This window comes from Sciurus carolinensis, chromosome 8 (assembly GCF_902686445.1).
Source record: "Sciurus carolinensis chromosome 8, mSciCar1.2, whole genome shotgun sequence".
In the NCBI taxonomy this organism is placed as follows: Eukaryota; Metazoa; Chordata; class Mammalia; order Rodentia; family Sciuridae; genus Sciurus; species Sciurus carolinensis.
The window spans coordinates 25,077,108-25,197,785 of NC_062220.1; the positions used below are offsets into that span (position 1 = coordinate 25,077,108).

The 120,678-nt window shown below is 52.1% G+C and overlaps 6 protein-coding genes and 1 non-coding gene across 28 annotated transcripts; 2 read left to right on the forward strand and 5 right to left on the reverse strand.

Moving 5' to 3' along the window:
• Positions 1-5,943: 5,943 nt before the first annotated feature.
• Kcp (kielin cysteine rich BMP regulator) lies at positions 5,944-31,765 on the forward strand. 8 transcript variants are annotated; one of them, XR_007109790.1, is made up of 43 exons: positions 5,944-6,050; positions 8,263-8,411; positions 8,933-9,122; positions 9,211-9,287; positions 10,299-10,383; positions 12,286-12,353; positions 12,570-12,666; positions 12,801-12,883; positions 13,051-13,144; positions 13,945-14,033; positions 15,923-16,016; positions 16,388-16,467; positions 16,544-16,637; positions 16,931-17,016; positions 17,087-17,168; positions 17,389-17,541; positions 17,618-17,724; positions 17,801-17,894; positions 18,470-18,643; positions 18,761-18,843; positions 18,974-19,067; positions 19,147-19,335; positions 19,662-19,832; positions 21,208-21,384; positions 22,078-22,163; positions 22,401-22,515; positions 22,635-22,717; positions 22,800-22,893; positions 23,771-23,944; positions 24,152-24,234; positions 24,933-25,053; positions 26,814-26,893; positions 27,075-27,174; positions 27,671-27,759; positions 28,045-28,147; positions 28,231-28,373; positions 28,644-28,816; positions 28,897-29,008; positions 29,081-29,182; positions 29,902-30,066; positions 30,486-30,792; positions 30,956-31,364; positions 31,690-31,765. XR_007109790.1 is itself a non-coding variant. In XM_047560918.1 (42 exons), exons 1-42 carry the CDS (start codon positions 5,972-5,974, stop codon positions 31,219-31,221), a joined length of 5,085 nt encoding a protein of 1,694 aa, XP_047416874.1. In that variant the 5' UTR covers positions 5,944-5,971; the 3' UTR covers positions 31,222-31,374. The 8 variants fall into 8 exon arrangements, 7 of the variants coding, with proteins under 7 accessions (XP_047416874.1, XP_047416876.1, XP_047416875.1 ...); XM_047560918.1 differs by lacking the exon at positions 31,690-31,765 and having other exon boundaries at positions 30,956-31,374; XM_047560920.1 differs by lacking the exon at positions 31,690-31,765 and having other exon boundaries at positions 22,425-22,515; positions 30,956-31,374.
• A 2,515-nt stretch (positions 31,766-34,280) lies between these two features.
• On the reverse strand, positions 34,281-42,164 carry Atp6v1fnb (ATP6V1F neighbor). The gene is made up of 2 exons (XM_047560927.1): positions 41,365-42,164; positions 34,281-39,986 (listed from the first exon to the last, which is right to left on the reverse strand). The coding sequence occupies exons 1-2, from the start codon at positions 41,783-41,785 to the stop codon at positions 39,877-39,879; spliced, it is 531 nt and encodes a 176-aa protein (XP_047416883.1). The 5' UTR covers positions 41,786-42,164; the 3' UTR covers positions 34,281-39,876.
• LOC124990676 (uncharacterized) lies at positions 38,257-40,129 on the forward strand. Its single transcript, XM_047560926.1, has 2 exons — positions 38,257-39,520; positions 39,604-40,129. Exon 1 carries the CDS (start codon positions 38,308-38,310, stop codon positions 39,457-39,459), a length of 1,152 nt encoding a protein of 383 aa, XP_047416882.1. The 5' UTR covers positions 38,257-38,307; the 3' UTR covers positions 39,460-39,520; positions 39,604-40,129.
• Positions 42,165-42,302: 138 nt separating the features above from the next.
• Positions 42,303-45,169, reverse strand: Atp6v1f (ATPase H+ transporting V1 subunit F). The gene is made up of 2 exons (XM_047560928.1): positions 44,936-45,169; positions 42,303-42,755 (listed from the first exon to the last, which is right to left on the reverse strand). Exons 1-2 carry the CDS (start codon positions 45,091-45,093, stop codon positions 42,554-42,556), a joined length of 360 nt encoding a protein of 119 aa, XP_047416884.1. The 5' UTR covers positions 45,094-45,169; the 3' UTR covers positions 42,303-42,553.
• A 3,309-nt stretch (positions 45,170-48,478) lies between these two features.
• On the reverse strand, positions 48,479-76,406 carry Flnc (filamin C). Of its 4 annotated transcripts, XM_047560834.1 has the most exons (48): positions 75,765-76,406; positions 71,248-71,496; positions 69,592-69,689; positions 69,291-69,441; positions 69,088-69,206; positions 68,807-68,884; positions 68,446-68,608; positions 68,114-68,314; positions 66,665-66,802; positions 66,157-66,283; positions 65,868-66,004; positions 65,446-65,639; positions 65,240-65,353; positions 64,460-64,603; positions 64,113-64,236; positions 63,838-63,998; positions 63,470-63,560; positions 63,207-63,376; positions 62,871-62,988; positions 62,515-62,777; positions 61,530-62,127; positions 60,779-60,952; positions 60,532-60,694; positions 60,131-60,291; positions 59,420-59,587; positions 59,215-59,338; positions 58,769-58,925; positions 58,503-58,692; positions 58,312-58,335; positions 57,959-58,206; positions 57,484-57,582; positions 57,075-57,174; positions 56,615-56,755; positions 56,199-56,327; positions 55,930-56,103; positions 55,202-55,363; positions 54,919-55,122; positions 54,341-54,493; positions 54,130-54,252; positions 53,752-53,994; positions 53,262-53,531; positions 53,019-53,156; positions 52,629-52,744; positions 51,339-51,471; positions 51,065-51,241; positions 50,652-50,870; positions 49,493-49,702; positions 48,479-49,365 (listed from the first exon to the last, which is right to left on the reverse strand). In XM_047560834.1, exons 1-48 carry the CDS (start codon positions 76,117-76,119, stop codon positions 49,178-49,180), a joined length of 8,181 nt encoding a protein of 2,726 aa, XP_047416790.1. In that variant the 5' UTR covers positions 76,120-76,406; the 3' UTR covers positions 48,479-49,177. The 4 variants fall into 4 exon arrangements, with proteins under 4 accessions (XP_047416790.1, XP_047416791.1, XP_047416792.1 ...); XM_047560835.1 differs by lacking the exon at positions 58,312-58,335; XM_047560836.1 differs by lacking the exon at positions 57,484-57,582 and having other exon boundaries at positions 75,765-76,405.
• Positions 76,407-82,536: 6,130 nt separating this feature from the next.
• Ccdc136 (coiled-coil domain containing 136) lies at positions 82,537-110,958 on the reverse strand. Of its 12 annotated transcripts, none has more exons than XM_047561400.1 (19): positions 110,803-110,958; positions 109,957-110,064; positions 108,182-108,436; positions 108,014-108,088; positions 101,458-101,775; positions 99,234-99,345; positions 98,536-98,704; positions 97,566-97,706; positions 97,072-97,230; positions 96,614-96,784; positions 96,025-96,210; positions 94,295-94,489; positions 93,584-93,811; positions 91,624-92,133; positions 91,026-91,247; positions 89,799-90,080; positions 88,893-89,207; positions 86,943-87,003; positions 82,537-82,882 (listed from the first exon to the last, which is right to left on the reverse strand). In XM_047561400.1, the coding sequence occupies exons 1-19, from the start codon at positions 110,858-110,860 to the stop codon at positions 82,569-82,571; spliced, it is 3,879 nt and encodes a 1,292-aa protein (XP_047417356.1). In that variant the 5' UTR covers positions 110,861-110,958; the 3' UTR covers positions 82,537-82,568. The 12 variants fall into 12 exon arrangements, with proteins under 12 accessions (XP_047417356.1, XP_047417357.1, XP_047417358.1 ...); XM_047561406.1 differs by having other exon boundaries at positions 82,747-82,882; positions 86,943-87,049; XM_047561401.1 differs by lacking the exon at positions 97,072-97,230.
• A 6,892-nt stretch (positions 110,959-117,850) lies between these two features.
• Positions 117,851-117,922, reverse strand: Trnap-agg (transfer RNA proline (anticodon AGG)). Its single transcript has one exon. It is a non-coding gene; the product is annotated as a tRNA-Pro (tRNA).
• Between the last annotated feature and the right edge of the window lie 2,756 nt (positions 117,923-120,678).

Genomic DNA, 120,678 nt, shown 5'->3' on the forward strand with positions numbered 1-120,678 from the left:
GATGTTCAAGTCCCTTTATATAAGGTGGCATAGTATATGCATATAACCTGTGTATATACTTTAGTGATCTCTTATTATTTAATAATATACTTTAAATAATCTCCAATAGTGAGATTAAGCAATAATTCTGTATATATGTTTTATAAGATGTAGCATACGGAATCATTGCCTTATACTTTAAATAAATTGTAAGTAACAACATCCAATACAATGTAGGTGCCATGAAAATAGTTAGAAGCTGGGTGCTGCGGTACACCTCAGGAGCCTGGGGCAGCAGCATCACAAGTTCAAAACCAGTCTGTGCAACTTAGCGAGGCCCTAAGCAACTTAGTGGGACCCTGTCTCAAAATAAAATATAATAAAGAACTGGGGATGTAGCTCAGTTGTAAAGTGCCCTTGGGTTCAATCTTCAGTACAGAAGAAAAGAAAACAGTTATTACTCTATATTGTTTAGGTAATAATGGCAAGAAAAAAAATTGTATGTTTGATACAGATGCAATTAATTTTTTTCAATCCATTATTGGTTGAATCTATGGATGCAGAAAACTTGGATAAGGAGGGTTGACTGTATAATAAACTATTGAATTGTGCATTTTATATTTTATTTTATTTTTGGTACCAGGATTGGTACTCAGGGGCACTCAACCACTGAGCCACATCCCCAGCCCTATTTTGTATTTTATTTAGAGTGGGTCTCACTGAGTTGCTTTTGTTGAGGCTGGGCTCAAACTTGACATCCTCCTGCCTCAGCCTCTCGAGCTGGTGGAATTACAGGTGTGCACCACCACACTGGTGAACTGTGCATTTAAATGGGTGAATGGTACAATATGTAAATTATATCTCAATACAGCTATTACCAAAAAAGGGGGAGGTCCGACACCACTGGGTGCCGTGACATTCAGTGCTTTAATGACCAAACTATAGCTTTGATTCACTGGCCTCTACCACTTCTCAGTGGACTCTCCCTCTTTATGTTAACTGAAAGGATCAACTGACACCCCTTCAGCGCTTGTCTAAGGTCCTGTTGGCCTCTAAACTGGGGTGTCGATAGCAGTGCTAGGTGAGACCAGGTTTGGACCAAGGAAGCCCTTTGCCTAGTGTTATTTCAAACTCCTGATGGACAGTATCTCCTCTGGCCAGTCATCCCAGGAAGAATGGTAGTTCAGAGCTAAGGGGGTCAAGAGACAGAGTGGCCAAGGGGTGCTGGGTAACCCAAAGCAGAGGGCCCTGGGTGAGTTACTCATGGCCCTACTCAACCAACCCCAGTTGGAAGGTAGGCACTTCAACCGTGATGGGCATTGTCCTTGTCTGGAGTCTGAATTCTGGGGCCCCAAATCAGGATCAAGGGGTAGGGGCCATAGGAACTTCAGAGTCTCAGGATCCCCACCCAGTCCTTAGGCTTTGCACATGGACTTAGGCAATGAGAAGAAAGACCCCTGACATGTCCATCCAGGAAAGGGCAGAAGACAAAGACCTTGCCCTCACTCCCAGACCACTGCCTGAGGGAGGGTCAGCCTGAATCCTCTGCGGGTGGATGCCCGGTGCTGTGGGCAATCTGGGGAGGGCTGTGGAGAACCAGCAGTGCTCACGTCCCGCCACATGGGAGAGGAGCAAGCAGATGGCGACAGAGTGGTCACAAGCCTGGATCAGCCAGAGTTGTGTGGACAGTTTCTCATCTGGATGAACTTCTGAAATTCCTGAGCCCCAGTTTCCTGGGAACTGTCACAACACTCACAGTCATTTGATTATCCTCGTAGCTCATGCAGCACATGTCTGGCTACCATCGAAGACTCCTGGCCCACCAATCACAATCACTGCCGTGGGGGCCGGGAGGGGTATCCTGAACCGGGGACTTATTTACCCTGTAGCTGGGGCTGGGTCTACTGCAAACTTTCCCAGCCAATGGATGTGAACTGTCCTGAAAGGGGGTGACTTTTAACTAATTCACACAGTTGCCTTATATTCTAAAGGTGCTATTAGCTACCTATGGCTCTTTATATTGTCATTAAATTAGTAACAATGAAAGATTCAGATCCTCAGTGGTATTACAGGCACCCCACAACTTCATGTGGCCACCATCATGGACAGTCTAGATATAGAACACGTCCACCTCAACAAAAGTTCTATTGCACCACAGAGGAGGCATTGGTGAGGCCTGAGGACATGGCCCTGAGGGACAGAAAGGAAAGGGAGCAGTAAGAAGAGGGAACCTGGGCAGGCAGCCACACAATTCCTTTCCTCCTGTTCCCCTCCCCTCTTAGCTTTTCCAAGCCCTAATGGATCTCCAGGGGTCAGTCTTGGAGAAAAGAGTCAAGAGACAGGAGAAGATCCTGGTAGGGACAGACACAAGGCTGATTGGCCTCCTGGGTTGGTGAAGTTCCCCTCCAAGCAGGAAGCCATTGCTATCCCACTAGGAAGAAGAGAGAAACAGAAGGAACAGTGGTTCCACAGGAGCCCAGGGAGAGCAGGAGGCGGGAGGAAGGAATATTCCCACCATTTTCCTCTCCTGCCCTCCAGTCTGTGCTAGTCTTGTTGGCTGAAACCCCAGAGAGACATGGTCCATAATGGCTGTGAGGGATGGAGAATGAGCAGGGCAGGGAGAAATGGAGGGACACCACACAGTCAGTAAGTGGCAGAGCAGGAACTGAATTCACAACTCAACGGTCTCTACCCTCTGCCTCCCTCCACTACCCTCCTTAGCAGCACATGCCTCTGTTCCCACATGCCTCCCTTGGGGCCCACAGGTCACGGAAGGAAGCTATTAGTCTCGTACGGGGGTCATTGGTGTAGAGTAAGGACTCACATCCTTTCTCTAATCAAAATATTCCTCTTCCTAACCAGAAAGTCTGCATGTGCTTCCACTGGTCCAGCGGAGGAGCAGGAGCCCTTGATTCCAAGACTGACCTGTATGTGCACCTGAGTCCTGTGCTCCGTCACTTCTTCTGCCAGGACTGTCTTCTGTTTGCCTGCCCTGGGGTTCTGGGCAGGGCCAAGTCTCATTCATGGTTGTACCCCAGGTCTGGGTTAGTGCCTGCCACAGAAGAGGCTCTCAGTGGTCATTCAGTTGTGGAATTCAAATGCCTCATCCAATCACAGCCTTTCCTCAGGGCCCAGTGAGTTTTCCAGAAGCTTCTTTACTTTCTCTTGTAGATTAAAACTGTTAGTATTGGGCTGGGGTTGTGCCTCATTGATTGAGCGCTTGCCTAGCATGGTGAGGCACTGGGTTCAATCTTCAGCATCATGTAAAAGTAAATAAATAAGATAAAGTAAAAAAAAAATCAAAGAGTTGTTTGCTAGAATAATTAAAATAAAAGAATGTTAACATTGACGGCAGTTTGGGCCTCAAAGAGAAATGCTGGTTATGATAATAAAAATAATAATATAGTGCAGGTGCCTATAATGTGCCAGGTACTGTAAAAAGCATTTCATGTTCATTATCCCATTCCTCATCATGGATTGGACACCTCTTGGGCAAATCCTGTAGGCTGCACTCATTCCAGTTCTACACAAGCTGCAAGTGGCTCTGCGCAGGTGCATCCAGATGGCATCTCACCTTAGGCCTTGGCTGCAAACCTCTCCCTCTCACTTTGGAATTTCTCTGATACACAGCAATGGGCACCTCAGGAACTCACTTGGGCACTCACTCGTCTATACCTGGGAACAGCTGTAGTTGCAGGCCACCCTTGACCAATGGGGCACTGATGCTGTTGGATAAGAATTTGCACTTTCTGCCTTGCTGTCATATGGTCCTTCAGGATCAGATGCTTGGGTGCCCGCAGTAGTGGCCAGCTCCTTGAAGCAATCTTGCAGCTTTCCATCCTGTCTTGTTTCAGTTTTTCCATCTCTGGGATCACATTCCAAAATCAACCTGCATGTAAGCCTTTGCCTCATGCTCTGCCTTCAGGAAACCCAGACAAAGACAATCTTTGAGACTATGATAGAAGTACTCTTATTATCCCAGCTTCACAGGGGAGGAACTTGAAACTGAGAAGAGTTCAATAACTCGCCATACAGTGGGAAAGAGCTGAACCAGTGAAATGTAGGAAATGCTCCTCCTAGGAGTGACAGAATGAATTTTTCAGAAAACCTGGCATTGAATTGGGCTCTGTGGTTTAGTCCCATAGTGACTTTGAGTTGTTCACCTAGTATCTCTCAGATGACTTGTGTGCAAAATGGGGACAAAGGCACCTCTCACCCCTCATGGTCAGAGAACAGATTAGAGAAAGAAAAGAAAGAGAATCAATAAGACCTCATGTGCACACCAGGAACTATGCTAGACACATTAATTTTTTAACCTTCATAAACATAAACAGAGTTGGTTGTTGTCAGAGCTCAGTGTTGCAGCTAAGAGAAAATAGCTGCTGAAAATGAATTGACTTGTTTGAGGTCACAGAGCAGTGGGTAACAGATCTACAATGTGTCCTGGCAGTCCCATGGGGGTCTGTGATCTTGGCTCCCCCCACCCACTCCCAGACGCCCCAAGGACTTGCCTCGTAAAAGGCAACCAGTCAGCAAAAGTAAACTCCTTTCCTTAAGTCTGGTAGGAAGACAGCTGTCATTTCCTTGTTCCTTTTCCTGCTGGCTGACCCTGGCTTTCCTCTGCTCTGTGACCCCAACTCCAGGTCAGAGAGGCCAGGTTGAGTCATAGCCTCCCTTTCCCCAGTTGCAAACCTCTCAGGCCTCATTAGGGGCCCACAGTCCTGGGGAAGGGCCACCGCCCTCTCTTTACTGAAGCTTTCCAGTGAAGAGGACTGTGGAGATCTTTAGCTCTGCCTGGCTGGGGAGGGGGTGGCTTCTGATTCCTGGTCTACAAGGCACAGAGAGAGGCTGCTTTGGCAGGATCCCCAGCTCCGCCCCTGAAGTCCCTCTTTGCCTGTAGCTTGGGGCCCCTTTCCCTGACCTCCCTCTGCTTCTCAGCTGCACTGAGGAGTTTCCCAGCCCTGGGCCCATGTGGACAGCTTTCCTCACTCCCTCCCTTTGGCCTCCTCCCTGCGCTGAGTCCAGCCCTGCCCCCTACCCAGGCTTACTCCACAGGCCAGGCCTGAGTTCAGCAGCTGGAAAGTGGGGCTGGGACCCAGTGAGGGGAGGCCTCAATATTTGGAGCCAAGCCTGGGGCTGCTGGGGTGGGTAGAGGTGGTGAGTGAAGTCCAGGAAAGAAATTCATGAGTGGAGAGTGGAGTAGATTGGATGCTCTTGATTTCCAGCGCTGGGTAGAGCACCTATTATTATTTGTTACTTATTGACTACTTACCATGTGCTAACCGCTACCTAACTTCTTTCTCTTTCTCTCTCTCCCTCCCGCCCCGACCCCAGCTCTTTTTATTTTTATTTTGAAATGGGATCTGGCCAAGTTGCCCAGGCTGAGCTCAAAATTTTGATCATCCTGCCTCAGCCTCCCTAGTAGCTGAAAATACAGGGCCCCACCACTCCTGGCCCTCCTTAATTCTTTATCTACATATTCTTCCTTCATCCTCACTGCAAGTCTCTAAAGCAGATATTGTGATCCGCAGTTTACGCACAGGGAAACAGGCCCTGAGAGAAATGAGGGATCAATGGAAAGTCACATGGAATTGATAGCACAGGGATTTGAACTCAGGCCTCAACCTGCTTTTCCTGTAAACTCCGGGAAAAGCTAACTTGGGCACTCCTGAAGGATGGAGTAACTCACAGGCAGTCCCCGTCCACGGAGCAGTGACTGTGTTTGTGTCCAGGGTTTCCTTCTGGATCATATACAGGCTCCCACCCGACTGGGGGACTGGGGCTGCGGCGGCTCCCTGAGGTCAGGACGGGGCTGGGGCCCCTGGGCGAGGAGCCCATCCGGGAAGCAGGCGCCACGGAGCAGGAATAATGGAAGCCAGGGGCCCTCCCTGAACAAAGACTGGGTGGGAGGCGGTCTGTGTCCCCACCCCGCCTCCCCCAGCGCCTGCTGAGCCGCGACCGCAGACCGCGAGCCGAGCCGGGCAGAGTGAGCATGGCCGTGGCCGTGGCCCGGGCCGCGCTGCTGCCCCTGGTCCTGCAGCTCGCGAGCCTGGCGCGCGCCGCCGCGGGAGGTGAGTAGAGAGCTGGGGTCGCGGCGGCGTGCCCCCGCCTCTGGCTCAGGCCAGCCTCAGGGACTCGCTGGGGCCCGCGCTGCTCCTCCGGGCCCCGCCTGGCTGCACGCCCCTCGGGTCAGCCTGGGTCTGTCGGCTCCCTCGTCGGTGGGGCGATCGGGGTGCGGAGACGGCGGCCAAGGCAGAGGTCGAGGAGAGGGAAGGGGCCTCCTGCTGTCCCCGCGGAGGGGTTCCTGCAGGCAGCGGTGGGGTGGGGGAGCGGCAGCACTGCATCTGGGAGCCTGAAGTTAATTATTTGTCATGAGGAGGCGGGTAAAAGGAGTCCGGCCATGGGAGTGACTCTGAGTCTGACTGGCCCTCCGCCAGGGGACAGGCAGGAATGCAGGGCTTTCTGCAGGGACTGAACGGGGGAGGCTTGGAGGTGAGCGCAGGACCTTCTTTGGGGAGCAACCGGCTGTGCCACTCTCCGGGAGCCCTTTTGGAAGGTGTCTTAAGGGGAGGGACCCTGTCTTCACCTGGGGCTGCCAGAGGAGCCCTCTGACCCCCTTGTTGTGCAGAACTGGAGTGACCTGGGATGCGGAGCCGCAAGGGGTCGGGTGAGGTCAGATAGCTCAAGCTCTGGTGGAAGGTTTCAGCTGCTAAGACCCCAGGGTGGGCAGCTTCCGGGTGAATGGAAGGAAGTTGGATGCAGGGGTTATGCCAAGACAAAGTGCTATTTCCAGTGACAAGATGCCCTGCGCAGAAATGAGAACATGAGAGTTTCGGGTGCTGGTGATGTAAGTTTGGGGGCTTACATGCCCCGATGGGGGTGGGTAGCAGGGCAGGCTGGAAAGATGGGCGGAGCTGGCTGAGGTCACATTTGAGCTGGTGGCTGGGAGCCTTCAGCTGTGTAATTCAGAAGGTCACCTGGGAGAGGTGAACAGCTGGAAGTTAGGGAGACTCTAGCCTTCTCAGTAGAGACAGAGGGAAGAGGAGAGGAAGGACCTGCTTTAGGGGACAACCGATGGGACTTGGGAGAGGTACAAAAGAAGGATGCTGAGCCCATATTTCTGGCTTAGGTACCTGGGTTGGCCGGTTGACTTTAACCAAGCCAAGGAAATTGGGCAAAGGAGGTTTGGAAGAGGCAAGTTCAATTTAAGACTAGAATCCTCTCCCTACTTGGTGGCTGTGGGGGAACACTGTACCCTTGCCTCACCGGCCTAGTGAGAAACCCTTTCAGCCACCCTAGGCTAATGTCACTAGTGAGCTGCCACTGTGAGAAAGAGCCCCTCCCTCGGGCGCTTCCTCTCTCACCTCCTCCTGGGGACCCTCCACTGTTCACCCCCCTTTCCCACCTGGATGTCTATGGGAAGCAATCCCTGGATTGTTGTCCCCTCCCGCTCCTTACTTTCCTGACTCAGGAGAGGGATCAAGGTGAGAAGGTGAAGGCAGCCTTCCCCACCCCAGGCCTGAATTTAGAGGCACTCCCCACGGCTCTGGCATAGCATCATCTAAAACCAGGGATGGTCTGTCTTCACTGGGCTGGGGTCTTGAAAGCTAGTGGAGGCCCTGCTGGCACTTCCCCAAATTCTTCAGGAAATGCAGCCAGGCCCTGCTTTCTGTGGGGCCACCAGATCCTCCGCCACAGGTCTGGGAAACAGTGGTCAGGCAGGGATGGGGGGACAGCTACTCCTCCCTAAGCACCGTTCCTGCAGTGGTGCCTTGGACAGGTGTAGATGGACGTGGAGGATGGGACTACTCTCATGAAAAGACTCTCACTAGACCATGGCCACTTACTGCTCCCTTGCAGGAGTCTAGTACCCCAACCTGGACCTTTCCAGCATGACATGTCAGGTCCACGGGCCCTCCCTGGCCCAAGAGAGGATGGGTGATCCTGACAGCCCCACCCTGTGATAGGGTCATCACGGAGTCAGGGCAGGCTGCAGGGAGGCCCAGGTCTGATGCTGCTCTGTGTTCCCAGTAGGTCAGTGTCCCTAGGTGCCACACCTAATTAGGAGGCAGTTGGTCTGGATGACTTTTGTTCTCCCACCTTCTCCCACCCCAACTTTCACTATCACACCCCCATAGTCCCTGTCCCCTTCCCTAGATGATGGGATAGTCAGTCATAGTGGAACACAGGGTGACCTTTCTCCCCTGCATGGCTCAGAGGACAGAACGTGGGAAACGGTGCCAGCCCTCACTGCAGGCCCACACTGGATTTTTGTGCCCTCAGGGGAGGTTGTCTCCAGGGAACGCTCTGGGCTTGCTGGCATCCATGACTACAGGCAGCCAACACCCACCCACTCCCTGGTCCCTGCTGGGCAGCCCCTGGAGGAGCGGCTGGGGCAGCTAGAGGCTGAGGTGCTGGAGCTCAGAGAGCAGGTATGACGGAGGCAGGGCCACACCCAGGGGCAAGGTAGGCTTTTGCATAGTTGGGGGAGGAGAGTGGGCTTGGGCGTGGGTGGCCTGGGGCCCCTAAAATGGAGTTTTGGCTTCAATGCACATGAAGTGGTTCTTATCCGAACAGTTCTTAGCATTGTTCCTTCATGAAGAACCTGCGGGATTTTGTTTTGTCCATCCCGATTTTCAGTCTCCCATGTATTTGGCAAACATGACAGAACCCCTACTATGTTTAAGGTATCACCAGGACAGATTCTGGGTGGGTAAAGAAGTCTTTAACTACTGGGGTGGAGGGCAGGTCCCCTTTTGCCCAAGGAGGGACCTGGGGACACTGTGGTTCCTGAGAAGTGTTTGAGCTGACTGCTGATGGAGGGGGACCCACCTCTGCTCTGAAATTGTCCATTTTCCTTCTCATCCTGCCTCAGTTTCTGTACCCCACAAATCCATGAGAAGTGGGGGAAACTGAGCCAGTGCCTGCTACCCCTTCCCCTCTCTTCTCCCAGAACAGGGACCTGCAGGAGAGGGTGAGGCGGCTAGAGTCCTGTGAGTGCCACCTGGCCTCTCCCCAGTGCTGGGGACTGGGGCGCACCTGGCCTGAGGGGGCGCGCTGGGAGCTGGACGCCTGCACGGCCTGCATCTGCCAGGATGGGGCTGCACACTGTGGTCCCCAGCCCGACCTGCCCCATTGCCGTGGTTAGTGCCACCCCGTCCACCCACTGGTGCTCCTCAGGACCTGGAGATGGCGTTGGGTACCTAAGTAATGGCACTGTCCCTTCCTCAGGCTGCAGCCGCAATGGTCAGGCCTACAGCAATGGGGAGACCTTCTCCCCAGATGCCTGCACCATCTGCCACTGCCAGGTGAGTTCCTGTGACACAGCTGGATGTCCCCAACCTGACTCTCTCACCTGTTACCAGCGTGGTAGCTGGATGTCGTGTGCCGGGTTCTGCCTGCCCCTCCCCCTTGCTGAGTGGTGCTGCTTTCTGGAATTCAATCCTCACACACTTTTTTTTGTATCAGGGATTGAACCAGGGGCATTCAACCCCACATCTCAGCCCGTTTTTGTATTTTATTTAGAGACAGGGTCTCACTGAGTTGCTTAGCACCTCTCTCTTACTGAGGCTGGCTTTGCACTTGCGATCCTCCTTGCCTCAGCCTCCAGAGTGGTTGCGATGACAGGCACGCGCCACTGCGCCCGGCCAATCCTCACACACTTGGGGCCCCAGACCCTTTGATTTGGACCTGTCAAACGGCGCCATGGAGGACAGAGGATGTAGTTGCCGTCTTCTTTCCTCACTTCATCCTCTGTGTGACCCTCCTTGTCCCCACCTTTCCACTTGCCTGGTCTTCTATCAGAGCTCCCCTGCCTGCCTGTTCTTTCTCTCCCGGCTCCAGAAGCCGCCATCTTCTGGCCTGTCCTTCCTCACTCCTCCACGGAGAGCCCTTAGGCAGGCACGGTGGTACACGCCTTTTAATCCCAGCCACCTGGGAGACCAAGACTGGTTCTCAAAATAAAAAATAAGACCCTGTCTCAAAATCAAAAATAAAGGGCTGGGGATATAGCTCAGTGGTAGAGTGCCCCGGGGTTCAATTCCCAGTACTGTAAAGAGGGGGAGAGGAGGTTGTGCCCAGGCCCTTTGCTCCCTTTCTAGGATCTCTCCACTCCTGGGAAGTTGCTCGCACTTGAAGAGAGAGTTCCCAGGGATCAAGGGCATCCGATGATGGGGATGGGCTGAGGCATCTCTCTGCTTTTGAACTGAGGACAACCCACATTGTCCAAGCCAACTCATGCTCTTGCTCCTTGACAAGCCACGCCTGGGGTGAGGCTGAGGTTCTGAGGCCCTGCAGCCACTTTAGTCTGCTGCCCACAGGAAGGAGCCATAACCTGTACCCAGAAGCCGTGCCCAAGAGGACCTTGCCCTGAGCCAGGAGCTTGCTGCCCACACTGTGAACCAGGTCAGCCTGCTGCCAACCTACCTCAGTTGTCCCTCCTGCACACATTCTAGGACCCCAGAGCTGTGGTCTGCCACCTGTGTAAGCTGGCTCCCTCTCTCAGTGCTGGAGGATAAGTGGTCAGCGCTTAAGGCAGCAGACACTGACACTGGCCCGGGACTGAGCCAGAGACCATAAGGGAGGTGGGCACTGGACCTTTCTCCTGTCCTTAGGGAGCGTCTACTCTAGTTGAGAAGAGAAATGTATAGCTAATTTTACACAAGATTTAAGATCCAATGAATAGATGAGAGGCTGTGTAGAAGGTAGACTATGCTTTGCCAGAGGAAGGTACGGAGGGTGGGGGAGCTGGGGAAGACATTCAGACCAGTCAGTCAGGGTGCTTTATAGACAAGGGGTTTCCTGAGCTGGATCTTGGAGAGAAAGTGGGGTTACACCAGAAGGAGGAGTGATTGAGGGCCCTTTGAGTGGGGAGATGTCTAAGGCACAAATCAGACTGTGAAGGCTCGTGGGAACAGGCAGCTATAAGTCTTGCAGTTTGGGCATTTTTGTGTTTGTGTGTGTGGGCAACGGGGAGCCATTGAAGGCCAAAAAGCGAGTGTGGCATGTTCAAAGGGGTGTTTGGGGAATATTCATTTGGTATTCATCAGGCAGGACCTGATGACTGGTTGGACCCCAGAGATTAGAAAGCTGAACTTGGGAAACAGGGAGAGCAGTGGTCTAGTGATAGGAGGAGAGATGGGAGGAGGAGGCAGTGGCTCTGCAGGGGTTGACACTGGTTCCTGGCAGAGAGTGGGGGCAGGTTGTCAGATTCAGCAAATAAAAAATATAGGATGCGGGGCTGGAGTTGTGGCTAGCATGTGTGAGGCACTGGGTTCTCAGCACAGCATATAAGTAAATAAAATAAAGGTCCATTGACAACTTAAAAAAATATAGGATGCCCTGTTAAATCTGATTCACTGTGTGTGTGTGTGTGTGTGTGTGTGTGTGTTTTATACTGCTCAATTTGAATTTAAAATAACACATAACTTTTAGCATAAGCATATCCCATGCAATATTTGAGACACTCTTATACTTTTTAGTTTTCATGTGTTATTTATCTGAAACTCAAATGCAATGGAGTGTCCTCTATATTATCTGTCAGCTCTACCTGAAGGCAAGTCTCAGCTGGTAGTGAGAAAGGAAGGACAGGGCTCAGGCCAGTGAGGGCTGGAAATGCAGCCTGGGAGTTTTGTCCATAGACAAGGACTGAAGACTTGGGAGTTGATAGATCTCAAAGAAAAGGGACACTGGGTCTGGGGTATAGCTTGGAGCTAGAATGCTTGCCTGGCATGCACAAGGCCCTAGGTTCCATCCCCAGCACCTCAAGAATAAAATTGTACAATTAAAAGAAAAGGACACACACAAAGAGCTTTCGGGGCATGTGATGCCTCAGGGCCACTGTTAACCTATATGAGGCTTTTATTTTATTATATTTTTTTGGTACTGGGGATTGAGCTCAGGGGCACTCAACCACTGAGCCACATCCCCATCCTGTTTTTGTATTTTATTTAGAGACAGAGTCTCACTGAGTTGCTTAGTGCCTTGCTGTTGCTGAGGTTGGCTTTGAACTTGCGATCCTCCTGCCTCAGCCTCTTGAGCTGCTGGGATTACAGGCATGCGCCATGGTGCCCAGCCTCTATGATGCTTTTGATGAAAGAAAAAAAAGATGCCCCTTTCAAGATACTATTCCCTTCTGCTGTGAAATAAAATATACCGATTGTGTTAGAGGCAGACCCTTCACTCTCTCTGCTGGAAAGGTGTCGTGAATATAAAAATCTCTGATATCTGGGCCCTGAATAGTGCTCCCTTAGAATGGTGCCCAGTCCTCTGGGTCTCTTACTTGTGGGTCTGGACCTGGTTTTGCAGGCTGCCCTGAGGGCCACAGGGCTGGGGAAACATGGCATCCGGAGTCCTGCGTCACCTGCACCTGTCAGGTAAGAGAATTAGCATCTGGCCCCAGTCCCACCCACATCCCTGCTGCTCGGCACAAGCCAGGCCTGGCCATGTCAAGCCCATTTGTGGCCAGACATGGCTGCTGCCTCTACCCAAGCATCAGGTCCTGAAGCCTGCTAGGCCTGCGAGGCCAGCAGAGAAACCCAGCTTGGCAGTGGAGAGGGAGTGGGGAGGGAGGGCTCAGTGTCTGCCCACAGGCAGGGACCGTGCGGTGCCAGGGGCCCTCGTGCTCTGAGCTCAACTGCCTGGAGAGCTACACCCCACCTGGGGAGTGCTGCCCTGTCTGCCGGCCAGGTGACCTGCCCTGCCTGCTTCACCCCCTCAGCCCCAGTGGTCCAGCACCTACCTGGGGTCATGCCTTCCCTTGGGGAATGTCCATTCACCCTGCTCCATAGTGACCCAACTCTCACCCTGGCTACCCTCCTCAGGCTGTGAGTATGAGGGACAGCTGTATGAGGAGGGGGCCAGCTTCCTGCCCAACTCCAATCCTTGTCTCCAGTGCTCCTGCCTGGTGAGTCCCCTGCCAGGCCTGATCCTCCCTGGACAACCCTGCCTCACCTTGGACCATGCCGGTCACTCTGTCGGTCCCTCACATGCCTCCATCCCTGCCCCATGCCTGCCCACCACACCCGCTCTGGGAGCCAGGTGTGGGGAGTTACAGCCATTGGTGTGTTACAGAGGAGCCTGGTTCGTTGTGTGCCCCTGACGTGCCCACCCAGCCCCTGCCCTGAGCCAGTCTTGAAGCCTGGGCACTGCTGCCCGACCTGCCAAGGTGAGAGCCCCTGCCCCTGCCCTCGTGGAGCCCCCAGCTGGCTGTCACCATTTCTTCTGTGCTTTGACCAGTGAGGGAGCACTGGGAGTCGAAGCCTGCTGGAGCAACAATGCCTGGGCTCAGGTTCTGCCATTGTCACATAGTGGCTGTGTGACTCTAAGTCACTCTGAGCCTCAGTTTCCCTGTTTATAAGATGTACATAATGATATTCTATATCTCGTGGTGCTGAGTAATAAATGATCACTACTTTCTACTTTGGGTGCCCCAAACACAGAAGACAAGGGGTCAGTCCTCTGGGAGGACTGAGTTACACAACACTATTGTAAAATAATGTCACCAAAGGCAGGCATAGAAGCTGGGGCCAGGTACTGAGGAAACTCAGGGGAAGGAGACCTCCTCCAGCTGGGCCCGGGGGGGAAGCATCCCGGAGACCACCGGGGCTGAGGTGACACTTAAGGATAAAGAGCAGTTAGTTGGGTGATGGGCTGAAGAAGACAGAGGACATTAGAACATTCCAGAAAGAGGGGACAGCATGAGCGAAGACTTGGACCTGACACTCAGGGTTGGGGGGATGTTAGGGGGACTGTGCAAGGAGGCACAAATAACCAAGGTCAAAGAGGTAGGTGAGCTGGGCAGGCAGGTGTGGCTGTGCTGTCCAAGGGCAGTTAAGGAGGGGGCCTCGCCTTGCCCCGTCTAGGCCGAGGCATGGCCTGGTCTGGCGAAGGAATGCGAATGGAGGAGGGAGGGGAAGGCTGAGGCCAGGCATCAGGCCAGCTCCCACCGAGTTTCTCTGTTCCCAGCCCCAGGCTGCACAGAAGGTGGCTCTCTCAGGGACCATGGCCAAGAGTGGACTGCACCTGGGGACCCCTGCCGGATCTGCCAGTGCCTTGTGAGTCCCAAGACTGCACCTGGGCTGTCCCTCACTCCACCTTGCCTTCATAACTTCATGTCACGTAACACGTCCTATGGGCAGCGGGAGGGACAGGGATGGAGAAGACTGACTCCTAGGTGCTGTGAACCCAGGGCTTGGCGTGCATACCCGTGCATCCGCTGTAAGCTAGGCATCTGGCAGGGTTTGTGATCTGTCCTAACTCAAGGGCCTTACTGGTGGAAAAAGGGGAGAGAGGGGACAGGATCTGACAGGCAAAAACTCCAGGAGGGAGAAACACAGTTTGACTTGTGGCACCCAGTTCCATAACCATTGCTGCATGCGGCCACTGAGCCTTTGAAATGCAGCTGGTCAGAACTGAGATGTGGTAAGTGTGCAATGCACACCAACTCCTAAGATGCAATAGGATAAAAAGAAATATAAAATATCTCATTAACATACTATGTTGATTTTGTGTTGAAATCATGTTTTGAATATACTGGATAAATTGAATATATTGTTAAAATTTAATTTCATCTGTTTCTTTTTTACTTTTTAAAAGTCGGCCCTGAGAGAATTTAATGTGACCTAGGTGGCTTGCATTATATTGCTCTTTGGCAGCACAGATCTAGAACAAATTCATGGAAGGATGTCGTTTGCTTAGACATTAGAGGATGAGTCAGATTTGAGGAGAGGGAAATGGAATAGGGAATTAAGGACAGTCTGCAGTCGGAGGCTAGGGACCTGTAGGCACTAATGTCAGGCAGGCACATGGGGGAGGGCTGGCTCATGGGGGCTGAATTCAGGGCCACAGAGTTTCCTATGGTCTGTTAAAGACTAGGACTCCATTGTGAAGGCCACTGAGGTGCCCCACCCCGCTGCAACCATATCCTTCCCCTCCCCGTTCACATGGGCCTTCCCATCAGTGAGAAGACTCACTGACTGCCCATACCCTGGCAGGACTGGAGGTAGTGTGCCCAGGGATGGAGGGTGAATTCAAGGGACAGTGTCTGTTGCAAACAGACCACAGGAAGGTAGCAGCAGTGGACAGCATGCCAACCCTTCTCATTTCATCCCACCACAAGGTATTGTTCATTTTTTCCATGCAGGTAAACCAAGTCACCGAGTACTTAAGTAACATACTAGGTTATACATCTGTATTAGTTTCCTAGGGCTGCTGTAACAGGACCCCAAACTGAGTGGCTCAAACAATAGGAATTTATTCCCCCACAGTTCTGGAGGCCAGAAGTCCAAGATCAAGTTGTAGGCAGGGTTGGTTCCTTCAGAGGGCTATGAGGGAGGCTTGGCTCCATGCCTGTCTCCTAGCTTCTGGTGGTAGCTGGCAATCCTTGGCTTCTACAGCACCCAAATCTCTGCCTTCATTTTGTCATGGTGTTCTCCTTGTGTGTGTGTGGGGGGGAGGCCTAGACTCCCCCTTTTTATAAGGACACCAGCCATATTGGCTCACCTACTCCAGTATGATCTCATTTTTTTTTTTTTTTTTTTTTCAGTCCCAGGGATGGAACCCCAGGGCACTTTACCATTGAGCCATATCCCCAGTTCTTTTTATTTTTTATTTTGAGACAGGACTTCTCTAGGTTGTTGAAGGTCTTGCTAAGTTGCCAAGGCTGACCTTGAACTTGCAATTCTCTTGCCTCAGCCTCCTTCCTGGGATTACAGATGTGTGCTACTGTGCCCAGCTACCTCTTCTTAACTAATTATATCTACAGTCCTCTTTCCAAATAAAATCACATTCTGAGGTACCTGGGGCTAGGACTTAAACATATGCATTTTTGGGAGACACAGTTCAATCCATAAGAACCTCCAATGAGCAGATGGTTGGAACTCCAGTGCTGTTTCTGCCCTGTGGCTGAACTTTGACAGCCTCTGCTCATCCTGTCCCCTATCAGGAGGGCCACATCCAGTGCCGCCAGCGAGAATGTGCAAGCCTGTGCCCGTACCCTGCCCGGCCCCTCCCAGGCACCTGCTGCCCCGTGTGTGATGGTGAGTTGGTGGGTGGAACAGGGTGCTGAGCCCAGAGGGGCTCAGAAAGCTAAGGACTGGCCCAGCTTGGGATCTCCCATGAAGGCCAGGAGTGAGGCAGGGAGGGGATCCTGAACAGTCTGAGCACTTCTTTTTTTTTTTTTTTTTTTGGTGGGGGGTACCAGGGATTGAACCCAGGGGTGCTTAACCACTGAGCCACATCCCCAACCTTTTTTATATTTTATTTAGAGACAGGGTCTTGCTGAGTTGCTAAGTGCCTTGCTCATCTGCTGAGGCTGGCATTGAACTCATGATCCTCTTGCCTCAGCCTCCGACTTGCTGGGATCACAGGCCTGCGCCACCGCACCCCGCTGAGCACCTCTTCTTTGCAGGCTGTTTCCTAAATGGGCGGGAGCACCGCAGCGGGGAGCCAGTGGGCTCCAGGGACCCCTGCTTGCAATGTCACTGCGCTGTGAGTGTGGCTGCCTTGCAGGGAGGGCCTGGCTTCCTGGCCTGCTGGCCACCTGCTGACCAAGCCCTGTTGGCAGAATGGGAGTGTCCAGTGTGAGCCTCGGCCCTGCCCGCCTGTGCCCTGCAGACACCCAGGCAGGACCCCTGGGCAGTGCTGCCCAGTCTGTGACAGTGAGTGGGGCCCGGGTTGGCTGTGGGAGGGGCAGGCACAGACTGCAAAGAAGCTCCCCGGTGGGTGTACTTTACTTCCCTTGCACCTGAGCTCCTACCCTGTCAGGACAGTCCCCACCTCACCTTCTCATGGCAAAGTGGTGCTGTGGGATGAAGCAGGGACTGGCGGGGTCTCTGGGAGGACATGGCTGTGGGTTCATTGTCAGGGGGGTGGCAGGGATGCCTTGGGGTAGTGTGAGGTTTCCCTCTCAGCTGCCAGCCCTGTCCCTTTGGCCCCCTGTCCTTCCACCCAGGCTGTGAGTACCAGGGACACCAGTATCAGAACCAGGAGACTTTCAGGCTCCAAGAGGGTGGCCGCTGTGTCCGCTGCTCCTGCCAGGTGGGCAATCCCACCTTCTTCTGCCCAGGTCTGTCTCACTCCTTGGCCTCTCACATGGCCTTCCTCCTAGGCTGGTGAGGTGTCCTGTGAGGAGCAGGAGTGCCCGGTTGCTCCCTGTGGCCCGCCTGCCTCTGGCCCCCAGCTCTGCCCAGGTGTGTGTGTGTGGGGGGGCAACTGCCAAAGGTGCTGCTTCCAGGAGAGTGAGAGGGACCTTGCTCCTTCGCAGTACAGGGAGAGGGTCCACTAATCACGCCAGAGTGTGTTCAGAGCCTATGGGGTGGGATCGTGATGAGCCAGGATCCCTGTGGGCTGGTGAGGACAGATGGGTGGGAGGTCTTCCGGTTGCCATGGTGACAGCCCCCCTTGCTGTAGCCTGTGTGCTTGATGGAGAAGAGTTCGCTGAGGGGGTCCAGTGGGTGCCTGATGGTCAGCCCTGCACTTCCTGCTCCTGCCAAGATGGCGTGCCTGTGTGTGGGGCTGTGCTCTGTCCCCCAGCCCCCTGCCAGCACCCCACCCAGCCCCCTGGTGAGTACTCCTGCCCAGATCTGGGCTTTCTTCCCCTGCTGTACCCAGCCCACCCTGATCAGCCTGCCCTGCCCAGGTACCTGCTGCCCCAGCTGTGAGAGCTGCACCTACCATGGCCAAGTGTATGCCAATGGGCTGAACTTCACGGACGCAGACAGCCCTTGCCATGCCTGCCGCTGTGAGGTACCTGCCGAGGCTTGTGCTGCCCTGCTGAGCCCCTCCTGGGGCCCGCCCCCATGGCCCTCTCCCCTGCTCCCAGGATGGGACTGTGAGGTGCTCTTTGGTCGACTGCCCTCCCGTGACCTGTGCCAGGCCCCAGAGTGGACCCGGCCAGTGCTGCCCCAGGTGTCCAGGTATGTGCTTACTGCTCATGGCCCCATGAGCCTGACAGATGTCTTTGAAAGCAATGGCTCTGAACTGGTTTTGGTCCCACACAGCTAAGAACTCTCTGGAACTTACAGGGTGTGGGTGGGTGGAGAGTAGAGATTTATTATCCCTTTGTACACTTCCTCTTCCAATACCCACCTCTCGGATACACTCGTAAATCCACCCATGTAATAGGGTAGGCAACAAGTGTTTTCATCTGCCATGTAGGAAACTGGGTGCTGGGGTGCAGTGGGACATGACCCTCGTTTGCATGGGACTTCTGTGCTAGGTTGTGTGTCAAAACCAGGCACACGTGTGTGAGCTCTTCACTTCTTCACCCTCAGACAAAACTGCCTGCAGGTAAACAGACTGGGATGCACACAAAACCAGCACACACTTGGAGCAATATACATGCGTGCACACAGCCCTCTTCCTTCTCTCCCTCCTCGGGGCATCTCCCAGGCTGGCACTTCCACAGTGGCTCTGGACTCCATGGGCAGAGGGGCTGTCTCTAGTGCTGTCAACCTTTGCCCTGTTCCTGTCCCCACTGTCCACTGCCCAGACTGCATCCTGGAGAGACAGGTGTTTGTGGATGGCGAGAGCTTCTCCCACCCTGGAGACCCCTGCCAGGAGTGCCAGTGTCAGGAAGGCCAGGCCCTCTGTCAGCCTCGAGCCTGCCCCAGGGCCCCCTGTGCCCATCCGCTGCCTGGTACCTGCTGCCAGAACAACTGCAGTGGTGAGGTGAATGGGAACCGGGAGGGGCGCTTCTGCTCAGCCTTGGCCCCTGCGGACAGGCCTTTAGGCCTGGGGACAGCAGAGCCTCTCCCAGACCTGTAGCTGCTGGCTCCCCCAGGCTGCGCCTTCGGCGGGAAGGAGTACCCCAACGGAGCAGAGTTTCCCCACCCCTCTGACCCCTGCCGTCAGTGTCACTGTCTGGTGAGTGTGACCTGGAAAGGAGGATCCCGAGACAGTGGACGGGGGACTTGGGGAAGTCAGGGGAGGTCCACGAGATGGGTCGGAGAGCGGTGGGAGTCTCCCCGGGCATCATGCACCTACCCATCCCTAGGGCGGCAACGTGCAGTGCCTGGCCCGCCGCTGCCCGCCGCTGCCCTGTCCAGAGCCGGTCCTGCCGCCGGGAGACTGCTGCCCGCAGTGCCCGGGTAGGAACCGCACCCCTCGGCCCGCTGCTCGGCGTCCTCTCCCTGGATGCTCTTGATGATGCACGTTCTCGCCCCGCAGCCGCTCCCGCCGGCTGCCTGTGGCCCGGGATCGCCGTCCCTGCCCGCCACCAGGAACACTTCTCCCCGCCCGGCCACCCCTGCCGCCGCTGCCTCTGCCTCGACGGCTCGGTGTCCTGCCAACGTCTACCTTGCCCGCCGGCGCTCTGCGCCCATCCGCGCCAGGGATCCTGTTGCCCGTCTTGCGATGGTACCGCCCCGGCGTCCCCTCCGGGCTGGGCAGCAGCCTCGTCTCCAGTCCACCGGCTGCACCGGCCCCGCCCGAGCCCTTGGCTCGGTCCCCGCAAACGGAGCCCTTGATGTTATGCCACCCTGATCTCCCTGCTCCACCGCACCCTCCCACATTGGGGTGTAGCTGGGCACACCAGGCTAGGCAGAGCGCTTGCCTAGCATGCGGGAGGCCCTAGGTTCCACCCCAACACACACACCCCGCACACTGAAAGGACCATCGCCCTTCAGCAGGGCCAGGGAGCCAGCTTCCAGGCCCCCCAGCACGGTCCCTGCCCTTCTCCCTAGGCTGCCTGTACCAGGGGAAGGAGTTTGCCAGCGGGGAGCGCTTCCCGTCACCCAGCGTTGCTTGCCACGTGTGCCTTTGCTGGGAGGGCAGCGTCAGTTGCGAGCCCAGGGTTTGTGCCCCTGCGCAGTGCCCCTTCCCTGCCAGGGGCGACTGCTGCCCTGCCTGTGACGGTAAGAGGCAGCGGGAAGGGACTGAGGGGGTCGAGGGAGGAGGGGGGATCCAGGTCGGCACCCTCGGGAGGTCTAGCACACTTTTTTTTCAGTAAGGACAAGGCTCTGAGCCAGGCGCGGGGGTGCGGGTCTGTAGTCCAGGAGCATCGCTTGAACCCAGGACTTTGAGACCTAGTATAAGGGAAGGTGGGAGAGCAGGTGCCTGAGAGCGCGAAGACTCTGGACTACAGCCTGGGTTTTCTCTTGTCTTTGATAGTTTGTGTGACCTTGGGCGAGTTACTACTGCTCTGGGCCTAATTTCTTTTCTTTCTTAAAAATATTTTTATTTTTGTAAATGGACACAAAACACTTATTTATTTTTATGTGGTGCTGATGCTTAAACCTGGTGCCTCACAAGTACTAGGCAAGTGCTGGACCACTGAGCTACAACTCCAGCCCCTCTGGGCCTAATTTTTAATTTCTTTAAAAAGGAGTTGAACCAGTTAGATCCAGTTCCCCAGTCTTTGGTCACTCTTGTATTAGCTTAGCAATTTTTGCTATACACCTCCTACCAATTTATTTAATTAATACTTTCCTTCAAATGAACTCACTTATTAATTTAAATTTATTTGGAAAGGAGTTATATGGTAAATGAATACCATTAAAGTATAATATTTTAGATTCTAGTCAGATACTTTTTCTTGTCAAGGCACAGAGTCTGAGACTTACCCTCCTTTTTTTTTTTTTTTGTACCAGGGATTGAACCTAGGGTGCTTGAGCCACATCCTAGCCCTTTGTATTTTTTATTTTGAGACAGGGTCTTGCTAAGTTACTTAGGGCCTCACTAAGTTGCTGAAGCTGGCTTTGAACTTGCAATACTCCTGCCTCAGGCTCCAGAGCTACTGGAATTGCAGGCTTGAGCCACTGCGCCTGGTTCACCCTCTCCTTTTAAAAAGGGTTGTGAGTCAGCATCAGAGAGAGGCCCACAGCAGGCTGACCCCACCCTGGGACCCCGTTACCCTCCTCAAATAATGAGAGGGCTTCAAACAGCATTGGAGATGGAGCACGTTGGCCCCCTACCTCCTATACCCATTTGGGCTACTCCCAGTTCTGCCAGTGTCCTGCTGAGTGTTTACCCCAGGAACACACCCTCCTGGGTTTTCTCCTATAGATGGACAGGGAGCCTTGCAGGCTGCAGCGGGAGATGTTTGTCCTTTGGCTGGTCCAAACCTACCTGTCCCCTTGTGGTTCCTTTGCCTCCTGGCCTGGACTGTTCTGCCTTCCCCCAGCTGTCAGGTCTTCAAAGTCTTGGCCCCCTGCCAGTCCCAAGATCAAAACCAAGTGACTGGCTTCCCTTTCTGCCCATACCCACCCGTCTCCCTCTCCTCTCTGGAAGGCTGTGAGTACCTGGGGGAGTCCTACCTGAGCCACCAGGAGTTCCCGGATCCTCGAGAGCCCTGCAACCTGTGCACCTGCCTGGGAGGCTTTGTGACCTGCAGCCGCCGGCCCTGTGAGCCTCTGGGCTGCAGCCACCCACTCACTCTGCCGGGGCACTGCTGCCCGACCTGTCGGGGTAGGGCTGCCCCTGCCCTTCCATGCTCCCTGCTGGGGCTCCCCGGGGCCCTGGTTGCCAGCAGCCTGGAGCTGTGCCACCCAGCTGAGCCTTCTCAGCCTTCCCCTGACACACACACACACACACACACACACACACACACACGCTCACCAGGCCCCTCTCACACCATATCCACACTCACACCAGATGGTCATACCAAATACTTGGTCCTTTGGCTTCCATACTTTCCTACTTTACAATTGTCTTGCTCTGTCCCTAAATTACCATGTCACCCTATTCAAATCATTTGATGGTTCCCATGGCCCTGTTGTCACCAATCAGGAAAGACGGCTTCCTTAGCCTACCCTCCCTGGCCAGTCCACCCAGGCCCACGTCTGGTGTGCCTGTGCCACATGTCCTCTTCGTGTGCAGAGAGGACGTTCTCAGCAGTCTCTCCCCTCTGCTGCTTCTGTCTTGGGGCCTGGAACACGCGGGAGCATGCAAATCTTGCCATCTGCAGCCTGGCTGAAGGCCTTCCCCCCACCCCTCACCTTCCTGCCTCTCCTGGCCATATTGATCTTTCCCTAAGCTTTGAGGGTGGTCCCCAGGCATGGCTGTGTGTGTGTGTGTGTGTGCGCGCACGCGCGCGCAGGGGCGGGGCAGTGGAGGGCTCCATTGATGGCAGCCTTCCCATTGCGTTCCCCACTCTGCCAGGATGCTTTTACCATGGGGTCACTGCTGCCCTCGGAGAGACCCTTCCTGACCCACTTGACCCCACCTGCTCCCTCTGCACCTGCCAGGTGAGGCAGTGCCTTTGGGGACTTGGTATTCTTTATCCCTCATCCTCTCTGGAAAGGGTTGTCTCCTCCTCCCAGGCCACAGGTGGGTCACTGCCTGTGATATCTTGGGGGACATGGTTGGGCTCAGGTTTCCTGGGCCGGGGACGCGGGATGTGGGCCTGGCAGGTTTAGTAGGAGCACCTGCCAAGGGGCAGCACAGCCTAGTCTGGAGGTGTAATGGAGTGACATGGGGGTCAGAAGTGGCAGTGTGGCCTCTCCCAGGACGGTTCCATGCGCTGTAAGAAGAAGCCATGTCCCCCAGTTGTCTGCACACACCCCTCTCCAGGACCCTGCTCCTGCCCTGTTTGCCATAGTGAGTCCCCTTCCATGTGTCCTGGTCCCCTCTTCCTTCCCTCCTTGTCTGCAGGCCAGGGTTGGGCAGGGCAGGGCAGGGTGGCACAGGCCCCCACACAGGAAGTATGTCCCCTACAGGCTGCCTCTCTCAAGGCCGGGAGCACCAGGACGGGGAGGAGTTTGAGGGGTCCTCGGGCAGCTGTGAGCGGTGTCGCTGTCAGGTACAGCAGGGTTTGGGATGGTGCCGGGCGAGGCTGGGCCCAGGGTCTTGGCAGCAAGCCTCTGACCCTATATCCCCTGCAGGCTGGCCAGGTCAGCTGTGTGCGGCTGCGGTGCCCACCCCTGCCCTGCCGGCTGCAGGTCACAGAGCCAGGGAGCTGCTGCCCTCGCTGCAGAGGTGTGCCTGGCCCTTGGGGCTGCCCTGTATCCCTCCGTCTGCCCCCACTCTGCCTCAGCTCTCCTGCTGCTTTCCCACCTCCCCATCCACCCTCAGCCCCGCTCTTACCTCTGTCTTGGACTGTCATCCTCGTGCACCTCAGCTCTTCCTCCCTGTCCTTGCCCAGCCCACCCTTCCAGGTGCTCATTAGACTCCCCTGAAGCTGCCTCTCTTCCTAGCCACACCCCCTTCAAAATAATCATCATGATAATGAACATTTATTGAACATATACCATGTGCCAGGCGCCGAGCTAAGCACTTTGCTATTATCTCATTTAATCAGCATGAAGATTTTACCAGATTGGCTAACACAACTTGCCTATGGTCACTGGGGTGAGTGGGTAGCAGAGTGGAGATGCACATCCTGGCTAAGAACATGAGGCTTTCTTAGCCTGCCTGCTGCCTCTCACTGCTCAGCATGGTGTAGCTCACACAAAAGCAGCACAGCATCTCAGTTGCCCCTGGAGAATGACAGGGCAGATGCACTCCCATTTAACAGAGGGGAGACTGAGGCCTGGAGTTATCTGGGGCCAATGATAGAGTTGTTCACTCATTCCACGTGCACTTATTACACACCTGCTGTATGCCCGTGCTGCCCACGCTGGACAGTGCGTGCTGCTTGCAGCTTGGTCTAGCAGGCAGACATGGAGCAGGATTAGAACCCAGTGTTCCGACCCCTCCACAAAAGACAGGAGTTCTGCCCCAGCCCACCTCCCTGCCACATCCCTGTAGAGCCCTTCCTGGTGTCCCCACGTCCTGCTGACCCCAGGGATGGTGGGCAGGGGCTGATGACCAGAGCTCGGACTCAAAGCTTATTCCTGTCCACCCGGGGCTGCAGGCTGCCTGGCCCATGGGGAGGAGCACCCTGAGGGCAGTAGCTGGGTGCCCCCCGACAGTCCCTGCTCCTCCTGCGTGTGTCACGAGGGAGTCGTCACCTGTGCTGGTGTCCAGTGTGTCAGCTCCTGCGCCCAGCCCCACCAGGGCCCCACTGACTGCTGCCCTCGTTGCTCTGGTACTGGAAGCCTGGGACAGGGATCACGGGGGTCACACCTCCCTGTCCATGTGTGGGCTGGGCAGCAGAGGGGGTGGCTCCAGGAGAAGTGGCAAAGTGTCTCCACATTCGCATGCACCCCAATTCTGGGGCGGGGACCTGGAAGGAGGCTGGCCCCATCCTGGCATGATGCCAGCCTGAGAGCTGCCTTCTCTGCTCTCACCCAAGACTGTGTGCATGACGGTCGGAAGTACGCGCCTGGGGAGCGCTTCCAGCCGGGGGCGGACCCCTGTGAAGTGTGCATCTGTGAGGTAGGACGGTGCAGTTGAGGGCCGGGGCATCGCGGGGAGGCCAGCCAAGCCACACACTGCGTGGAGCCGGCACCTGGGAGTCCAAGACAGGAGTGTGACCCTGGGGCCAGGGGCTGAGCAGGGCTTGGACCAGTGGGACCAGAAGGTTTGGGCCTAGACACAGGGCACAGGACCTGAGTGCAAACTGGGCAGTACGCAGGTGCTTCTGGCCAGACTGTGGGGCAGGGGTGTGTGGGGTGTGGCGGAGCCACCTGGGAAGTGTGCAATACTATCCAAAGGTAATGGCGAGCCAGGGAAGGTGAGTGATGGCATAGGCCAGGAGAGAGGATGTGGAATGGGGAGGGCGGCGTGAGAGCACAAGAGGGTCAAAAGTCACATGAGGGTTCAGGCCCAAGTGACTGAAGAGGGGAAGGGACATTATCTCTGGGAATTAGGGCATGGGGTGGGGGCTAGTCTAGGGAGACACTCTCTCCAGACTTGGAGCCTGGAGAAGGGCACAGCAGGCAGATGGGGTGCCCGGAGACCAGGGAAAGGGGTGGCCCTTGGCTTTCATGGCTGGGACCCACCTCCTGCTCATGTGTTCTTTTTTTTTTGCGGGGGAGGTGCTGGGGATCAAACCCAGGGCCTTGTGCTTGCACGGCAAGCACTCTACTGACTGAGCTATCTCCCCAGCCCCTGCTCATGTGTTCTTGTTGTAGTCACAGCCTGAGGGGCCTCCCAGCCTTCACTGTCGCCGGCAACAGTGTCCCAGCCTGATGGGCTGCCCACTCAGCCAGCTTCTGCCCCCTGACCCCCAGCACTGCTGCCCCACCTGTGCCCGTGAGTTCCGGGAGATGGAAGTAGATGGGAGGAGGGTAGTGCTGCCACCAGGTGGGAGAGCCAGCCAGCTCCCTCCCCTGCCCCACTTCCCACCCTTCCTGACTCCAGTGGGCTGTTCTGTAAGCCCTTGCCCTGGCACTCGAGGTCTGCAAAGCCCCAGGGGGAGAGGGAGAAGCTGGCTGTGGCCCTGTGCCACTCTTAAGCTGGGTACAATTAGTGCAGCATCTTGCCCAGCAGGTGGCGCTGCAGGGTGGCAATTGGACCAGCTGCTAACTCCTTGGGGGTTGTGAGGTGAGGCGGGGGTGGAGACAGCTGACGTTGAATGGCCCAACCTCAGAAGCAGAGAGAGGTATTCAGTTTTCTGTTCCATCTCCCTCCTTCCTTCCTTCCTTCCTTCCTTCCTTCCTTCCTTCCTTCCTTCCTTCCTTCCTTCTTTCCTTCCTTCCTTCCTTTTTTTCTTTTCTTTTTGGAATGAGGACTTAAACAAATTGGGAGGATGAATAAAGAAACATTATTCATTCAAATGCAAAAAGATAGTCAAATTGGTCTGGTGCAGTATGGCACATGCCTGTAAAACCAGCAACTGAGGAGACTGAGACGGGAGGATCACAAGTTTTAGACCAGCCTCTGCAATTTAGTGAGACCCTCAGCAATTTAGTGAGGTCCTGTCTCAAAATAAAAAATAAAAAGGACTGGAGATGTAACTTGGTACAGTGCTCCTGGGTTCAATCCCCAGTACCTCCCCCTAAAAGAAAAAGATAGTCAGATTATTTCCTAAATTTAATACAGTTTACCTGACACAGCCATTACATATTTGTTGTGAAAGCAATTTTTTTTAAGCATCTGGTAGTCTCGCTCGGAAATGATATTCTACACAAGATGTGCTTTCTAGGATGAGGACCACATTCTCCTCCCTTTTTAATAATTTCTTATTGTGGTAAAATACATGCAATGTACAATTTACCCTCTTAACCATATTTAAGTATATAGTTCAGTGGTTTTTTTTTTTTTTTTTTTTTTTTTTTTTTTTTTTTTTTTTTTTTTTTTTGCAGTGCTGGGGATTGAACCCAGGGCCTTGATGCTTGCAAGACAAGCACTCTACCAACTGAGCTATCTCCCCAACCCTTAGTTCAGTGGTTTTAAAAACATTCATAATTATGCACCTATCACCACCATCCATGGGGAGAACTATTCTTATAATACTTGCTAGGATGAGAAGGGATAATACTTTAGGAGATGAGAAGAAGGTTCATTTATTAAGCACCTAAAGCATGCCACACACTGCACTTGGTTCTTCTAATGAACACTATCTCATTTAATCTTCACAATTACCTTTTCACAGATGAAAAAACAGAGGCTTGGAGAAGTTGATTAACCTGCCCCCAAATGTCACAGGAACTAAGTGCTGGCGCTAGGATTAGAACCTGGGAAACCTCGCTCTTCACGCTTTGTTATGCTGTTTTAGCCAAATTGTATCAAAGGAAGTGACAGAGAGCAGGTCCAGCAGCCTGGTGATCTCTAGTGACCTCAGGCTGAAGGAGTCACACTTTATCAGTTTTCAGGGTCCCCATCTAGTAACCTGGAAAAATTCCTTGACAAAAACCAAGCTTTTATTTGCTGAACGAAAGGGAGGGACGCTTATCCTCCCTGGAGTGGAAGTGCTGATACGTATGCCCTGGGCCCAAGAACTCTGGAGACAGCTAGGGTCCCGTGCCTGCCCCCACCCGTCCCGTCCCCCACACTGGGTCTTATCTTCACAGAGGCTCTGAGTAACTGCACAGAGGGCCTGCTGGGGTCTGAACTGGCTCCCCCAGACCCCTGCTACACCTGCAAGTGCCAGGTGAGCCCTCCTGCCCTGGGGGCTGAGTCCCCTTCCTCGTTGGTGGGCTGTGTGCTCACTTGAACCTCGCCCATTGTCCCGAATGTCACATCTCACCCACGTCCCTACTCCTAACTACTTCCTGCCAAATCCTGCCAACTCTGCTGTCCTCTACCTGTTGTGTTCACATGACAATGGGCAGGACCTGACATGGCTGTGCACTCGCCGGGACTGCCCTCAGCTCAGCTGTCCCTTGTTGGAGCATTATATTCCCCCTGGGAGTTGCTGCCCCGTGTGCCAGGGTAAGTGCTCAGCCTTAGCCTCACCCTCAGAAAGGAGCCCAGGGGGGACACAGGAGGTGGTGATATTCATGGGCCCAGTGGGTGGTCTGGGGTGTGCACTCAGAATCAGGCTCCATTCATTTGTAGTGATGGAGGGGTGGACAGGAGACCCATGAGGCAGAGGGAGGCAGGGGATGAATCCTGGATTCTCAAGGCCTGGCCTGAGGCTTTTCCAGGGGCTCAGGGACCCCAGGCCACTAATAGGGCATTACACTGTGGACCTGGCAGCTGGTCCAGAGAAGGATTCCTGGTTCTGGCATCTTGGACCTCTAGGACCCTAGTGACATCCTGGGCAAGGGCGCAGGGTCTAGCTCCTAGTAGGCTTTCTGGATATTGGTCGAAATCAACACCACCAGGGTGCTGGTAAAATGGGGTGGGTGCTTCCCTACCGAGAGGCTTGGAATGAGCTCCAGGGAGGCAGGGCCCAGCTGGATGGCTCCCGTTCATTTCTCCTTAGAATGTGTGGTAGAGGCCAGTGGCCGGAGAGTGTCAGATGGAGAGAGCTGGCGGGACCCCAGCAACGCCTGCATTGCTTGCACCTGCCAAGTAATCTGGGAGAGGACAGGATGGGGGTGGGGTGGGCCATACAGATGGACACAGAAAGGAGAGCAGGGCATCCATCAGCAAATATGGGGTCTTTGGGGGCAGAGGCCTCTGTAGGCTGGGGTAAGGAGTTGAGGGTGGGTTTATTCCCTGCTTGGATCAGATGTGGGTGTTCTTGTGGGGTAGGGGTGGGCAGACAGAAGGGGCTGCTGCCTAGGAGGCCCCCACAAATGTGAGGCCAGGGACCCCAGGCCTTGCAGAAAATGCCAAGAGCAGTGTTGTTTGCAGCGGGGCCACGTGGAATGCCACCTCGAGGGATGCCAGGCCCTTTCCTGTCCCCATGGCTGGCTGAAGGTGCCCAAGCCTGGCAGCTGCTGTGAGCAATGCCAAGGTGAGGGGCCTGAACCATGGGGAAGGGAGACCTGGTGTGTGTTTGGGGGAGGAGCCAACCCTTCCTGTCTCCTGTCCCCGCAGCTCCCACCCAGTCGTGTGTGCACCAGGGCCGTCAGGTGGCCGTCGGGGAGCACTGGGCCGTGGACGCTTGCACCAGCTGCTCTTGCGTGGCCGGCACGGTGCGCTGCCAGAGCCAGCGCTGTCCGCGGCTCTCTTGTGGCCAGGTGAGTGCCGCGGTTGAGGCAGTGGGGAAGGGCTGCACCGGGCACTGCCATCCCAGGGCGACAAGGCAGAGACCCGGAGGCTGAGCTTCCGCTGGGTCTGGGAGCCGTCCGGGAGGCGGGAAGTTGCTGTTCCCGTAGCGACCACCAGGTGGTGCCCTGAGTCGCTCGCAGTGAGCCGGAGAGGTCGCCCCGATGGTCTGGCTTCCAGAAGCGTTGGCTGGGGCACCCGGGGAGCTCCTGGGGTCTGACGGTGTCTGGGGCTGAGGCCAGGACGAGGCTCCTGCCCTGAGTCCCGGCAGCTGCTGCCCTCGCTGCCTGCCTCGGCCCGCTTCCTGCATGGCCTTCGGAGACCCCCACTACCGCACCTTCGACGGCCGCCTGCTGCACTTCCAGGGCAGCTGCAGCTATGTGCTGGCCAAGGACTGCCATGGCGGGGACTTTAGGTGAGCACCTCCTCTCCCTGCCCTGTACTCCCACACACAACCCAGCTGACCATTTGCACTCTGGCCTCTGCTCCCCACAGTGTGCATGTGACCAATGATGACCGGGGCCGGAGAGGTGTGGCCTGGACCCAAGAGGTGGCAGTGCTGTTGGGAGATGTGGCTGTGCAGCTGCTGCAAGGCAAGACAGTCACGGTGAGCCAAAGACCCAGGGAAGGTTGGTCCCATGCGGTGCCCCTCTCTATTCCAATATGGTCCCTTCTACAGGTGGATGGCCACCCAGTGGCCTTGCCCTTCCTGCAGGAACCCCTGCTGTACGTGGAGCTGCGGGGGCGTACTGTGATTCTGCACACCCAGCCTGGGCTCAAGGTGTGGTCAAAGGGAGAAAGCTGGTCGGGGCTGTTAAGGTTTCTGTATCTGTAGAGGAAGTGGGGATGCTGCTACATCCTGGGCCTAGTGAGGCAGTGGAGCCGAGAGAGCGCTACTGGATTCCCAGGAAAGGAATCAGGCTCAGAGACCTGTGGGGGCAGCCAGGGGAGTTCAGAGCCTGGTTTTAATCTTGGCTTAGCCACTTGTACTGGGGCTCTTGGGCTACTACCAACCTTCTCTGGGCCTCAGTTTTCTCATCTGTATGAGAATGGGGCTCATAGGGGTCAGGAGGATGTCAACTAAATTCTCCTAGGTGGTGTCTGAGGTTCCTCCTGATTCCTATATGGAAGAGAAACTTGTCCCCTACCCTTGACCTGAAGTACAACTTGTAAATTCATAAAATCAAGCTTGTGTACACTTCTCATCCAGACTAATCGTGCTCTGTCTTCTGTAAGACCCTAGTGCCCACAGGACAGGGAAGTGGGCTGCATTCCACCTTGGGCCCAATTAAGGGATGCAGATGGAAGCCATGGTGGTACTTCCTGTCATGTTTGCCTTGACTGCACCGAATCACCATCCTTTCCCCAGGGAGTTTGCACTTGTTTATCTTCCTCTGCTATGGCACAGGGTGTGCCAACACAGTGTGTGGAACATGATGGACCTGGGCTTTTCGGGGTCCTCTCCTTCCCCATTTCCCAGTCCCAGGCCTCTCTGCACAGGTGCTGTGGGATGGGCAGTCCCAGGTGGAGGTGAGCGTGCCAGGTTCCTACCGGGGCCAGACTTGTGGGCTTTGCGGGAACTTCAATGGCTTTGCCCAGGATGATCTGCAGGGCCCTGACAGGCTGCTCCTGCCTACAGAGGCTGCTTTTGGGAATAGCTGGCAGGTGAGTAGCACAGGAGCCGGAAGCTGGGGGCGGCTGGAGGAGTCACAGCCGGGCATGCATCTCAGAGCAGCTCTCTGGTGTAGAAAGAAGGAACCACAATGGGCTTTTGAGCTTTTGGGGAGCTTTGGGTGCTTCATGGCATGTGGGGAGGTGGGATGATCTCTTGAAAGACACCTTAGAATCCCTAAGCCCCGTTTTGCCATTCACTGATAGTGTGACCTTGAAAAAGTTGCTTACTTACTGTGGGCCTTGTTTTTTTCATTTATAAAATGAGGTCAAGGAGAAGGTAGATGGTGCTTCCTTTGCTTTTCTTGAAGGGAGATTTTTGAGGTTATAACAAATGACTGTGTGGAAAGGGCTTTGAAGACCCCACATGCAAAGATCAAGACTGTCACCTCAGGGTTGCTCTCCCCACCTAGGTTCCAGAAGGGCCAGGGCCTGCTCGGCCCTGTTCTGCTGGCCGGGAGGTGGATCCATGCCGGGCAGCAGGTTACCGTGCCAGGCGCGAGGCCAGTGCCCGGTGCGGGCTGCTGAAGTCCTCCCCGTTCCATCGCTGCCACGCTGTGGTGCCTCCGGAGCCCTTCTTTGCTGCCTGTGTGTATGACCTTTGTGCTTGTGGCCCTGGCTCCTCAGCTGACGCCTGCCTCTGTGATGCCTTGGAAGCCTATGCCAGCCATTGTCGCCAGGCAGGGGTGACACCTGCCTGGCGGGGCCCCACACTCTGTGGTGAGGGGGCGAGGCCCGGTACTGGGGGGGGGACAGTGCAGAGAAGAACTGTAGCCCAGAGTGCAGCCCAGATGGGGCGGGTACCTAGAGGCCAGCAAGGAGGGGGCATGGACTGAAGCCATGGTGGGGACCCCTGTGACCCTGCCCTCCACTCTGCCTGCAGTGGTAGGCTGCCCCCTGGACCGTGGCTTTGTGTTCGATGAGTGTGGTCCACCCTGTCCCCGCACCTGCTTCAATCAGCATGTTCCCCTTGGAGACCTGGAAGCCCACTGCGTGAGGCCCTGTGTTCCTGGCTGCCAGTGCCCTGCAGGCCTGGTGGAGCACGAGGCCCACTGTATCCCGCCTGAGGCCTGCCCCCCAGTCCTGCTCACCCGGGACCAGCCACCAGTCAGGGGCAGCTCCTCTCTCCACCCTGAGCCAGGAAGATGATGACCAGGACTCATCAGACCAGAAGGTTCCCCTTGGCGAGCAGCAGCTGCCCTTGCCAGAGCTGTGGAGGCAGTGCCCTGTTCAAGCATGGGGAGCCTGAGCCAGCGTCCTGCCGAGCCCCCGGTGGTGTTGAAACACAAACAGTAAATTCTGGGCCTGCCCAAGGCTTCCTTGTGTGTGTGTGTTTCCTCCTGGTGCTGGGGAGGCTGCCGGGCTGCTTGGAATAGGGGGCCCAGTGGTCAGTGTCCTTCAAGTCAGAGGGCCTTGCACATCCTCCCACCAGCATCCCTGGGCTGCTTCAACTGGTCACTGCTTGGTGCTGTCTGAGAAACCTGGAAGTGGGCAGGACCCAGGTGTCCTATGCTCAGTGTGCATAGCAGGCATGGCCTGTGGCCCTATTAGGACCCTCTGTGATGTGTGCATCTTGATCGACACTCGCCTCCTCTTTGTTTTGGTCTGGTTTAGCAGGTCCCTTCTGGGCCACTCTAAGAACTGACAGCACAGGGACTCCATGTCTGAGGAGAAGAAGAGAGCACAGGCTGTGGTGAAGTACGGGCACACGTGCATCTGTGCACACTCTTCAGTAACACACTTCTGTGCACACTTGGGAAGACTCATCGTAGAGGGAGAATGTGGGTTTTGAAATGGACGACGTCACCCAGCATGGTAGTGCACGCCTCTAATTCCAGTTATTGGTGAGGCTGAGACAGGAGAATTGCAAGTTCAAGGCTGACCAGGGCAACTTAGCAAGACCCTGTCTCAAAATTTTAAAAAGGGATAGGGATGTAGCCCAGCAACAAAGCATCCCTGGGGTCAATTCCCAGTGTCAGGAAACAAACAGAAGACAAAGTCCAGAATTCAAGTCCTCTTTGCCATCTAGGACAACAGCCGGGGACCTTGGAGTTTTAGGGATCCTGGCTGTAGGATCAGGGGAACTCCACTGTCATTATAAGTCCCTAATATTCCAATGGGGAGTGAGGGTTCGGTGATCTAGGAGAGGACACAGCCAAGCCCCTATTGTTTACTTAAGTAAAAGAGAACTGAGTTGAAATTGGAGGTCACCTTCTTAGCCTCTACAGGGGAGGCTGTTACCAGACCCAGAGAGGAGAGTTTGGTTCACTTAGAGCAGTGAAAAGGATTCAATCAGGTGAAGTTACTTGTGGCAGCACATCATGTAAGATTCCAGACCTTATTAGTCAACTTTCTATTACTATAATGAAACACATGAGCAATTAAGCAATTAAGTTAAAAAGAGAAAAGGTTGCCAGACATAATGGTTCACACCTGTAATTTCAGCTTCTTAGGAGGCTGAGTCAGGATCACAAGTTCAAGGTCAGACTCAGCAACTCAGTGAGGGCCTGACTTAAAATAGCTTGATGGTAGACCACCCCAGGTTCAAGCTCCAGTACTGGAAAAAAAGAAAAAGAGAAAGAAAAAGAAAAAGAAAAAGAAAGAAAGAAAGAAAGAAAGAAAGAAAGAAAAAGAAAATTGAAAAGATTTATTTTGGCACATAGTTCTGGGGTTCACATCTGAGACTGGGTAACCCCATGCTTTGAACTTCTGGTAAGAGCACTGGGTCTTAATGGTCGGGAGCATGTGTTAGCCAACTGCTCACAACATGAGCCAGGAAACAGAGAGCCCAGAGAAGGCAGAGTTCCCCACAAAGCCCGTCAAAGGTACACCCCAGTGACTGAAGGCCCTCCCACGGGGCCCTACCTCCTAAAGGTCTCCAGCACGTCCCACTAGTGATCCTGAGGCCTGAGCCTTTTACACATAGGCCTTTGGGGAACATTTAACATCCCAGCTACAGCCCAGATGGTCTCCTGTATTCAGTCCCTCTCGTTATAACTTACACACACAGTTTCCTCATCTGTAACATGAGGATAGCACTGTGTGCGTCTGTGTGTTGGGAGGAGTCCATGGGGTGGCCTGTGGACAGCACTGAGCAGGTGATGATGGGCCATTTTGGCCATTGCTGGGCCTCTTACTGCTCATACCTCTTGGTGATTGTAATGCCCAAGTTGACGAATCCCCCAAAGACCACTAGGGAGCCAGAGTCTGATGCAAGCCCAAAAGGACCAGTTTATTCAATCAGCTGCTCAGGCACTCGACACAGACCCGCTTAGCAGTCCATGCCGAGTACCCCCGAGCACAAATTTACAAGCTGTTTTATACACTTCAGACCAAAGGACCTAGTTTCTCTTTTACAATTGGAAGATTTGTGTCCTTGTTTGCATATCAGGATACGTTTTGGCTGCCAAGTTTTAGTCATCATAGTAACCACTGGTCTATATGAGGTCAGCGGTGAGGTCAGCTTGACTGCAGTTGGGGGAATCTCCCGTTACCCCTAGCAACAGCCTAAGTTAGCTGCCAAGGTCATCCTGCTATCTAGCTAGGCCGACTTCAGCTCATCTGCAGCTTTTCATTTTTAACCCCTTTTTAGCATCAGCAGCTCTGGCAACTTTTTAACTCATTGGGGCCTTACAGTGATGGACACCTTGCCTCCTTACAGTGATGGACTCCGTGTGCTCCCAGAGTGTTTGTCACTGTGGCTGTCTCCAGGTAGGGGAAACATTACCATGTGTTAGAGCAAGTTACGCTCTTGAGTCGGTCTCCCCCGGACCCCAGTACGGGGGCTTGCTCTACCGAGGGCACTCTACCACTGAACCATACCCCAGCCCTTTTTGTTTTTATTTTGAGACAAGGTCTCACTAAGTTGCTGAAGCTGGCTTCCATCTTGCTATCCTCCTGTTTCAGTCTCCCAAGTAGCTGGGATTATAGAGGTGTGCCACTGTTTCTGGCTGGAGCCGGACTTCTTATGTGTAAACTGGGACAACAGCACCTATTCATGGAGCTGCTGAGGAGTGTTCACATGGCACAATCCAAGCTGCTGAAAGCTGCCGCCAGTGCCCGTCCTGGACACGTGTACCACATAACGCAGATTGAAAGTTCACGTGGATATGGACCTGTGTATAAGGGAGCCTGATACTCACTGGGGGTTGCAAATGAGCACCCGCGTGCACCTCTTTCTGACAGGGTCACTCTCTGCACTGCACACCGTCTTGGTGTCAGGCCAGAGTCTCTTGTGAGGCTCCTGTGCCCAGGCCCTGCTCAGGTGTCAGGGTGGCCCTGAATTATTGAGATCAGAGCCTTTGTTTCTCCTTGCTCTTGGTCCTCGGTGCCCAGTCCTCCACCTCCTTCCAGGGTCTGATGGCAGAGGCAGAGGAAGGAGGGGACATCTGCCCTGAGCCCTTTCCCATGGCACAGGCAGCTACGCCTGGGAGCCCAGGGCTCCCTTGTAGCCCCAAGCAGGCCTTGGCCCTGTACTGCCTCATCTTCAGGCACCCTGCAAGCCTGGGCCAGCTCCAGACTGCACTTCGGCAGGTGAGGAGGTCAGCAGTGCCTACAAGTGGGGCAGGCAGGGGCCTGATTCTACTTCCCTTCCATCCCCACCAGGTGCAAGAGGACCAGGGCTGTCCCCCAGGGCTGGAGCTAACCACAGTGCTGCTGGAGATGGAGCGGAGCCGGTGGGCCCAGGAGCAGGTAAGGGCTAGCCATTGGGGGTGGGGGAGGGCCACAGGGTGCCCCTCACACTCTGGCTCTCCACCTTCCTGCAGCTCCTCTGGGACTTGGAGCTGCTGACTGCAGCAGGGCTGGGCCTCTTCAGGGCCCCTCGGATCCGGTTTGGTGGTCGGAGGGATCAGGCCCAGCATGCATGGAGCCAGCACAGCCAGCTGGGTGGTAGGATGGGCAGGGATGCGGAGCAGCAGGTGAGTGGAGACACTGTGAAACACTGGGGTGGCTGTGGAAGGTGCTTGGGCTTTAAAGACCCCCAGCCCAGATTCAGACCTCTGCTCTGATGCTCCCTGTGACTGGGAGCCTCCGTTTCCTTGGCTGTACAATGTGAATGGTGGTCGATCTTTCTCTGAGGACCAGTGAACTCATCCAAACAAGGGGTCTGAACTCTTGCTACTTGTGGGGACTAGTGTCATTCCATAGCTAACTACTGGTTTGTCAAATCTACTGTGCGGTCACACCAGGAAGCCTTTCCATGTGACTGTGTGAGGGAGGGCTATGCCTGGCAGGGTTCCAGAGAGCAGGGGCACTGGTGCCCAGCGAGGTGCTAAGACAGAGACACTGAGCAACCCCTGCTGGGTGGGAGCTCCTTCCAGGGTTGGAGCTATGCAGACCCTCCAGGAGGGGAATGCTGTGGTGAGGACCCCAGAACACAGGTGAGGACTGGAGATGTACTTCCCAGTCCCTGTTCAGTCACCAGCTGCCCCAGTCACTTTGGGCCCGTTAGTAGCCTCTCTGCAGAGGATGGGAAGGGAAAGGGGAAACATAAGGCCATAAGGCATGAATGCCAGGAGACAGGAACTGGGAGGGGCATCTTAGAGGCTGACTACCACACTAGGGGACACTGCCCTGTGACCTGGGCTCCCCCAAACCTTCCAGAGTTCCAGGCTGTGCTCTCCACCCCAGACCAGGGATTCCCTGAGCCAGAAGCATCAGTTCCCAGAGAGGTAAATCTTTCTCCCAGGGACCCTGGCACTCCCTCTATGTTGCCACACAGTGTGACCAAGAACCTGGCCTTTTCCCCTGTCTCCTCCCACAGTCCTGCTCCTCATGCCTCTGATTCCTCCCAGGTCTTCACTCAGTTACACCCATGGTTGCTCCACAGCTCCTGGAAGGGTAACCTCTGAATTCCAGTTCCAAGATCCAGTGGGTTCAGGGATCAGGGGAGGCCACCTGCACTCAGAATTAGGGTGTTGGGGTATTAGGGACTAGGAAGACTGGCAAGCAAATTCCCTCCCTTCTCCAGAGGCCAAGGGCTGCTGGAGGTGCCTCTGAGGTAGCCCCTGGATCCTGCAGGATGAAGACAGCAGACCCATCATCTACTGTGGGTCTGGGTGAAGCTGGGAGAGATGCAGAGCCTGGCACACCCATAGAGGCCACAGTTGGTATGTTGACAGGACGTGATGGGCAGCCAAGACAGCAGGGAGCCCCTGAAGTTGGAGAAACCAGATTAGATACAGAGGCAGGGATGTCCTCATCCCAAGTCCAAGGACTTCCATCATTTTTCACTTATTCTGCATCTTGCACCTTTTCACTGGATGCCAAGGTCACCCAGGGATGGCAAGTTGGTTTTATGTGCCAATTCCCTGACTGGCACCAGTTGTCTCAGATGCTGTGCCCAATAGGATTCTGAAGCTAAACTGTGGCTCAGTTAAAGGGAAAGGGATGACCATCACTGACTGCTCAGGGAGAAGGAAGTAGAATAGCAATTCCAGGCCACCCATTTGCCACCCTTATACCAGGCACTGGGGACATATGGGAGACTAAGAGACACCTTGAGTCTTTGAGATCACAACCCAGTGAGAGCACGGCACTAAAAAGGCAATTGGGACTTGGTGGGATGGACCCTGTGGGCTTGAGTCTGTTAATTTAAAGGAAACAGACTCAAATTATTTGTTAAACAATACACCAACAAAGTCATAAACTTTTAGTTGTTCAACACACACATGAAAGAAGAGGACTGTCAATGATTTTTTTTTGATTGACAGATAGCTTTATAAGTATTTTATCTCTTGGGAAAACAGAGATATCAATTACACTATTACCTGGGAAATAAACTCTCTAGTAAGACAACAGATTGGCATCCCAGAGGCAGGGGTGGGGGCTGTTTTCACAGTTCTGTGGTGATCATTTCTAAAAGCTGGAACTCTCATGAGACTCTTGTTCACAAAACCCTTTGAAATTCAGATCTATTTCCACAGAGACCACACCCATTTGGTTACTGTTATGAATATTCACAGGTCTCTGCATTGCATACCAGAGAAAACTGCAACATTCTTGTGAAAGATTTTTAAGATCTTACGAAAGTAGGATCCTTTAACTAGTCTTACGGATGCAGAACATCTCTCCTTCCTCCACAGCTGCAGCAGCAGTGACAACACATCCCCCCTTTTTTAGATTTCTTTTGTTAATTATGAAGACTTGCAGTTTTTTAGGTCAGGCTCTGGCTTAAAATTTCACTTCTTAAATTTCATTTGATTTTGTTGCCAGAAAGAAAAAAAGGCCTAAGGAGGATTTTCCTTAACAGGAAAAAATATGGCACACATACATAACAGTGGGTTTCTTCTGTGGGCCTTAACAGGCATGCCAGGACCAAGTGGGGGTATCCTTAAGCAGAGGGAGCCCAGCAAACAGGCCTTTCTCACTCAGGCATTGCATGGTGGCCGGCCTTGGCTGGGAAGATGAGGGAGATGGAGTTGGCTATTGGCAGGCACACCTGACAAGCAGGTGCATGGCAGGTGGTGGGAATAAATGTGGAATGATAAACTGTGACAGCCATGAAGTCAAGCAGCACCCTCAGGGCTCCATTGTCTTCCATGCACTGGGGGCCCCTTGGGCTTCCTGGTTGCAGTTCAGGGGGGAATGTGTGTGAGAGGCTGGGATGTGAGCAGTGAACACTCTCAATGTGGGTCCTTCTTCCTCAGGTCGCTTACGAGAGCTGAACCCTACCACCACTAGCTCTGGGGAGTCAGGAAACTCAGAGCTCAAAGTGAATGGGCAGAAATGTCCTGGACAAGGACCCTCTCAGGTTGGGACAGCAGGGATGGAGTTGGCCTGGGAGGAGGCTGCTGGGTGAAGTGGGGCTGCCTCTGCAGCCAAGTGAAAAAGGGAACCATTGCTGAAGCACCTCTTACACCACATACATCGGGTTTAGTAAATTCAGCAATCAGGCAAGGACCAGCCACTGGGGTCTCCGGGCTCCCCTGGGGGAAGGGCCTTGGCTTGGGAATTCCCTCTCAAGCCTGGGCCCAAAGTGCTCTTCATTCCCAGGATCTGGCCCAGAGGGAAGAGAGAAGCCAAGAAGAGCCCCTGATGCAGAGGCCCCACCTACAGAGCTGGCAGGGGAGAAAGCTTACACGGGAAGCTCCAGAGCCCTCTGTCCTGACCTTGCAGTTCCTGCCAGCATCCCAAGAGACCCCCCAGGGGCTGAACTCTGGCCTGGGTCAGGAGACAGCAACTCAGAAACTGCTAAGTTTGGTCCCTCTTCAGAGTCAGAGAAAGGAGGACCCTATGGGCCAGACAGAAGAGACCCCTCAGGGTCAGAGAGGAAATGCCTCCCAGGAGGAGAACACAGATGTATCTCAGAGTCAGAAAAGGAAGCCATTCCAGGGTCAGAGTAGGGAGGCACCCCAGGGTGAGAACAAAGGGACTCCTCAAAGAGGAAATAGTCCTAAGGGCTGGAGAAAGGAGATTGGGCAGGGTCAGGACATGAAAACCCTTCAGTCTTGGGAAGGCACTGTCTCACAAACCTGGGAGGCGGCCCAGGGAGAAGCACCTGTAGGGGCTCAGTGCCATCGGCGGGACTCGTGCAAGTCCCTGGGAGAAGAGACCCCCCAGTGTGGGGAAAGAGACAGCCTCGGCCGCCGAGGAAGGACCACTCAGCGGATCCAGGTGAAGTCCAAATGCCAGAGTCAGAAGGCGGCTGAGGCCACGGTAAAGCGGGGGGCCGCCCGGGATGGGGCGTGGGCTCCTCTCCCGGTCCCCAGGTCCCCGGCCTGGCTGCGACTCCCAGGCCCAGGAGCTGGGATGCTGGCGGCACTAAGTACCGAGGGCTGTGGGCAGCAGGGGCTCCCCGTGGCTCCCCCGGGAGGAGGCCACCGCCCGGCGGAGCAGGAGGTGGGCAAGGCCAGGCTCCCGGGCACGCTCCGGGAGAGTAGGGGCGGCCCTGGGGGCCCCAAAGCCTCGAAGGCTGCGTGGCCGGCGCCCCCGGGAGGGGAGAAGGCGCCGGCCGGCGTGAGCGCGGCACAGCGGGAGACGGCTCTGCAGTGGCTGCTGGAGCTGCACGGCGCGGCCCGGAGGCGGCGGCGGCGTGAGCGCGAGCAGCAGCGGCTCCGGGTGCGTTCGCTCGCGGGCCGACCTAGTCGCCTGCGGCCGGCGGGCGGGCGGGCAGAGCGCCAGGCTGACTGCCGCCTCTCCAGGTCTTGGAACGGCTGCGCATGGCAAGCCACCGCCACTGCCGGGTTCATCCTCTGGGGCTCCCTCCCAGTTCCGCTCAGCTCCCGCCACAGGCAAGACCCGGGGAGAAGGCAACCGGGTCTTCAGGACCCGGCCCGGGGAAGGCAGAGCGCGGGAGGGGTGATGCGCTTGCCACCCCGGCCGGGCGACGCTGGCTCAGCCATCTGCCTGCGTAGGAGGACGCGGCCGGACAGCGTCGCGCCCTGAGGGAGCAGCTAGAACAAGTGCACCTGGAGAGGACCCGGTGGCTGCGGGCCCTCAGGGCCAGGTGAGGGGTGGCAGGGAGCTTTGTGGGGAGTGATAACAGTCCCTTTTCCCTGGCATCTGGATGGCAAGCCACTCTCTCCCCAGGAACACCCAGAACTTCCAGGAGCTACTCTGGCCCCCTGGCGCTGAGAAGCCTGCACCTTTAGAATAGTGCCCACACCTGCGGACGGGCTCTGGGCATTGCTGGGTCCCTGAAGGGATGATTAAGGAGATGGGGGTTAAGGAAAAGACAAAGAAGGTGACCTTCAGGTCAGAAAGCCCGCAGCTTCATGGCCTGGGAGAACAGACCAGAAACACACAGCAGCTTGGCCCTACCAGGAGGCCTGTTATTTCTTCATGCCTCCCTCTGGCCAAAAGTCAGAGGGCCAGATCCCGGGGATCCAGAAATGCAAAGGCCCCATTCTTCCGGAAGAATGACTCTATGCGGCACATCTTGCAGGACACCAGTTCTTGCTTTGCTGGGGGACCTTGGGAAAAGATGTCAGAGGCCAGGAATGAGTTCCTGGGGAAGGGACTCAGCACAGAAGCTGCATCTGTCTGCATAGTACTAGGACTCTGCCTGTGTTGGATCCACTTTTTGTGAAGAATAAAAACTTTCTGGGTAGAACTTCAGAAAAATACAGGCTGGATCCTGGACACAGCACCAAGGGCAGCATGGCTGACTTGACAGCTTTCTGCCATGGTCATTCCCTGCATCAGGATCCCGCGCCAGCTCTGCTTGTCTGGGGACAGACTGCAGAGAAGGGGCTTTCTACCTCTGCTCCCCTTACTTCCCTCTTAGGGCCCTAGGGGGAGGTAAACTTCCAACTGTGCTGATCCCCAGCCACCCACCTTTTCTGCACAGGCATTCAAACAGCTGGAAAGACTCAGAATTGGGTGGTCTCCCTTGAGATTAGTGGCACCGATAGCAAAGGGCTCTCATCACCACCCAGCAAGCCAGTGGCACTGGCTGCCATACTCCCTCCCCCCAACTTTCACTCTTTACTCTTTACTACACCACCTGACTGAGCCAGCCCCAGCTGATGACCTGCTCTCAGCCAGGAAAAACAAAACTGAGTGGGGGTTGGGGAGTGGACACCATTTCCACCTACCTCTGGCCCCACAAGTCAGATTCCAGCAACTCCAGCTCTCTAGGTGACCTCACCCATCTCTGGGCTTTAAACTACACTTACATTCCAATAAGGCCTGAATTTGCTTCTCTGGCTCTAACCTCCTCCATCCTGATGTTCAGACTTCCATATAGCAGCCTCATTGGCACCTCAAGTCTACCATGGCCAGGCCAGCTGTGTCTTCACCACCCTCGAGTCCTATCCTTTCCCAATCTGGTTTGCCATTGGTTTCTCTCTTCCTTTTCCTCCCACATTCAACCCATCCATGTCTCCCTCCCAGACATTCCAAACTGGCTTCAGCTCTATTGCTGATAATCTCCCTATCTGAAGCCACCATCATGTCTTGCCTAGATAACTCAAAACATATGCCTAATTCATTTTCCAGATCCTACAAATTCCCCTGAAAAGCCATTACCTACAAAACCTACAAAAAATTTTACTTTTTAAAAAGTAAATCAGTAGCACTGATTTGCTTAAAACCCTCCATTGGCTTCCTCTTATTCAATTAAAATAAAATCCAAACCCCTTTTTGCCACATAGTGCTTAGTACTGAGGGCTTCAGAAAGGCCCTTCTGGAATATTCAATCTAAAGAAACACATGCCTCTCGCCACTCCTGAGTTCCATGGAACTTGTCCTCCTTAGACATTTCCTTGCTGTTTGCACTCCCGACCCTCCACTAGAATGACTGCTCCCTGGCCCGTGTTTGTAATTAATTTCCACAAGGTTGGGGCTCACCCAGCTGCCAGCCATATGTGAAGTTGGTGGTGATGGGGAAGAGGTAGCGCTTCTCTGGCACGTCCAGTTTTCGGGTGTTGAGGTAGCGATAGCGCCCCTGGGAGTCATGGGAGATGCCTTCATACAGCAGAGCCCGAGTGGCAGGCAGTACAGGGTACATTTCTGTCTGAAAAGAAGCCTCAGAGACAGGGCTGGGGACCTTGGCAGGGGCTGCTTTGGGGACAGGTGGTGGTAAGACAGGGGCCTTGGGCTGCAGGGTGGGCAGTGTGAAGGGCAGGCGGGCTGCAGCCTTCGCCTTCTGCTTGGCCCGCACCAACAACCCATACTTGCGGTGCCATTCACAGCGCAACATCTTCTCCCTTAGATATTCCTCCTTCCAGAAGTTTTGCCACACAGTGTCCAAGTTAAGCTGCCGTGCCATGGTGCAGGGGAATGAGCAGTGTCAGGGTGCTTGTAGCTAAGAGGTGAGCACAGCAAGCAGAGTTCTCCTCACAGCAGACAGCTCCCTGGGACAGTCGCCTGGCAACCAAGCCTCACCTCACACAGGGTCAGGATTCTACTTGCCCTGCCCGCAGACCTCACGTGCTCCCTTCCAGGCAGCTTGGAAGGCTAAAAGCCTTCACCCCCAAACTCCTGCAGGCTCCAAGCTCAGTCTAGAATTGCAGGCTTCCAGGCTTCCTGTGCTTTCTGCTTCTGTCCCTTGGATCAGGCTCCCTCCTAACGCCATGCAGACCTAGGTGAGTGAGGGAGTCAGGGACTGGGCTCAAACATGCCCACCCCATCCCCAGAAGGTCCTCTTTGATCCAGACAGCCAGTCCTTGTTCTAGCCTCCTGGTCCAATCATCCCATCATCCTGGTCCAACTCCTCTGCCTGGCTCTTTGGCAGAACCTTTTCCATCCTTGCCAATCTAATCTCCCTTAGCACCCAACCCCATATGAAGAGAAGCAAGAATACTATTTTAATTTAACATCAACAGTGACACTATGTATCAGCACAGGGAAGAGGTAATGGAGAGAAGACGGTTGGGCTTCCCGTTCCCTAACCAGCCTGGATTTTAATGGCAGAGCCCCAGCCTCTCAGTGGCATGGGGAAGGAGTGGGGATTGAAAACCAGAGGCTTGAAACAAAGGATGGCAAGCCTGGGAGAGGCCTGGCAACAAGCGAGGGGCTTAAGGGCCAAGGGAGTCCCCTAGCGCAGGTCTTCTGCAGTGAACATGCCCTTGGCCCTGCGCAGGATGGAGTCCTTGGCGGCATCATAGGGGTGCTCCTTGGATGGGATCTCCAGGACAGCTGGAATGGAGCGCTGGTGGGCGTCAAGGGCGTGCCGCACCATCTCTGCGATGTACTGATTGATGAGGATGATGCCAATGTCGTCCCGGTTTAGAAACTGCCTGTGGGGAGAGATAAGACAGTCCAGAGCAGCCCAGGGGACTGCTGTCTCCTCTGCTCAACAGCCCACTCTGGGTTGTGGAGGAAATAAGAGTGACCTGGAGGCACAGAGGACAAGGCGGAGAAAGGCTGCTACCCTAAACCCACTCTCAATCCTATCCTTCCTTGAATGAAGCAATTTCTTTCAAGAGCTCAGGGCTATGTTGGTCAGGGTTGGCTTCTACCTCCCTGCTTGGAGAGGTAACTGGTAATGAAGATTAGGGTGCATACTAGTGTATTCCATATGCTGCCTTTATGTAGGAAAGGGGGAGAATAAGAATATATGTGTATGTCCCTTTGGATCTGCATAGAGATTCCAGAAAAATAAAGAAGAAACTAAGTGGTTATCTACAGGGGTGGAGGAGGGAGACCAAGAAATATGAGGACTGTGGTGTGAGATTCCTTAATATAGACCTTTTAAATATTATTTTTTTAAAAAATAGGGCTAATGAAGCTGGGTATGGTGGTACACACCTGTAATCCCAGCACCTCAGGAGGCTGAGAGAGATCTCAAGTTCAAAGCCAGCCTCAGCAACAGCAAGGTGCTAAGCAACTCAGTGAGACCCTGTTTTTAAATAAAATACGAAATAGGGCTGGGGATGTGGCTCAGTGGTTGAGTGCCCGAGTTCAATCTCTGGTACCCCAAAATAAATAAATAAATAAGTACATATACCTAATGAGACCACTGGTGGCCTAAAGGTCTATGCTGATGAGGGTGGGGGAGGAGCCAGAGGGAACATTTGGTATTAGCCAAGTACACAAGATAGGAAAAAGTAAACTCAGCAATGAAGGAATCACACTTTCCAAAAATAAAACTTAACACTGCAGCCCTCCTTTCTTGTGATCACCCACTCATTCATTCACTTGTTTATTCATTAAAAACTACTAAGCATCTGCACTGGGCAAGGCACTGGGATTTCTTTGAGATCTCTTTTGCTGGGAACATGGAAAATTCTTTTTTGGGGGTGGTACCAGAGATTGAACCCAGGGGTGTTTAACCACTAACCCACATCCTCAGCTCTTTTAATTTTGATACAGGGTTTCAATAAATTGCTGAGGGCCTTGCTAAGTTAACGAGGCTGACCTTGAGCTTGTGATCCTCCTGCCTCAGCCTTCCCAGTGGCTGGGATTACAGATGTACACCAACACACCCAGCTGGAAAATTCTTGAAGTGAAATTTGTTCTCCCATGACAACTTGAGTCACTTTACCAAAGTGCTTAGAGATCAGCAGACCGAAGTCTCCCAGGTCAGGGCCTATTATACCACACCCAGTGGGAACCAGTCTCAGCCAGAAGCTCTGGGTCAGGCTGTTTAGGGGAAACAGGTGAGTGGTTTCTTCCTGACTCTTAGCATGGAAGCCCTGAAGAAGGGGTGAAGGAGAGACAAGGAGGCCAGCATCCTCCATTCTAGCCCTGAGGGCACCTCCTGAATTAAAGGGCATACCTGCACCCACACTTTGAAGCTATCATACTTGACCCAGGGCAGGAAGTGAGGACTTGAAGCATAAGATCTTAGTAGAATCCAGATGTTCTGCCCACTGTGCTCAAGACAAAGGGAAATTCCAAGGCAGACTGAGGGCTGTATAGAGTGTGCATCGGTTTAAGAGAGGCAGAAAGGGTTGGCACTGGGTTCATATGCTAGCTCTGCTGCTTCCAACTGGTATTCCCTTGAGCATATGCCTTAACCTCTCTGAGCTGTAGTTTTCTCTCTTGTCGGTGGGAATAATAACCCTACGCTACAGGGTGATTATGAGCCTCAAAGGGAGATGACTGTATGAGAAAGGCCGAGCCCATTCCCTAGGCTCACAGCGAGCGTGCGACTGGAGCACTTGCAAGGCCCTTCGTGGAAGTCAGAGACCCGGGAAGAGGCGCTGAGGCTGGCGGGGCAGGTCATAAACTGTTCCTGTCTTTCCTGACACACGGTCATGTGAGGGGGAGCTCGGTCACCTGACAGCCCCGCTCACACCAGTCCCAAAAGACGACTTGGGGCGCGGAGGCTTCTGCTCGGGAAGGGCTGACGGACTTCAGAACCGCCCCCACATCCCAACGGGATCTGACACCTCAGTCCCTGGCCGCCTCCGCCCTCTCCCAGAGCCCGCACCCGCAGCAGCAGGGCCCACTCAGGCCTCGCAGGCTACCGTACCGGAAAGTGTCTTCGATCTCATTGATGGTCGTATCCTTCTCCACCACCAGGAAATTAGGATGGCGGTTCTTGTTAAGTTCCCCTATGCCGCCCAGCAGGAAACCAGTCACCGTGTCCTCGTCCCCGATCACCGCGATCAGTTTCCCTCTCCCCGCCATCCCCACAGGTAGGGAGAACTCTCCTGGAGTGCCTGAAGTCACCGCAGCCCCGCCCCCACAGCGCGACGCCGAGCCCGCCTCGGCCCCTCCTTTCAGACATGCGCAGTTCCTCCACACCGCCTCACGGACATGCGCGTTAGCAGTCACACGCCTCAACCTGAGTACGCCTGCGCTGTACTGCGAGACCCGCACCAGGGGACTTCGATTCCCAGAAGGCTGTTCAGCTCACGGTTTTCAAATTCTTTCATTCCTTCGCTGGTTCATTCGTTCAACAAATGTTTTGAACCCAACCCTGTTAGACTCCGAAACCCCAGGGAGGAAAACACTCTGCCTGGTCTCAAGGGCAAGCTCCGAGTCTGGACCGGGTATGCAGGTAAGTAACACAATTAACAATTACTCAGTACATACTTGTTCGGTTAGCAAGGAAATGAACAAGTGGATGATGATACTGTCCGATGAGACAGAGAATCAAGAGAACAGATAATTACAAAGCGTTGTGCTAATTGCTGAAATGTGAGAAATAAATAGAAAGCACACATCCGTGGTCACTAGCCCCCGGGGAGAGGGAGACCTCAAAGGATGCTTCCCTAAAATGCTGAGACCTCAAGGACCAACACGGTGAAGGGGAATAGAGGACAAGAGGGTGTTCTAAGTACAAGAACAGCATATGCAAAGGCTTGGTGGCTTAAGCGCAAGAAGGGCATACAAGAAAAGTTAAAGAATCTAGAAGTTTTCTGAAAACAGTTTCCTAAAACCACTGTAAAATTTTAAGCAAAAGCATAATGTCACCAAACTTATATGTTGGAACTGTGGTTGGGACTGTGCTGTTGTTGCAGAAGCAAGTCTGAATGAGAAGAAACCAAACTGGGAGAAGGGGTGAGCGAGAGACTAGGAGGCCACCATCCTCCATTCTAGCCCCCAGGGCACCTCCTGAATTAAAGGGCATGCCTGCACCCACACTTTAAAGCTATCATACTTGGCCCAGGGCAGGAAGTGAGGACTTGAAGTATAAGGTCTTAGTAGAATCCAAATGTTCTGCCCACTGTGCTAGAGGGAAATTCCAAGGCAGACTGAGAGATTAGGGTGACTGAAACTCTGGTACTGGAAATGGAGAATGTGGAGAAGTAGATGGATAGAGAGATATTTAAGGCCAGCGTGGACAAAGTTGGTTTTTGGATTGGATGTTTGGGGAGCAAGGTAGAGAGACCAGGTGACTTCCAGGCTTCTGATTGTGCAAGGAGGTGGATAGGAGCAATATTCCTGAGGGAATAAATTTTGTGGGATTAACAAGGTGGAGAAAAGAGGGCCACTTTTTTTTTTTTTAATACCCAGGATTGAACTTAGAAGTGATCCACCACTGATCTTCATCCCCTGACACACATTTGTTTGTTTATTGTTGTGACGGGGTCTTACTGTGTTGTCCAGGCTAGCCTTGAACTTGAGATCCTTCTGCCTTGGCATCCCAGAGTAACTAGGATTACAGGGTTACAGGTGTGCACCACTGCACCTGACTGGGCCACTCTTTCTCCTCTCTTTCAACAAACCCCCAAGCAGGTTTGTGAGTTTGGGGTACTTGAAACAAATACATGATCTAATCCAGTGGTTGTATGTTTAACAGACCTGGGATTTGCGCACACCTGGATTCACTTCCTGCCCTGCTACTTGGAGGTTTGATTTTGGACTCCACTGAAATTCTTGGTCTTGGTTTCTTCACATAATAGTAGATCCACTTAACAGGGCTATTTTGAGGATTCAGTGAGAAGAGGTCCACAAATGCTCAGCATCCAGTGCCTCACTGTGATTCGGTAAGAGCAGCTGGGCTGGGGATCTATAAAACATCAAGCCACAGGAGGAGGGCAGCACACCAGCTGGGAAGACCCTCAATCTGGGAGTGTGGGGAAACAGGGAGCAGAGAATGAGGAGGATGTAAGAGAGGCTGTGTGTAAAGCAGTTAGTCCAGTGCCTTGGCACTGAACTGGCCCTCAACAAGTGGTTGGATATTTAAAAAGACAGATCTGCCTTCAATGGTCTTGACAGGTAACGGGGCAGCTCTGCATTCATTACAATTTACTCAATTCAGCCATCACTTATCACACATGACCACAATTATGGGCTAAGGACCCAAGAATGATAAAACTATCTTCAGGAGCTCCTTGAAGGACTAAAGGGGAAGGTGGGAAATCTCAGGGGAGAGCAGGGACATGCAGTGAAGAGAAGCTCTGGAGGAACCTTTCAGGGCTTATCAGAATGAGGATGGGAAGGTACCTCCCCGGAGGAGCAGTAAGGAAAAGAATTAACAGTCGAGGCAGGAGGGCCCCTAAGTAGAGGGGGAAGGAGTTGAGGCCACATAGTTGGGTAACCCCACCATCAAATTCCTGCAGACAGGTCTACTGTTGGGGAATCCATTGAGTAAAGCATGTCTCTTTCTCCTCTGACGCTGAGTTGCTCGTTCATGTATTCATTCACACCTGAATTAGGCTTCTAAGGACCAGGGGCCTCAGGCTGGTGGGGAGGACTGGTCATGGACAGGGTAGTAAATGTAGCTAGAGATGTGCCCTAGGGCAGTGTGGAGCCCGGGGCATTGATTCAGGAAGAAGGAGGGGCCCAGGAAAGCTTCCTATTGGCTAGGAAAATGAGGATGTAGAGGCCAGGGTGTTTCTGAACAGAGGCCCAAACTGCAGCTGAGGTTCCCAGGAAACTAGAGGCCGTGAAGGGGGTTGGAGGTGGACGGTGCAGTGGGGGAGTGAGCACAGTGCCATACTCATGTGGCAGGGGTCTGCCAACTGAGTGGACATGGGGGAGGACTTTAGGGGCCTCCTTAGGAAGAGGAACTTTTAGCAGCACCCCTCTAGCTGCAGCATGGTGGGTGACTGGAAGGAACTGGCCAGGGCCACGAGACTGGTTCAGAGGCTGGTGCAGGAGTCAAGGAGGAGTCCTGAGCCAGTCAGGGCTGGAGGTGTGAATGCCACAGACCCAGGATGGACCCAGGACATGGAGTGAGGGTTCAGGGTTCCCAGGCGCACTGCCTGCCTGCTGGGTGAGGCATTTCTCCTATTTGACTCAGCACCCGCTGGTCCTAATGTGAATAACATTCATCAGTTCAGGCTGAACTGAAACTGGCCCTCCAGTAGCCCTAGGGCAGTCTTTCAGAACAGTGTCCACTCCCATCCACCAACCTTCCAGCTAGCTGAGGACTGAGCCCCACCCCCTCCCTGGTCCTTCAGGCTTCCTGCCAACATCCCGGACCTCACATCTGCCCCAGGGTCTTCACCTTGGCCTGGGTCAGTCCTCCAGGGGACAGCCAGCCAGCCTCTGCCTCCCTGGGGCCTGATTTAGTGTCAGCGAGCTAGGAAACCAGCCTCAGAGAGCACACCCACAAGGAATAGCCGAGCCTCTGCGACAGCCGCGCTTTATTTGGAGTTTTCCACCTAAGTGGCTCCCAGCTGGGCCACATGATATGTGCAAAAGTCCCCCCAGAAAGCTGGGCCTCGCAATGGGTAAAAAAGGCCCCCATGGGGCAGAGCTGTGCAACCGTAAAAAAAAAAAAAGAGAGAGAGAGACAGAGAGAGAAATCAGTTTCCCAGGAAGCCTGGCTTGGGCGAAGTACATATTGCTTGAAGCCAGTCCAATGTGCCACTTGTTCAGGGTCTGTTTTCTTCTCTGATTGTGCTTTCTTTTCCAAGTCCTTAACACTCTGGGGTTGTGGCCACCAGAGGGGCCAGACGCAGTCCTCAGGGGCTAGGACGCCTGGCTGGCAGTGTGGATTGAGGGTGACCTCTCACACAAAGACACCCCTGACACAGTGTTCCCCCTGGTCTTGGCCCACCAGGAAACTCAGGGCTTCCAGTCTGCCGCTGAACCACATTCGAGGGAGGGACACTGCCCCAAGACAGGCAAGGTCCTCCACCCCGCAAGGGCACAGTGGGGTGGGAGGCTGTGCCATTCACATCACACCCAAGACAGGTGTTTGCAGTGTCTGACTCTGCGCGTGTGCATCTGGGTGTGGCACATCTGTGTGTGTGTGTGTGTGTGAGTGTGTTTGGCCAGAGGTGGGGGCCGAGGCTGGGGGAGGCACTTCTGGGATTCAGGGCACATTGACTTTGAAGGGGCTTCCAGGGACACTTTCGTCGCCCCACTTGACAATGAGGATGTAGTCCCCTTTCTCCTTGACAGTGTAGGTGACGTTGTACACTCGGTTCCCCATGTGCTTCACATACACCTCCTCGCAGGGGGTCTTGGGTCCATGTACACCCACCATCATCATGTTGGTGCCTGGAGGAGGCAGAGAGGGAGGACTCGCACCAGGGCCCCCAGGCCACAGCCCTCTCTCCCAGGACTCCTTGCTCCCACCCCACACGCCCAGGCAAGCCCGCCCTGAGGGCAGCCTGCTGGAGCCTGCCTGCTTTGCTGCAGTCCACTGTGAAGGAGTTCTTCTGGCCCACAAAGGCCTGGGACAGCCCCGGGCCCCGTGTCACCACTTTGCTGGCATCTGAGGCAAACTTGGGGATGGAACTATAGCTGGAGCCACGACTTGAAGATGACTTGGTCACAGTCTCCACCAGAACTGTGGATGTTTCATGAAGGCTGTGGCCTCCAGACAGCCGGGGACCTAAGGAGCAGAGTGGGTGGCCATGAACCTGGTCAGAAGGGGTCCCTAGGTTGTGAGCCCTCAGCTAGCACTGACAACCTTCTGGGCCTGTATCATGTGGCCCACCTCCTGTCCAATGGCATTTGAAGAGCACAGCCCCATTCCAAGTTAAGTTCCCATGCTACCAGCTCTAATTCCTGCTTCCCTCTAGGCCTCAGCCTCAGACAGGTCCATCTCTCACCTTCCTAGCCTTGGTCTGGAAACCAAGTTAACTCACAGAGTAATAAGACTTTTATTGTTAAAAGGAACTATGTCCAGTCAGCCATGGTGGCACACACCTGTGATCCCAGCAACTTAGGAGGCTGAGGCTGGAGGATCCCAAATTCAAAGCCAGCCTCAGCAACTTAGCAAGGCCCTAAGCACCTTAGCAAGATTCTCTCAATATAAAAAATTAAAAGGGCTGGGGATTCTGCTCAGTGGTTAAGTGTCCCTGGGTTCAATTTCCAGCACCAAAACAAACAAAAAAAAGTCCAACAGTCCTTTATTTTATTGATTGATTGATTGATTGATTGTGGTGCTGGGGTTTGAACCCAGGGCCTTGTGCATGCAGGCAAGCACTCTACCAACTGAACCATATCCCCAGCCCCCAACAAGCCCTTTAAACAGCTTCAGATAGGGAAGTTGGCTAAACTTACTAGCAGCAAGAAATAAGGGAAGTCAAGAGGGAGAAAGCTAAGCTAAAGCTTGGGGAGCTATTGCAGATAAAAGACTAATCACAATGAAGAAGAATTGAAGTTTTAAGGATTATGTACAACTCCACAGAATGGAATGCTGTATAATCCAGGCCCACCTCCAGTCCTGATAAATTGCCCATGATGTTTGGGGACAGACTATGACCAGATGTGAATGGCCACTGGAGCTGACCAGACTGGGTTGGCCTGTGTGGACCTCCTATACCCAGGGCACTCACCTGTCACCTTGGCTTTGAAGGGGCTGCCCACGATGTGCTGGGGGCCACCATACTTGATGGCAATGAGGTAGTTGCCAGGAGCCATGGGAGTGTAAGTGACCACATGGCCCTCAGGACATTCCCGACAGTCTAACTGCACCTTGGAGGGGCCATCAATGGTGACGGACAAGGCCCCTGAACCCGCATTCAGGGTATTCACAATGAACTCTGATGACACACCTGGGGACCAGAGGGAGCAAGGTCTTAGGCAGGAAGGGATAACAGTTCAAAGCAGACTTGACCCCAGGTCCCAGGCCCCCACAGTGAGGATTTGGGGGCGCAGTGAGCATTGCCCCTGCCTCTATGGCAAGACAGTACTGATGAGTGTGTGAGTACCCCCAATACACCCCTGTTCCCCAGCTCCAGGCACTCACCAGTAGTGCCTCCCTCAAGCCCAGGACCATAGGCTGACACCAAGCCTGGGTCCCCAGCCTGGCTCTGCTCCCCAACGCGGATCTTGAAGGGGCTTCCAGGAATGTGGGCACCATTAAACTTGACATCGATGGAGTGGATGCCATTCTCATGGGGGATGAAGTGGATGGTATGCTTATCTGTGGGGCAGAAGGTTGATGGATGAGCCTCCCTCCTTCCCAACCCCTTCCCAGGAGGGCCTGGCCTGGCAGGGGGTCACGGGCAGGGCCAGCTCACCACTATCCAGCTCAGAGACATAGCACTCCTCCACAGCACCCGAGGGCGTGTGCACCCTAGCATCGATCACGCCCCGTGCACCGTTCAGCTGCACTGCGAATGACGCGGGCTGGTTCACCTTGAGTCCAGTTTCCTGCAAAGGCCACAGGGACACTCAGTTCTGGGAGAATGGGGCTGGACTGGTCCTCTCGGCAGGCTGTCCCCTCCTGCCAGGCCAACTGGCAGGAAGGGACGGAGGAGGCAGGGGCTGGTCCCTAACTCTCTGCATCCAGCTGCCATGCGGTGGGCACCATTCTAGCCACGCTGGGTACATTAGTGGCTAAGGGATGATGTGTCTCTGTCCTGGATGAGGAAGCAGAGGCCCGATACTATAAATCAGGCTGGTGGCAGAGAAGAAAGTGTTTGACAGTGCTGCGTAGGCTGCAGGCACCCTGGAGCTCAGATGTGGAAAGTTAAATGTGCCTGGGCCAGCCTGGGGGCGCTTCTGGGAACAGGTGGGCCAAGAAGGAGGACTTGAGGGAGCAATGGAGGACTCGGGGAGGGGAAACTGGGCTGGAGATGGAGCCTGGTTCTAGGGTCGGGGAGATACATGAGGGCTTCTGTGGGCTGACAGGACGTCCCTGCGGGACAGCTGGAGAGGCGTGGAGGCTCAGCCTTCTCCCTGCCCCTTACTCAGTGAGCTGCCTGTGTGTCCCTGTACACTTGATAAGGGCCTCCTGGCACATATTCCCACATGATAGAAGTGAAGGAAGTTGGGTTCTCTGTAGATCACAGCAGGACAAAGCAACCCGGGTTCCCAGCAGCCAGGAGAGGCTGTATCTTAGGCCCTGAGGCCACATGCATTTGCCTAGGAGTCCTCAGCCCTCTCTGCAACCCGCTTGCTCTGATTTTGTATTGATTTTATATATATATTTGTTTTTTGCTGGTATTGAACCCATGCTACATGCTAGGCAAGCACTACCCTGAGCTACTTCCCCAGATCTACTGTATATTTTTATTCTCAAGAAGTCATTAGTTTATAACATTAAAAAAAAAAAGTGGAACAAGAAATTTCAGGTGGTAGTACCACAGGGAGACAAAACTACCACAGGGAGAAATAAGGCACGAAGTGACACAGTAAGGGCACACCAATAGGGACCCAGACACTGTCCTTCAAGGGCCCCGCCCTGTGCTGTACAGTGGAGAGAGGGGACTTCTGCTGGCCAGCTCTTCCAAGGTCACTGAGTCCCTGGCCATGCAGACTCCTGCCCATCTCTCAGGTAGCAGAGGGACCCCACCCCTGGCACACACCTGGAGGCTGGTAACTGTGAGACGGCGGGCATCATCTGAGAGGGAGGCCACAGGCACCACAAAGGGGCTGTCTGGGATGTGCTCATCATTGAACTTGATGGAAACCTCATAGTCACCTGGGGAGGGAGGCCAGTCAGCACAGGCCCCAAAAACTTCGACAGCAGGGATCGAACCACCCACCCCAGCAACATCCCAGGACAGAGTCCTTAGGTTGGGGCCCAGCTCTTCGGACACATTCCCAGGGGTGGGTGGAAGACGACCAGGCAGGGAAAGAGCAGGGGCAAGTAAGGGGTGGGCTGCAGCCCCAGGCATTTTCTTTCTGGTCAGTGAGCAGAAACCCAGTCTGGAAGGTCAGGCTGGCTCAGCCCCCACCCCAGCATGGATGGCTACCTGGTTCCTGGACGACATAGGAGACCCCGCAGGAGCCATCTTTGCGGTCCTCAAATGCAATCTCTGCCTTGCTGGGACCCTCCACAGCAATAGACAGGCCCCCCGCGCCTGCTTCTCGGGTCCAGATGCTGAACTCGGCTGCATTCAGGGAAGCAGAGCAAGGGTGGTACTTAAGCACCGTTACCCTTCACACTGGCTCAGCTGCTCTGCCCCCAACCACCCACCTGGGCCCCTGTCCCTCACCTGGCACACCGGCCACACCTCGCTCCAGCCCTGTGCCTCCAGCGCGCACCTTGTGGGCACCACCTTCACCCAGTGGCCCCACAGTGAACTGAAAGGGGCTACCGGGCACATGCTGGCCACGGTACTTGACAGCGACCGTATGAGGCCCCATCTCCTGGGGCACAAAGCGCACGCTGTACGCACTGTCCTCCCCTTCAACGATCTCTGCAGCTTCCGTCTTGCCTGATGGGCTGGTCACCTGTGCGGTCATGTCCTGAGAGCTGGCCTCACCTGCAGGGTGGTGGGGGGATATCACGTAGCAAGGCGCTGCTGTTCCCTCCCCTCCCCTCTCAGTGAAAGTCCCTCCTCTGCTCAGACCAGCCCTGGATGTCTAAGATGAGTCTGCCAGGGTCAGGACCTGGCTGGCCTCACCCTCCCCTTCTGTCTCAGGGGACAGAAGGCCCCAGCCACCCTGTGGGCACCTTGACCCAGCCCAGTACTCTCTGCTTACCCTCCTGCTGCCGGGTGATGCTGCCGAAGGAGCCCAGGCGTTCCCGGCCCAGGAAGTCTCCGAAGACAGCAGGGAACGGGTCCCCACCGACCTGAGTGGACTCCTCCACCCGCACCTCGCGCTTGGTCTCCCCACCCCGAGTCTTGCTGATCTCTGTCCGCTCTGTGCGGGTGTACGTGTGGCTGCTGCGTGTGAAGGTGCGAGTCAGGCGCTCCTGGGCAGACACCATCTGGAACCAGTTTCCTGCGGGACACCAGGGAGCCAGGGTGAGTGCAAGAGGTGAAGAGTGGGCAAGCAGGAAGGGGCCCCTGAGCACAGCTCTGGGCCCAGCTGACCCTCTCCCCACTGCCCTGCCCACCCGGCTCTTCCCAGCTCTACCAGGGATCTTGAGGTTGAGGTCACAGGTACTGCCGATGGTGGCAATGGAAGGTGCCTGTCTACGCCGGGTGATGCTTTCCTTCATGCGGCCCTCGCCAGTCACCTTCACAGTGAAGGGGCTTCCTGTGGGGTGAAGGGTGGGTCAGATGCACAGACCACCCACCTCCCCGCCTCCTGGCCTGTCCGTGCCCAGCCCTGGCCAGAGCCTCACCTGGGACGTGCTTGTCAGCAAACTTGATGTTAATGATGTAGGTGCCGGGCTCCGTGGGGCAGTAGGTGACTTTGCATGTGCCATCCTCCATGTCCTCACAGTTGATGTCCACCTTGCTAGGGCCTTCGATGCTCAGCCCCAGACCCCCATAACCTGGGGGGAAAATGAGGTGTCTGCCTCAGCCCTACGCCAGCCACACCACAACTGCTCTCCCTGCCCCAAGCTGCAGAAGGAAAGGCCAGCTCCTACAGTAAGCTCCAAGGAAAATGGTGCCCTGGAAGGAGAGGGCTGAGCCAGGCACGGTTCCCAACAGCCCCAGGATAGGCAGTCTAGAAAATTCCCTTGGATTCCAGTGATTGAGGGACAAACTCGGGATGGTTGAGCTTTCTCTTAAAAGTGAAAAAACTGACAGGAGATATTTACTTTCCCCCAAATGGGCCTCAGACTTTGAATCCCAACAGAGACTGGGCCATGAAGTTCAGTGAGGAGGGTATGGCCAAGGGGATGCTGGACAGAAAGAAGGACAAGTACCCTCTGGAGGGTTCAGCTGGAATGGGGGTCTCTGTGGCAAGAAGTACCTGCATTACGAGTGTCCACGATGAACTCTGCCACCTGGAAGGTGTGTCCTTCTGAAAGGCCCTTGCCCCAGACCCGAACCTTGCTGGCATCCCCGATTTCAGATGGCCCCACCAGGATCTTGAAGGGGCTGTTGGTGACATGCTTGCCACTCTTGCGCACGCTCACCACATGCTCCCCAACCTCTTTGGGGGTGAAGGAGATTCCTGTGGAGAGGAGGTGTGTTAGGCAGAGCCTCCCTCTGGGCCCCCTCCCCCTAAGGTGCCGTCAAGAACCCACACTCACCGATATGCCGGTTGGGCAGGCGCTTCAGCAGGCAGGGCTCCTCATTACCCGATGGGGCACGGATGCTGGCAGTCAGCTGGCTCAGGTCACTCTCTGTGATCTTCAGTGACACATCCGTGGAGGTGCCAACATTCAGCTGTGAAGTCCTCATGGAGTCATCACCTGTGGGGCAGATGGAGCATAGGGCCTTGCAGGACTCAGGAACCCCCATGGACAGACACTGCTGGGCTCAGCAGAGACCCAGGAACCACTCAGAGGCCCAAGGCCCGGAGAGTAAGGCATTCACATTAGCTGCCAACACCACAGAAGGGCCCTGCACCCCGGTTCCCTGTGGTTGCCTCATTCCTGCAGGGGCTAATCCCTAAATGGACCTTTGTGTATTCAATCAGGGAGTGCATTGGAAACAAGACCACAGAGACCCCTTCCTTGCTCTCTGTCTCTGATCAAAGTGCTTAGCTTCTTTGGGACAAGTTTCCTCACCTATCAAAAGAAATGTCAATACCCCAGCTTCTTAAGAGAAACTTGATAAACAAAATAAAAGTCTTTCAAAGCATGGGGAGGCTGAAAGTTTCTTGACTGCTGCACAGAATAGTATTCCTCCATTTATCCAAAAATGCCCTCCTCCACCTTGGTGGGAACCTGGGCTCAAATGCCCTGGGACAGGCTGGGCTTGCACATACACTGCATGCTATGTGTGTGGTAGGCTGTGTCCCCAGTGTCCACCCCACCTGTGATCTTGGCTGTGAAGGGGCTCCCTGGGATGTGCTTGTCATCAAAGCGCACAATGATGCTGTAGTCCCCAGGCGCCGTGGGCAGGTAGGACACTGTGCAGGTGCCATCCTTATTGTCCTTGCAGGTGATCTCTGCCTTTGATGGGCCCTCCACAGCCAGTGACAGACCTCCTGTAGGTGGTGGTGGGACTGAGATCAGAGGTCCTGCCCTTGCCTCTGCACCTGGCCAGCCCCCACCCATGTCCCTTGCCTGCTGCTCTCCTCACCTTCTCCTGCATCCTTGGTGACAATGGTGAAAGTGGCTGGCTTGTTGACCACGCCATGGCTCAAGCCTGGCCCATAGGCACTGACGTGGCGGCTGTTGATGGCGTCCACATAGAACTGCAGGGGGCTCCCTAGGGGGAGACGGAGACAGAGGCCGTGTCAGCACAGAGACAGAGGCAGCTTGTGCCCCCCTTGGCCACCACACCTTCCAGCAGCCTCCCTGCTGGGCCCCACATCTCTGCCATAGGAACCTGGCTCATGGAAGCCTACCACCCACCAGGAATGGAAGATTCCTCAGAGCCTCACGTGCAACTGCACGTGGCAGAGTCTCAATAAATATTTATTCAAGAAGGAAGGCAAGACGGACATGGATGCCAGCTTCTCTTGTCCGCGCACAGCACAGCCGACCCCAACTCACCGGGGATGTGGTTGCCGTCATACTTGATTCCCATCTGGTGCAGTCCCTTCTCAGTGGGCGCATACCTCACTGTGATGGTGCCGTCCTTGTTGTCTGTGATGTTGGGTCTCGCGGTCTTCCCGGAGGGCATCCGCACCTCCCCTGCAGGCCAGACACTGTTACATGGGGACCCTGGTTTCTCCCACTACAAGTCCCTGTTGTCCCAGGCCCTACTCCTGTATGGCTCTGTTTTCACTCCAGAAGTCAGTCACCCAGACACAGCCTGGAGTAGCGGATGAACCCTGAACCAGGAGATAGATGCCTTGAGGCTAAATTCTAGCTCTGCCAACTGGCTGTGTGACCTTGAGGCATTCACTTCCCTTCTCTGGACCCAATTTTCATCTTTAAGACAAGGGGGTATGTCTGGAGGAGGGTTGTCTCTGCCCTCTGAGCCCTCATCCTGGGGGCCTCAGAAAGATACCTGTGAGCTCCCCTTTCTGCACGGTGAAGGGGATGACCAGGTTAAAGGGCCTCAACATGGACTCCAATGGCTCCACGGGCACCACTGGCTCCTCTGTGGCCTGTGGCAGATGAGAGAGGACAGTCAGTGGCTGGGAAAGGCCTGGGAGTGTGGCCTGCCACATGACTACCATTGGACAGAGCAAGGAAAGAACAAGATGGTTAATGATAAGACCTGAGTGAGAGGAAAATGTGCCAGCTGTAAGGAAAGAGTGCCATGCCCTTGTGGGGCTCCACCTGCCCAGCCTAATGCCCGCCTGCATTCCAAGAGGCCCCCAATCATGCCCCAGCCCTGGCTGCAGAAGAACGGAAGAAGAATTAAAGGAAGTGCGGAGGAGCAGGGTGAGGCCCGCCACGGGAGGCGGCAGTACCCAGTGTGTGGGGCAGGTGCCGGGCCGGGGCGGGACGTAGGGCTGGTGCAGCTGTGGCACTTCAGAGGGCTCCTCCACATGAGGCAAGGGGTCACACGCCTGGGGAGGCAAGGCATGGGGCACAGGATGTGGTGAGCCCATAGGACCAGAGCTGACTAAGAGAATTGCCCATGGACCTGAAGCCCTAGGGGGACGTCCTGGGTGTTCTACCCTTGTCATCCACCGAGGTGGCCTGAGGGTCAGAGAGGAACACAGAGTTTCTCCAGAGAAGGCTGATGCCCCTGGAGCCCGAGGTAGTGCTGTGCTCCCTCCCACTTTGGGAGACCGTGGGAATAGCAATGGCTTGATTCTGGAGCCCATCAGCCCTAGGATTCATCAGGGACAGCTTCTGGGATCCCTTACTGCCACTAAGAGGGTGTGGGCTGCCCGCCCCCGCACAGCAGCTGTCTAGCCCTGCCGTGGCTGTGGAGCTTACCAGAACGTGGAAGGGGCTGTTGGGGATGTGCTCTCCTCCAAAGCGGATGGTGATGACGTACTTGCCCGGCTCGGGCGCTGTGTAGTAGATGTCGAAGGTGCCATCGTGGTTCTCAACCACGTCCACATCAAGCTCTGCCCCATCAGGCGTGGACACCGTGCAGGTCACCTTCCCCTTGCCTGCTGCCTTAGCATCCACTGTGATCACCGTCTCCTCTCCAATCTGGATTCGGGGACCCAGGCAGGCACCTGCCACATGGAAAAGCCAGGTCAGGTCAGGAACTGTGGGGGCTGTGCCCAGTCCTCTCCCTTCCCAGATCCCCCCAGCCCCTAGCAGAAGAGGAAGGCACTCACCCAGGCCATGGCCTCCAATGGACACTGGAAAGAGAGCCAAGTGTTAGGCCCTGTGGCACTCAGTAGGGAACTGGGGGTGGGAGAGGGCTGGGGGGACAGGATCTTTGACCATGGGGACTGGGCTGCAGATCTGGATGTGCTTTGAGGAGGTTGGATGGTGAGAAGGGCAGGGATGTGGAGTGGGGGCCCACCTGTAACGAGGCACTTGCTGGCGTCCCCAGTGGGCAGAGCGTGGATGCGGAAGGGTGAGTAGGGAATCTCATCGCCGCCATACTTGATGGTGATGGTATATCGGCCGCTCATGTCTGGCAGGTAGGACACAGTGTATGTGCCATCCCCGTTGTCTCGGATATTGGCCTTTTTGGGCTTACCCTCAGGGTCCTGGAGGAGAAGCAGAAGTCAATGCCTGCCTGTGCCCACAGCCTGACCAGGAGAGATGAGCTGCCCCTGGACTCACCAAGATCTGCACAGTGAGCAGCCCCTCCCCAGCATCCCGAGCATCGATGGTGAACTCCACAGGCAGGCTGGCAGGGATGCCGGAGGCATTGAGGCCAGGGCCACTGGCCCGCACCTTGCTGGCATCATGGGCTGGAAGCACTTTGATCTTGAAAGGGCTTGAGGGACAGAAAGGATAGACAGTTGGCTGGGGTCCCTTCTCATCTTATGCATTGAGTCCTCCCAACAAATGGCAGGAATGACTGATGCCAGTGGCAGCACCGAAGTCCTCAGGGCTGTGCTGCCTCTGGGGCAGTGGACTCTGGGCAAGAGCAGGATGGGGCAACCAGACTGAGTGAGGCTCAGGTGAATGAAAGGTTCTCCCCAAAGCCTGGCACTGGGCCTGCAGATGTGGCCCCAGAAGAAGCACTCAGAGCTCAGCATGGAGAGCCCAAGGCCGTTCCTTACCTGCGTGGCACCTCCTGGTCAGCATACTTGACGGCTACTGTGTAAGGCCCATCAGTGGCAGGGGTATAGTGGACAGTATGGGTGCCATCTCCATTGTCACGCACTTCTACAGGCTCAGCCACACCTGGGCAAGGGATGTAGGGTCAGAAGAGCCTCCTGGGACCCCATCCTATTTCCCTCCCATCTTGGCCCAGACATTGTATACCTGTGGGGCCCAGCACAGCCACCTGCAGAGGGGCCCGCCCAGCTTGACTGCAGTCCACTGTGAAGGTCTGGGGTACCCGGGCCCTGACGCCGGCCCCCAGTCCTGGCCCAGAGCACTTCACCTTCCCAGGATCGACCACATCCTTCACTGGCACCCGGAAGGGACTCCCTAGGAGGAGGTAGACATTAGTCTTTACCTACCTGCCTGGGTGGGTCTCCCAGATTCCCAGAATCAAGGAAGAGGCAGCCTCCCCTGCTGCGAGATGCCCACAGGGAGGCCAGACACACAGGTGAAAATGCTTAGAAACTTGCAAAAAAAACCCATAAACAAGAATAAATGAACTAGGTTGCAGACTGAAGTTGGGTAAGACAGCAAGAGGGTGAAAGGTGAAAGTGGCCAGTGGAGCCAGTGACCAGGGCCTGGACTGAGTGGCTGAGCCCAGTAAGTGGACCTGCATAACCAAGGTCTGGCACTCCAGGCAAAGGCCTCTGGGAAATAACTGGAGCACATGTGCAGCACCCACTGCCCTGCCTCTTGGCCAGATTCAGCACCCAGGCTGCCTTCCTGCAATCTGGGCTCTTGCTCCAACATGCTTCGAGGTGCCTCCTCTGTAAAAATCCACACCCAACTTTCCTCCAGTTTCCCCCTCACAGAGCACACATCACGTCCTCCCTTGCCTTCCCTGAGCCTGTGCCCATCCTCTTTGCACACCTGGGATGGGTCGCCCCCCAAAGGTGATGTTGACGTCATAGTCTCCAGGGGTGAAGGGGATGTACTCCACGGTGCAGCTACCATCTTTGTTGTCCTTGCAGGACATCTTAGCTTCTGAGGGGCCCTCGATGGCCAGGCCTAGGCCCCCAGTGCCAGCTCCCCTGCAAGATGATACCCGTATCAGCTCTGCTAGAATCAGTGAATAGGCCTGGAGGGGGCTGGGGACAGGGGTAGCTCAGGGGAGATGAGCTACAAGGGCTGACTGGGGATACTGGGGAGGTGTGCTCCTAGGTCACCCCAGAGAGGATGGGGTATGGTGAGGCACAGATAGAGACTGGGAAGCACAAATGGTTCAGATCAAGGGGGCCACAGCCCCCTTGGTTAGGCAAAGGGAAGGATACCTGGTTTCCACCGTGAAGCGGTTGGCCTTGTTGACCAAGCCACCCTCCAGGCCTGGCCCAAAGGCTCGGACACGGGTGGGGTCACAGCCCTCGGTCACGCCTACTCGGAAGGGGCTCTTGGGTACAGCTACATCATCATACAGCACCTCCACCAAATGTACACCTAGAAGCCGGCCAGAGTCAGTCAGGGTCGCAGCCCCAACCACCCCTGCCCCGGGCACACCATGGTCAGCCCCCAGTCCCTCACCCTCTTCAAAGGCCGTGTACTGCACTCTGTAGGTGCCATCCCCATTGTCTGTCACGTAGGTGTCAGTCTTAGCGCCCGAGGGGTTGAGCACACGAGCCGTCACATGGTTGCCACCTGTGGCTGTTAAGGATCTTGCATCCACAGTGAACTCAGTAGTCACTTCTCGCAGGACACCTGGGTCCCAGAGAAGCACATTTAGAGTGGGGCCAGCCTTCATGTAGTCCCTCCTGACCTTCCATCTTCCACACTCTTCCTCTAAGTACAACCTGCTCACCCTCTGCCACCCCTGTGAGCTCCATGCTGCCCCCATGCCACTCCATTCACCATTTGGCGACAATCTCCACCTATATTAGTTGCTCCACCTGCCCTGAAGGACAAATCTGAATCTCACCTGCCTCTGCCTGGCCCATGCGCAGCCCAGGGTCTGGCCCCCTGTGGGCAGCCCAAGTGCACCACCACCTCCTGACTGCCATCATCTACCCCGAAGCTCTCCCTCTTGAGCAGGGTGCTTAACTTTCTTGGATCAAGCATTCCTTGAGCTGGTGAGTGCAAGGATCTCCCCAGAAAAATGCGCAGGGGCAGATGTGACAAGAGCAGAGGTCAATCTCCATGCCCTGATTGTCCCCTTTGCTCCTTCTCTGAGCTCCTAACGAATTGAGAGCCACCTTCACCTCAGCTCTCAGCTTGGCTTCTCTCCCACCTGCTGATGACCCCACTCCTTGACCCACTGCGGGCTTTTCCTCGCACTCACCATGTGGCTCCACACCGGGCCCAGAGACCTTGACGCCACTGGTGTCAACAGCTGGCTGCACATGGACACGGGTGGGGAATTTGGGGATGGGGTGGCCTCCATATTTGATGGTGATAGTGTAGGTGCCAGGGAAGGCGGGGCTGTAGGTGATGTGGTAGGTGCCATCGGCATTGTTGTGGATCAGCACCTCAGCCTTGACGCCTGCATCTGACAGAATCTCGATGGTCAGCTCAGCCTCACCCGCCTCCGAGCAGTCCACAGTGAAGGTGGCTGCCTCGCCAGCCTTGCCGCGCTCCAGGCCTGGCCCGCTGGCCCGCACCTTGCTTGGGTCGAATACAGGCTGGATGGTGGCCTTGAAGGGCGAGCCTGGGATGTGGGCTTCAGCAAACAGGATGTTGATGGTGTATTCGCCTGGCTCTGTGGGCAGGTAGCTGACGGCACATGAGCCATCACCGTTGTCCTGGCACTCGATCTTGGCCTCGCAGGGACCCTCCACGGTCAGCCCCAGGCCGCCTGTGCCGGCCCCCTTGGTGTCGATGGAGAATGGTGCAGGGGTGCCTACCAGCCCGCCCTTGAGACCAGGGCCATAAGCACAGACCTGGGGGAGGAGAGGCAGGTGAATCCCCCACCCCTGGCCTCTCCAAGGCTGCTCTACCTCCATGGCTGCCCACCTTGTTGAGCACCTTCCACTGTGGCAGTTACCGTAGTGACTACTTAGAACAATTCCAGGTGGGGACAGGAGGTAGCAAGACGAAATCATTTGTCCTAGTTGGTGGACCTGGAATTCAACCCCAGGTCTGGTTCCCAGGCCAGGCTCTTACTAACTGTCTCCAAGACAGGTCCTGAGGCAAGGGATCACCCTGGCCCTGGCCCTTGACTGTGCCCACTCCAGGTACATAAGTCCTTCTGGCCTCTATCCCTATGACTCATCTATCTTCCCCACATGCCCCCAACTCCTGCCTCCCACCAACCCCTATCTCCTCACCTTGGAGGGGTCAGGGGGCAGCACACCTTCCACAGCAAAGGGGCTTCCAGGCACCGGGTGGCCATCGTAGGTGATGTCCACTTTGTAGGGCCCCTCTTCAGGGGGCATGTAGCGCACAGCCTGGGTGTCAGCTCCACCCCCAGGTTCCAGCTTGCAGGGGATAGGTCGTCGGGAGGGCGAGGTCATCCGCACATCCAGCTGGCCTTGACCACCAGCCCCTCTTGTGTTCACAGAGAATGCCTGTTCCTGCCCCACAGCCACCTCTGCATGGAGGGCAAGGGACACAGTGAAGCAGAGACTGCAACCCATTCCACCCCCAAATCCCTCACTCCCAGGGAAGTTCTTGTCCCACTTACTGCTGTTGAGGCCTTGAACTTTGACTTTGCTGAGGTCCAGTGGGGGTGCCACATTCACCACAAAGGGACTTTTAGGGACAGGGTCCCCACCATAGGTCACTGTGACTGCCATGTTGCCCTATTAGGTACAATAGAAAGTCAGAACCTGGTGGCTTAGATACCACCTGGCAACAGCCCATTGGCCTATGTGAACCCCGAGACTTATAGAACCCAGCAAGAGAGAGGACAGGAGGCAGGAAAAGGCCAAGGACCCAGAACTGGTCCTCTGAGATTAGAGGAGGGACACCCAATCCCCAGTCAGCAGGACAGGCAAGGGCATGCAGGGGTGGGACACACCTGCTGGACAGCGGTATACTTGACAGTGTAGGAGTAGTCATGGTTGTCTATGATCTCAAAGTCCCGCACAGCCTCACCCTTGGCTGCCCCAGCAAAGTGCACATCCAGCTTGGCCTTGCCAGCTCCCTTGGTCAGCACCGTGAAGTGAGTGGGCTTCCCAACTTCCACACCTGGGAGCCCATCCAGAGATGGAAGTGAGGGCCTAGAAACCACTAACCCCAAACCCAACCTCACGCCAGCCCCAGTACCTGCCCAACACTTACCTGTGCGGTTCAGCCCAGGGCCCTCAGCCTTAACCTTGCTAGCATCATGGGACGGGTCCACCTTGATGTGGAAGGGGCTGGCAGGGATCTCCTGGATGTGGAAAAGGCTTCATCAGGACTTTACCCTGCGGACCATACCTCTGTGCCAGGCCAGATGCTGTCAGTAGGCCTCAGGGACCCAATGTGGACAAGGGTGGCCTCTGAAGAAGCCCTCTGGTGTTCTGTGAGGCACACTGCTCTCACATAGGAGGGTTCTGGCAGCATCAGAGTAACTGTGCCTCCCCATCCCTGAGACCAGGTTTCCAGTTGTCCCCATAGACCTCCACTGTACAGGCTTTATGACTATTGGTAACCACGGACTGGGGTACCTGGTTGGCAAACAGCACCATGATGGTGTAGTGGCCGGCCCCCGGGGGTGTGTACTTGACTGTGAAGGTGTCATTGTCATTCTTGATGATGTCAAAGTCAATGTCAGCCTCTGCAGGGCCCACCACGCCAGGAGCACACTTGATGCCAATGCTCACATCACCTGAGGGAAGACAGGCAGGCAGAGGCCGTGAGTGGGGCTCAACAGTCAACAGTCCCAGGAGCTGTGCACAGGGGAGACGCTCCCTCCTGAACCCCACCCCTGGGCTGCACACACCTTGCCCTGCCTCACTGCAGTCCACTGTGAAGTAGGTGGGCTCGTTGGCCTTGAGGCCCGTCTTCTCCACACCAGGGCCATACACCTTCACCCGCTCAGGGTGACTGCCTTCTCCCACGTTAACCTGTGGGCAGGGGTCAAAGCTCAGCTCAGTGCCCCTCCCTCAAGGCCCATTCCTCTCCCTGCACCACCCTCTCCGGCCTCAGCTGGAACAGTCTTAGCCTCTTCATGGGAGCCTTGATGTGGGAGGGATGGCAGAGGCCCAGGAATAGCCAAGGTCTCCTGCATGGGCCTGGCCACCTTCTAGGACCCTAGTGGCAGGCAGGAGGCAAACTTGGAGGACATACCCTGAAGGGGCTCTTGGGTACGTTGACACCTCCCCAGGAGATGATGATGGTGTGTTTAATCGGCTTGGTAGGCACATAGGAGCAGCGGAAGGTGCCGTCGCCATTGGGGATCACCTTGATGTCGATGGGGCAGCCGTCCGCATCCTGTGGGCATCACCCAAGCAAGGTCTGTAGTGGCGTGGCCAACTCAGAGCACTTCAGTGCACCCCCTGCTGGCCTCGGGCAGACTTGGCACCTCTTCTTTCCCATCTACTAACACCCACACACCCCAGCCACTGATGTCATATGGACCCAGTGCCACGTGCTCTGTTGGCTAGGGCCCATCTTAGGAGTCAGGAAACCAGCTTGAGGCCATCTGTGTGGCCTGCTCCCCCAGCCTAGGTTTCCTCGTCTCTAAAATGTGTTAGTTGGAGAAAGGCTGGACTAAATTGATATTCCTAGAATTGAATAACAAGCCTTGTAAAGAAGAACTGACCCCCTGGAGCCTCAAGAACATGCTCATTAACCTCTAGGGGTCAATGGACACCAGTCTGAGAAACTGACTTGAAACCAACATTCTAGTTGGCGAAATCATCTTTCAGTTGCAGATTTTTAGTATAAAAATGAGCAGTTTTATAAAATACGTTTTTAAGATTAGCATCAGTAAGAAAAGTTTTAAATTGCCCATATCCTTATGGGCCCACACGACTGTGTTCTCCTGACTTTCTGTGACTTTATAACCCGCTTTTGGGAGGCCCTGCCTGGGGTAGTGAGAGCAGGGGAGGCAGAGCAGTGCCCTACCTGGGCGTAGAGCTTCAGGTCTCCTTTGCCAGCTGCACGAGCATCAATGGTGAACTCAGCGGGCTTGTCCACGATGCAGCCAGTGGGCTCCAGGCCGGGCCCAAAGGCCTTCACCTGGGGCAAGAGAGGAGGGCTGGGTTGGGGACAGGAGGAGGGCCAGTGCACCCCGTCCCTGTCCTAACTGGTGTGCAGGAGCTGGGACACACCTTGTCTGGGAAGCAGTCTGGTGGGGCTGGCTGGATGTGAGCAATGAAGGGCGAGTCACGGATGTCCTCATCGTCACAGATGACATGCACAGCGTACTCCCCTGGCTCTGTGGGCCAGTACCGCACATCGCAGGAGCCATCTCCCTTATCATCACACTCGATCTTGGCCTGTGAGGGCCCCTCAATGGAGAAACCTGGAGCAAGGTGGGGAGGGTCAGAAGGTACAAGGCAGCTTGGACTCTCAGGCAGGGACCCCACCCCTTCCCCAACTCCCACCCCAGAAACCCTTCTCTCTCATCTCCCTGAACATCCTGATGCTCCTCAGCATTCCTTCTCTGTCCCCAAGTCAATCCCTTCCTTACCTCCCTATGTCACACCCCTCCCCAGCATCCCTACCTTCTGCCAACCAGTCACTTACTTACCCAGTGTCCCCACTTCTGTGCCAATGGCCTCCACCACAAAGTCAGCTGACTTGCCCACCTGGCCAGTCTCCAAACCAGGACCCCAGGCCCGCACCTTCTGTGCTCCTGCTTCTGGGCTCACCTGGACTTCAAAAGGACTGGGAGAAAGAGGGAGCTGGTGTCAATGCCAGGAAGTACACCTGCCAAACGCACCCCTCCTCTCTTCCTTCAAATCCCCATGCAGCCCACCTCCTTTCCTTTACCCCAAGATGGTCTATGCAGGGAGGTATAGGGGGGCCATGGTGTTTACCTGCGGGGAATGGCATAGCCACCCCAAGTGATGGTCACCACGTACTTCCCAGGCACCACAGGGTAGTACTCGCACTCAAACACTCCATCCCCAGCCTCCCGCACCTTCACCGGCTCCTCTGTGCCCTCTGAAGAAGATGGGGGTAGGGGTGCAATCAACAATCTGTGAGGCCCAGTTTCTCAATCCCCTCAAAGAGCCCTTGGTACCCAGGCCAACCTGAGGGCAGTGCTGCTAGTGGGCAGAGCTGAAACTCAGGGCGGGATCACAGGTCGTCCCTGTGCATGAGAGCCCAGTATAGCACGTGTGGCAGGGAGAATTAGTCCCAGGTTGCAGACTGGGAGGTAGAGAGGAGATGATGTACCTGAGATCCCATGGTACCTCTTTGGAGCCTCTCCTGGGTGTGTGTGTGGTGCTGGCTGTCACTGCCCTCAGGTTGTCAGAACTACAGGCCATATTTCCTCCCTGAGCCTCCACCCTCAGTTCCCCAGCCCTGGTCCCTGGTACTCACTTGGCCCCTTGACTGTGACCTTGAGTTCCCCGCTGCCAGCACCCTTGGTGAACACCTTGAAGTCAGCCACCTCTTTAACACGCACACCTTTGGGCTGTAGGCCTCGTCCAGAGGCCCGGCAGGCATTGGGGTTGCAGGCTGGGGAGAGGAAGAGAAGGGAGGTCAGGAGATACTAAGGGGCCCTGGATGGAGTCTAGTTCCTTGTTACTGTCCCCTGACTGTGCACAGTCCTCCTGAACCCCCTCACAGACATAGGCCATGTGGCCTCAGGTAACCCTGCCCTGTGCTCTCTTGTGTCTCCATCACAACTGGGGTTGCTGGGAGTCAGGCTGGGCAGCAGGCTGGCTGCGGGCCCCAGGTCAGGAAGGTTACAAGAAACCCTTTATGTGGGGTCCTCAGAGCTGGTGTCACTTGGGAGGAAGGCATGGTAGAGCCTCGGTTGAGAGTTGGCTAAGATAGGGAAGGGCCCTTTACACACACCCAAGGCCATCCACCTAGAGCCATCTGGGCCTTCTCAGAACCATCATAGCAACCTCAGGAACTAAATCATGTCCCAAAATATCCAGCAATGCCATGGAATGAAAGCTGTTCCATGTGATGTAAAACCTGCCATGGAGCATGGACAATGCATGGGAACCAGACTGCCACCGTTTACTGGCAAGAGAAAGGAATCCCAGTCTGACACAGAATACACAAAATAGCATGGAACCCACGGCACCACAAAATAGGCAGTGACATATAATCCAGGCCTGTAGGTAACACCCAGGGCATGCCACAGGATATAGGCAATGGCACAGAACCTGGGGCCTGCCACAAAACACATGCCATGGCCTAAATTTTATCATAGAAATCATCAGGCAAATGGCAGGGAAACTAGACCTTCCATGGAACACAGGCAGTAGCATGGAACCTGTGGCCTGTCATAGAATGCTACAGAATAGGGAAATGAATCCACACCATGTGGACCACGCCACACAGCATGGGTGAGGCCAGTCAGTTATGGCCACGCGGGGCCCAGCCTCTGCTGACAAGTACTAACATAGTGCCATTCTCTTAATCTGGTGTTCAATGGGCATGGAGGGGACAGGAGGCAGCCAGAGTGTTGAGTGCAGGGAGAGAATAAGTGGGGATCATCAAGTAAGGGCCCAAAGAGTGGGTGGAGGCTAACTATGTGTCGTCCTGCTGCTGCCCCTCAATGGCTCCACAGGCCACCTGCTCTGGTGTCCTTCCCTGGTCTCCTGACCAGGATGCTCAGGTTGGGGGAATGATAAAGGTAAGGTCACCCAGAGCTCTCCCCAGCTGCTCCTTCTGCCTATCTCAAGCCCTTGTCTACCTGCCCTGAGCCTATGGATTAAGTGCCTCACTTTCCACCAATCTAGTGGAATTCAGTGGCAAGTCTGCATTCTGGCTTTGGTGAGGGTTATTGTGGAGATCAGTGAAGGGCCTTACCTTCTGCCACATGGACAGGGAAGGGACTGCGAGTGATGGGTGCACCAGCGAAGGCCACATGCACAGTATGTGGCCCCTCCATCACAGGTCTGTAAGTGCAGCGGAATGTGCTGTCGCCCTTGTCCTCCAAGGCCACTTCTACTGTGTCCTGTCGACCCTGTGGGTCCACGATCACCACAGCAACATCACCAGTGCCAGCCCCTGTGGTGACAAAGACCACCATCAGTGCCTTCTCTGGACACACACAGCTGATCCTCATTCCGAGACCACCCAGGCCCCCTTCATACACATACCCACATGCCATCAGGGCTGCCTGCCTAATGTGCCCTTACCCGCAGTATAGATGTCAAAGTAGGTGGGTTTGTTGGCCACATTACCCACAGGTTCCAGGCCAGGGCCCCGGGCTGACACCTTGTTGGCATCCCCTAAGGCCATGCCCACATTCACCTCAAAGGGGCTACGCTCAATGTTCTGGCCAGCAAAGAGCACAGTCACCTGGGGGTGAGGGGTCAAAGGTTAGCTTCTAGGGCAGATCAATTCTGAGAGGGGTTGGAGGGGCAGAAAAGAGCCAAGGAGGATAAGAGGTGGATGGCTGGTGCACTGGGCAGGGGTGGGGTGAGGGCTGAGGGGGTCCATTTAGTCATAGCCATGAGGAAGAGTGATGGGAGGGCAGGAGGGCACACTGGGAGATACCTTGTGCAACCCAGCGACCTTGGGCACATAGGAGACAGCATATGTGCGGTCTTTGTCATTGTTGGGAACCACCTTGGCCTATCAGGAAGGAAAAAGATTGAAAACCACCGTGGTTATAGCCTCACCTGATCCCATGATGCCCAGGGCTCCCCAGCCCCAGGAAGTCCCCATGATGATGCCTTCCCCAGCTTCCAAAGCACAATGGGTGGCTCTAGGCCATTCCAGTTGCTTGTCCCATGGTTTCTGGGTCCAACCCCATCATCCCCAGCACCTCTCCATACCTCCTCCGTGTGGCCCTCCGGGTCCTCAATGTAGACCAGCACTTCACCCACGCCTGCGTCCACTGTCTGCACGGTGAAGTGGGCAGGCTGCAGCACGGTGTTGCCCTGAGGCTCAATGCCTGAGGGGCAGAAACAGCCCAGATTACTCAGGGGATCCTACTGTGCCCGGTTCCCCAGGGAGGTTCTCAAGGCTCCGCACTTACCAGGCCCATAGGCAATGGCTTTCTTGGGGTTCAGCTGCTTGGAGCGAACAGGGGCACCAGGTTTGAGTTTGGCCTTGGGGAACTGGGACAGGTAGGTCATGACAGAATGCTCATCTACGTTGGGGTCCACGATCTCCTCAGGGGCAATCACCTGCCACAGAGAGGAACAATGTTTACAGGGGCCCTCTTTACCCAGCAGCCCCAGTTCTTACCTGCATCCTGGCCAGGTATCCTTACAGACCCAACCTCCACCCCTGACCTCTTGACCCTAAGTCCCACCCCACTCCATGTGCCAGTGTACCTGGGGCACCCCGAGCCAGTCGTCTGCCTGCTGCATGGCTTCTCGAGCATTCTGCACAGGCTGGTTGGGGTCCCAGGCTTCCCAGTCAGGACAGAGGCCTGGAGAGATGGTGGAGGGAGACAACAGTTGGGGGAAACCAACCAGCCAGAGCACAGAGCACGTGTTCACCTAAGGTCCTCAGAGGCTGTGGCTTCACAACTCTTCTGGCCAGCTCTAGGTCCCTGACCAGCCAGGTTCAGTTGCCCCTGACATCCCAACTCATCAGCTGGGATGCCCATCACTGTAGAGGCACGGCAGCCCTCGCTAGCACCAACAATGAGGCCTTTCTGCCCTGGTTGACGCAGCCTGGCACCAGCCCTACCAGCCAGCCTCCTGCCTGCCCAGGACCCAGCAGAGACCCTAAACACAAACCCTCATGAAGGACCCTTTCTCAGGACCCTTTTGCCTCATTCCAGTTTCCTCAGGGGTGGGTAAAGGAGGTGAGCCCCCTGTCCCATATGTGCCTCTGATCTATCCCCTCAAGCTGCGCTGAAGTTCCATCTCTTCGCACGCTTCCCACACCAGCCTGAGAGTGTGAAAATCCCTCTCTCTTACTAACTGCCCGCTTGGGGAAACTGAGGCACTGAAAGGCTTGTAGGAAGAAAATGAAGTCTCCTTTATGGCCATCAAGAGCCCAGTCTCCCGTCAAAAAAAGTGCTGAGGCCACCTCAGAGCGCCCTATGCAGGGGTGCAGGGTTGGGGGGTGGCTAGGTCCAGGACAAAGCTGGAGGGGGGCAAGGAGCAGTGGCAGGAAGGGGGCCAGCTCAAAGGCTGGAATCCATGACCTGCTGGAACAGCTGAGCTCACTGCTGGCAGCCACACCAGTGTGGGCAATGGCTCAGCAGCTGGGAATGTTTCCCAGGCAGCACCCCCGCCTCCCACTCCCTGCTCCCCAGCTGACCCCAGGGTGGGGGAGGATTCCCCAAGGGATTGTGGCTCCTTAGGCAGGGCCAGCAGACCCAGGGTAGAAGAAGACCTCTCTTGTGTGATGAGGGTCAGAAAGAAGCGGTCATGGGGTGGGGCTCTGGCTCATACTACCTTGATTTTCATAGGGCCCTGATCTTCTCCCACCTGACCAGGCCAGGGACTACCCTCAGAGGTAGAAGGTCACCTGCCACTGGACAGTACCATGCTGCCTCAGCCCACACCATCCTGGGCTTCAACTGTTTTTTCCAAAATTGATCTCACAAGGAAGAGGCTTCTCTGGTCTAATGGGGGCCTTCTTGCTGCAAGCCCCACTCCCATCTCCCTTCTCTCAGTTCAGTGGGAATGGCATCCATGTGGCAGAGAAGGCAGCTTATGGAACAGGGAGTCCAGGTACTTCTGCCATAGATACACTGTATGATCATGGACAAGTCACTGACCCTTTTTGGACCTGGCTGTCCTGACATGTAAATCGAGTTTTAAACCATTTCCTATTTCTGCAGAATCTAGCCCACCCATGGGGCAGGACCTAACTCCAGCAGTGATTCCCGACTAGAGGAGTAATCCCCTAGGTGATCCTGATCCCCCAGGTCCTGGGGTGTACATCTGACAACCATAAGCCTCAGCATGCCCAGCTCATTCCCACTGTCCTTCTAGGCTAAGGGCTCCACGGTATGCACACTGCCTACTCACCAGGGGCACAGTTGTCCACAAGGGCACCCAGGGCCTTGCCATCCTGCCAGTCACGGTTAAAATTGGTGATGGGCAGCTGGGGCACCTTGTTCTGGATCCAGCCGAGCAGACGCTGCTTGGGTGTCTGTTTGCGGGCATCCTCATCATCCTCATCCTCCCACATGGGCATGGAGATGGAGTAGTGCAGGATCAGCGTCCAGATCAGGCCCAGGATCAACTTCAGGTTCCCATCCACAATAGCCTTGCTGTCTGCAGAACAGAGGGAACAAGCCAAGTCAGGAGGGTCCTACCCTCCACTGTCACAACCCTTGGTTCAAGGGCCCAACCAGCTCCCAAGGCAGCTGCCAGCATCCTAAGGTTGTGCTCCTTCCTCAGGAACCCACCCCTTTCTCTGCCTACCAAATTCCCTCCAACAAGGCCTGGCCCAGATGATGAGCCCTCTCTGGGTCTCCCCTTCAGAACCAGACTGCACATCTCTGCTCCTATGCAGGTGTTTCCACCTCCATGCCACACTCGAGTCTGCCTTCTGCCTAAGCAAACATCCTGCATCTGGTCCTATTGGACTGCAGTTCTCTTGGGAGTACACACTATTTCATTTTGGTTTTTTAACCACCTAACTGACATACAACACTGCATATATTAAATGACTACAATTTGAAAAGCCTTGACAATAGGCATACACCCACAAAGCTATTGTCACAAATCAGAAATAACTGGCACAGCCATCACTGCCCAAATCTCCTTGCACATACCCCCTTGTGATCCCTTCTTCCCTCCTGCCCTTGTTCCAACCTCCCAGGCAACAACCAACCTACTCTCTGTTATATAGATTAGTATATATTTTCTAGAATTGTATATAAATGGAATTGTGCAGTAAAAATACAAATTTATTGGTCTGGCCTAGAACTTAGGAGGGTCTCAACAAAAATGGTTGAATGAAATATTAAATGAGAAAGGAATGGGATCCTTTCCATTCCTTCTACACTCTACCCCAAAGGTCATAGAGTTTTTGGAACAATGGGGTTCTGGGAAGAGGAAAGGGTATAGTGCATGCTCAGTAAGGCTTGGAAATTATGTTGCAAAATGCTGGGGGTCAGTGGGATCTCACAAGTGCCAGGGGAAATGTCACTCATGTGGGCTCAAGTGTTAGGCTCAGACATAGGCTACTAACTACCTTCTCTGAGGAATACTTGGGAACAAAGCTGGTTTGCCAATATTTTAGAGACCCAACTCTCCTTTAATAGTCAAAGGGAAACGTTCAGGAGGAGAGGGGGCTAGAGTGTAGATTTTGGAATCCATTTTATCTGTACAGGGTAATGCAGGTCTGAAACCCATCAGCTTCCTTGAGCACTGCTCTTAGGAGGCAGGGAGCGGGTAGAAGACACAGTCTTGTTTATTGATGCTGCCTGATTAGAGAAGGTGGGGCTGGAGGCTCCCCCTTACACATCTTTTCTGGTTCCTCCTTTCCTAGATCTTGGAGGAGGGTGTTGGGAGACAGGGGCCTGGGGAACCCCTGGCATCCCCCCTCCATGCCACCTGGCCCTGGAGGGGGAATCTTGGCCTCCCTGGCCCTGGAGCTTGGCCCCTCAGCTCCCCCACCCTGTCACTGATTCATCCTTCCTTCCCCAGCAGCTCCCCAGCCCACCCCCTTCTCCTGGCTTCCCTGCAGCACAATGGTTTGGCAGCTCTTGGGTTCCATGACACACTCACTACCGGCCTCCCGGTGCTTTCAGTCTTTCAAACACACAGGCCCACAACACTTTCACATCGTCTGGACGCCCCCGTGCCCTCAGTCTCTCATGGCCCTGACAGACTACGAAGCTAGGGGATCACACACCCAGACGTGCTTCTTGCAAACTGGAGCCAGACCCTGGGAGGGAGGCCTTGAGGCTGCAGTTGCGGGTGGGAGGGGTGGAGAGGGGGCCATTCATGTTTGCTGGAGAGAGAGTTTCTCCCTAGCAACTGGCCCTGGGCCAGACAGCAAGTGGTCCATGGCTTAGGGCAGGAGGGAAGCAGCAGGGCCCAGAGTCCCACCCTGGGAGCAATGACCTTCCTCTCCCTCCTTCCTCTCTGAGGCCAGGCAGAGGGGAAGAAGCTATTCAACCCAGGCTTCTTCCTGTGCAGCACCCCGCTAAGCCACCATTCCCTCTGCCTGGGGATACCCCCAAAGGGGTGGGAGGAGCCAGACAACTAGTCCTGGACACCCCTGCCTCCAGTGGGGGGGTGGAGGGAGAAGAGAGAGGGTTGGGCCAAGGGAGGTACTGGGACAGCTGCTGCCCCCACCAGCCCCTCCTTCGGCTATTGGCTCCAGGAGAGGGAATAGCAACTGGGGAACAGCTGCGGGACAGAGCTGCCTCATAGGCCTCTTTGTTCGGAGGGGCTATGGGGGGGGCCTTCACAGGGGTGCTGGGGAAGGAAGGGCACACCGACCCCTCAACCTGGCCAAGCATCTCACCTCCAGGTGGACTTCTCAGCTCCAGCTCCCACTCCAGGACCTGACTTCCCTTCTAGGAAGAGAAGGGGGCGACCTGTACCCCCTGATGTACCCAAATGCTCAGTTTCAGTCCTGAGACAACACCCAGGAGAACACCCTAGATGGTCCCTTCCCACCACTAAATGGAATGGGGAGCCAGAGGAAGCAGGATGCCCCCCTCTCCCACTGCGGACAGTTCCTTTACATCTCCTGGGGTCAACTGGGCTGGTGTCTCGCTCGGCCCCTCCCTACAGCCTCACCCGGCCCAACAGCTGAATTGCTGACAGCTTATCTCATCAGCGCGAGTGAGCCACTTGGCCCAAACGGGGCATGGCTCCCCTTCCTCCCAGCAGGAACCCAGGGAGCTTCCCTCCCGCCCCCAAACTAGCACTGGCTTCTTCCCCTCTACTCAGAGCCGGCCCCTCCATAGCTGAGCCAAGGGGGCTGGAGCCAGGCACCGCCATGGGGGAGGGGAGAGGTGTGCTGGGGAAGGATGAGGCCGGGAGAGGGGCCGGCTGCCCCCGCAGCTGGGAGGGAGGGGAGGCGGAGTGGTTTCCTATAATGTTTGGCAGAGGCCTTAAGTCTTTTCCCTGGAGAACCACCTGGGACAGTCAGTCCTTCCTTTCAAATCCTAGCTCGGAGGGTGATGATGACCCCAGGGCTGGCTCATCTCTGACCCACCCCCCTAATTCTTCTAGCCTACAGCCCCACTACACACACCAGGGTCCCCTCCCCCACCCCTTGCCCTCAGGCTTGTCCTTCTGGAAAGCTCAGAGACATCTGCTGTGTCACGGAGACAGGGCTATTTCCAGGCCACAGCAGGAGGGGTAAAGGGTGGCAGTATTGGGACAGAGGAGGTAAAGCCTAGGGAGGAGACTGGACAGAGCAAAGGGCCCCAGACTGACCTCAGCTGCTAATTCAGGAGGACTGGAGATGGCCCTGAGGGAGAATGGGGGTGTACAGGCAGCCAGTTATCTAGACAAGACCGTGGCAACCTGGGGGGGCACCTGATCCCATGTGCAACTTCCCTCCTGAAGGGCCTAAGGTGCACCCTCCAAGGGGGCCCTTTGTGAAAATCACAATAGAGCTCTCCTGAGCTCACCAGGGGTGGGGTGGGAGTCTGTCCCTGTCCCTGGCCTCCAGCCTGCAAGGAAGGGACAAGCTGTGAGGGGAGAGGCAGCCTCTCGGCACTGGAAGCCCACCCTGGGCTTTTGAGCTCCCAGGGCTAGAATGCCTCCCCACCCCCACCCAGGACTGACACACCTTCCAAATCTGGTTACACTCAATGACTTCCTCCCCTCTGCAGGCCTTCCCCTCCCTCCCCACAACCCAGACAGTTAGCTGCAGCCAATCCCAAGCATAGGGGGTGGGTTGGAGCTGGGCAAGGACAGGCAGGAGCCCCTTGGGGGGAAGGCTGAAGCAGGAGGGCAGGCAGGGGTTAAGGTTCCCTGCCACAGCTTAGTGCCTTTTTAGGTTTCTGAGGCTGGGCCCTGCCTGCCCCATCCCGGGACTGTACACAGCTGCAGAGCACATGCCTAGAGAGGGTCTCAGTGTAGCTGACACGCCACCAGCTTTCCCGGGGGGGTGGGCAGGACCTGTCTTCAGTCTGGTCTTCCCTTGTGGAGGGGCTGGGAAGCCATTTGCTTTTTGGGATCCGGGGTATGCCCCCAAGAATCAGTAGTGGGTACTAGCCCTGTCCTCTCAAGCATGCATAGGTCTGTTCAATGGAAGGAAAGGGGACAGACAAGGAGGCAGGTTGGTGGGAGTGCTCATGGGGAGGTTGTAGTTGCAGGGCTCAGAAACGGAAACTCTGAATTTCCCAAGCCGCCCAGGGGGTGCCCACTGTCCTGAGAGGGGTGTCAAGGTAGTGCCCAGGTGGCTTGCACTGGTTGGGGGAGAGACCAGATCAAGATCCTCCCTTCCCCTCATCCCCATTCCTGTTCCTTCTCTCAGATCCCGGTGGGCCCAACCCGCACCTATGTCCCCTACCCACATGGGACCACCTCTTCCCTTCTGTGACCATGCCCTCCTCGCCCGCACTGACCGATGGACACGAGCTTGATGTGCTCGCGCTCCAGGAACTCAAGGGCCACAGACACGTTCTCCAGCTTCATCTGGCGGAAGTTGGGACGCGGGTGGAACTTGCGGTACATGCGCTTCTGGCTGAGCACCTCGAGCAGCGCGATGAGGCGCAGCCCGTCACTGAGGTCGCGTTGCAGGTCGGTTAGGCGCTTGCCCACGCACTTGAGGTGCTCGTTGCACCAGCGCGTAAACGTGTTCTGCTGGATCTTCTTCCACGGAGCGTCCTCCGCTAGGTCCTTCTCTGTCGATGGCATCTCGTCCGCCTCGTCGCCCAGGCCGAGGCCGGCGGCGTCCGAGTAGCCACTGTTGTTCATCATGTTGTCGCGGGCGGGGACGGGGGCTGTGTGGGCTGGGGACTCGGGCTGCGGGTGCTGGCGGATGCTGTCGGGCGCTGTCGGGGCGCGACCGCGGGACTTGCTGGTTTGCGCTGCGCTCTCAACTTCTCTCGCGCTCTGGCTGACCGGGCTCTGCGGGCCTCCTCGGCTCCTCGGCCGCTCTGGCTCTCTCTCTCCCTCCGGGGGCGGAGGGTGCTCGGGAAATGCGGGCCGGGCCGGGCCGGGGGGTTTAAGAAGCCCCTGGGCCGCTGCCCCCCCGCCGCGCCCGCGGCCCCCGGGTCCACGTCAGAGCGCCGGCCTCCCAGGAATGCCGCCCGGCCCGCGGGTGGGGGCCGCGCCGGCCCACGGCCCCGCCTCCGCCGCCCCTCCCCCACGCGGCCCGGGCCTGCGGCAGACGCGACGGGCTGGGGGCTCCCGCCCCCTCGGCCGGTGTCTCGGCGCGGGAAGCGGGGGTGAGGGAGGCAGTGCCCCGCACACACCCGGCACCCCAAAACTAAGTGTCAGTAGAGATAAAATGTGCTTCCTCCACACCCAGCAGGGATTATAGACATAAATGGGGAAACTGAGGCCAGTGGTTAGAGTTAAACACACTGATCAGATGTTGACTAAAGTTCCTGGACATGGCGAAGCTGTTGACAGAGACTGGGAGTCTTGGCTTTTAGCCCAGGGCATTGTCCACCTGCGGACAGGGAAGGGAAGTTTGTGTGCTTGCACAGAGATAGCCTGAGAGGAAGGAGATATTGCCCAGACCAGTTAGGGAGAAGGCTTGAATGGGAGGGTGTTGGGGTCTTCCCTTATTGCCCCACTTTACATAGAATAGCCTCATTTGGGGCCCAAATCCAGGGTCCCAGGGGAAAGACCAAGGATCCTGTCCCTGACTCAGTGTCCCTGTCACTAGTCCATTTGGCCTCATCCTCTTAGAATGAAGCTGAGCTCAGGAAAAAGGTACCCAGTGAGTCAGGCTGTGTGCCCCCCCACCCCCACCCCAGTCTGACTCAACCAAGGTGATGAGAGGGAAGGGAGAGACTGCCCCTGTGGTGCCAGGGAGCCCCCTGGGCAGTGTGCCCATCTGGGCCACAGGGCAGATCCTCCCAGGGAAAGGGCAAGTCAGCCAGACAGAAGCAGGGAGAGCCCTGGTGGAGCAGCCAAGAGGAAACGTGACTGAGGCCGGTGGGCAGGGCCCAGGGGCACAGTGGGCAGGGAGAACCCAGGGAGCCAGGCAAGATGCCTAGGCAGGACAGGGCTCAGTGTGAGCCAAAGGCAGCTAGAGGCTTGGGGAGTGGTGATAGTGGGTAAAGTGAGGCACTAAGAGGCACTGGTGAGGGATGAGGAGAAAGCCACAGAACGTGTAAGGAGAAAATGTATTTGGCAACTCTGTAGCACACGTGGACTCCATACTTCCTGGCCCCACTCTAAGCTCCCTCTGCTTTCCCATCCTTCTAGACCCACTAAATTTAACAGGGGAGGAGGCCATGTCTAGGCCTGAGATGTTTCTTCAAGCCAGACAGTCTCCAACTCAAGACACATGGTGATCTGAGGATTGGGAAGGTTTGTGGACTTTGTAGGTGAATCATTCTTCTCTTCCCAAGCCTGGTGAAAAGGAAGGGGATAGTAGTGGACATCTTGGGGAACTCTCCCCAAGGGCAGAGTGAGGGCAAGCCCTATTATGGACTAAGAAAGAAACTTAGGACTTTGTGAGGGGCAGTGCTTATGGTGACAGGGTTCCATGAATCATTTATTTCCCTTCTCATGTAATGAGATTGCCTAGTCCTTAGGTAGAGAGGGTGAGTAGAGAAAGGACCAGAAACAGAAAAGGGACCTGCTTGCATAGCTGGAGGGGGGGTTGTCTGGGGGCCCTGATAGTGACAGGCGAGGTATAAATAGCTTGGGCCCTGCAGCTCATGTTCTGTCGGCTGCCTGTGACGAGGTGCTCAGGAATTCCACTCTCCTGTTGGCAGTCCTCTCTCCTTGTCTCCAGGGCTCTCATTCTCCAAAGCCACCTTTATCCCATGGCCAAAACCACCCATCAGGCACCAGTGCTGTCCAGTTGAGAGGTTGAGCTCTCCTGTGGAGAGATGCCCAGCTCAGAGTACACAGCTGGGTCTCACAAGGGAAATGGTGGGGGATGGGGGGCGGGGGAGAAGTCAGACTTCTGACAGCCAACCCAAAGTGACAGGAGCTCAGGGTTCCAGTGTTGTCTCTGAAGCTGATGAGGAAACTGAGGTTCTGACCTGAGAAATGATGGATTCCTTTCTGAGTTGCTGGGGAGGGGAGAAAGGGGTTATGTGGGGTGCTTGGGGTTCACAGCTCCTCTATGGAACCTAAATACTCATAATCCTGTCTGGTGCGTGTCATTATGAGAGGCACCCAGTCAGTCAAGAGCCACTATTAAGGTGGAAAGGTTCTTTCAGACATGATGGCACACACCTGTAATCCCAGTGACTCAAAAGGCTGAGGCACCAAGATTGCAAGTTCGAGGCCACCTCAGCAACTTAGTGAAACTCTGTCTCAAAATAAAAAGGGCTGGGCATGTAGCTCAGTGGTAAAGCACACCTGGGTTTAATTCCCAGTACCAATAATAATAACAACAACAACAATGAATAAGGTGGGAGGGTTCAGAGCTAAGCCAGGGTGAACTCCCAAGGATAGCTTGCCTTGCTCTCCTCTGACTCATTATCTCACTACCTCACTTGGGAGAGATCAGTGTGTGGGCCCCAGGGTAGCAAGTAAATGGTCAGCAGAGCAGGGTGCAAAGTGCCAAAGGATGATTCCCGCCACCCTCCCCAACCCCCGAAACCTGAGCCTGTTGCTCTCCAGGATAAATCCGGGCCTGACTCAAGCCCCAGCAGCCACTCACAGTCAGCCTACCCAGGCACAGGCTGGTGACTCAGCCCTCAATATAGCCCATGAGCCCAGGCTCCAGGCCTGGCCGCGCAGCCTGGAACAGACCGTGCACAATGCTGTCCTGGGACCTGCCAAGTGGGGCCCCCTCCCCAGGGAGAGCTAATGTGTCCCTCCCCATGCCAGGCAGGGATACCAAGAGGGGCTTACAAGGGGTTTCATTAGTTGAGTATGTGGGGCTTTGCTGGCTGGGACCACAGGCTGTTTATAGCCCCCTGACTCACCACCTGCTGACCTATCTCAGGAGACCAGGTTGCCTGGCCTTTCACCTGGGCCTGTCTCTCTCCTCCAGGGGCACTGACTGACAGTCACTGACACTGGCCACATTCAATTTGGGTTGAGCCAAATTTGCCTGAGTGGCTTTAGTGGGCCATGTTTAAATATCTCGTTTTCCTGGAATCAGGGACATTCCCACAGTCTTTTGATGATTCCAGGCTGGCCAGGCCCACAGCAGGCACTTCAATAATCAGTGACACTGACTGTGGCTCTGACCCGGGTGGCAGGAAGAGTGTGGCAGAGTGGAAAGATCCACAGGCTGAATTCCAGCCTCTCCACTTCTGGCTTTGTAACCTTGGGCAGGTTACATAACTCTTTCAGGCCTCCCTTTCTCATCTGTAAAATGGAATAACACCTTCAATAGTGGGCATGAAGATAAGAGGAAATAACATGAAAGATGACTAACATGACACCTGGCATCTAATAGGGGATCGAAAATAAGTTAGTTTGCTTCCTCTTCTGGAATCTAGGGGACTGTTCTGGGGAGAGAGGCCCTTCTCCACAGCTGTGTCCATAGCCCTGCAGATCCACTGCCTGGACCTCCACACTGCTCCCCTCAGCCCTTCCCTCCATCCTCACACTCCACCTGCCAGAATCAGAACCAGCGCTATTGTACTTCAGAACCACCCATCCCTGCCGCCAATAGCAGCAGCTGGTCCTTGGCAGGAGTGGCAGGGACAGCAGAGAGGCCCAGCCTACAGAGATCGGGTAGAAAGCAGTTATACAGAGGGAAGAAGCCAAGAGATGAAGGTGTTTGGGGTTCTTGGTTCTAGTCATACCAACAGCAGGGTGCATGTTTGCCTGTGGTTTCTAAGACATACCACTGGGGACTTAAGGTCAATCCTTCTCCCTCCACCCGTTTTTAAGTTAGCTCGAACAAATGTTTCACTTTTAACAAGGAGACCACTTTCACATTTTTGGTAGTACCGATCAACAAGATCAGGAGGCACCAAGTTCAAACAAAAGGAAGGGGAAGAGATTCTAAAGTGAGCAGAGGGGGGCTAGGGTCCTAAAGGGAAGAGCTCTGTATTCCAAGCAGAAAGGCTAGGGAAAGGCAAGCGCACATTTGTGCCAGGCTTTTGGTTCGGGTCCCTTGATGGGATGGACTGCCTACTAGAACCTGATCTCCATCGTGCTTTCTCATTCCAAGCAATCCTTGATTTCTTAGCTTATCTGAGCTGCTGTAGCAAAATATTGTAAATTGGACAGCTTATAAACCACAGAAATTTCTCATTGTTCTTCAGGCTGGAAAGCTCAAGGTAAGGCACCTGCAGATTCCTTGTCTGGTGAGATCCCCCTTCCTCGTAGCCATCACTGTAACTTCACATGGCAGAAGGGGTATGGGGATCTGGGTTCTCTTTCATAAGGAAACTAAATCCACTTGTGAGAGCTTTGCCCCATTTCCTAACAGCATCACCTTGAGGGTTAGGATTTCAACGTGAATTCTGGAGGGTCTCACTACCCTCAAAATCAAGTGACCAGTGGTACCAGGTAACTACAAAGGAATTTCTTGAATTAGGTAATGACTGAGTACATAAACTTTAACACAACTGGTGAGGGCAGTGTTTTGTTAGTGGGCATCCTGATCACCTGTGTGTCTAGTTAAAATACAGATTCTGTGTCAGGAGGTTCAGGGCAGGCCTGAGACTCTGCCTTTCTAATAAGCTCCCAGGTGATGCCAATGCTGCTGGTCCTGGCCACTTGGAATAGAAAGGGACTAGACTACCCTAAATTAGGACAATCTTCAGAGAAGAGTCACTTGAAAAAAGAAAAAAAAGGACAAGTGGCACCACCCTCAGTTTGCCTGCTTGCAGCCGTGTTTATAAGGGGCTAGTCACAGTGTCACATTGGTTGTAGTCCTGCCAGAAGGAACTTCTAGTCAGTCACTTCTCTAGGATGTGTAAAATGTGAAAATCTCATTCTACATGTTCTTGCTGTTGCCCCTAGGCAAGGGCTGGGGGCAGAAATGGACTCATCTAGAGCTCAGCGGCATCCACGCTGTACATGCTGTGCCCATGCATCGCTCCACATGCTTGGTTGAATGGAACAAAGTCCGTTGGTGGCATTAAGAAGGGTCCTTAGGCAACCAGTGGTCATGGGGGTTTAATACACTCAGGGTCTTTCATGGGGCAATACTCACAATGAGAACAACCAATCATAAAGGGCTCTGTTGGAATGAAGGTAAACAGGGACACACATAAATTATCTAGTCATTCGACTGTCCCCTTAGGTTGTTCTCAATATTCTGTCCTGCTCTAAGCTCCAGAAGGCTGACCTTGAAAGATCATATTACCTGGGCACCTCTGCTCTCAGGCTTCCTGCGGGTCCAGTCAACCAGAGGAACCAAAAGGAAGCTGGCAGGAAAGGGCCAGGACTAAAATGTCTTGCCGCTTCCTCGGGGCTCTGGCTCGGTACTCCTGCCCGAGGTTCCTTTTCGGGGCTCCAGCTCTTGCTTCCTCCTCTTCCGCTCCAGTTGGGATGGCAACAGCTTCCCACTAGTGCTAGGGCCTGGCTACTTTAGCATTCCTTGTTGGTTCTCCTAACCCTGCCTTCTGTGCTTAGTTCCTTCATTGACCTTTCTTCAGTAAAGCTTTGAGTGTCTTGTTTATGACCAGGATCTTGACTGATTAAAAAATCATCTGTGGCCTGGTGCAGTGGTGCACACCTGTACTTCCAGCAACTCAGGAGGCTAAGACAGGAGGATCGCAAGTTCAAAGCCAGACTCAGCAACAGCAAGGTGCTATGCAACTCAGTGAGACCCTGTCTTTAAATAAAATACAAAATAGGGCTGGGGATCTGGCTTAGTAATCAAGTGCCCCTGAGTTCAATCCCAAGTACCTGCCTCCCCACACACAAAGTCATCTCTGAAGCATACCCCTTGAGTCACGAGGACTAAGCCATGAAGACTCCCACACAGATCTTCTTGGGGAATCCTCACATACAGGAAGGGGTGTGGGCACAGAACCTAAGGGGAGGTCTTTTGCACCCCCTTCATTTTTCCAAGCTCTGAGTTCCTTGAACTAAGTTAATAGGTATACCAACCCCTCTGTGATTTGGCTGGCAGCACAGGGAGCCAGCCTCATTTCTGAGGTCATCTGTAAGGTAAGAAATCATATTTAGGAGAAAGATCCTTATGTGAGGTACTTGATTGAAGGAGCTGCTTCATTCTGGTTGTGTGTGAAGCATTTAGTAAATAAAAAGCCACAGAGTCTCATGTAATTAGGTTGATATTTAATTACAAGGAACCCAGGATCTTATACAAGGCAGGAGATGGGAGCCAGCAGGAGCCAGCAGCCCCCATAAGCCTTTCCAGCTTTAGTGGCTGAGGCTAAGGAGATGGGTGGGGACACATGGGACACATGAGTGAGGTGGGAAAACTCTGGCATAGTGTGTCCTGCCCAAAGGTGAGGGTGGTGGCTGCTGGGGATCTGCCCTTTCAGCTGGCCCAGGTCTGCCATCACTCCATGAGGCAGAACTCTGTCTCCTGCGGTCGCATGCTGGGTAACACATACAGAGCCACAGCTGCAATAGCCAAGAATGCCATAGGCTTCCACATCCCAAACATGTTCTGTGGGGACCAAAGAAAAACGTGAGTTTCCAGCCTTCTGGACCCTTCCCGAAGCCAGAAATCACCTGCCTGCTTGTGCCAGAGAGGGACACCTCAGGAACATCATGGTTCAGCTTCTCTCACCTCCCAGGTAAGTGGTGGAGATCACATGGTCTCTTCTTCCTGGCACTAGATATGGGGTGCAACACTGCACATATCACCTCAGGTGACACTTGTGTGTGAGTCTCCATTTCTCCCCAAAGAGTGAGAATACTGGACCTTACATGTGGAGGCAAGCTCGTGGGCCAGATGGCAGATTCTCCACGAGGATGTCTGAGAAAGGATAGATGCCATGGCAAGGAAGGAGAGGGTGAAGCTGGGTCTTCAGGGAAAGTGGCCATTCCTAGTGAACTTTGTGAAGGAGAAACAACTCAGTCAAGAGGAAGGAAGGGGCAGTGAAGGAGTGAAGGTGAACACACAGCTAGACCTTGTGCACAGAAGGATGTCAGTTCAAGGAAATTGAAGGGAAATGTTACTAGCCCTGGGAGGCAAATGTCAGAGTCAAGGGTGTGGACTGGCTTCCTAGCACGTGGGCTGGATTGTGCTGAGCCTTCTACACGCTGCTGACTGCTGGCAAACACTGCTGATTCATGGACAACAAATCACACCATCAGATGATGTCCACAAAACAACCCTTAGGAAATGAAACCTCAGATGAGAAAATACAAACCTGGAGGAAATAGTTCCTATTTTTGTTACTATTTTTACTGATTACTTGAAAGATCGAATTTCAATGTTGAGTCAAGAACTATGGCATAAAGTAAAAGGATGTTTTTGGTAAAGATGGAGTAAAGACCATTAAGATTAAGAATACATTTGCTCAAAGAATAATTGATCTAAAACAAAGATTTTAAGACAACTATAAAAAACAAAATCTCCTAAATTGTAGAAAGTTACATAGTAGAATAGGAGATATATAGTAGAAAGCAATATATAACGTTAGAAGTGGATACACAGACTAATCCACAAAGAAAATAACTGAGAAGGGAGCTAGGAAAAATGTTTACATGCTCAGATGTTAATATCCTGATGTGCACTGCTAAAATGTCAATCTGGTGTTCTTAAAGGAGAAAAGAGCTAAAATCCATAAAACAAACTGGTGCACTTTATACTGAGCAGAGTCAAGATTCTGGACTGGAAGGGCTGGGGAGATAGCTCAGTCGGTAGAGTGCTTGCCTTGTAAGCACAAGGCCCTGGGTTCGATCTCCAGCACACCCCACCCCCCCAAAAAAAAAAAAAAAAAAGAAAGAAGATTCTGGACTGGACACATAAAGGGATGGTTTGGGTTTTTCAAAGGAGGAAGTTATAAGTTTCAAGAAATCACAGGCTTCTAGAAATAGCAGGCTGCTGGACTGCATTATCAAATTGATAGAACAAGGAAATCATGTTTTGAGGCTTAACCAAGGTGTCTGACAAAATTTTTCTTGAAATCCTTGCCGATAAGCAGAAAACATGAGGAAATAAGAGTAGGATGTCTGTACAATCTGTTGTATGACCACTTGTTAAGTGGTCAATGAGCTAAATAAAAGAGAACAGGGCAAGATGGTACCCTAGAGGCTGGGTCCTCATTTGTTCTTCTCTTTTCTTTCTTTCTTTCTTTTTTTTTTTTTTTTTTTTTTGTACTAGGGATTGAATCCAGAGGCACTCTACCACTGACCTATATCCCCAGCCTTTACTTTTTATTTTGAGACAGGGACTCACAAAGTTGCCCAGGCTGGCCTGAAACTTGTGATCTTCCAGCCTCAGTATTCCAAGGAGCTGGGATTACAGATACTGTACCACCACTCCTGGCTTGCAACTTGAATGAAGTCATCAGGAGGATGAAGTCCTCCTGGTGGGCTTGCCACCCCTGAGGATGACATGGAGCTGACAGGGAAAGTCAATATTTTGAAAACAGAGGGTCAAGATAAAAACAAACAAACAAACAAACAGTACACTCCATAGGTTAGAACAATGGACTATATCTGATATGGAAAAATGGAAAATTCTGCCTTTGGACCCAAAACAATCAAATGCTAGTACAGAACTGGGAGGTGATACTTAGCATAATGCAATGTACAAAGGGGTTTTATAAACAAGACATGAAGCAAATTCATGACATTAGTTACCAAAAGAGCTAATGAGATTTGAGGTTTTGTAAACAGAAGTATATGGCATCTTCCTAACTACTTGGAGCCAACTAAGGAAAAGTGCTCAAAATGGGGAGAAATAATAGGGGAAATAGAGTTAGAATTTTTATCTATAGCTAACATTAAGTCCGTAAAATCCAATTCACAATTTCCAGGCTGTAGTCACCTCTCCAAGTCTCAGTTTTATCATGTTTAAAATGACAATAGTAGAACTTCCTTCTAGGGTTGCTGCAAGGATTAAACTAGTTAGTATATGTAATGATAGAGGGGTATCTAGCACACAGTATGCGTTATATAAGTGTATGGTTTTTGTTATTGATACAGTACTTCATAATCTAGAAAGCACTTTCACATACATTCACTCATCTGATCCTCACAGAAGCCTAGTGAGGAAAGCAGAGCTTAGTCATGCTTTAACATATTTGAGAAAATTAAGTTCAGATGACATAGTTTGCTGAGACAAAGCCTGTAAGAAGAGACAGACTTGACCAAGTTCACCACTTGTCGGTCACATGTTCTACTACACTATGCCACCTCAAGTCAGAGCTTAATCAGAGCTCTGGGGATAAGAGGCTGCTGCAAGAGGAACTTTAGGCAACAATTCTTTCCTCTAATTCTGACAGAGTCTGGCAGAGTTGGAGCTGATGAAAGGCTATGACTGGGTGCTTTGGGTCTCACATCGTAGGAACTGAATACATCTGAGAGTGCAGTGGAGGAACAGGTGTAAGGAGAGACTGCAGTCACTAAAGGAGCTAAAGACTGTCAATGGAGTATAATAGGATGCCTGAAAGAAAGAAGTCCTGAAAAGAGGGAAATAGTTGGGGGAGGGCAAAAAGGAAGGGCAGAAAGGGAAATGGTGAGAGGTACCATCAAAAAAATGCTTTGGCTACTCTCTGAACCTGTGCATTAAGCCAACTATACCTCACTTACAGGGATGTGAGAAGAGAGGACAGGGGAGGAAAGGTGGCAAGGAGAACATGAGATTGGAGCCAAAACAGAATAAAAAGAAGTAGCGTATGGGTTCCAGAAAACAGGTGGAACTCCAGGGCTTTACCTTAGGCCATGAGACCACAATCTGCCTCAAGAATTTGGTATTCCATTGACAGATAAGATTACATGAACTGGAGCCAACTGGGAGGTGCCCAGAATGTATCAGTCCTGATTTCTTAAGAACACTTACATCTCTAGCTAGTACAAACTTGTCACTAGTACTGTATTCTCTCCAGAAAACTTGGCTTGGGACATCAATTATAATGGAATCTGGCCTCTAAAAGGGATAATGAAAGAACTAAAAAATATTTCCTGGTATTTTGTTCTAATTTTCCTGGAGACCAGAAGTCCCAAACCAGAGGACTTTTCAGGACAAAGTGCACAAAAGTAAGGGTTCAGTTCTACTTTCACCAAGGTTGAAGGATCAATTTAGGTTGCTCTCATTTGAATGACTCTGGGAGGATCAGAAGGATTGAAGCTCTTGAACCTCTTCTCTCACCCATGGGGAGAGGGAGTGATTCCTTAGTTTGTCATCCTGCATAGAAGCAGTGATGAGAGATTGGCTTGGGGGTTAAAAAAAAAAAAAAAGACAACCAAGGGCCCAGGCCAGCAGACAAACTTCAGCTCATCAGAAGTAGTTGGGTGGCTTAACAGTAGCAATAGTGCTGGGTTAATCCAAGTTATTCCCAGCAAGGATAGAAACTCAAACCATGCCTCTAGTAAACATTCCAACTCCCTGTGCATTCCATGTTCCATGAAGACATGCTCGAGAAGTTACAGGCTTTGTGATAGCCAGAGGAAAAGCCAGGGCAAAACTCAGACCTGAGCATCACCTGTTGTATAATGGCCAAAGCAAGAAGCAAGCAGCTGAGAGAGGAAAGAGGAGGAAGCAATACCAGTACCTGCGTTAGGATGATGTCTCAGCCCACCAGCACCAGAGCAGAGCCGATATGACCACCAGGCCTACAAGAGGCAAGGAGAAGATGGGGGGATCGGGGGCAGGGGATGGCTGCAACATGTCAAATGAGAGAAGCACAAGGAGAGACCAGGAAATGTGAGATGGTATGAAAAGACATAAACACACGAGTCCAACAGATAATGAAGATGAGAAAACAAAGGGGAAAGAGAAAAGAATCAAGAGGTTAAAAATCATGTAGGCTACAGCAGTAGCATTTCTTCTCTGCCCCTGGGCCTGGAGGAGAGCAGAGGAGTTCTTCCCACTGGCAGCCTGTAGAAGTCACGAAACTGAATGGGAAGCAGCAGCTAGATCCAAATCTGGGACAAGCCAGTTTGCTGTCTTGTCATGCACTTTTCAGATCTTGTCAAGCAGGAGTTATCTCATCTAGACCTTTGTTGTGGACAGAACTCTGGAAAAGTGAAGCTCCAGAGTAAACTGGGCTTCCTTAGAGAAGCAGGGTGGACACCTTCCTAATCACTCTAGGAAAAGCCAATCTTTGGCCAGGCCACTTATCTGGCTTGTTTTCCATCAAGTTTCTTAGAATTTTAAGCTCTTAGTTCCTATGATACTCTAGGAGTCTGATACATTTGTTGTGAGACAAAGTGCACTAAGACAATGGAGAAGGGTCAGTTCTTTGACAAAACAGTCTTCTAGAGAAACTGAATTTGTAGGCAATAATAAGCATAACATCTGAGTGCCCCACAAAAAGAAAAGTGTAGGACCCACTGGGGCAAAGGGGCAACTCCATGTGTAGACATAAGGAATAGACTCGATTTTGAAGTACAAAAATCAGATCTGGCTTTAGAAATGTGGTCCCTCAAGAAATCTATGAGGCTCTGAACCACCATGTGGCAGAATATGAGGAGTTCAAAGAAATGTAGCAGTAGTTCCTACTGTTTACATCCTAAGTACTGGTCCTCTGCGACAAGGTTAACAGAGAACTGCACACTGAATCCTTAGCCAATGCTACAGAATGAATGACTGGAAAACTCCAGATATCCTTAGAATTGGCTGGGTAATCCTAGCACAAGAGATTTATTTTCTTTCCCTGTGTTTAGAGGGACAGAAAGGACCTATACTATAAACTGAAGACGTGCTCAGGAAGTACTCAAACCCCACAGCCCCCAATAACCCTAGGGCAGGAATTCAGCCGGTACATACCTATACAGATGAACCATAAGATAGAAATACTTCTGTACAGTTGGTGAATTATGCCTGTTATCCTGGCATGTCTCCCATGATACCTCTACCACAGTCTCTCAAAGATCCAGTAACCAAGGGGTTAGGGCTGTGACTGGTCATGGACCAGACAATGCCCCTGTTGTACAGATCAAAATTCTGATATCACTCCTATCATGCCCACCCCACCCTTGTGTCCTGCAGTATCTGTAACCCAGTGGGTGACACAAGCCTACAAAAAGAGATTATTACCTTCCCTGCACCCCTAACAGCAATGACAAAGGTTAAACCTAACATGGCACCAACAGAAAACAGGGTTGAGTGATTTGCCCAAGCTGACAGAAATGCTCTATAGAAGGCCTCATACTGTCAAGGTCCTTCAGGTAGTGCAAAGAGAGGGATGAGGGACAGAGGACGATAACAAGGGCTACCATGCAAATGTAAGGACACAAGACTCCAAAGATCCCACCTTGGTCCTCAGAAGAGGTGGTCATTGTGAGATGGTTCCACAGCAAGTTGTTCTAAGCGTGTCATTTCCCTTAGAGGAACTAATCTCTCCAACCCTTTTCCATTCCCATTTTGATGAGTATTATCCCTTGCACTGGTTGGTCTCTGCTCTGATGGAAGCCCACCCTTGGCAGGGCCAGTCCTGAACACTGGGGTGCCTGAGCCCAAGGCCCATTTCCCACTTGATCCAGCCTTTGCTTGTGGTTACCTTTTTACTCTCAGAAAGTTTAAGAGGGTTTTCCTCAGCAGTCTCAGGGGAAGAGTCGTCATCATCCTCTTCTTCATTATCTTCTTCCTTATTCTGTTCACTGTACTCTTCAGTTTCTTCCTCGTGATCTTCTGTTGTCTTAGCTTCCATAGCATCTGTTGGCTCAGTAGCTAGCTCATCTGAGTGCTGCTCCTTGGTTTCCTCTTTTGTTTCTTCCTTTTTTTCCTCTTCCACCTCCTCTTTCTTTTCCTCCTCTTTTGCTAGCTCATCTAATTCCCTCTGGCTAGCCGTGTAGTACAGCACCACCTCCAGAGTCTGCAGGGTGGAGGTAGGGCAGGATGAGGGCTGCTGTTACCCATGAAGAATCCTACTCTCAAGACAGTGCTGTACTATCTTCAGAAAACTACTGCAGCACGTCACTGTGTCAGGATGCAGTGCTATGTTCTCGGACTGCAAGACAATCTGAGCACAATGTGGAGGGCAGTCACACCTAGCCTCTCGTGGCCAATACATCTAACTGGCCATTAAGTCATTTCAAACAGCTCATGATTCTTGGGCTCTGCACCTCTTGCTCTTGCTTCCCACCCCTCAGGATAGTGCCCAATCCTTTCACTTATTAGTACACAACTACTCTGAATAAATCCCTTTCCCTGTATCTGGTTGTTCCTTCTCTTGTGCATGTAGCTCAGGAAGAACAGGGGTCCTGGATATGGGGCTGGGTCACTGGGAGCAATTGTAAGGCTGAACAACTCCTGAGAAAAGGGAGTCCCAGCTACTGCTGACACTTAGGGATCCCAGAAGCCTTCCTACAAGAACCTCACCTGGCAGAAATGGCAGTGGAGATGATGTTTCCTCCCAGCGCCTCCTCCACCCTCCTACCAAATGGCTGCTAGAGCTGCGACTCACCTTTGTGTTCTCAAAGTTGCCCTCAGAATTATCAGAGGGTGACTTGGTCACCTTTCTCTTTTTAGCCCCGTTGGCATTCTTGTTCATGTTCTTATTGACATTCCTTCCCCTGGCCTCTTTGCCAACAGAGGACTTTTTCTCTTTGAGCTGGTGGAGCTCTTCCTGGCAGCACTGCAGCTGCCCCTCCAGCTGCTCCTGCACTGCCAGGAGCCGCCCCTGTTCGTCCATGCTAGCCTGGTACTGCAGCTGCAGCTCCCGCAGCTTGGTCTGCAGTTCTTTGATCTGTTGGTAGTGGGGCCAGTTACCCAGAGCTGGGACCTTGCAATAAGCCAGGGCCCTGCTTGGGGGTCACTGCTTCAGATAGCTACCTGCTAAAGCCCATGGGGAAGCAGACAGTAAAGAAAACATTAAACTACAAAATAAGCCTCTTAAACAGTTATACAAATAGCTTTTCCCTAACTTGAGACACCTGAAAATTTACACCTAACACAATAAAAAAAAAAAAAAGATTTAAATTATGGGTTTTTGTTTATATCATTCTTTTTATGGGAACTCCTACTTCACCCAACCCATTTCTCTAATAGTTATATTGATTTAAGGAGCTGTATTGCACACACCTGAGAGTGTACTGGGATCCTGTACTTCCCCCCAGAAACAGGCAAATTAGAACCCTGTTCCCTAATCTCACATTTTGTCTTCCTTGGGTCATGGATCCACCTGGTAGGCACTACTTGGTCTAGAACCATGTGGTCTTTCCCAAATGCATACATAGAGGCCCCTCCACTGGAATGTGAACAACTCATCAATGCCTCTTGCCCCATCCTAGTGAATGCAGAGTACTCTTCTTGGCATTATTGAGAGATCCAAAAGAAGATGTGGCCCTGTCCTTAAAGTATTTATAATCTAGCTGGGGAAATAAAATAATTTAAAAAATTGGCAAGTGAAAAAAATATAGTTCTACAGAACTTCTCTAGGACAAGAGCAAAAGAGAGAAGTAGCAAAGGGAAAAAAAGAATAGTTCCAAGAGGTGTCTGGATGACCAGTTCAGTGGGCACTTGAGAAATGTACTTCAGCCTGAGCAGTGTCCATCACAATCAGTAAACTGCCTGGCCTGCTGGAATTTAGTGTCCCTGCTCTGCCATCTCTTTGTTGTCTCTCTGACGTGGCAGCCCCTCCTCTGGCACTAGGGACTCCAAGGAGAAACCCTGACTCCCTGGCATCAGTTACCTCACTCTTGTCGTTCTGGGAGGCTGCAGGTCTCTCCAAGTTTTCCTTGCATTCCTTGAACTCCTTTTCGCAGCTCTCCAGCTCTTCCCTCAGCAATTTCTGTTGGTCCAGCAGCATGCTCATCTGCTCTTGCAGTCGGCAGTGTTCCTCTTGGCTCACCTGGTACAGGGCCTGCACTGCCTGCAACTTGGTCAGCACCTTGGCCACCGTTTCCTCAAAGTGCTGCAGGGGGTGGGGGAGTAATGACGGCACTCCAAGAAGTTCTGACCTCTGCCCCACACTTCACTAGGCCCCTCCCTGCATACAAAACAGTGGCCACAAGGATCTGGCGCTGCCCCAAGGAGTCACTGTATTTCTCCCCATAAAGAGTACCTGCCTGTGTTGATGAAAGTCCTCAGTCCTAGGACAGGACTCCTCTATAGGAGAGGGACTGAGGAGGCAGGGCCACCATGGGTGGAAGCCTTGCTTGCTTCCAGGAGTTCCCCAGGTCAGCTCTGATCCCAACCCCATCTCACTTGTGCCATTCCCCTGTGACATTTCTCTTAAAAAGACAAGAACCCATCATCCCCTGCCTGACCTGTGCCCTGAGGATGGTTACCTCCATGTCTTCAGGCACAATTGGCTCCTCATCAGCGCTGCTGCTGACATAACTCTTGTGATAGCTGTTGCAACTACTGGCACTGCCATAACTCTTCTTAGAGGTGATGCTGCTGCTGCCGCTGGAGCGGTAACTCTTCGCAAAAGTCTCGCTGGCATTCATGGTACTGTCATAGCTCTTGAGGAAGCACTCACTGCTGGCCTGGCTGCTACCATAACTCTTATGATAGCTTTCATTACCATCAATGGTGCTGCCATAACTCCTGTGAAAGTTCTCACTGCTGGGAGTCATACTGCCTGAGTTCTTCTTGAAGGCCTCGAGGCTCATTTTTATTGAGGGAGACTGCACTTGGAGCAGCTGCATTTCTTCCAGGCAGAGCTGCACTTCTTCCTGCAGCCTCCTCCGCTCCTCTAGGAGCCTCCCATGCTCCTGCTGCAGTAGCTCCTGATCCCTTTGACTGGACATATACAGTGCCTTCAGAGCCTGTAGCTCCTCCATGATCAACTTGGACTGCCAGGGGTGGGGGCAGGAGACATCACCATTACTCTAAAAGACATTTCAGTCCCCCCAGCTGCCCCTCTCTCAGGGCCAGTGTCTAACTGCACATCTGAGAGACGTGCACACCTAACCTTTGGTCTTCCCAGGACTATGTCTTTGACTTAAACCTCCAGGTGACTGGCATGTGTCAGCTTTCTACTCATTTGGGAAAATACTCCCAGGGCAGATACTCCATGATTTTGGGGTTCCCACTTCTGCTGGTTTCTGCACTCTGGCACATCCTTCTCTCCTAGGAGCAGTATAGAGTGGGTGTCAAGGACACCCACTATCCCACCCTCTTCTTAGTCAGGTGTACCCTTTATCCTGCCCTTTAGGCTTGGTGTTCTCCCCAATCCTTAACCTTAAAACCAGTCCCAGATTCAAATGTGCATCTACAAATAACTCCTTCCTCAGAAGATGCAGGCTTAGAATCAAGGTCTTATCACTGGTCCTTGTACTTCCTGCTCTGATTCTGAACCTGGCCTCTTGGGCATGTTTCCCAGGCCCTCTGGGCCTGCCTTCTTGGCTGCTGATGCCTAAGATGAGATCTGATCAGTTAAGGAAATACTTTATACCTGCTTACTTGTCTCTATGTTACCCAGGCTTTCAGTCTAGATATTTGATGCCCCTGGAATACGACCAAGTCTCACAGTTTGGACTTCTGCTGTTCCCTGGTTCTCCTTGTTCAGTCTAATATTTGAATGAACAGATCCAGCCTAAATTAAAGCTATCTACCTGCTCTTCCTTGCTCATGCTGAGACCTCAAGACCAAATCTATCTCCCAAGTCTGAATAGACTTCCATGGTAATTTCTGCCCGTGTGATCTCATATGCATGACCTCTTGATAGAGCTTGAGGCACATCAATTTTCTGGTCTAACACTCCTGACCTGGCCCTGTTATTGCCAACAAAGTCCTGATGAAGAGAGTACAGTCAATATTGAGAACTCTGCATAGGAATGCTTCCCTTGGAGATAAATGGGCTCAGATTTGCCTCATAGAGAGCAGTAAAAGGTTATATAGATTTTGAAGATGGAGAAGTACACTTTTGAATTCATAAGAAAAGGATGACGTGCTTAGAGTCAGTCCAAAGGAATCTAAACAAACACTGAATTGATACTATAAATCTTGAAAATGACATGCTAATGGGACCACATCCAATGGTCAGATTATAGACCTCTGGGTCATCCCAGCTTTGTTCTAAGTCTTACAGGACTTCAGCTGGCATGCCTCTGGGTGAGGTCCCCAGTGCATCTAAGACCACATCTTAATGGAGCCTATGGTAGCTCTGGCTGGTGAAGGTCAAGGCTTCCATCTGCCTCCTGCCAAACAGGCCTTCCTGATTCTGACCCTTCTGGGGAGCTCCTTTCCCTGCAATGCCACTGTGCTTGGGAGATCCATCTCCCTTCCTCTTGCCATGGTTACCTTATTCTGACCATAATTTGAGAACTTAGGCCTTTTGGTGTCCTCAGGATTCTCCAACACTTCCTGGAAATGAGACTCTTTGAGACCTCGTAGCTCTTCGTGTGCCTCTAACTGTTCCTTTAATACACACTCTTGGTTCTGTATCAGTTTTCTCTGTTCCTCCTGCATGCCTTGGTAGAGCAGCTGCAGCTCACATAGGTCTTGTAACTTTGTAAGCAGTTCCTGACTCTGAATAGAGCAGAGGAAGGAGGGAGGAAGAATGGCAGTTCAATGGCAAATCCTAAGCTCCTCCTGCTGGACATTGTCTCCCCCAGTCTTTGTGTTAGTGTCTTCATACAGTCCCCTGGGAACAGGGTTGCAGGAGGGGGCTTTCTATGAAGACCTGCTGGTTGAGTAGCAATGATCTCTTATGTGTGGATGTATTTTGTAGTAACAAAGTACTTTCAGGTTCCTTTTCTCTAGAGGGACTAAAAGTAAAATGCTGCAGATGTTGAAGCATAAAATGTATTTTTAAGATTTAAAGCCCTTATGAGGAAAAACCTGAATCAGCTCTGTGGAGCTGTTTGGTGTGGGGAGGTTGGTGAGAAAGGAAGGAGTGGTTGACTAAGAAATGAAAAGGTTCACTCCCCACCCATTACGTTTCCCAGGGATGGTCACAGTTTTTCAACACAGACTCTTCGTGGTCAGCAGCCTTTCCCTGGCTGTGGATACCTTATGGAAGAGGCCACACTTGGGCATCGGGTACATGAGCCTGTGCAGCTCTTCCTGTAGCTGGCCCTGCTCTTCCTGCAGCCTTCTCTGATCCTCCAGGAGTTCGCCCTGATCCATCTGCAGCTGCCCCATCTCCTTCTGGCTGACCTTGAACTTGTCCTGCAATTCGGTCAGCCTGGACAGCAGTGCATCACACTGTGGGTGGGGTGGGGCATGCAGGCATGGTTACTCTGTGAGGTACACTTCTGGGAGTCTGGCAGAGAACTTGTGTGCTCTCCTGACTCCTGTGATTTCCCAGGGTCTCCCTCCCCTCCAGTCACCTTGGACTGATCATCCCATGCACACTGAGCTTCCATGCTAAGGGGGAGCCCCAGCAGTCAGCAGGCTGCTCTGGATGGGCAGTGGCTTGTTCTAAGTTCCCTGTGCCAGTCCCTTCAGAGGGCAGATTGAGATGGAATGCTATCAATATCCCTCCCTTCTTCTTTCCTGTCTTCCTGTCTCTGGCTCTTTCCTTCGGTGTACCTACCTCCTTCTCATCCTGACAGGAACTCCAGTTCTGATTACTTTCATTATCACCAGTTGTTTTTGAACCTAAATATGCTCCTTATCAATAAGGACTTAATTTTACTCTAATTTTTCCTGTTTTTGTTTTCCTAAACATCCCTTAAAACCTTTAGAAAAGTATGCACCATTACTAAATTTGGTTTAAGTCTTCTAATATCAAATGACTCTCAGTGCTGCTCTATGACTAAAGAACAGGTTGGCTTTGTATGCCACTATGCTTCTCCTTTCCCACAGACTTTCATGAGGAGAGCAGATGACAAGAGAACCGTGTGTCCTCTAAACTTCGTGGGAGTAGAGGCAGGGGAAATCTGAACCCGTTCACAGAAAGGCAAGTAGACTGTAACCTTTCCCAGCCCTTTAGCTCCTAAAGGCCTTTCCCTAAGAACACCACTGTTGGCCATAGCAGGGGTCACTTTGTATTTTGGCAGAATGTGACCAGCTCCCCATCTCCCAAGATTCTTGTGCCTTTTCTCCATCATGCTTCAACACCTTTCCACTTCTTATCAGTTATCAGGGGCTGAAAGCACTCAACTGAATAACTGGCATTGGTTTGCATTTTATATACCATGGAAAAAGAAAAAGTGAATAAGGTCTTATTTGTCCTACCAGAATTTATTACTAAAAGGAACTGAGATAAGAGTAGCATTCTAATCAATTTAAGGAGGGCAATGTCTAGTCTTGGGAATCTAACCATGCCAAGACACAGAAAAAATCTTGGGAAAGTCTAGGTCCTTCTAATACTCAAGCAACACTCTGGACATAGCCCATACCCCCAAAAAGAGCAATTGTAATCTGCCTCAGAAACTGGCTCAGCTTTCTAGTTCCAATAGTAATAGTGGTATACATGAATCTATGTGTATGTTCTTCTCTACAAATGACCTAATATCACTGCAGTTGCTAAATCAGTGTACAAACATCTACACACAGAGAATTTTGCATGAAAACAGCAAAACTGACTGGAATTCAGATGTACTGATCCCATTAAGCTCTGGCTCAAAATCAAGATCAAGGCAAACTGTTCTAAAGTTAGCAGCATATGTCTGCCTCTGTCTCCTGACTAGGAAGCCCATCAAGGCTCCTGGTTGAGGACTTCATCTCTTGCCTCTCTACAGCTCCTATCTGCAAAGCAGGTGCCCAGGAATGCTTTCACTCTGCATTATAATTACCTTATTGGTACACTTTCCCTTGTCCTCAGGAATGTTCTGGGTGGACTTGAGCTCTTTTAGCTCCAGCTGGCAGAGCAGGAAGTCCTGCTCTAGCTGGTTGTACATGTGCTTCTGCTGCTGCAGCTCGTCCTTGCTGACCTCGTACAGCTGCTTCATCTCCTGAAACTGGACTTGCATCTTTGTGTTCTGGTCAGGAGAGGCAGGTTCGACCATCATCCCAGGTGCCCTGTTGCTGCACTCTTGGATGGGGCTTGGGGTTCCATCCTCCTGTCCTTTCCAGCTCTGATTTCATTCTAGCCAGGGAGACCCCAGATGGACCCATCCCTAACAGGCTCAAAACCCAGATCTTGTAGGGCTTCCTTTTTTGGGAGTTGGAACAAGAAAGGGGATTTCTAGGGTGATTTTCTGATTTAAAATCAAAAGAGCTGTGAGCATTTTGACTCTGAGAGAAGGGATTTCCGGCATACTTCTCTGGCCCCCTCACCAGAAGCTGTTCCGCAGAGCTCCTACCACACCCATTTTTCTGTGCTCTCACCCTCCCCAAGGGTCCTGCCTGGCTACACTCTCCATCACCTGGCCCTCCTATTACCTTCTCATCATTCTCTTGCAAGGAGGCCACCAAATTCCGGAGGCACTGCAGCTCTGCCTCATGGCACCGCAGCTTCTCCTGCAACTGATGCTGCACTTCCAGTAGCTTTTCCTTCTCGCTTGAGATGTTCTGGTGCTGGACTTGCAGCTTCTGGAGCCGGCACAGTAACTCCTGCAGTGCAGGGGGCTCTGGGCAGCACCGCAGGGTCCATAACCTCCTGCCCTTCTGCCTGACTCTCGCAGCCACTGACAGGCTGCGCGCTTACTCCTCCCTCCCTTCACTTGCTGCTTGTCCTTTGACCTAAGGCAACGCTTGAAGGGGGTTGGGGATATTCACCTGTGGTGCTGCCTAGGCAGTGGCTGGACTTATTTTAAATTTCACTCTTATTTACCTTCCCCGAGACCTCAGACAAGTATTCTTAGCACCTGGGTCGTCCCCTCACCTCTAGGTGCTGTTACCTTCTCGCTTTGGCTTTCTACAATTGTGGATTTCATGACTTTGAGCTGCCGGAGCTCAGTCTGAAGCTGCACCTGCACCTTCAAGAGCTCGCTGTGCTCATCCTGGCTGGCATCATACTTTTTCTGCAGGGCACAGAGCCTGGTCTTCAGCTCCTCATTCTGTGGTGGGGAGGGTGAGGGAGGAACAGTCACTCTCAGGAAATAGCAGACCCCTCTTCAGGTCACTATGGTCCTTTTCAGGTGCAGACAGCTGAAAAGCTCCCCAGGTCTATGGTTTGGTTTCTTCGGCAAGGCAGATGCTCAACAATGACCACCATTTCTAGAATGCCGTGCTGTGTGGCTTCTATAACTGGCTTCTCCAGTAGCCTGGGCCCCTGATTGTAGGGTGAGCATCAGCAGACCTTGGCCTTGTTCCTTTTGTCTAGCCTTTGCTGAAGCAGTGACTCCATGCAGGCCCTCCTGCCCTCCCAAGTGCCTCCCCTGGCAGTGTTTACCTGGATGATGCCGTGGGAGGTCTGAAACCTAAGCACCTCATTCTGGGCACATTTGAGCTCCTTTTGCAGCCGCTTCTGCTCCTCCTCGCTGACACGGTGATGATGCTGTAGGTCTTGCAACTCGCAACACAATTCCTTACACTGTGCGGGAAATGAAACAGGGAAGCTGATTTATGACAAGTGCTACATGTGCTACAGGAATAGGTCTGGGGAGAGTATGGCATTCCTTTGACTGAAATACAGTCATGTGTAATTTAACAACATGGACTCATCTGAGAAATGTGTCATTAGGTCATTGAATGACTGTGCAAACATCACAGAGTGTACTTATATAAACTGAGGTGGTACAGCCTATTACACACTTAGGCTATGTGGTACACATACATATGGCACAGGTATTGCTTCTAGGGCCATGATGAATAAAACATCACAAGATCAAATCAAGCCCAAGAGAAAATGATGTGGTTAAGAGGCTGCATAACATGGAATATATGGAAAACTGCTTTACAGTAAACTTTTTTGTTGTTTTCCTAAGTAGGAGGAGTATACTCTAAAATAATAATAGTATAGTAAATACATAAACCAGTAGCATAGTCACTTATGATCATTATTAAGTACTGTATGTACCTAAATATGCTGTACTTTTATAGGACAAGCAGTGCAGGTTTGTTTACATCAGCATCACCATGAATGAGTAGTGTCTTGCACTACCACATCACTAGGTGATAGGAATTTTTCAGCTCCATTACAATGTTATGGAACCACCATGGTTTATGCAGTCCATTATTGACCACAATGTCATTATGTGACATATGACTGTATTTACATCAGGCATGCTATCAAGACCCCAGAGTACTCTCTACTATCACAGTGCACACCTGCTCTGTTGACCCTGTGCCTACCATAGGCCAGGAGAAGGTGAAACAGAAAGGGTGGAAAGGGCCTGCCTCCTCACCCTCAAGTAACCTACCTTACTCTGCATGTTATGCATCTGCTCCTCAGCACCCAGCAGTTGCTGGCGCAACAAGTGTATTTGAGGATCAGGTTCTAGGAAATCCACTTCTGAAGTCTGAGACTCTGTCGACATCACACTTCTTATTGTTTGACACTCCAGCCACTTCTCTGTTGCTTTTCGTGTCCTGGAAACCAGAACCCGGAGACATGTTGGGAGGATCCCTGCCTGGTATCACCATATAAGTGTGCTCAATCCTGAGGCCTTCAGTTTAGGCCAAAGATAGTCAGGGGCCTATTGTGATTTGCCCCTCAAACAAACATGTTTGAAAGATTACAGAAAGTCTCTAGCACCTCATCTGCAGAGGCATGTTTGGCTCAGAGACATCATAAGAGTGCTGGTCCAGTTGATTTAAGGATGGGCCTGGTATCAAGCCAGCTACAGCCTGGAGGCTTTGTGCCATTAGACTGAATCATGTCTGTGGGGACAACAAAGGAATCTCTTCTGATATACTCTAGGGCAGAGCAATGCCGAAAATGGAAGAAAACCAAATTCTCTCAACTCTTGACCTGAGACAACTGGGTGGGATCCCATGTTTGCTTCTTGGGATACCACAGAAAGGTCTGGCTTTCTGGGAGGAACACTCAGGACCCTGCCCTCTGCCTTCCAGAGAATGCCCAAGATAGCATCTCAATGCCCCTGCCTCCTGGCTATACCTCTCACTCTCCAGTTGGGCTAGCTGCCCTGTGAGGCTGCTGTTGCTCTCCTTCAGGGTCCGGTACTCCTCATTCAGGGATTGGTAGCGGTCCCGCAGTTGCTGCAATTCTTCTGCAGAGGACAAAGTGGGGAGATGTAAGATCCTTAAGGGGTAAGGGGAACACTGCTAATCAGCCCCAGCTTTTAGGAGCGCTTGAGAGTTTAAATAAGTTTTTTGTTTATCATACATAAAAGTTAGCTCTTAACTGTTTATGATTTCCTCCCTACTATGCTTTTAGCACAAAAAGTTGGGAGGTGTGAACTTTGAGATATCAGACTGCCAGTTCCTGCCTTTCCAACACAGCCAGGCATTCTGAATTTCCTTTACTTCTTTTATCACCACAGTGAAAACACCGGCCTAAATGTGATCAAGTAGTCTTTCCAGTGGTCTTTTATCTGCTGACAGAAAAGCCCATTCCAACCAGACCCAATCTCATTCTCAAGCATTACAAGAGATCCTGCTGAAATGCCCCAGCGCATGTCTCTAAGTACCAGTCACCAATACTTTTTAATGCTATGATGAACAAACACCACATTTTACCTATTCATAATTAAGAATCCTCTTAGAACACTAATTCTACTGACATTTAAGGAACAATAACTGCTATAGTTGCACCTGTGGTACCTGCTGGACAATTCAACACCCTGAAAGTCACTTCTAATATTTCCTCTTTGTTCCAATCAGAAATCCTTACAATATTGCAGAATGAAAACTAATCATGCTAAGTATTAGATGTGATGGTTTTGGCCTTGAATGGGCATTTCATTTAATTCCTGAAATAGCCCTGTAAAGTTTTTTTTCTTTAAATAAACTTTTTTTGTGTGTTGGGGGATACTGGGGAATGAACTCAGGGATACTTGACCACTGAGCCACATCCCCAGTCCTATTTTGTATTTTATTTAGAGACAGGGTCTCACTGAGTGGCTTAGCACCTTGCTTTTGCTGAAGCTGGCTTTGAACTTGTGATCCTCTTGCCTCAGTCTCTTGAGCCTCTGGGATTACAGGCGTGTGCCTCCGTGCCCAGCCTTAATAAACTTTTAATTTTAGAATAGTTTTAGATTTATAGAAAAGCTTAAGATAGTACCAAGTTCCCTGGGAGAGTTCTTACCCAGTCTCCTCAAATGTTAACATATGACACTAGCATGGTACACTTGCCATGACTAAGGAATCAACACTGGTGTATTACTATTGCCTGAATGCTATACTTCATTCTCTGCATTTTCCCTAGGCTCTTTTTCTGTTTCAGAATCCCACCTACCTTTAAAGTTTTATTAACCAATTTGGGTTCCATATCCCAGATATGGAGACTGAGATTCCAGAGAGAGAGAATAACTGAAGTTCATCCTGCTGTTGGGTGAAGCTTTGTTTCTAAACTCTGGTTTGTTTCACTCCAGCAAAAAGGCCTTTCCCCTCTGCTAGCCTCCCTCTCCCAGCACTACCAGGCCAGAGGCTCTTCTGAGAAGCTTGATGTAGCTGGGAAAACTTGCAACTCTTTGATTTCTTGTTCATTGCCTCTATTTGACCTGGCCAAATATAGGGCTTTCATTATGCCCAGATCACAAATCTAGCCTAGAATAAAGGCAGACTCTGATGTCATGAATCCTAGCAACTAGCTGGAGACAACCTGAAAGCAGCACTGGAAGCTTTCGGGTACCTCATGCATTACTAGAAATAACCTCCCTTCCTTTCCAGCTGTCTTGTGCTCTGATTTGTTGCCCCCTAAAGATTCTACTTTGGGGAGAGCTAAAGAAGCCTAAGAATCAGAATCCTGGGACCTGGAAAGCAGGACTAGAGGCCTCCCTAAAGTGGTTCAGGCAAACCACCAAGAAGCCACACCAGCAGGAAGAGTTTCTTAAGGTGACAAGTCCTTCTACACTCATCCCAGACTGAATGCTTTCCCAGGAAGGGCTTTTCCAGAGTCAAATCAACAAATATCCAATGGTTCTCTGGGGAAAAATTCCAGGGTACATCTCCATGGTACTATTTCTTACACCACCACGGACTGATGTTAATAGTTGGGTAAATTTTTCTCCACTACAGTCTTGAATGCAGTCTAGAGGATTTTTTTTTTCCTAGAGGTTTTCAATTTATGATGTAATACAACTCTTCCACCATCTTCCTATCTATCATCTCTCTTCTGCTTAACTTTGCTGACAGAACAGGAGAAGGGCTTGCACGCATACCTTGCAACCCAGAAATGTCCGAAGGACTATTGGATGATTCAGAGGTCTTCATTTCCATTTCTGCACGGAGCGAGGCAATCTCCATCTCATAGTCCCCCCGAATGCGTTCCATGTCCTCAAGTTCATTCTGCATTCGCAAGAGATCCTCCTGCAGGGATGCTATGTCGCTCTCATGTTCACTTGCAGAATCTGCTGCAGCTTGCCGCAGATTCTGGATCTCAGATTGGGCCAAATGTAACTCCTGTTCTATTTCTTTAAGTTCACTTTCTTTCTCACGCTCTAACAGGGAAATCTCCTCCCGCAGATGCCGTAGCTCACCTGCAAAGCCCAAAGGTTGAGATAAGTGAAGTAATCTGCTATGTTCTAGAGGCAAAAAATTCTAGGCAGACTTATTTCTTGTCTGGAAAATCCTAACAACCTAGTCTCTACCTTATCAGAGAAGCAAAGCATCATATGGTATGGAATGAAAGGAATAACTGAGAAGGGAACAGAGTGACTCTGTGTCATAAGGCACAGCAGGAAGGCAGATCTTGAGGCCTCACACTGAAAGTAGCAACAACTTGGATTACTATAAACAAAAAGTACTTCTAGGGAATTACCTGACAGTCAAAACCCAAACCTAATTGACAATATTCTACTAATAACCTGAGTCCTAAAAATTCTCTATCTAAAAAATTTTCACAGACTTTTCACCTCATCATCTCAGAGCTTAGACTTTACAGAAACCCAAAGCCCCCTTGGGCTGCTTGTGATAAGTTCTAGGCCCAAAAGAATATGTAGAATTCACATGATAACCTAACGTGGGATACCTAAATGCTGATTGATAAGGGATTATTTAAATTGATGATATATAAACAGGATATCATACAGACATTTAAAAGAAAGTGGCAGATCTATAATGAAGACACAAAAAGAAAAAAAAAAAAAAGATACAAAAAGATTCCCATAATATATTAACAGGAAAGGAAAATGAGCCAGAAAATGTTAAGGCATTATCTAATTTTTATAAAAAATATATTTATGTATAGTATAAAATTCACAAATGTACAAAGACACAGGAAAAGGCACAGAAAAATATATGCCCTAAAACCCTAAAAGCAATTGTTTCAGAGGAGTGGGAGATGTGACAAGGTATTTTACTTTCCATATCATATATAGCTATGCTATTTGGTTTTTGCAACAAGTCTCTATGTTAAAATATATATATTTTTTCAATTTACAAAAGCAATGTGTCTTGAATTCTGTGAATCTGTGTAGCATCTCATGATTTCTGAAAACAGACACTCATCTGAGATCAGGAGAACCCAAAAGCAGAAGAAGAGTAAAAGGCACTGACACCAGTAAGAATTCAGGATTTAGGGACCAGGATTAGGCAATTCATGAGGACTGGGCCAGAAGTGTCAGGGCCTTCCTACAAACCCTTTGCAGGACATATTCTCCCCATGCCTGATCTCCAACCCCTGTTCACTCTACTTACCATTCAGAGTTAACCTTTTCCTAGCCTCTCCTGCAACCTCCTCAAAAAGCTCAGAGAAGTTCTCTATTAAATGCTCTCAAAACACCTAGCACTTTGGAGTCTGTGTATTGTCTCCACCTCATTTAAGTTTTATAGACAAAGAACATGTTGGGTGGGCTGGGAATATAGCTCAGTTGGTAGAGTGCTTGCCTTGCAAGCACAAGGCCCTGGGTTCAATCCCCAGTACCGCAAAAAAAAAAAAAAAAAAAAGAACATGTTGGCTTTCCTCATCATTATAGCTCCAGGATCTGGTATAGTGCATGGTAAAATGCAGCTCAATAAATATTTGCCATATTCATGCATAAATGAGGCAGAGATTAACATATTCATTGAACTTATTGAGTTTCCCCTATGTGTACAGAATTCTGTATTTGGGTATTTTTTTTTAAATGTGAAGAGAACCTAGACATTTTGTGGGGAGGGGAGCACTGGAGATTGAAACCAGGGAACCTCTACCACTGAGCCATACCCCAAACCTTTTTATTTTAATTTTAAGATAGGGTCTAAGTTGTAGAGGCTGCCCTCAAAGTTATAATCCCCTCTGCCTTAGTCTCTCTAGTAGCTGGGATTACACACATGCATGGCCCCTTCCAAGTGTGAGAACCTAGACATTTTAAAAGACAAATTTCGGGTGTGATGACCCAGTTAGTCCAAGAATCAGGGAGGCTGAGGAGGGAAGATCACTTGAGCCCAGGAGTTCAAGACCAGCCTTGTCTTAAAAAAAAAAAAGGAGTGGAGAGATAACTAAGAAGACGATGACAAATTTGACCTATTGTAGCTGCTCTGCTTTTTTTTTGTTTTTTTGTTTTTTCTTTTGCCAATCTTTCTTGTTTTAGACTGTTCCTAGTGGCCTCTCTTCGTGGTCTATTGAACAAGTATTAGTCAATGAACTGTACCAAGACCAAGCATGTTCACTTAAGTTCTCTGACTTTCTACCTGACTTTTTTTTTTTTTTGCAGTGCTGGGGATTGAACCCAGGGCCTTGTGCTTGCGAGGCAAGCACTCTACCAACTGAGTTTTCTCCCCAGCCTCCCCCCCCGCTTTTTTTTTTTTTTTTGGTTACTGGGGCTTGAACCCAGGGGCGCTCAACCTCTGAGATACATTCCCAGTCCTTTCTGTTTTGAGACAGGATCCCCCTAAATTGCTTAAGGCCTTGCCAAGTTGGCAAGGCTGACCTCGAATTTTTTTTTTTTTTTTTTTTTTTTGCGGTACTGGGGATCGAACTCAGGGCCTTGTGCTTGTAAGACAAGCACTCTACCAGCTGAGCTATCTCCCCAGCCCTGGCCTCGAATTTTTGAGCCTCTTGCTTCAGCCTACCAAGGCGCTGAGATTACAGACTTGTGCCCAAGCCCCAGCTCTGACTTCCTATTTTACAGGAAGAAAGTCCTTCTTCCATCCCCACTACTGAACAGCACAGAGAGGTTCATCTTGGAGCCCAGCCTAGATGGGAAGATGCATGAGTATTTAGGATGCATGGTCATTAGGATAAAGGCTCTAGAGCCTGAGGTGGGCTTCCTGTAGGGGCAGACCAACCTCCACTCCCTAATATGCCCTTGACATCGGGGTTCAAATCTCCTTTCAGTACTCTTCTGCGATCTGCCTGTAAAACGGCCTTCCCAGCTCCTCTGCGGAATGAACGTGCAGAGCAGGGCAGGACGGGACGGGGCGGGCGGGGGCGGGGCCGGCAGGCCCGCGGGGCGGGGCCCATCCGAAAGCTGGACGGGGCAGCGCGGCCGGGAGTTGGAAAGGCCTGAGCCGGGTTCCAAAGTGCTGGCAGCAGTTGACTGTGGAGCTGTTACCGTCGGGGCGAGGCCGAAGGCCCAGGAGTCGGGCTGCAGGACAAACAAGTTGATTCTCACTCACTGGTTATGGCCTCCATCTCACGGCCCCCCCTCAAGCGGTCTCCCAGGGGGGCCTCCCGCCTCCGGCCGGCCGGTCCCGGCCCCCCGAGGGGCAGTGGCGGCCGGAACGGCCTCTTAACACCAGCTACCTCTGAGGCCGCGCGCGCCCCCTCTCGGCGGAAACGGGTAACGCGCGTGCGCGAAGACGTCTCAGGTTCCCCCGCGGGGCGGGGCTTGTGGTGGCCTAGACAGACTGGGACCCCTCCCCTGGATGAGATCTTTGTGATCCTGTAAACCCTGGGACCCACCCTGCTAAGGACGGAAGTTCTCTAGAGTTTTATTTTCCCTGGTAGTTCAGATTCTTGTAATTTCTCGTCTGTTGGAAAGGAAGAACGGTTCTTTCTGTCCAAGCAAAGGCTGCTACTTCTTTCGGCTCTAATGACTCTTTTCCTTCATACAAACATGATCTAATGTTTCCAACCTTATAAAAATAGAACAAAACAACTCTCTCCTTTTACCCTATTTCTCTTTCCCTTACTTTTCTTCAAAATGACTATCAAAGTGATCTGGACTCACTTTCACTATTTGACCTCCTATTTCCTCTTCAACTCCAATCCAGTCAGCACTGAAATCTGCACTGAAATGTTTCAGGTTCTCCATCTCCCTAACTCCAACAGCCATCTCACTTGCCTTAGCAACTTTTGACAGGGTGGATCATTCTCTCTTTGAAGCACTTTCTGCTCTTGGCTTCAAGGGCATGAAAGTGCTTCAGGAATCCCTCTTACCACAGTCTCTTGTTTATTTCTTCTTCTGTATCGGAGTCCTAAATACTGAATCGTCTCTGGAACTGGACACTTTTATCTCCTCTTCTGATATCTCTCCATGTATGGTCATCTCCCATGGATTCTAATTGTATATGTTATTCTGATAATTGCCAAATCTCTATCTCCAGCCCCAGTTTCTCTTCTGGTCTTGGATTCATATATCTAGCAGCCTCCTTAACATACTTGAATGTCCATAGCCATTTCAAACTCTTCAGGTAGAAAACCTAAATGGTTCCCCTATTCCCCAATGCTGTTCCTTGCCAAGTTTTCCCCATCCCAATAAATGATGCCACCACTCATCCAGTTTATCTGGGTAAATTATCCTCCATCCAATTTATCAGCAGGTCCTAAAGACTCTACCTTTAAGATATACTCTGAATCATCTCCACTTCTAATGCCATAATCCAAGCAACCATCATCTATTGTTGGACAACTGCAATAATTTCCTGATCAGACTCACTGTTTCAACACCCTCTCTTTCCATCCAGCTTCCACACAGTGGCCAAATGCTCCTTAAAAAATGTACAGCAGATTATATCACCCCAGCCCCTGGCTAACATTCTCCCATGGCTTTCCAGTATAGTTAAAATGAAAGACAGACCCATCTGCTAGTCCACAAGACCCACTATAATCTGGTCTCCACCTGCCTCTCAGAACTTGTCTTACCAGAGTCCTCCACATATACTGCCCTCCAGCCACTAGGACCTTTGTTCTATTCCTCAAACACGTGAAGCTCATTCTTACCTCTAGGCCTTTGCAGTTGCTTTTCCCTCAGATCTTGAATGGTTGAATCCTACTCATTATTCAGCTCAAATGCCAATTTCTCAAAGAGGACTTTTCAAACTACCCTAGCTAAAATAAACTTCTATCTCACCCCCTCTCTATGTAGCATATTGTTATGTTATTTTCATAGCATTATTGCCTGCAGAACTTGTGTTGCTTATTTATTTTGTTTTCTGACTTTTTCCATTAGAACCTACTCTTCAGTAGGGATCTGGTCTGTCCTGTTCACAGCTGGCCCTTCAAATATAAAGGCTCTAAACAAATAATTGATAGGCAAATTAATTAGCCCCATTTTATAGACAAGAAACTGTATCTCAGTGACCTGCTCAAGATCACAAAATTTGTAAGTGGAAAAGCTGGGCCCAAGAATCCAGGTGATCCAAGACCACCTGTGTGACACATCTGCCATTTTTCTTCTCTTTTTTGCTCCATTTCCTGCATCTCCTTTTGCTTACATCTTCTGTCCCCTTCTCTTTCCCTCTCCTACACCTTTTTAATTAAAAAAGTATTTTTTTGAGGCAGGGTCTCACTAAGTTGCCAAGGGAGGTTGCTAAGGCTGGCCTCAAACTTGTGATCCTCCTGCCTTAGCCTCCCAGGTCACTGGGATTATAGGTGTGTGTCACCACTCCTAGCTTCTCTTATACCTTTGCTTGTTCCTCTCTAGACCAGCTCTCTGGCCTTTCTTTTTTCTCCATTTATACTTTCATTTGGCTTGATCTCAGTTCTCCCCAGAGAGTTCCCACTGTTTTCTAGGGCAGCTCCCCAAAACCTTCTGGAAGCCCAAAAAAAGTAACAAAAGCTGCCTCTTTATTTGGTAGCGCAGTGGAATATGGGACGCATGCCTTGCTGCTTTTCCAGAGACAAAGGGATGTGGGCGTTGGAAGAGAGGTTTGTGGGGCCATAAGCTCAGGTCCTAAGGAGCCAGAGAAACACTCTCATCTGCTTCCCTTAAAGATGCATAGTGTGCTGTCAGGTCACTTCATATTTGTTCCCTGCTCCTTCCCATGGTGCCCCTGAAGGGACCAGAAAAAGGCATTTGGTTTGGAATTCAACCTTGATCACTCACCCTTGCCACTGACCAGGAGAACAAAGGACAAGGGATGTGGTATGAGGGAGAAGGCTGAGGAAAGAAAAGAGTGAACCTGAGAGAACATATGAGGTAGGATCACAAGAAAGCTAAGAGCTGGCACACACCTATAATCCCAGCGACTTGGGAGGCTGAGGCAGGAGGATAGTGAGTTCAAAGCCAGCCTCAGCAATTTAGCAAAGCTGAGTTCAGGGAGACCCTGCCTCGAAATAAAATATAAGAAAGGGGCTGAGGATGTGGCTCAGTGGTTAAGTGCACCTGGGTTTGATCCCCACTAACCAAAAAAAAAAAAAAAAAAAAAGGAAGAGAAGCAGAGATTTAAAAAAATTCAGGAAAGATAAGAATGGAGAGAAAAAGGTAAGGTAAAAAGTAGTGGAGAAAAAATGGACTGAAAATATTGCCTTAGGTTATTTTTGTCTTCTATGCTTCAGCAAGCCCCTGGGAAAAAGGTACTTGGGTAGCAATTTAGATGGTCACCTCCCCACTGTCCCAATCAGGGGGTTACCTTGGAGCTGCTGGATCTGCTTGGTGAACACCTCTGCCTGCTGGGCACTGGCCAGCCGTTCATCCTCCAGAAGCCCTGCAGTGAGAAGGGGTGTCAGCTGGAATCCAGGGAAGCACAGAGCCTTTGGGTTCAGCCACCCCGCCCTCCACCCTGCATCACAGTGCTTACCCTGCAGCTCCAGGGAGTCGTCCTCATGCTGCCCTGCCAACTCACGGGTCTCCTCCAGCTCTGCCACCAGCTGGAGCACCTGTGCCCTCAGCTCCTCCAGCTCTGTCTCCGTGAGGCTTAGGCCCCGGTGCTTGCCCAGCGACAGGGAGCCCACACTGCCACCTTTCTGTACTTGTTCTTCTTCTTCTACCTCTTCCTCCTCTTCCTCCTCCTCTTCTTCTTCCTCCTCATAGAGAGCTGGGAGTAACACCTCCCCTAGGAGAGACATCCATCCCACCAGGGAGTCAGTGGGACTTCCTGTCCACAGTCCCTTCAGGGTCCTCCATATCACTCCACCCAGGGCCAAGATGGTTGACTAGTGTCATCTGGTGTCTCCTGAGGAGCCTCTGGACAGGACCTGTATTCATGATGAGGATCAAGTTTGGAAGTACTCCCTCTCAAGTCTTTTCTGGTCCAAGATCACATTTGGTGGACCCCTTTCCACTGCCTTTGAGCAAATGGAGCAGCATGGTGTTGGGTGAACTGAGACGTTTGCATAGGAATGCTTGGTTATTCTAATTAGGTCTTCTGGTAGTGGGACAAGTACTCAAGAAGGGATTCTGACACTGGGTCTTTAGGCCAAACAGGCAAGAGTTAGTCTGAGGGTTTGTAGGTTAAAAAATTCCCAGGTGGTTTGCAAGACAGTAGCTTTTCCATAGTAAGAAAGCATTGACTATTGGTGGGTAAAGAAAGAAAACATTGGAATGAAACAATTCTAGGTGTGTCTCTGGAAAAATATTGGACCTCTTTCAAATGTATTTTAACAAATTTCTTTTGGAATTTTCTAAAAGGTCCATCTAGCTTTTTCCTGCTGGGTATCATGAGGTCCCCTCTCCCCTGCTGACCCAGGAGGTTTTCAGGGAAACTCTTAAGGTTGCACTTCTATGTAAAAGAAAGTCTGGCATCTTAATGCATTATAAAACTGGAGTTTGGTACTGGTCCCCAGCCTCTGGTTGGTGAGCACCCCCTCCTTTACTGCAATGCAGTTCCTGTCTATAGCAAAATCTTGTCTGGGTAGTAAATGTCTGCTTTGCTTTGAAATTCTGAATCTTTGGCCTTACTTTCTCTAATACCAGCTGCCTAAGCTTCATCTGGGACACTTGTGTCATCTGACCTCTTTAGAGGGAACAGGCTTGTCCACATTGAATGTGCACAGAAGCCTGGGGATTTCACAGGAAGTCCTGGGAAATGTGTTGGTGGTAACTGCCAATTCACAAGAGTGCGGTGGGGATGCATGTGTGTTGGGAGGGTGGCTTCACCCTTCTAGGCTCTGTCTTTCAGGCAGGAAGATATGCTATAGAGAACCAAAGCACAAGACTTCCATTAGAAGTTAATGGTGGTGGCCCCAGAAAGACAATTCACATGCCCATGTCCTTGCTTTTTAAAATAAGAGACAGCTTGGGATCTGGGTCGTCAGGCAGTGACAACAAACCCCCTGCCGAAAGCCTGCTTCAAAGCTCTGTCCAACAAGGCCTCTTTCTCTATCTGGCCGCTCCCCCAGGACATACAACCTGGTTAGCTGAACGATTAGGGCCCCAAAGGGATGTACCCTGAACTTCCATCAAAGCCTGAACCCTGGGGAGGACTGGAGCTCAGTAGCCAAGGAGGAGGGGCCTGGGTGAGCTGAGGGAAGGGCTGTGTCCTGGCTGGAGCTCTGGGGTCCTAGGGAGGAAGGGGGAGGGGTAGGAATTAGGGGAGGAGGGTAAAGGGACCGAAAGCCTTTTGGGAAAACTCACCCTCCATGGCTTGCATACCACGACGTTCCAGGGACCCCCAACGTTGGCCTTTCTTCCTCTCACAACCCTCAGATACCTCATAGGATCCTAAAGTGGTTACTGTGGGTCCTGTGAGCAGGGAGAGAGGAGGTACGGTGGGATGTAGTGGGGCTGGGGGCTGCGATGCAGAGGACAGAGAAGACATGACTTGTAGCTCAGGGAGCCCTGGGACTTGTAATCCCAGTGGAGGTGCCAGACTCTGCCCTGCTCTGTGATTCCCTCCCTCAGCCACCTCTCAACGCTCTAACTGGGGTGGGGAACCCAACCCCGTGCTGCCCAACCTCCTCAGCACCCCTGTTCCAGGCGGTTCCAGGCTCCTCTTCCTTGCACAGACAGAAGGAGGGTGTGTGTCTATTTCCCCTGGGGGTCAGGGAGGAGCAGGACTAGAATGAGAAGGCTGGAGCCAGGGAGGAAGGGGCTGAAAGGGGGCGGTGGCACGCGGAAGGGGAGGGAGGTAGGGTGGCGTGCTGGAGGGGGCAAGGGCCGGGCACTCCCCTCCCCTTCCATCCCACTGGCCCTCGCCCGCCCCACCCTCGCCGGGCTCTCAGGAACCTTCCGGCCCGAGGGGTGTAGACTGGAGCCCCAGGGGGTTGAAGAGACGAGATGGGGAGCGCCCAGGAAGGAGCTGCCAGAGGGTGGGAGCCTCAGGCCGAAAGATGGAGACCGGGCCCGGGTGGAGGCCAGGATGAAGGGAGCAGATTTAGGGCGAGAGCTGGGGAGCATTGGCTGCAGGAGCACTAGGGGTCGGGTGGGAGGAGAGTGGGACAGGAAGCGGGGCGGTAGGAGATGAGGAGGGGCGGCTCTGACCTGGGCCCGGGCAGCTCCAGCCCGCGGCTCCTGCACCGGCCCCGGCGCCCGCCTCCATGGCCGCTCCCGCCGCCGCCGCCTCGCGGAGCAGAAACCGCAGCCGCCGGGCCCGGGACCGCGAGCCGGGTGCGCAGGGAGGGAGGGCGGGCCGAGGGGGCGGGGCCAGGCCCGGCCACCTGACGCGGGCCCCCGCCCCCGCCGCCCGGAAGCCCTCCCTGTCCCCAGCTCACGACCCCACGGCGGAGGGCGCGGGAGGACGAGCGCGTGCCCCCGTGCGCCCCACTCTCGCCTGAAAGAGCGCAGGGAGCGGCCGGGTCCAGACTGTCAACGTGAGCTAGTCTAGGCTTAAGGCTGCCCCAAGAGGGAGCGACAGCATCCACTGGCTCTGGCGGCGGGTCCCGCACCGAGTCAGCTCGCATAGGGACCCTTCTGTACCTACCACATGTCCGGGCTTGGTCCTGTCAGGTGACCGGGTCAGAAAAGGCATGGATAGACTGTTTCCTCCAAACGCGCAGAGGGTCCCCTTCCCCTCCATGCCGAGCCGAAGCCCCCACCTCCGCAGCCAACCGCGACCCCAATCCCGCAGGGTGCCCCTTGCGTCGCAGAGCAGTGACAGGGCTGGAAGAGGAAAGAGCCCGAGATAGTTGGGCCCTGAAGTCTCTGCTTTCTCCGCACCCCCACCAAGTCAGAGCCAGCCACCGGTTTAGAAGGGGAGGCCCCAAACAGCCTCTGTGCCTGGTGTCCGAAGGCCTCCTCTCTCCACTGGCCTACCAACCCGGTGGGTTTCAAACCACGCCTCCGCTGTGATCTGCTCGGAGTGGGCACTGCCAAGGTTCACTCGCATAGCAGGTAGATGTGGGGGCTTATTTCATTTATTCAACAGTTCACTCATTCAAGAAACGACTACCCTTACTGCATCTTGCTCTCCGAGTTACACAGGAAAGTGCTTTCTTTGCACATCCCCTGTTTATTCTTCAACCCTCAGTTGGGTATCACCTGTAGGCAGCCTTCCCTGTTGCTCAGGATAGAAGTGGTTATACTTGGGAACCAGGGCTTCCCAGCACATTGAGAAAATTGGTGGGAGATTCCTAAGACAGGGACCCACACGAATCCCTTCTCTTGCATAACCACTCCCAAGATCTGGGTACATGTAGTGTAGCTTTAATCCCACAGGCTCCCAGGCTCACAAGCTCTCCATGTTCCACAGGAAAGAAGCACTTGTCTACTTATCCTTCATTCCTCCGTTGGGAGTCATCTCTAGGCTGCCTTCCCTGTTGCTCCATCTCCTCCCCATTAGATGCTCCTACCTGTCTTCTGTCCCTCTGGGTGGCACTAGTCACTCTGGGTCTCTGCGAGCCAAATTCGTTAAAGTTTTTGAAGTATCTTAGTCATCCTTGTATCTCCAGCATCTAACAAAGTACGTGGTTTACAGAAGAAATGGATAAACATAAATCTCCAAACTACTCAGTTAATGCTGTGTTTTATTTAACACAAGATTTCATACTTGCAAAGTTAAATGTTTCCTATTAGCAACAATGTCCAAAGACTCATCTCACTCTCCCTCCTCCTTTCTCTACCCATTTCTCCTCTTTCTCTCCCGAAAACTGGTGCTCTGAAAGATGAACAAAGGACGTGTCATTTACTCCCCAAAGGACAACATCCTTCTTCAGATCCCATAGCCAAGGAGATTCATCTGTGGGTAAAGGCTGTTGAAGAAGCCCACCCAGACCCCTGTAGAGGGCCTGCCTAGACCCTAGGAGCAGAGCAATTGTCAGGGACGATGGAAAAGGGCTGGCCTGGGGGACTCAACTCCAAGCTCTGGGGACTGACAGAAACGAATTCTGGAAGCACAATGGCTATTCATTCCACCCCAGCTTCTGGTACTGCCTCAACCAGCAAGGTCAGCTTAGTATCGGCCTTGACTGCTGACCTCTGGGCAGATGGAAGGAGGCATAGGGAAGAAATTGACAATTGTGACATCCAGGGTTCCAAGCTCTCTTAGGGAGCTCTGATCTTGAGTATTAGGACTAATCTCTCCTTGGCTGCAGGAGTGTGGGTCACCATTCACCCTTGATTTGGGAACATGAAGGGAGACCTGGAACTATCTATTCTCAGGAGCCAAGTGGTCAAACCCTGTTCAGACCAGTGCTGGGTTGAGGATGAAGGTGAAATTAAGAGACAGGAGAAAAGAACTTGGAAGTAAGCAGGGAAGATGGGCTGTGGTCCAGGGATGCATCTCAGAAGGGCAGGAGTGGTGGGCATGTCAGCCAGGTGATCGGCTTAGGGGGATGATCTGAATTAATCCTCATAATCTCTGAATGCTGGACTCAGCCTCCCTCCTAATCCCATCCCAGGAGATCATCCTCTCTGAGGACTGATGTAGTCATTTATCTCTCTTACCCTTATTTCTAAATGCTTAGATCCTTTCATTAAAAAGAAAAAAAAAAAAAAAAAAGAATATTTGAAACATGCATAAAAACACAGAAAGAGAATAACATAGCAATTATCCATGTACATAGACATAACAACCATTTCTGTTTTCCCACATTGCCCCCTATTTAAGATTTTATAGTTTTACTTGGGATGTATACATCTTCAAACAATCTAAAATTTTGTTTTGTGTTTTTGAAATCCACCTGAATGGGTGTTATATTGTACACTTTCTGCAGATATTTTTCTCAACTTTTTTATTTATCCATGTTGTTTCATATAGCTCTAGTTCATGAAAACTATTTCATTGCTGAATAGACCACAATTTATTTACCTATGCTTATGCTAATGGGCATTTAGGCTATTTTCATTTGTGCATATTAAAAACAATGCTTCGGTGGACAGTTCTGAGCATGCCTTCTTGTGTGAGCATTTCCCCAGGGCAGATAACTAGAAGTGGAATTTCTGGGTCACAGAGTAGGTGCATCTTAAACTGTACTAGTTGTTGCCAAATTGTTCTATAAAGTAGCAATTTAAACATTAAAGAAGCAATTTAAACACCAGTAACAGTGGCTTTATTTATTTTACTTATTTATCCCCTGGCACCCACTGATTTGGAGATTACACATTCTATTTCTACTCTTTTACTGATTACCTCTTTATATATTTTCTAAAAATTCTTACTAAAGTCTACAGTGAGTCAATGTCATACTTTTTGTGAATAATAGAAGAAACTTAGGATCTGTTAACTCTGATTTTTCTTTCCCCACAATCTCATATTTCAATCTATTGTTTTAGTTTTACCTTATTTCTAACCCCCCTAAGTCTCACCACCACTAACACCTCCATGCTTGTTTAGATTTACTAACATATTAATAAAATTTTCTGTTCATTTCTTCTTCCATTCTATTCTTTCTCTCACTTCTGTTCGCCATTTCTTCTTGCGTTTCACTCTTTCCTTCTAATTTCAGTTTCCTTCTTATAAAGTATATTCAATTGTGACATTTCAGTGAAAGGCTTTGGTAAGAATTCTCAGTCTTTATCTTAAAATGTCATTATTTCACACCCTTCAGATGGAAATTTAGTGGGCATAGAATTCTGGATGACTGTTTCTCTTGACCTATTGAAGATATTTTGTCCTATAATTTTTTGCTACTAATAAGTAGAAGTAAGATTTTGTCCTATAAATCTTTTGTATAATTTTATCTATAATCTTTTGTTGCTAAAAGAAGTCAGTTGCTAATACAATGTTATTTTTGCAGAGAAACAGCCATTTCTTCCTTTCTGATTGCTTTTAATATTTTTCATTGTCTGTCTAGTATTTTGCAGAGTTACCACTGTGTGTTTGAGTCAGGACTCTTCAACCTGAGAACTTAACGTCTTTCTTCCATTATGAAAATTCTCAGCATTATTTATTGGAATATTTCTCCCATTCTCTCATCTCTTGCAGGAATTCCTATTTTATATGTGTATTAATCTGTCTCATTCTTTCCATGTCTTTTAATTATTCTTCCATATTTTCTTTCATTACTTTCCTATTTTTTCATATTTTTAAATGATTTTAAATGACTTTATCTGTTCTGTCAATTCAGTAATTCTCCTTTCATCTGAGTCTAACCTACTCTGTAATACATCATGGAGTCTTTAATTTTAATGGCTATGTCTTTCACTTCTTAATGTTTTATTCATTTTTTTTTTCAGAAATCTGGATTTTGTTTCATTATGTCCTATTTTCACTACTTTATTTTCTTACTATTAATCTTATTTATTTATTTTTATGTGGTGCCGAGAATTGAACCCAGTACCTCACACGTACTAGGCAAATGCTCTACCACTGAGCTACAACCACAGCACCAATCTTTTTTAAAAAAAAAAACTTTTTTTTTTTTTTTCAATTTTGAGACAGGGTCTCGACTAAGTTGCCCAGGCTGACTACAAACTTGTGATCCTCCTGCTTAGTCTCCCAAGTAGCTGGGATTACAGGCATGCACCACCACATCCTGCTTGCCTTAATATTTAATACTTTTAAGTGTACTTATTACATAGTGTTTTCCAAGTTGTATTATGTACACTTCTTGGAGTGCTCTTTTGTGTGTTGTGTCTGTCAACTATCCCTTATGTTTTCATTTTGTGTGTGTGTGTGTGTGTGTGTGTGTGTGTGTGGTGCTGGGGATTGAACCCAGGGCCTTATGCTTGTGAGATAAGCACTCTACCAACTGAGCTACATCCCCAGCCCTCAACTCTCCCTTATGATAGATTGCTTATTTGTCTAGTTTTTTCATCTAGGCCAAACATGGGGGTGAAATCACCTCAAAGGTGGCATCAGGGGGGTTCCTACAAAAGTGTGCCCCGAACCATCCCAAGATGGGACTGGTTAGAACTCCAAAGAAAGAAGTTCTAAATGCCATGGTAGTCAATTCAAAGCATTTATTAGAGGAACATATATATAAAGTAGGCTGCTGAGTATCCTCAAGGCAGACAGCAAGATAAAGGTTATGCTACCTAGGTATTTCCACAATGAGGGGGTCAGAGTGTGCAAAATTTATATGAAGTTTTAGGGGATTTGGTTGGGGATGAGGCTAGATTCTATGTGTGCAGCAGCTTGGGTTGATCTTTCAGTGTTTTGAGCAAAAACCTAAACACCTTTATCAGTGCCTGGAAATGTTCAAGGCCTCAGCTTGGTTCAAGCCTACAGGGGTAGCATGCAACTGACGGGCTGGCCACAGTGCTCAGTACATTCTGTATTTTTTGGTGAGGACAGAGGAAAAAGTGGGGGAAACTTGAGGACCCTATAAGTTTGTGATATTTTATTGTAAGCGCTCCTTCAGTTGGTTCTCCTGTCCCAGGGGTGTTTTATTTTGGAGAGAGTCCCATATGCCCCGTCTTATGAAAACATTCTTAGAGAACTTTCCTTGTTTCTTTGTAGTATTCCTAAGGATTTCAAAGGGTCTAAACCAGGTTTATATTTAATTTATTTGCCTGGGTCCTGAATCATGTAAATAATATACTCTAGTTTCCCCTTATCCATGTTCCAGGACTCCCAAGGGATGCCTGAAACCATGGATAGTACCAAACCCTATATAAACCATGGATTTTTTCCTATACCTATGATGAAGTTTAATTTTCAGTAGTCCCTCCTTATCCACAATTTTGTTTTCCATAGTTTCTCTTACCCACGGTTAGCTGTGGTTTGGTAATATTAAATGGAAAATTCCAGTAATATGCAATTTATAAGTTTTAAATTGCATGCCACTCGGAGCAGCATGTTTTGCACCATCCAGCTCTGATTGGCTCAAGATGGGCTATCTGTCCACTAGTCACTTAGTAGCTGTCTTACTTATCAGATTGGCTTTTGCATTATCACAGTGCTGTGTTCAAATAGTCCTTACATAGTAGCCAAATGCTACATCACTATGCCTACATCAACCAACTCACTTCATCTTATCACCTAGGCATTGTATCATCTCACATAATCACAAGAACAGTGAGTACAGTACAATTGGATATTTTAAGAATGCCACATTCACGTAACATTTATTATAGTAAATTGTTATAGTTGTTCTATTTTATTATTATTAATGATCTCTTACTGTACCTAATTTATACAGTAAGTTCAGATATAATACAAGCACTTGGTGAGGTTTGGGACTTTCATTTCTCAGAGTCGACTTATATTTCTACCCCTTTTCTCTGTTTCCTTTAACTGGTAGATGTCATTTTTAGTCCTTTTTATACAGATAAGGTGTATCTTTGATGTTTTAAGTTTTATGCAGGGAATTCAACTCCAGCTTCTTGTCTCTGGTGAGATGAGACCATACATCCTGTAACTGGAAGTATTAAAACAGAGCTCCACATCCCTGGGCATTTAATTGTGTCTGACTCCTAGAGAAGGCCATTGTGACATCCTCTTCCAATTTTTTCTTTGGCTGTGCATTTCTTCTTTAATTATGATATGTGGTAATTTTCTTTTTCTAAAATGGTAAAATTTGTCTACATTTTAATTTTTCAATTTTGTTTTATCCAACATTTCTGTGTCTGTTTTCAGGGGTGCTTGATGAAGGGATAGATACATTCGTCCAGTCTGTCATGGTGCCAGAATTCCCCTGTAGATTCTCTTTGTCCTTAGTGTTATTCCTGACAATCCCTTTGTCACTAAGACACATTGCAGTTTCTGATTTAATCCTCCCAATGACTCTGAAAAATAAGTATTATTGTTCCCATTTTAATGAGGGGAAAGCTGAGTCTCAGAATTGTAAACTTTAATCCTAGCTTTTGGACCATAAGTCCTGTGTGTTTCACAGTTTGGATTTTACATGGAGAGATAGCCTGTTCTTGACCTTGATCCAGCTCAGTTCCAGTCCCCTCCTTGTTCCCATCACAAGCTCTTCATCCCAGGTCCTCTGAGAGGCTGTCCTGTCTAATAAAATGCAGCCCTTTGACTGTAATGTTCCTAGGCTTAGGCAGACGCCGTGCCAGCTCTCTCTTGTCCAGTTTAACCTCTGTGGAAATAAGAGGGGTCCATGCACATCATGCTAACAGGGAGACTGACTGGTGGTTTGTCTTCAGGATCCTTTAACCACACATCACTAGGCCAAGGGGAAATAGAAAAGAATAAATGGGGCTCGTCCGGGATTTGAACCCGGGACCTCTCGCACCCTAAGCGAGAATCATACCCCTAGACCAACGAGCCACTGGTAGTTGCATCTGACCAGATGTGTCTTCCCTGCCACATCATCATCATTATAGCAGCCGTGATGGTTTGCGACTAGGAGTGGCCTCTTTCCTCCTTTCAAACTGGCTCCCAGCCCAGGCCGGCAGCACTCCAGCAGGCTCTGCTCCTCAGTTCTCTTCTGCTCCTCCCTAGCCCACGGAAACCACACACACACACACACACACATACACACACACACACACACACACACGCCTCTGCCTGGGGCTCCAGGCATATCTGTTCTTCCATGAAGGATTGCTGGAAGAAAGGCCTGGAAGCAGCTGGGCCAGGGTAACTACCACTGTCCTGGACCACCCCAGGGCTGAGTGAGCCTGTCTGGGAGCTTTCACAACAAATTAAGAACCATCCTTCTTTTTTATCTCATGATTAGACTACCAGAAAAAATCTCCACACTTCGTAGACTCTTAGGTGAGGACCCAGAAGACTGTCCCAGCTCCCCCCCCCCATTCCCACCCCCGCCAACTGGGTGACAATTGCTAAATTACTCTCATTTCTGCATCTGTCTGCTGGGCAAGTCAACACCTGTCTATCTTACAAAATGATGGGAAGGATCAGGAGAGAGTATTATGTGAAAACACTCTGCAAACTATAAAGTGCTGTACAATGGAAATGGGTACAATAGCAATATCGGGTACGGGGACAGTACATTTAATGCCTTCCAAAGGCCAGGTAGCTTATGTTGTGATTTACACATCTTTTTGAACCCTGTAACAAACTGGTGAGAATGATGATTACCCTCACAATAAGACAGAGAAGCTTGCCTAGATTTAGCTTAGAATCTGAATTTATCTGAATGCTTAAACTTTCCTAAATTCAGCTTATTCACTCTGTGAGTTGTGAGCTCCATCAGGGAAGAGAGCTGCCTTAGTGTGTCTTGGGTCTAATCCAGTGTCTGACCCTTGGCAATTCTAACGGTGCTGATCCTGTGTGCCTGGCCTGTGAAACTCTTAACCAGGTCAGTCTCATTTAACCCTCAACACGATAGCTGTGATCATTCCCAAATATCTATGAAGTGAATGAATGTGTGGGAAAGAGTTACATGAGTGGGCATGAAAAAATCACTAGTGGCCACAGACACTCAGGCGACCCCTCACCACTGGGCCATAAACTTGGAGACCATAAACTTGGAGAGACCCTCCAGCCCTCTCTCCTGTTGAGCAGGCTTCCTTGTGAACCTATCCCTCTCTTTGGTAAGTGGGAGGAAAGTCCTACTTCAGAGAATGGATCCGCCAGGGTTCCTTTGTCTCCAGGCCGTAAAGTTTTATTATTTCCACACAGGAGTGTCTGAAGCAGACAGTGGCTCTTCTCACTACTCATGGTCTGAGCAAGACACAACAGCTCATCTATTCTCAAACTAAGGAGACTTCTTTGGATAGCTGTTTCTGAACTTTAAACTGGCTTAAACATAAAAGCACACTTGATATGTCATCCCATGACCTTAGCACACAGTCCCTAAATTGTTCCATTTATTTATTTATTTATTTATTTTGGTGCTGGGGATCGAACCCATGGCCTTGTGCTTGCTACCGACTGAGCTATCTCCCCAGCCCCCTAAATTGTTCCTTTTGGCAGGTATGCCACGGAGTGATGTTGCTCAAAGCTAGGGTTCCTGGGGGGAACTTGTTGAAAATGTTTCAGAGCTGAGTCCAGGGTTGTGTTGCTGCTAGTGCTTCTCTTGGGGGTAGGGGATGGTGGTGCTGTTGAATTGGGGACAGGATTGTTCTTCTTTATGTTGCTTATCCCAAGCAGCATTCCATCCACTAAATACCAATAATCCCTTCTCTGCTGTTACAACAGCCGTGAAACACCCTGCACCCTCGCAAAAGCCTCCTGCATGGTGAGGTCAGGATGCGGGAAGAGCAATGCTCTGGTAGAAATCCATCAGCATCCACCTTCAATTTCTTTCTTTCTTTCTTTTTTTTTTTTTTTTTTTTTGCGGTGCTGGGGATTTGAACCCAGGGCCTTGTGCTTGTGAGGCAAGCACTCTACCAACTGAGCTATGTCCCCAGCCTTCAATTTATTTCTAATATTACTGTGCCCTTGCTCCTAGAAGTAGGACTTAGGACCTCCATTGCTTGTCTCTGCATTGAAGTAGCCACAGATGGAATTTTTTAGGCAGATTTGTGGCTCTACCTCCAAAGCTTCCTTACTCTCTTGCCAGGCATGAGGATGGCTTTTTTTGCAGGACAAATTTAAGTGATTCCTCATTTTCATAAGAACCTGTCCACCCTTCCTTTATCTCATCACTTGTTGGGAAAAACTTATGGGTCAGGATCCAAGAGACAGCACATCTTCTCAAGTTCACTCTTACCTCCTCTGCATCAAAATCAGCAGAAGGCTAATGCTGTTGCCTAAGAAAAGGGTTACCAAGTAGCTGGAGGCTGGATGGGAGAAAGAAACCTTTTTTACTGCATATTCTTTTGTGCTCTTTGAATTTTGAGCTCTCAATCAATCTATCATCCATCTATAGTCCACTCAAAATACAAATTAAAATCATAAAATACTGAGAGAAGCAGTAAGTAGGAGAGGAAGAAGTGCATTCTAAGCTTCCAGACTGTCAAAATTCCCTCTGGATCAAAGGAACAGAGCAGAGCCTGGGACTTTGCCTCATCTTAATGGTTCTGGCTCATGCACAGTTCTGAACTGTGCTTTGTGCTGTGTTGAGACCACATTGAGGGGTCAGTAATAGACCGAATCCTGTGAATCTGGTTGTC

Coding starts and splice junctions, on each gene's coding strand:
- Atp6v1fnb (XM_047560927.1), bottom strand. CDS start 41,785: ATGGCACGGCAGCTTAACTTGGACACTGTGTGGCAAAACTTCTGGAAG. Junction 39,987..41,364: donor CACATATGGCTGGCAGCTGG/GTGAGCCCCAAC, acceptor TCTTTTCCCAAG/GTCCCCCAGCAAAGCAAGAA.
- Kcp (XM_047560918.1), top strand. CDS start 5,972: ATGGCCGTGGCCGTGGCCCGGGCCGCGCTGCTGCCCCTGGTCCTGCAG. Junction 12,667..12,800: donor CTGCCCTGTCTGCCGGCCAG/GTGACCTGCCCT, acceptor TACCCTCCTCAG/GCTGTGAGTATGAGGGACAG. Junction 22,516..22,634: donor CTCCTGCCCTGTTTGCCATA/GTGAGTCCCCTT, acceptor TGTCCCCTACAG/GCTGCCTCTCTCAAGGCCGG.
- Atp6v1f (XM_047560928.1), bottom strand. CDS start 45,093: ATGGCGGGGAGAGGGAAACTGATCGCGGTGATCGGGGACGAGGACACG. Junction 42,756..44,935: donor GAGATCGAAGACACTTTCCG/GTACGGTAGCCT, acceptor CTCTCCCCACAG/GCAGTTTCTAAACCGGGACG.
- Ccdc136 (XM_047561400.1), bottom strand. CDS start 110,860: ATGGAGGCGGGCGCCGGGGCCGGTGCAGGAGCCGCGGGCTGGAGCTGC. Junction 98,705..99,233: donor GCCCAACTGGAGAGTGAGAG/GTATAGCCAGGA, acceptor TCTGGTTTCCAG/GACACGAAAAGCAACAGAGA. Junction 94,490..96,024: donor AGGGAAAGTGTACCAATAAG/GTAATTATAATG, acceptor CCCCACCCACAG/TGTGATGCACTGCTGTCCAG.
- Flnc (XM_047560834.1), bottom strand. CDS start 76,119: ATGATGAACAACAGTGGCTACTCGGACGCCGCCGGCCTCGGCCTGGGC. Junction 60,695..60,778: donor GTACACGGCCTTTGAAGAGG/GTGAGGGACTGG, acceptor GCCGGCTTCTAG/GTGTACATTTGGTGGAGGTG. Junction 57,583..57,958: donor ACAGCCCCTTCCACGTTCTG/GTAAGCTCCACA, acceptor TTGCCTCCCCAG/GCGTGTGACCCCTTGCCTCA.
- LOC124990676 (XM_047560926.1), top strand. CDS start 38,308: ATGGGCCAGACAGAAGAGACCCCTCAGGGTCAGAGAGGAAATGCCTCC.